The sequence below is a fragment of the Lynx rufus genome, unplaced genomic scaffold (assembly GCF_022079265.1).
Source record: "Lynx rufus isolate CCGP_SWC_20201006 ecotype Redwood Valley unplaced genomic scaffold, mLynRuf1.p SCAF_16, whole genome shotgun sequence".
Lineage (NCBI taxonomy): Eukaryota > Metazoa > Chordata > Mammalia > Carnivora > Felidae > Lynx > Lynx rufus.
The window spans coordinates 54,400,925-54,539,570 of record NW_025814830.1 but is presented as its reverse complement, the minus strand read 5'-3'; the positions used below and the strand labels follow the sequence as shown (position 1 = coordinate 54,539,570).

The 138,646-nt window shown below is 61.0% G+C and overlaps 2 protein-coding genes across 6 annotated transcripts; one reads left to right on the top strand and one right to left on the bottom strand.

Annotated features, from left to right (window-relative positions):
* Window positions 1-18,242: 18,242 nt before the first annotated feature.
* On the top strand, window positions 18,243-28,219 carry GINS2 (GINS complex subunit 2). Its single transcript, XM_047079273.1, has 5 exons — window positions 18,243-18,355; window positions 19,187-19,301; window positions 23,819-23,918; window positions 27,132-27,258; window positions 27,365-28,219. The coding sequence occupies exons 1-5, from the start codon at window positions 18,266-18,268 to the stop codon at window positions 27,488-27,490; spliced, it is 558 nt and encodes a 185-aa protein (XP_046935229.1). The 5' UTR covers window positions 18,243-18,265; the 3' UTR covers window positions 27,491-28,219.
* A 3,987-nt stretch (window positions 28,220-32,206) lies between these two features.
* Window positions 32,207-132,826, bottom strand: GSE1 (Gse1 coiled-coil protein). Of its 5 annotated transcripts, none has more exons than XM_047078873.1 (16): window positions 131,811-132,826; window positions 63,338-63,556; window positions 51,943-52,142; window positions 47,562-47,737; window positions 47,127-47,327; window positions 46,412-46,603; window positions 45,745-46,043; window positions 44,952-45,276; window positions 42,294-42,907; window positions 41,104-41,216; window positions 40,562-40,790; window positions 38,986-39,099; window positions 37,790-38,143; window positions 36,002-36,277; window positions 33,958-34,061; window positions 32,207-33,204 (listed from the first exon to the last, which is right to left on the bottom strand). In XM_047078873.1, exons 1-16 carry the CDS (start codon window positions 131,845-131,847, stop codon window positions 33,070-33,072), a joined length of 3,588 nt encoding a protein of 1,195 aa, XP_046934829.1. In that variant the 5' UTR covers window positions 131,848-132,826; the 3' UTR covers window positions 32,207-33,069. The 5 variants fall into 5 exon arrangements, with proteins under 5 accessions (XP_046934829.1, XP_046934826.1, XP_046934827.1 ...); XM_047078870.1 differs by having other exon boundaries at window positions 40,562-40,832; window positions 131,811-132,825; XM_047078871.1 differs by having other exon boundaries at window positions 40,562-40,832; window positions 47,562-47,734; window positions 131,811-132,825.
* Window positions 132,827-138,646: the final 5,820 nt, after the last annotated feature.

The following is a 138,646-nucleotide window of genomic DNA, read 5'->3' as shown; positions in this document are numbered from 1 at the left end:
CAGAGCCTTTGATTCTCTGACATGCATGAGAATCCCCAAGAGAAAGATAGATTAGGTGGGGTCCAGTCAACATTCAAATATGTGCTATTCTCAAACCCATTTGGTCGTGGAACCCCGGGAGGCCAGTGTTCCAGGGAACACGCTTTGAGAACTGCTTATAGCTAGTTGTCAAGAGGCCGCGAGGGTTTCGCAGGTATGCGGTATGATCAGGTTCGCGGTTTCTGGCAGAGAGGCTAGTTAGGGGCTTGAGGAGGGAGAGAGAAGGACGGCAAAGCCACCGAGGGATGATGGCATCTGCAGGCTTGTGACGGGTTAGGTTGGCTGGGACGTTGAGGGAGAGGAGAGAGTCAGGGTCCCCTGACTCGGACGGGAAGGACGGAGCAAGGGTGTGGCGTGGGTGACGTGGGTACTTAGTAGCAGCCACGGAGCAAGGAATCCACCAACAGTAGCAGAAATGGACAGATTCCTCCCGGGAAAGCCCAGCTCACCTGAACTGACACAGGAAGAAACAGAAAACCTGACTAGCCCCGTGTCTATTGAAGACCCCAAATTCCTAATCATAAAATCTTTGCACAGAGAAGATTCCAGACCCAGACGGTTCCCCTGGGGAATCCAGTCAGATGCGTGAGGGAGAACTTGGGCATCTCCCAGACGCCCTTCCAGAAGGGGATGTGGGGGAGGAGTGGCCGCGTGAGGGGTTCCTTCCGCGTGGCAGACGGGCCGGTCCTGGTTCATGCTGCGCTCCGTGTCCCACTTTAGAGCTGTGTTCCTGGGGCCTCTGGGTATCAGACGTTGCTCTGGGCACCCGAGCCACGTTAGTGAACGAAGCAGGCGAAACTCAGTGCCCTCCCTGGACGACGCAAGCTGGGACGGGCCGTTGACTGCCCTGCGCCTCAGCGTCCCCCTGCGCGGAGCGAGGCCAGCACTCCCCTCCTTGCTGAGAGGCGGCGGTGAGGGAGGGAGGCAGGCAGCCCGCAGCCGGGGGCCCCCGGCGGCCACTGATGCTTGTCTCCCTGTCGTGTGTGTACGTGTGCGTCCCACGGCCTGCCCTCTCAGGCTTTAAAATGTGTGGCAGCAGCAGCAGCAGCAGCCATGACGAGGCCCCCGTCCTGAGCGACAAGCACCTGGACGTGCCCAACATCATCATCACCCCCCCCGACCCCCACGGGCATGATGCTGCCGCGGGACTCCGGGCAGACAGGTGAGGCCGCCCTACCACCACTGCCGAGCGTGTCTGGGGGGCCTGGCTGGGGACCGCTCCCGGGCCCCCCCCCACCCCCCGCCCCTCGTGTGCCGTGGGTCTGAGCTCACGTCCCCACCTGCCCGGGGTTTGTTAAAAATTTATGCTTGAATCTGCGTCCGTTCCACCGTGGGCCCCTCGCGTGTACCAGCCTCAGCAAGATGTGGCATATTAAGTAATTAGCTAGACAGCCCCTGCCGGCAGCCGGGGCGAGTGATGGATGGGGCTGGGGGAGCCCAGCAAGGTAATGGATGGCTGTGCCTTCCCCCGCCAGCTGGGGACGGGTGCTCCGTCTTGCTGGCCACAGCCGATCAGTGGACAGGACAGACCGTGTCTGGGCCGAGCCCGTCTCCAGGCCTTCTAGATGCAGCTCGCTGCGGGGGGGGGGGGGGGGGGGGGGTCAAGGAGAGAGACTTGTTCCCAGAGAGAGACGCGGACCGGTGTCCCCGCCTGCACCTCTGTGGACACTGTTGGAGCCGGTGGGACAACTTGTTCATTTGTTCATCGAAGAGATTTACCGAGCCACGCCCGCCCTAAGTGCTGAGGCTGCTGTCATGAATGATAGTAATAAAAAATAATGATGACGTTAGCAGTAAGCACACTTTCTTGTGGAGTCCTCAGGGTAACTCTGGGTTAGGTCCCGGTCTCGTCCCCGTTTAGCAGATGGGGAAACTGAGGTCCAGAGAGGGTGAGACGTTGGCCATACAGCTGGTAAGTGGCAGGGTTGGGATTCAGACCCAGCAGTGTGGTCCGGAGCTCGCTCTGTGGGCCCCAGGCCAGGCGCCCTCCCAGTCAGCGGCTAGCATCATTCAGCCAGCCAGCCATCACGACATCAGTCCCGCCTGATGGCTCCTGCGGGGGACACAGACACAAGGCTGACGTGGGGCTGGCGAAGTCTGGCATGGGGGCTTGGATAGACTTTTCCAGAAGGGCTAAGCTTGGATCTCAGCTTGCCCACCAGGGTTAGAGGATCCGGAGGAAGCCACTGGACCCCCTCTGGGTCGAGCCCTGTGCAGGGACTGCGGCTGGGCTATTCTCAGTAATGACTCACACTGGGTCACATTCCTGTGTCCCCTTCCCAAGTGCCAGGCACCGGGCTGAATGCTTCTCATAATGTCTCCTTCTCCTTCCAACCCTGAGGCTCATGAGTAACACCCTTATCTCTAGTTTACAGATGGGGAAACTGAGGTCCAGAGAGGGGCAGTGACTCACCCGGGGGCACACAGCAAGGTGGGAGAAGACCCAGGCTCCTGCTCCCGTGTCCAGAGAGCTCCGTGCGGGCTGACGTTAGGCATTCTTCCCTGCCAGCCTTGGTGTCCTCATCTGTAAAATGGGTTCGCAACCACCTTCCTGGCCCCCAGAGCCAATGTGGGTGTGGGGAGACTTAGGGTTACTTTATGAGGTCAGAGGCCCTGAGCTCGCAGGAGAGTCCCCTTTAAGCTTAAGCAGCTCCGGGGACAGATCAGTGCAGAGACTGCCAGGGGGGCACCCTCCTGTCCTATCTGCTCAGACCCCGTGCCTCCGCGTTTCCCCTTGCAGAGAACGGAGGCAGGGGATCAAGGGCACACACCTCGGGGTCGGAAAACCCTGAATTCGAACCCCTGCTCTGTGGCCTGTCACCTTGTGACCGTCAGCAAGAGGCTCTACGTCCCCGAGCCTCAGTTTCCCCATCTGTAAAATGGTGCCTCAGAGGTTGGGGGGGGGGATTCGTGACAGGGTCGGGGTCTGATTTCACGCCCTGCACAGTGGCCGTGTTGTTGATATTCCCTCCCCAGTGACACTTAGGGCTGGAGGAGACCACCAGACCTGGGTAACACTTCCTCCGGGGCTGCTGGCTGAGTGATGATCGGATCCCGGGGCTTCCGCAGGTGGTGAGGAGTGGGGCTCCCCTGGCTGACCCGAAGCAGCTCTCCCCCTCTCTGGGCCTCAACTTCCCTCTCTAGGACAGGGGCGTGGAGGTGTGGACCTCCCCGCCCAGCCCTGGGCTTGAAGGCCCCTCCGGAAAGATGCTAAGTCGGGGGTGGGGCCCAGGGTAGAATGCCAGGGACCTCAGCCGGGGCCCCGGGCGAGCTCTGCGTTGGGTGTGGGTGGAGGGTACGTGGGGAAGGCCCGCGAGACCCAGTGTCACCGGGGCCCCCCGTCGGCATCCTGACCGCCACTGCCACTGTGCGGGGGGAGCCCAGAGATACTGGACCTGGAGCTCTGCGTGCGGCGGGTGGCTGTCCAGACGCTGATTCCTTCTCTTTCTCCTAGTCTGGCTGGACGAGGCAGGGCCGTGCCCAGAGGACGGAGACACAGACCCCGAAGCCTGAGGAAGGGGCACGGGTCGGAGAGCGTCCTCGCCCCGGCTCCACAAGTCCCTGGGGGCGAGGCTGCCTGGGACAGATGCGCTGCGTCCCCTGGACGGGAAAACAAAGGCTCCTGGTGCCCGGCAGGTCGCAAGACGAGCAAGGACGGAGCCCTGCTTGCGTCCGGAACCGTGTTTCCCAGGCCCCGCTGAGCGGACCGGACCTCCACTGCCCATGCATTCGTGCTGCCCCCGGAGCCGTGGCGACGGCCGTCGGGACGCGCTCACCCTCCCCGCGCCCCGGGCCACGCAGACGGGCGCGCGGGAGGTCCACACACACTCAAGAACTCCTTGCAGAGGAGTGACTGTTTTGTACATGTGGTTTTACAGCTACCGAAACAGCCCAAAAAGCGGCTTATGATTTCTTTTCTGCATTATAAATAAAGGCCATCTGTAACGATCGGCGAGCCCGGCTGCTTGGGCTGGAGAGGAGACCAAGCACACGCGGGTGCAGAGGTTCCGAGGATCCCTCCACGCGGAGGGGGGGGCGGGGCGGGCCGCAGGGGCCTCAGGATGGTCTCGGGCCCTCCACCTGCTCGCTGCCCCGAAGTCACGTGCCCAGCTCCGTCCTTGCCGGCTGTGGGATCCTGGTAATAATGCACGTCTAGGATGGGAGGCAGTGGTTTCGGGTTTCGTTTTCCTCAAGGACGTTAAGTTGTCAGTGTCCCCGTCCTGCCCCGTTCTGGTGGTGACACCTGTGTTTGGCTTCTGCCCGACACCGCGTGGCTTCTGTTGGTTCGGGTTTGCCTGCTGTGCTCGCCGGGCTCCTGAAGGCGCCGCGTCTGAGCCGAGGCTTTGTGAGAAAAGAGTGTATTTGCAAGGTGATCCGGGAGCACACAGGGAGGGAGGGGGGTGGGAGGTACCGTGCGGGGGACTCCGAGACCACTCGGGGGTTCGGTGATTCACCAGAGGGACTCGCGGAACTCAGAAACGCCACCACGGGCGTGTTTATGGTTTCTTACAGTGAAAGAATGCAGATTACCATCCGCAAAGGGCAGAGCCGACGAGGGTGGGGCCCAGAAGAGAGCTCGCAGGAAGGTCTCGTGGACAGCTTTTGATTCTCCCAGCAACCACGATGACGCACGCTCGGGTCCCGCCAGCCCCCGGAGCACCCTGAGCCTCGGTGTCTGTGGTTTTCACGGGGGGAGGGGGTGGCCACGTAGACTTGGCTGGCCGCCCACGTGGTGACCTCAGTCTCCAGCCCCTCTGGAGGTCAGGCCGGTAGGGAGTGACTCAGGCTTACCGTAAATCATACTGTTAGACTGCTCCTCGCGGCCCAAGGCTCCAGGTAAACAAAGACACTCTTATCAGGCAGGACATTCCAAGAGCCTAGAGGTCACCTCCCAGGAGCCCAGGGCAAAGGCCAGACCTCTCCGGGAGGTTCCTTCTGTACTGCACGAGGAGGGAGGCAGGGAAGGGAAGGAGCCGGCAAGGGGGTCCTGGAGCCGGTCACCCCTGGGGTCTCTGGGGAGGCGGTGTTGGGCCCCGTTCAGCGCCGTCCCCGCCCGAGGGGTGAGGAAGGGGGTCTGTGTCCTCCTTCCATTTGGCCCTGGCCGGGCCCTCCGGAACCACCCGGCACTTCTGGCCCGGCCCCTGGCAGAGGCAAGGCTTGCAGAGGACCCCGGGTGCGCTGGAAGGCTGAGCGCCCCCGGTGGGTAGGGTGGGCCCACAGTCGAGGCCTGCTCGGCGGCTGTGCAGCCCGCACAGTCCAACGGTGCCGCGCTCAGGAGGGCCCGCGCTCGCTTTGAGGCCCTGCGGCCTTGCGATTTTTTTTTTGGTTTCTTTAGTGTTTGTTTATTGCTGAGAGAGAGGGTGGGGGGAACAGAGGATCCCAAGCAGGCTCAGTGCTGTCAGAGCAGAGCCCGACGTGGGGCTCCGACTCACGAACGTTGAGATCATGACCCGAGCCGGCGTCGGACGGACGGTCAACCGACTGAGCCACCCAGGCGTTGACCTGGATGCTGAACGAGGGCCCGCACGTCCGCTTTGCCTTGGGTCCTAGGGATGGCCTTCCCTGGCCCTGCTTCCCGCCCACGTGGCCCTCTGTGCACTGAGATGCAGCTCGGGCCATCGGAGCCTCTTCCGTGGAGCCCACCCGGCCCCCCACTCCGATGGAAGGAACAAGGTCAAAGGCGCATTGCAGGAAGAGCGTAGGGATGGGAGATGGGGGCCATTTTGGGAAAGCATAATCTGTCACCGCGTTCGTGCACTGCCTGTCCCTGGGTCCCAGCCCCGTGCGGTCTGGTGCTCCTCTACGACGGGCCTTGCCGGCTGGGAGTCTTTTCTGGCCCCAGCGCCACAGCACCCTGTCTGTCCCACCCGTCTCCTATGAGAGAGACGCCCTTTCCCTGTGTCATAATCACTGACGTGCAAGTTCTCAGGTGATCGGGCACCCCCGTCCACCACCTGGGGCTGATCGTACCCACAGCCAACCCTCCAGCGCCCTGACACATGACCCTTAGAAAATAAAATTCCACGGGGCGCCTGGGTGGCTCAGTGGGTGAAGCATCCAACTCTTGATTTTGGTTCAGGTCATGATCTCACGGTTCATGAGATGGAGCCTTGCATCAGGTTCTGCACAGACAGTGCAGAGTCTGCTTGGGATTCTCGCTCTCTGCCTCTCTGTGCCCCTCTCCTGCTTGTGCTCGAGCTCCCCCCCCCTCTCTCTCTCTCAAAAATAAATAAATAAACATTTTTTAAAAATAAAGAAAATTCCAGAAGGTAGTGACACAGTCTCATACACCAGCCTGTTCCCAGAGCTCACAACAGGCGCTCAAGGTTTTTTATTTTTTATTTTTTAATGTTTTTTATTTATTTCTTTTGAGAGAGAGAGAGAGAGAGTGGGGGAGGGCCAGAGAGAGGGAGACAGAGAATCCCGAGCAGGCTCTGCGACACCGCAGAGCCTGACGTGGGGCTCAATCCCGTCAAATACGAGTCCATGACTTGAGCCAAAATCAAGAGTTGGCTGTTTAACCGACTGAGCCACCCAGGCGCCCCAAGGTGCTTACTATTTAGCACTCATACAGCTAGCTGTGTGCCAGGCACACCTCGGAGCACTTTGAACTTCTAAGATACTCTTGGAGGGAACGCTTAGAGATAGCATATGAGTCAGCATTCTTTTTGCTGTGATACTGCTGTGTAACAAACGACCCCTGCTATAGGACGAATGTGTACCCACCCCCCAAATTCATAGGTTGAGACCTAATATCCACTGTGATGGTATAAGTGGGGGGGGGCCCTCTGGGAGGTGACGAGGTCATGAGAGTGGAGCCCCCAGGAATGGACTGACACTCTTACGAGAGAGACCCTCAGAGAGATCCCACCGTGGGAGGACACGGCCAGCTCTGAACCAGGAAGCAGGCCCTCACCAGACACCGAATGTGCTGGTGCCTTGATCTTGGACTTCCCGACCTCCAGAGCCACGAGAGATCCGTTTCTGTTGTCGGTAAGTCATCAATCTATGGTCTTCTGTTCCAGCAACACAAACAGATGGGCACACACATGCTGCCCAAACTCAGCGGCTTGGAACAGCAAGCCTCCGTGTCTCACTCCCTGGTCCCTGGGTGGCCGTGAGGAGCTGAGCTTTGTCAGGCTGCAGCTGGGTTCAAATCAGCTTTGCGTGTCTCCTGCTGTGGCCAGCCACCGCTCCAGTATGTTCTCGTGGAGGGCGTCCGGAGCACGCAGCACAAGCCAGGCCATGCAAGGGTATTCTCAGCTCCTGCTCCTGACTCGGGGGCCCCCCCAGTCCATGACTCTGGGCACCAGGGGGATGCTGGGCCTCAGGGCTGGGGCTGGGCACGAGCCCTGAAGACCGGCTCAGTCTACAGGCCGGCAGGGAGCCCCCACGTCTCCCTGGGCACAGCTTAGAGGCCTCCAGCCCACTCAGCAACCTGCTGCGGCTAATCATGGCTTCATCCCAGGCTTTTAGTGCCCATGGCAACAGGAAGCGGGCTGTGAGCTGGAGCCCCGGCAGGAGGGGCTGGTCAGAGGCTGTGCGGTCCCAGGATGCTGGATGTGGCTTGCTCGCAGGGGCAGGGTGAGTTCCCTTGCTCTCACGGGGCCCAACGTGTCCACACCAGTCCTGGGCTTTTGGCCTCTTGTAGTTGGAGGCTTGATCGGTGCTAAAGCCAGCATCCTCGGGTGGCTGCCCACTGAGTAAGGGGACGGGGACCTTTCCTGGTGACATCTGCACCCAAAGCTGCAGTCAACCCCATGACACTACTCACTGCCCAGCACCTGCCTCTGTCTTCAAGGAGGCTTTCTCTTCCCACAAGGGAGGGGCGAGGTGGAGGGGGCCTGTTCAGGGCAAGCTCTCGCCCAGGGAGGGCATGAAAATGGGGGGCCGGGCACCCCACTGCAGCCCTCATAGGAGCCATGAGAAAGAATGGGGGGAGTGGGTACCAGCAAGGACGCTTTTGCTGTGTGATCTTAGAAAGTCACTTGACCTCTCTGAACCTTTTTTTTTAACCCAGAAAGAGAGGATAATATGGGGAGTATCTTGAGGATTAGGTAAAATAATCTGTGTAAAACCCCTGTACGGTGCCTGGCACGGAATGAACAATGTTAGTAGTATGATCAAGCAGGTCACCAACAGCTCTGGGCCTCAGTTTCCTCATCCGGGGAATGGAGACAGTGCCACGGGCACCTGAGGATTGTGGGACATTGAAGGTACGAATATGGGGTGCACGGCAAGCATCTGACCCATTCTTTTTGTTTTTTAATATTTATTTTAAGAGAGTGCAAGCAGGGGAGAGGCAGAGAGAGGGCGACAGGATCCGAAGCAGGCTCTGCACTGAGGGCACAGAGCCCGACCCCGGGGCTCGATCTCACAAACCGCGAGATCATGGGCTGAGCCAAAGTTGGATGCTCAACCGACTGAGCCACCCAGACGCCCCTTCTTTTTTTTTTTTTTAAGTTTATTTATTTTGAGAGCGAGAGAGCGCACGTGCACACACACACACACACACACACACACACACACGCACACGAGCGGGGGAGGGGCAGAGAAAGAGGCAGAGAGAATCCCAAGCAGGCCCTGTGCTGTTAGGGTGGAGCCCAATGTGGGGCTCCAACTCAGCCACCCCCGTGTCCCCACCTGCCCGATTCTTTCCAAGGCTTTCTCTGGAGCAGAGGCAGGTGAGCTGGGGGCTCTCAAGGTCAGCTGCCAGGGCCGGGGAGTTCACACATCTGGGAGCACCCCTCTTTCCCTACGGATGGGAGTTAGCACACTATCACCCCCCGCCTTCCGTGCCCTTGTGCCCTTGGTGGTGTCGGTGAGGCATCCCCGAGGAACGTTCTGGTCTACCCTAGCGTTTCTCGAACTTGAGTGTGCTGTCTTGAGTGGGGATCTCCTTCCAATGCGGATTATGTTTTGGGAAGTCCGGGATGGATTCTGCGGCTGTGATTGTGTATTCCTGCTTCCCAGCCTGAGTCCCCGTCTGTCCCTGGGCGACCTTCAGCAAGTGACTTCACCTCTTGGAGCCTCAGTGTCCTTAACCTTCAAGCAGGGATAGTAGCTAGGTTTGGGGGGTGGGGGGGACTTTAAACGTACGAACACACAGAACCTAGAACAATAACGTGTGGCCCAGGATCCAAAAAGCCCTCCAGGAGGTGCCCAATAATGCTGATGTTTGCAAAGCTGTGTTTGAGAAGAGCCACCAGGCCCACCTGTGTGGTCACAACCTTGTGCGGTTGTTCAGTTCTGTGTGGACCTGACCCTTCATTGTGTAGCCGGGGCCTAGGGGTGCCCGAGCACTGGACTCCAGCGGTCCCCAACAGACCAAGTCTGGTCGCCGGTCGCTGACAAAATCCAGAGGCAGAGACAGAAAGGGATTTATTCCTCTGAGGCCGACACTGGGAAGACAGCGGACCAGCGGCTCAAAGACTCTCCCAAGTGCCGAAAATACTTCCAGAAAATACTTCCAGTTTATCTCAGGAAAGTGTGGGGCAAAGGTGGGTGGGTGCGTGCAGGTAGGAAGTGAAGCCAAACGCACCACTGTCTGGGGTCAGTCCCGAGAGGTCTTGCGGGCTGTCAGGGCTGATGGGCTTATCACTTGAGGGGACAGCTTCTGTTCCCATCACAGGAGGCTCTGCCCTCAGGGTCTCCTGCCTGAGCGGAGAGAGTTGCCGGAAAGAACCCAAAGCAGCGAGCTTGAGGTCAGGGGCGCCTGGCTGGCTCAGCTGGTGGGGCGTGCGGCTCTCGATCTCAGGGTTGTGAGTTCGAGCCCCACGTTCAGCGTAGAGATAACTTAAGAAATAAAATCGTTTTGGGGCACCTGGGTGGCTCAGTCGGTTGAGTGTCCGACTTGGGCTCAGGTCGTGATCTCACAGTTGGTGGATCTCACAGTTCGTGAGTTCGAGCCCTGCATTGGGCTCTGTGCTGACGGCTCAGAGCCTGGAGCCTGCTTCGGATTCTGTGTCTCCCCCTCTCTCTGCCCCTCCCCTGCTCATGCTCTGTCTCTATCTCTCAATAATAAATAAAAGTTAAAAAAAAAAAAAAAAGAGTCAGACACTCAGGGGCACCTGGGTGGCTCAGTCAGTTAAGTGACCAACTCCTGATTTTGACTCAGGTCATGATCTCATGGTTCTTGGGATTGAGCCCCGTGTCGGGCTCTGTAATGACTGAGAGAAGCCTGCTTGGGATTCTCTCTCCCTCTCTTTCTGCCCCTCCCCTGCTTATGCGCGCTCTCTCTCTCTCAAAATAAATAAGTAATCATTAAAAAAAACAGTCAGGGGGTGCCTGAGTGGCTCAGTCGGTTAAGCACCCGACTCTCAATTTTGGCTCAGGTCGTGATCTCACAGTTTGTGAGTTCAAGCCCTGCATCGGGCTGTGTGCTGACAGCATGGAACCTGCTTGCGATTCTCTGTCCCTCCCTCGCTCTCTCCCCCTCTCTCAAAAATTAAAAAAAAAAAAAAAAAAAGCCAGAGGCTCAGCCTACTGAGCCACACAGGTGCCCCCAGAATAAAATCTTCAGAAAACAAAACAAAAAACAGTTTGAGGTCAGAACGGAGGCAGCCAAAGTCCTCTTTCAATTAAAGGCGGGGGATGGGGGGGTGGTGCTTATATTTAGGTGGGGAGTGGGTGTCTCTCTGGAGCTGGTCTAGAATGATGACTCAGTTGAGCCCAAAGCATGGCTCCCCGATTCTCACTTCCTGATTCTCTTCTTCCTTGAATACATCCTGGGGGAAATGGGTACTAATGTCTGTAGTTTATTTTTCATTTATTTGTGATGCCAGAGTGGTGCATACCGATTAAAACCAACAATAAAAACGCTTTGTAAATGGCTCCCCCCCAAGTGTGTGTCGCTGGGGTGTGGAGCAGGGTGGCGGTTAAGTGGCGAATGGAGAGGAAACAGAGGGGCATGAAGGGCTCTGGCCGCCGAGAGAGAGCCTGTCACCCCTAACCCGGGCGTGTCCCGGAGAAGTTCCCAGCTTCCAGGAGGGGAGGGAACGTCCCGGCCCCTGACTAGGGACTCACGCTGCATGCCTCCGGGAGGGGAGGCTGGGAGGGGAGAAAAGCGTGAAAACAGATGGAAATGTAATTTTTTAATGACAGCAGCAGATGGCAGAAAGACAAGAGTGTATTCGCACCATGTCGGAGCCATTTGAGAGCGCCCGGCTCAGCCGTGATGTGCTTCAGCGGCTGGCGGGAAGGCTCCCCCCGCCAAACCCTGGAGGCCTGCCTGGAGGGGGAAGGTCGCGGGCCCTCCGGGGAAGGGCGGCTGCCTGGAGCCACAGGTGGATGGAACCGCCTTGGCCACCTGTGCTGCAGGGCTTTTCTGGATCGGCAGGTACTCTCTGAGCTCTGTTTTCAGACGGTCCTTACTCTTGGCACCCCTCACCCCCACCCCACCCCCCGGCTGCCCTAGGCCAGGCCATTGCCACGGCTCACCTGGACTTCTGCTCCAGCCTCCCACGCCCGCTGCGTCCACAGCAGCTCGGTCCTAAGACGTGAGTCTGTTCTTGTCACGCCCCAACCTACATCCCTCCGAAGGCCCTTCGTTGAGCTCAGGATCCCGTCCTCAGCTCACCCAGCAGGCCCTGGAGAGCCGGCCTTTGCTGCACACTCAGCAGGGAGACTGGTGCCTCGAGGGCCGTCCTGAGGAAGGCCACTCCCGCCTAGAGTAGGAGCCGTCACCTCTGAGCATCACTTGTGTCATCCTCCCCCAAGCCCCGCGGTGGCTCCGGGAGGTGGCGACGTTCAGAGTGGGCCACAGCTGGGGCCGGTCAGCTGAACCTGTCGGTCAGAGTCACTGCTGGCCACAAGGTCATGTTATCACCCTCACCCTGGAGCCCCTGGAGGGGAGACAGCCCCCCACGTGGGAGCCATGGCTCTCAGGCTCCTGGGGCTCAGCTGGGTGGCCCGTCCCCATTAGGGAAGCCATCCTGCCCTGTCATCAGGCCCCTGCTCTGAGCTATCTAATGACTTGTTTCAGCCGAGACCAGGGAATGAAGGTGTTTTCCAGTCTGCATTTCCCTTTTGCAGCCGTGACTATAATTCCAGCCCCCTCCTGGTGACACCAGCTGTGAGTCACAGCTTCCCCCGGGCTCCTCCCAGAGGCCACAGGAACGAGCCTGGAGTCCGTTTATCAGCTCAGGGGCCTTTAGCCTTGGCCGGGCCATGCCCCAGAGGTGGTGACTCCTTCAGTCCAGGTGCGGCCTGGGCATAGGGCAGGTGATTCCCCTGTACAAGCAGGTGGTGCCTCCCCGTCCTCCTCCACTCTGCAGGGCAATTCGTCACCGTGCTGGGCCGCTCCCCTCCCTAGAAGAAAATCGCCCTCACGTGGCCGGGATTCAGACTTTAAGGTAAATTAATCAAGGATTGAATGAACACGCTTTGCACAGATGGGCCACAGGTGCTTCCCAAACACGCTCAGCCCAAGAATCACCTGCGGGGATGCGTCGGCGGGTCACGGGCCCAACGTCAGACGCAAGCCTGCCTGACCCTTCAGAGGACCCCGGGCCCAAGTCTGTGGCTCATACTGCAAATGTTCAGTTTCCACATGGGGCTAAGTGGCTGCCTTACTGGAGGGGGCAGCTCCAGGACACTTGTGTCATTGTAGGAAAGGTCCGCTGCCTTAAGGTCCCAAGTCCAAGATGCTGGCTCATTTTCCGAGTGCCATTCTGCTGGGCTGAATTCTAATGTAACCGAAGGTATTGTAGCCCTGACTATCCTGAAGGAGGCAACAGGTTCAATTCCAGGGGTGTTTAGATGCCTGGGGGAGCCCCTAAAGGAGAGATTTCTCTTTTTTAAGTAGTCCCTCTACCCAGCCTGGGGCTTGAATTCATGACCCCCCCCCCCCCCCGAAACCCAGAGTCACATGCTCCACCAACTGAGCCAGCCAGGTGCCCCAAGATGTTTTTAAATAAGCTTTTCTTTCTTTTCTTTTTTCTTTTTTTTTCTAGAATAGTTTTAGATTTACAGAAAGGTTGCAAAAATACTATGGAGGATTCCCATAGAGTGCCCACCTAGTTCCCCCTGCCCTACTCTGATCCATTTCTCAAAATTAATGAACCAATTTTGATACACTTATTATTTTTTTTTTAATTTTTTTTTTCAACGTTTATTTATTTTTGGGACAGAGAGAGACAGAGCATGAACGGGGGAGGAGCAGAGAGAGAGGGAGACACAGAATCGGAAACAGGCTCCAGGCTCTGAGCCATCAGCCCAGAGCCTGACGCGGGGCTGGAACTCCCAGACCACGAGATCGTGACCTGGCTGAAGTCGGACGCTTAACCGACTGCGCCACCCAGGCGCCCCTACTATTATTTTTTTTTTTAAGGTGCAAGGTTTATTTCCAGTTAGTTAATGTGCAGTGTTTATGAGTTTCAGGTGTCCGGTCCAGTGATTCAACACTTTCACACAACCCGGTGCTGATCAGGACAGGTGCCCTCCTGAATCCCCATCGCCTGTTTCCCCCATCTCCCACCCACCTCCCCTCTGGTCACCATCAGTGTGTCCTCTGTCCTTAAGAGCCTGTTTCTCGGGGAGACTGGGTGGCTCAGTCGGTTAAGCGGCCGACTTCAGCTCAGGTCACCATCTCATGGTTTGTGAGTTCGAGCCCTGCATTGGGCTCTGTGCTGATGGCTCTGTGCTGATGGCTCGGAGCCTGAGCCTGCTTCAGATTCTGCGTCTCCCTCTCTCTGCCCCTCCCCTGTTCACACTCTGTCTCTCTAGCTCTCTCAAAAATAAATAAACATAAAAAAAAAAGAGCCTGTTTCTTGGTTTGCCTCTCTTTTTCTCCTTTCTTCATTTGTTTTATTTCTTAAATTCTACGTATGAGTGAAATCATATGCTATTTGTCTTTCTCTGACCTATTTCACTTATTATACTCTCTAGCTCCATCCATGTCGTTGTAAATGGCAAGATTGCATCCTTTTTATGGCTGAGTAATATTCCATTGTATATATACACACATCTTCTTTATCCATTTATCGGCTTCCATAGTTTGGCTATTATAGATAATGCTATAATAAACATAGGGATGCATGTATCTTTTTGATTAGTGTTTTTGCGTTCTTTAGATATATACCCAGTAGTAGAATTTACTGGATCGTAGGGTAGTTCTATTTTTCACTTTTGAGGACCTTCCACACTGTTTTCCAGAGCGGCTGCACCAGTTTGCATTCCCACCAGCAGTGGAAGACGTTCCCCTCTCTCCACATCCTCACCAGCACTTGTTTCCTGATATACTGTTATTAACTAAAGTCCACTCCTACTCACATTTGCTCAGGCTTTCCCTAATGTCCTTTTTCTGTTCCAGGACCTCAAGTGACATTGAGTGATGTCTCCTTAGGCTTCTCCACTCTGTGACAGTTTTTTAGACTCGGTTTTTGATGAATTTGATAGTTTTTTTTTTTTTTACTGTTTATTTATTTTTGAGAGAGAGAGACCGAGGGTGAGCGGGGAAGAGGCAGAGAGAGGGAGACACAGAATCCGAAGCAGGCTCCAGGCGCCGAGCTGTCAGCACAGAGCCCGACGTGGGGCTCGAACCCACGAACCGCGAGATCATGACCTGAGCCGGGTCAGACATTTAGCCGACTGAGCCACCCAGGTGCCCCTCCTGTATCCACCTTCTTGAGGGCAGAGTCTCTATAGACATTGTTTGGAATTCTTCTGCACAGTAAGGTTGTCACTTTGTCCCCATTTATTTCATCTCCAGCTCTTAATTCATTACCACACAGGTCACCCCCACCTTCTAGGGGAGGCATTGTTTTACAAGAGCCAGTAGTGGTGTGAGAGTTCCGACCACCCAGTCTAAAGCAACAGGCTACCTGTGCCACATCCGTCCGGTCTGTCCCTACACCTTTCCTTCCCCCTCATCTGTATCCTCTCTCCCCCCACTGTCAAAGACCAGCCGTGAGGACAGGCATTTGGAAGTCCTCTCTGGACCTCAAGAGTGGCTCAGAGCTGAACCATATTGGAGCACATCCCTTCAATTTCCAATTTTCCCAGTTATAAAAACCTCCAGGGAGACAGTAAGGTGTATGGTCACTGAATCAGAAAGTCTACTTCTGGAGCTTAGGGAAGGCATTTTATTTTTAATTATTATTATTATTTATTATTATTTTTTTTTTAAATTTTTTTTTCAACGTTTTTTATTTATTTTTGGGACAGAGAGAGACAGAGCATGAACGGGGGAGGGGCAGAGAGAGGGAGACACAGAATCTGAAACAGGCTCCAGGCTCCGAGCCATCAGCCCAGAGCCTGACGCGGGGCTCGAACTCACGGACCGCGAGATCGTGACCTGGCTGAAGTCGGACGCTTTACCGACTGCGCCACCCAGGCGCCCCTATTTATTATTATTTTGAGAGAGCATGAAAGGGCGAGCAGGTGAGAGGCAGAGGAAGAGGGAGAGAGAGAATCTTTTTTTTTTTTTTTCAACGTTTATTTATTTTTGGGACAGAGAGAGACAGAGCATGAACGGGGGAGGGGCAGAGAGAGAGGGAGACACAGAATCAGAAACAGGCTCCAGGCTCTGAGCCATCAGCCCAGAGCCTGACGCGGGGCTCGAACTCACGGACCGCGAGATCACGACCTGGCTGAAGTCGGACGCTCAACCAACTGCGCCACCCAGGCGCCCCAAGAGAGAATCTTAATTAAGCAGGACGATCATGAGATCCTGACCTGAGCCAAAACTCAAGAGTCCAACGCTCAACCGACTCAGCCACCCAGGCGTCCCTGTAACTGGCTCTTTTCACGTGGCATAATGAATTCAAGGTTCATCCCCATTGTAGACAAATCAGTTCCTCATTCCTGTCTGTGGCTCAATAATATTCCACAGTATGTACAGACTATGTTTCGTTCCTCTGTCCCTCGGTTGAAGGACATTTGAGTGGTTTCCACCTCTCAACTGTTGCGAGTCATGCTTCTGGGTATGGAAACACATTTAACCGCCCCCCCCCCCCGGCCAGGTGACCCCGACGTATGCTCCTGTTTGAGACTCGAAGATGTCATCATTTTTGCAGTGTGTAATGCTCGCCGTCTCATCTTGTTCTCTCAACAGCCCAGTGAGGTAAGGGCAGCCCTGCCCCTGTTCTACAGACGAGGACAAGGAGACTCAGGTGATGTGGCCCCCGGGCTCTGCTAGCTTTTCCACTCGTCCCGTCGTGCGTGGTCTCTCTGAACCTCAGCTTTCCCACCAGCTCTTTTCCTTTGCTCTTTTCCAGGCTGTGAAAATCAGGGAGGGAAGCCTCGCCAACTGCGGAGCACAAATATTTGCCAGTCAAGAAAACATTCCCCTATCAGTCAAAACCCAGACAAGCTGGCATACACCCTCTGCAGATGCCTGAGGGAGCTTCTATTTCAGGAGGGACCAGGTGGCTTGCAGCTCCTCCCCCCGCTCCCCAAACATCCCAGGGTTCTTCTCATTCACTGAGGTTCAAAGCAGTCACTTGCCTTCCGTCGCACAGCATCCAGAGGGACCTTTTACTTATTCCCCCCCTTTTATTTCCTTCAAAAAATCTCCACGCTCAATGAGGGGCTCTAACTCAGGACCCCACGATCAAGAATAGCTCCCTCTGAGGTGCCTGGCTGGCTCAGTTGGTAGAACATCTGACTCTTGATCTCAAGGTCATGAGTTCAAGACTCACGCTGGGTGTAGAGATTAGTTAAAAAAAAAAAAAAAAGAGGCAGGGGCCTGAGCCCCCCGCCCCCCCAAAAAGAAAAAAAAAAACAGTCACCTGCTCCACAGACTGAGACAGCCAGGCTTTGAAAGTGTTTGTCTTAATAAATGGCATACAATGAACGAGATTTTCCAAAGCAGATAAACAGCAGACATAGCTTTCTAGGCCATGTGGGTGGGCAGAACTTAATTATGGCCTTACTTCATCTCTCTGGCAACCCTACAGGAGGCAGGTGCATGGCGCAAGTTTCAGGGGGGCTAGGGAGGAAAACATGGGGCTACCTGGGGTGGGGCAGCTTTCCTGTCGCATTCACAGCACTGGAATCCGCCTGTCTCCAGGGCCTAGTGATCAAGGGTTCAGATTCAGCCCACTGCCTGTCCCTTCTAGCCTGCAGCCAGCAGCTTCACCTCCCAGCAAGCTTTCCTGGCCCTGGTTAACATTCAGTTTCTACAAGCGTCCACGCTGACACCTTCTAGGGGATTCTGACACAGAAGAGTGTGAGAAGCACTATCGGGTGTTACAAAAGCTCGCCGCGTGGAGGGACTGTGCAGCAGCCTTCAGGAAACTCGCCTGGGGTCCTTGCCCACGTACGAACTCTGAGCCTCCTCCCGAACTTTCTGAGCTGGAACATGCGGGAGGGGTGGAGGAATGCGCATTTTTATAGGTTCTGACCAGTATGTAAAGACAGGACAGAAGGCTGTGAAGTTAAGAGAACTAGGCTTTCCTTCACTCCGCTGGGGCCCCGGCGCCGTCTGTCCAGCCAGGTCACGCCGTGGCCTAATAATAAATGCATTTACTCCCGGCCCTGTGCGGGACCCAATGTAGACGTCCCCCGAACTCCACCCACAGTTTGAATCAGAGTGTTGGCGATTAGGCGTCCGGGACAGGTGAATGGACACGGAAGCATGGTGACAGCTGAGCAGCAGGACAGGCAGAACCAGCGGCACAGCCCGAGAGAAGAGTGAGAAGGGGGAGGGGTCTGGACGCTTCGGGTCGCGGGAGGGGGTGTGGCCGCGGCGCGGGCGGGGCGGGGAGGAGCCGGGAGAGGGGCGGGGCCGGGACGCGGAAGGGGTAGGACGTCGACGCGGGACGTGAGGGGGCGGGGCCTGGCCTCGAAAGGTACGGGGCCGCCCCGCGGGAGGGGGTGGGCCGGGCCGTCAGAGGGGCGGGGCCGGGGTCGATCGGGGGGGCGGGGTCGGGCCGTGAGAGGAGCATGGTCACGCCATCAGAGGGGCGGGGCCGGGCCGCGGGAGGGGCGGGGTTGGGGCGTGAGAGGGGCGGGACGGCGACGCTTGAGGGGCGGGGCTGGGGCCCGCGGCTTGGGGACGCGACCCGCAGCCGGGGGGCGTGGCCTGCTCTCAGCCTCGTTGACCCTCGCCAATCCGTAGGCTCGAAGCGGCCGCGGTCCCCGCCTCCCGCCGCTCAGGGGAGAGCGCCGCTTTGCTATTGGTTGCCGATGCTCGTTCCGGCCGGGGGCCGGGCCCCGCGCGGTGGCGGGAAAGCTGAGGCTTCCGCGCTTCCCTGGACCTTGAAGGGCTGCGGGAGGCGCCAGCATGGACGCGGCTGAAGTGGAGTTTTTGGCTGAGAAGGAGCTGGTTACCATTATCCCAAACTTCAGCCTGGACAAGATCTACCTCATCGGGGTAAGGGCTGGGCCGGGCATTTGTCTCAGACCCCAGCTCCTGAGAAAGGCCCTAGTGTCGGAGCTTCTGCGGACGCCTGGCCTTCAGTTCGCCGAGTGGTGGGGAGGAGTGCGGGGGGGGGGGGGAGTACGGATGCGGACCCCGAGTGGCCGGGGGAGTACGGGATAGGGGACGCCGAGTGGGGGGGGCGGGGGGAGTACGGGGTGGGGGGACGCCGAGTGGCGGGGGCGGGGGGAGTACGGGATAGGGGACGCCGAGTGGCGGGGGCGGGGGGAGTACGGAGTGGGGGGACGCCGAGTGGTCGCTGGGAGGGGGGAGTACAGGGTGGGGGGGACGCCGAGTGGCGGGGGGGAGTACGGAGTGGGGGGACGCCGAGTGGTCGCTGGGAGGGGGGAGTGCAGGGTGGGGGGACGCCGAGTGGTCGTGGGGGAACCCTGAGTGGCCGGGGGGAGTAAGGCGGGGAGGGGGGTCGGAATACGAGAGGGGGGAACGGAGGGCGAGGGAGGCCGAGGAGACGAGGGGACGAACAGATGGGGCGACGTTGTGAGTCTGGGCCCGGAGAGACCAAGTCCGCGGGCTGGGCCCGGCCCCTCAGCTGTTCCCAGTCCTCCCCGAAACCGGCCCCGGTGGGCTGGCCAGGTGTGCGCAGGTGAGCACAGTTCTGCTCCCTCGCTTGGAGCGGCGTCCCTGGGTCTGTGTTCGCAGCTGGGCTTTTAGATTTCTTTGGGTTTCGGCTTGTGCGGCGCCCTTTCTCTTGTTGGACAGCAGTGGGGTCCGGTGATGCTCGTTGCCCTGTTTTGTCTTACTGGGGGCATGATTTTCTTTTGGTAGGGGGACCTGGGGCCTTTCAACCCCGGCCTACCGGTGGAGGTGCCTCTGTGGTTGGCGATTAACCTGAAACAAAGACAGAAGTGTCGGCTGATTCCTCCTGAGTGGATGGATGTGGGTAAGCATGTGGGTGGAGCAGAGCTGGGGTGACCCGCGCCCTTCGGGTGGAAGCAGGGGGCCCCTTCCACGCAGGCCACCAGCCGCTGATCAGCTGAAGTTAATGAGTGGTTGGAGACTCACCTGGCAGAGTTCGTGCATGGCTATTACCAATGTCACGCTGGTTTGAGGCATGTATACCAATTTTCGCTTAGGTTTTGACTGTAAGATATTTCAACTTTTTTTTTTTAATTTTTTTTTTTAACGTTTATTTATTTTTGAGACAGAGAGAGACAGAGCATGAACGGGGGAGGGGCAGAGAGAGAGGGAGACACAGAATCGGAAGCAGGCTCCAGGCTCTGAGCCATCAGCCCAGAGCCGACGTGGGGCTCGAACTCACGGACCGCGAGATCGTAACCCCGGGTGAAGTTGGACGCTTAACGGACTGAGCCACCCAGGCGCCCCAGATATTTCAACTTTAATTTATTTTTTTTTAATTTATTTTTGAGAGAGAGTGAGAGACAGGGCATGAGCAGGGGAGGGGCAGAGAGAGGGAAGCACAAAATCTGAAGCAGGCTCCGCACTCTGAGCTGTCAGCACAGACCCGACGCGGGGCTTGAACTCACGAACCGTGTGAACGTGACCCGAGCCGAGGTCGGCCGCTTAACCGACTGAGCCACCCAGGTGCCCCTCAACTTGCTTTACATTTAAAACTATCGTACGGGAAAAAAAAAAAAAAAATGGGGCGCCTGGGTGGCGCAGTCGGTTAAGCGTCGGACTTCAGCCAGGTCACGATCTCGCGGTCTGTGAGTTCGAGCCCCGCGTCGGGCTCTGGGCTGATGGCTCAGAGCCTGGAGCCTGCTTCCGATTCTGTGTCTCCCTCTCTCTCTGCCCCTCCCCCATTCATGCTCTGTCTCTCTCTGTCCCAAAAATAAATAAATGTTGAAAAAAAAAATAAAAAAAAATAAAAAAAATAAAACTATCGTACGACGTTGAAGGGGCATTTCTTGGGACTTTTAAAAAATAACTCTGTTGGGGCCCCTGGCTGGTTCCGTATGCAATGCTTGATCTTGGGGTCGTGAGTTTCAGCCCCACGTCAGGGATACGGTTTACTTAGAAAATACTTCTATAGGCTAGCATGTGGCTCAGAGTCATCTTACATGGTAGGGCATGCATGCAAATGATGCATCATCTCAAACAAGGGAATATTATTTGGCCATATAAAGGAAGGAAGTACCTGTTATGCTACAGCTGAATGAACCTTGAACACGTGATGCTAGCGAAAAAAAGACCCAAAGATCACACCCAACTCTGAATATACTAAAAACTGTCGAATTGTACATTTTAAAATTTTTTTTTTTTTTTCAACGTTTATTTATTTTTGGGACAGAGAGAGACAGAGCATGAACGGGGGAGGGGCAGAGAGAGAGGGAGACACAGAATCGGAAACAGGCTCCAGGCTCCGAGCCATCAGCCCGGAGCCTGACGCGGGGCTCGAACTCACGGACCGCGAGATCGTGACCTGGCTGAAGTCGGACGCTTAACCGACTGCGCCACCCAGGCGCCCCATCGAATTGTACATTTTAAATGGGTGAGTTGTATGGTGCGTTAATTATGCCTCAGTAAAAAAGAAAATGAGGCACAACAATGCAGACAGGCTTCATCCTGAGCCTTTGCGGTCTTTTTTCCTACCTGAGAAAAAAGCGGCTCATTCTAGCAAAGAACATTCATTTTATTTGGAATGGGGGGTCCATACGGAATGTGAACGGCCTCTGAGTGACTTTGATCATCCCCTGCCAATTGGGAATCACTCGGGGGCACCTCCCTCCTAGAAGCAAGGACCCTCCGAGCCAGCCACTGTCAAGTACACTTCCGGAAAGACTGTGGGCATCTTCTCCTTCCGGTCCTAAAGGTGGGGGCTGGCGGCCCTGGTGGGTCTGCCACAAAGGGTAACCCCCAGCTCCTTCTGCTGAGGGGCTCTTGCCAAAGCAGGGAACGCTGCCAGGTCTGGCTCTGTTAGTGCTACCTCCTGTTCCGGCAGTTTGGGTCCATCCAGACCCAAGGTGACGGGGGCAGAGGCTGTCTTGTCTCAGGCTCGTCAGGGCCAGAGAAGGTGTGGAGGGCGTTAACCCGAGCTTTTTCACTGGCCGAGGCCACACTGGGGTGAGTACTGGTGAAACAGCAGTAGTCAGTAGGCTCGGCCCGGGAGCGGGCCGCCTTCTCATTCCGCGGCCATAGCGGAGTCCTACCTGCTCTTGGGTGTCCTTTAAACGGAATCACCTGGTAGGTGTTGACTTCTCTTATTTAAGGCTGTTGCACATGCCATTACGTCATTCTTCTGTTGCCGAGCAGTGTTTCATTCACGGTAGAGTACTCCAGTTCGGTCACCCATTGTTCTGTTGGCGGATGTTTGGAGCCTCTCCCATTTTGGGCCATTGCTAATGAGGCTCTTATGAACATTCCTGTCCAAGTCTTTTTGTGGATCTATGTTTCTAATTCTCTTGGGTAAATACCGAGAGTGGCAGATTGCCAGGTCACAGGGCAGACTGTGCTTAACTTTGTAAAAAAACTGTCAGCCAGCCCTCCAGAGTGGTTGGGCTGTCACTTATCCCGCCAGAAGTGTAGGAGAGCTCCCACTGTTCCGCATCCCGGCCAACGTTGGGTGATGTCAGTCTTTTCGATTCGTTGCAGAGTTTGAACAGAGGTGTTTCATACTGACTTAGATACTGGAGGAGAACCAGTCAGCTGTACGGAGAAGATGTGCGTGGGGCGAGGGCAGTGAGGCGTAACCCAGGCTGAGAGTAGTTTGCCCAGTTGCTGGAGGTGGGCAGACGTGGTTGGAGTCTAGGCGTATTTGAGTTTGTTTATTTTGAGAGAGAGCGTGTGAGCAGGGGAGGGGCAGAGAGGGAGGGGGCGAGAGAATCCCAAACAGGCTCCACGCTCTCAGCGCAGAGCCCTATTCAGGGCTCAAAGCCACAAGCTGTGACATGATCTGAGCCGAAATCAAATCAAGAGCTGGACGCTCAACTGACTGAGCCATCCAGGTGCCCCTAGGTGTATTTTGAAGGAAGAACCCACAGGATTTGCTGAAGGACGGGCTGTGGGATCTGAGAGGAGGGTTAAGAATGGATGCCAGGGAGGGGGTGCCTGGGTGACTCCGTTGGTTAAGTAAGCGTCAGATTCTTGATTTCGGCTCAGGTCTTGATCTCACGGTTCGTGAGTTCAAGCCCTGCCTCGGTCTCTGTGCTGCCAGTATGGAGCCTCTTGGATTCCCTCTCTCTCTCAAAATAAATAAGTAAACTTAAAAACAACAACAACCAAAAAAAAACGGTTGCCAGGGTTGCTGGCCTGAACTACAGAAGGATACGGAGGTGCTGTTCCCTGAGCTGGGGGACACTGCAGGAGCGTGAGGGCTGGGGTGGGGACCAGGAGTCGGGGTTTGACCATGTTACACTGGAGGTGCCTATCGGATATCCAGGTAGAAATCATGTGAGCAGGAGTCTTGGGTCAGGGAGCTTGGGAAGGGGAGATGTGGGGATATGAATGAGGAGGTCATCAGGAGTGTTTAGATGGTATTTAAATGAGGCAGGATGAAGCCACATGGGATGTGGTTTGGGTGGCGAAGGGGTCAGGGGACTGAGCTCTATATCCCAGTGTTGAGAGAGAGGTCAGGAAGGCCTGGAAGAATCCGCGAGACAAGAGTACTCAGAGCATGGTGTTCCAGAAATCAAATAATAAATCTGCCCTGAGGAGGTTTGATCTTTGTCAGATGTGAGGACAGATGGAACCATTGGGTTTGGCTGAGCAGAGGCCATGGGGGTCTTGGTGAGCTGTGTTGGTGGAAGGGTAGAATACACACCCCCCTGAGTGGTCGAAGAAAGGAAGTTTAACTCTTGGAAAAATGGTTTGCTGTCGGGAGAATGTTTACACCCAGTGTGAGGCTCGAACTTTGGGCTGCAGTATGGCACCAGGGGAGAATGGGGGCCACCACTGAGAGCGAGACCCCCCAGCATAGTTGTGTGTGTGTGTGTGTCCTTTAGCAACAGTGGCCGGTCCAGGTTCAGGACTTTCTCAGACCAGTGAGACAGGGAGATGGGACTGGGCTCCACTGAGTGGCTCCAGCTGCGAGCGTTCAGCCCTCCAGTGTCCTCACCCCGCCCCCCGCCCCGGCCGCAGTGGCCGTCTTGCTCCTCTGGAAGACGCCTAAGTAAGTTTCTCCAGCAGCCGGTCCCTTTGTGCATCAAAGGCAGGACGCTGTGCTCTTTCCCTGAGAACTCTGACGTCCTTTCTTCAGTAATAGACCCTGCGGGCCAAAGCAGCAACGGTGAAGGAAATTTACCACCTTCCATAAGAGAAATATTGGGGGAAATAGACCCTGAACCATCTGGTGACTGGTGTGTTATTCCAAAAAGTGTTTTCTTCTTCTTCATGTTTTTGTTAGTTAATCGAATAGGTAATAGAGACATTTGGTTCATTTGGAAGGCTTAAAAAATACACTGGGTGTGGTGATGGTAAAACGTATACTCTTCTAAATTTCAGAAAAGTTGGAGAAGATTAGGGATCACGAGCGAAAGGAAGAAACTTTTACCCCTATGCCTAGCCCTTACTACATGGAACTTACCAAACTCCTGTTAAATCAGTAAGTACATTTCCCTTCTTAGAGCCCACCTGTGGGATACAACTCGTGATTCTCCTCCCCTGGCCTGTCCCTCCTATCCTGTCGCACGTTCACCTCTGGGGTCAGCGGCGTCCCTGGCCACCCGGTTCCTCAGATCAGTAATCCGGGAGGCGTGTGTGTGCACGCACCCTTGCCTGGGCTCCCTCCTTTTCCCTTTCCTCTTCCCACCCCTCCCTCTCCTAGGCAATCCCTCGGCTCTCTGTCACTTGGCATTGGACCCAGGTGTGAGCCTCCATTGTCCTCTCCAGCCTTTATTCTTAACCGTAGCTGGGCTCTATGAGTGAAGCCTTACCCCTCGGTCTTTGTGCGCGGGAGTTCTCGCACGGCCTCCGCAGGAAAGGCCAGAGGGCTCGCGCTCGCTCGGAACCCTAGCTGTAACGAAAGCCCGCTAGTGCAGTCACTTCTTGTTTCCCTGTGTCCGGTTCTGGCTCCCCGTTGGCTGCTGCTTTTTTGTTGTTCAAGAGGAAAACTTTTTTTTTTCCCCCCGAGTGAGCGAGCGAGTGAGTGAGCTGGGAAGAGGGGCAGAGGCAGGGACGGAATCTTAAGGAGGCTCCACGCCGGGCAAGGAACCTGACATGGGGCTTGATCTCACAGCTAGGAGATCGTGACCTGAGCCGACATCAAGAGTCGGACGCTTCGCCGAATGAGCCCCCCAGGTGCCCCAGAGTGGTCTTTTAAAGACGAGTGGCTTGTGACTCCCCTGTTCCTTGGAGCCTGTCTGGGGTTTGGGCTGATGTCCTGATTACGGCTTGCAAAGCGCCGCCTAGCCTGGGCTCCTCCTGCCTTCTCTCACGGCTCTTACACCTTCTTCCCTCTGACTCCCACGTCGGCCTCTCACTTCTGTACACGTACCAGGGTCCTCGGGGCTTCCGTACTGTGTTCCCTGTGTCCAGTAGGTCCCTCTATTCTCTGCTCCCTCCTTTGGTTTAGCCCGACGGGGGCTCTCTCACAGGTTCTGTGTGCCTGTCCTCTCGGCAGCTCTGTAGCCCCGTGGCATTTGTCAGCTGTGGTCTCGTAGTCACTCGTGTGGCTGTGCCCTGCCACCCCCACCCCAGTGCTAGTGGGAATGGGTAGGGACTAATTTGCACTAGTACGGTGCCTGGTGCACACGTTTGTTGAATGAACGAATGACGTCAGTAGAGGGGGGCAGGCAAGTGTGGATGAGTTTTACTTGGGAGATACTAGAATGTGATCTGCAAAATGGGGGGAACCTGGGTGGCTCAGTTGGGCCCTGTTGGGCCCTGTGCTGAGCATGGGGCCTAAGTTTCTCTCTCTCTCTCTCTCCCCCTCCTCCACCGTCCCTTCCCCCCCCCCTCTTGCGTGCTTGCTCTCTGAAAACAAAAAATTAAATAAATAACAAAAGCGTGGGGCGCCTGGGTGGCTCAGTCAGTTAAGCGTCCACGTCTTGATTTTGGCTCAGGTCATAATCTCACAGTTGGTGAGTTCGAGCCCCACGTTGGGGTGTGGCATTCTTTGTCTCGCTCTCCTCTCTGCCTGTCCCCTGCTCACACGCCCAGTCAGTGGGCGAGCCGTGTGAGCCTGTTGACCGGCAGCCTGAGGAGTGCTGTTCCCCTTATGTCGGGATGCAGCCGCCTGCTGGTGCCAGAGAAGGGATCCTTGGCTTGAAAAACGAGGGACAGTTGATGAGAGGAGAGGACGCTGTAGGTAGGAGGCAGGGACCTGTTCTGTTTGGGGAAGCAGAGCTGTTGGGGCAGGTGTGAAGGGTAGGGGAGCCCGGGCTGTTATTCTGGGGCTGCAGAGGCCCCGGGAGGGTGTGCGACGGATCTGAGAGCCTCGTGGGGCAGCAGAGAAGGTGACTTGGAAGGGAAAATACGGACGCCGAGGTGAGGGGCCTGCTCATCTTTAGTTTTTGTTTTGTTTTTTTGTTTATCTTTTATTTTTTGAGCAAGCATGAGCAGGGGAGGGCCAGAGAGAGGGGGAGAGAGGATTCCAAGCAGGCGCCGTGCTCGATCACACGCAGCATGAGATGGTGACCTGAGCCAAAATCAAGAGTCGGATGCTCAACCGACTGAGCCACCCCAGCGCCCCAACATGTTTAGTTTCTGAAGTTCAGTGTCTTATGTATGCGGTTCCTATCGAAACTCTTGTTTGAGAATTCTTTGTAACTCATTCGGCCAGGGGCCCTAATTTTACCTTTGTTCTGCAGTTCAGTTAACAAAGTAGCTGGGGTCCTTTGTTCCTTAACCTGCTATTCAGAGCGTCAGATCCAAATGTTTGGGTCTTCAATCCAATCCACCGTGTAGATTCTATACCACTGATTCTCCACTGCTAATCACAAGCTACTTTCAGCTTTCCCAGCATGCCTGGTGGCGGATGGTGTTGGCCTCTGCTTTCGTCTTCTCTTTTGTCTTCTCCTTCAAAGGTTAGTTGAAAATCTAGCTCCCAACGGGACGGCTGTCACGCTGACCCTTGCTGGCTCCAAACTTTTACCCAGAATTCACTGGATATAGGTTTGCCGGGTTTATGCTAATGCGCAGTTTCTTCTTCAGTTTCTGTAAGCGTACTTGTTTTCTCTGTGGACTGGGACCGTCCCTAGCCTTCAGAGCTTTGGGGAGGCCAGAACTGCTTTGTGGTGCGAGCCCAGTGCCCGGCACAGAGCTGTTGTCTTCCCCTGGTGGGTTGTAAGCCCTTGGATAAACGAGGAGGCGTGAGCATAGAAGTCATGACCTTTGAGCCAACCCGTGAAGCAACTTCATTCAAGGCGGAAATTCTACGGCACAGAACACTCCGTTACCCTGAGACAGAGGATGTCCGACTTCCAGCTTATTCTCCGAAGGTCTCGCGCTGCGGCCTGCCGCAAGGCAGCTGACGTGAGCACAAGTAACTTTGTGCGGATGGATCGTGGCTGAATTTTCTTGGCACCCAGCTTACCTGCCAGAAACGTTTACCTCTTCAAACTGAAAACAAAGGGAAACGCATTTTGTGTTTATAACGGCTCGTGTTTCCCTGAGCCCAAGCAGCAGTTTTTAAACAGCCGCTTCTACCTGGAAGGGCACCTGGCTGGTTCAGTGGGTGGTGCGGGTGGTGAGTTTGAGCTCCCCATTTGGGTGTGGAGCCGGCTTAAAAAGCAGAGGCCGCTTCTCCCCAGATGTTGCCGTCTGTAGTCTACCAAGTGCTTCCTTACGTGATTTTTTTCACATTTGCTTCCCTCAGTGCTTCAGACAACATCCCGAAAGCGGATGAGATCCGGACCCTGATCAAGGATGTGTGGGATACTCGCATCGCCAAACTAAGGGTGTCTGCGGACAGCTTCGTGCGGCAGCAGGAGGCCCATGCCAAGGTGGGCGCGGTGGGGGCGGGGTGGAGGGACGCCCCCTCTCGGTAGATTTTACATTTTCTCAAATCAAACACTCCTCAACCAGCCCAGTCGGTTTTCCCTTGTTTAGCTGGATAACCTGACCTTGATGGAAATCAACACCAGCGGGGCTTTCCTCACACAAGCGCTCAATCACATGTACAAACTCCGTACAAACCTGCAACCTTCGGAGAGCGTCCAGTCGCAAGACTTCTAGAGAAAGACCCGAATTTGTAAAGAAAGGCCGGCCGGAGGCGTGCCAGGTGGTATGTGTGCGTGCCCAAGACGTGGTAGGGGCACTCTGATTTCTGGAGTGTTCCAGAACCGTTTTTAAACGCCTGAGAAACTGTGTACCCAAACAAGGAATGGGTTCGTGACATTGGTGGAAAGCAACAGGTTCGTGCTCAGTCATCGAGACACTTGAATTCCACATCTGTCTCTGGGAGCCAGCTGTTCTTTTATGGGGGGAAGAAAGCAGCTTTGGCGAAACATGCGATCTTTCCTAGCAGAGCCTCCGGCCTCCCGGGTGGTTGTCGTGTGGGTGAGCATTCGGTGATGTTCTGTGTTTTAAAGAGTGATACAGTAGGAGTGGCGATGTGGCCTGGGACTTTCCTTCCTTGACCAACGCTGATCTCTTGGGCTAAACTTAGCCTCTCCTTGAGTTTGCTCACAGAGAAGGACACAGTTCACCATCTGAGCCCAATAAAGACGGAATCCGCCCAATTCTTGAACTGGGGTTTTCTTCTGCATTACTACCAAGGAAGCAAGTCCCATGGCTGAAATGGCCTGACTGATCAAACGGAGATCAGGGGTAATCTTCAGGCTGTTCTCTTGGGTACTTCCGGTTAAGGTGCAGGGCTGCTTATCAGGAAAGCCAGCGGGGCGCCTGGGTGGTTCAGTACCTTAAGCATCGGACTCAGGACATGATCTCCTGGTTTGTGGGTCTGAGCCCCGCGTGGCACTCCACGCTAACAGCATGGGGCCTGCTCGGGATTCTCTCTGCCGCTTGCCATGTGTGTGTGCGTGCATGCACGTAAGCTCTCAAAGTTAAAAAAAACGTACAAGACCACACCAGAGGTCATCTTTGGACTCAGAAGCCATTCTGGAGGTGGCAGGACATGTGGCCTTGGCATGATTTAGGATTCCTTGGATTGATTATACAAAAGAAAAGATGAACCCAAACGTAGATTTGCAAGACATGGCCTGTATGAGAAGGCCTCAGGAGAACAGAATGAAGAAAGTCCGGGGCCTGGGAAAGGCGGCCATAAGTAAGCTGGAGATGGGACAAAGGAAGGAGTAAAGGTTCTGCAGGGACTTGACTTGTGGTGACCCAGTAGACTTTTCACAAGGAGATTCATGAACTAAGAACTTAAAGAAAGGAAAGGGTGGGAAAAATGGATTGTGTGCTCTGGGGCACGTGACGAGGCTCAAGGCATTGTTCTGGGAGGGCCTGTGCTGCTGCCCTTGATGGAGAGGAGAGACTTTGCTGGAGGCAGTGTCTCAAGGAAGGATCATTTCTTTTCCGAGGAGAAATACCTTTCAATTGCGGTTTAGAATCGCTCTAGAAATTACCTTACCTTGAGGGGAGAAATGATGCTTTGGAGGCATACAAGGGATAGAAGGTTCTGTACCCAGCTGGCTTTGGATAGTAGCACGGTCAGGAGCCTGCTCTCCCTCGGGCTTTTCGGAGTGATCGCTTTTACACGCGTGATCAGCTGAGCAGAAAGAACAGCTTCTGGTGTTTGCCCTTTAGCGTTCAAAGCCCAAACTCACCTGACGTGACTCAAGCACTGTTTCTCCGTTCCAGATCGCTCCCCAGCTGTCCTCCAACAAACAGCCAATGGTTGTTACCTGAGCACTGAAGGGCCAGACACGGAGAAGACTGCTCTCTGTCATTTAAGGGGACAGTTCAGAGGGTTGCTTTCGGATGACAGGACTTGCCTTTTCATCTGGGGACTCTTCTGGGATGAAACCGCACGGTACTGGGGAGAGCCAGGAGTCCTGTAGAGCTCAGACCTCACCCCTTAATACTTTTCTCTAAAGCTAGATGGCTGGGCTGCTGGGTTTGTTTTTTTTTTTTTTTTTTTGGCCCTATTAGGACATACAAAAGATTTGCCTCTTGACATGATTTAGGAAGATTTTATTTTTTTGGATGTTGTCAGAAATTACAGCAATATATTCATAAATACCTAATTACTACATTCAACAAATAATATTACAATACAATTAATTCAAACAAGTACACTTAGAACAGGTTTAATTTCACAGCATCTAAACTGCCCCCAGAGTGACCGAGGCATCCCTCCTCCCTCCCATGTACTGGTTTTACTGTTCTAGCAAGTGAGCACAGGGCGCATACAAAGTAACACAGCCAATCAGCGTGGCTTTCCTCAGGTCAAGGCAGAATGAAGGAGTCTAAGTTAAGTGCTGGATCAAAAAGCTGGGACTGGCTACTGTAAGACGGGAGAAGTCAGGTACTGGTTTCCGTGGGGTGCGGGATATTTCCGCTGCTAAGTGGCTAATACACAGCTAAGAGTTACAGAATTGGCTTGTGCCGACCATCTCCATCTTGTGGTGGATCCCTGGAATTTTCTACTTTGAAGACCGCTCAGAGGGGAAAGGGGGCGCCTGATTTTTGAGATTTGGCAGCCTTATCGAGCTACTGGAGGAAAACCCATTCCACGTACAGACCTTCTTGTACTAGGATCCTCCGTTGCCGAGAGTGCCGGCTCCTCTAAGTATTCTTGGAATTTCCTTAAGGATGTAATCTATTAGAATGTGAATGCCAATGAAGTGTTTAGCCTATACTCTGTAGAAAAAAAAAATCTTGTTAAGTCCTATCTTGGTCACTTATCTGAGATCATGGACGGAGGTCATGATTTTATTATGTCCCTTTGGCTCTAATTAGAGGAAACAACATTTTCAAAGGATCAGGTCGTAAGCGCCGAGTTCAGGGGGAAAGCTCCCGGTTCGTTTCTAACGATGGGATTAAATGCAGAACCCCAGGACCCCACTTTGGAAGAGGACCGTCACAAGCGGAGTGCAGTCCCCTTGAGGACGGACGGCAGCCAAGTCTCGCAGGGGCGGCAGGAAGACACAAGGTCGTGAAAGACAGGGGTCTCCACGAAAATACTGACCCGAGTTACGTAATGAGTTCTAGAGCAGATCTGGCGTACTTCTCAACTCGGTCTTTTAAACTCAACGTGAAATAGCGGACAAGGATCACGCATTTGTCCATTTTTAAGCCCAAACTGAAGAGAGGTGGTGCTGTTGTTTCCAAACCCTCTGAAAACGAAAACTAGCCACCGGACGGGAAAGCCAGGTCCTCGTGGTGCCCCTCTGCTTTCTTCCCTTCCTTAGTTTCTTCGTGCTGCCTTACTGGTCTGTATTCTGATTGTCTTTCTACTGAGAGGTGGGAGTGCGGGGAGGAGGAGGGACCGAGGCTGGAAGGCAGGGGAGGCGGTTAGTCTCCAGCGGCAGGGAGCGGAGCCCTTCTAGCTGCACCCTCGGCTTCCACCCCTGGGTGGTGACCGCCCCCCTATGGGCGTGGCCCTCGACCTGTAACAGCACCCCAACAGGGGGCTCCCCTCGGATGGTGAGGGGCGGGGCGGGGCTGTTTCCTCAAGCCCTCCCCAAGCTGCTTAGCAGGGGCGTCCAGCCCTTTTTCGGGGCTGGGGGAGGGGGGGGGAGCGGGGTGCTGAGGTGGAGCCCTTGAGCTTGTCTTTCAGACCTGAACGAGCCAGCCGACTCGGGAGAAATGCGGTCACCTCGTCCCCTGACTGCTCGCAGCAGAGCCCCCTCTCAACACCTGTCCCCACCTGTGGAACGAGTTGGTCTCCCAGTGTCTTTGCAGGGGAGGGGAGGCCCGCAGCACAGGCCTGCGTTCTCGAGTCGTTTTTGTGGAGAGGAAGGCGCTTGTTGACTGCTGATAATACTGGCGGCACTTTTTGTCTGAGTTTGCTAATAACTGGAAGATTCTTGGCAGACATACAAAGCAAACTGTGTGGGAACAGATAAAGCAACACAATGCCATCTGCCAGCAAGCTGTTCTGCACAGCTAAGGTCTGGTGCCGAGGGCGCGGCCACCGAGCGCAGTGAGTAGCCTTCCTGAAGGTCGGCCAGCCTGTCCCTGACCCAGGGTGAAAGGGACGGCGGCCATCGAGGTTCTCGCCTCCACCCCCACCCCCGACTGCTTGGGCCTCGGGTCTGGGCCGTTCGTTCGGGCAAGAGGAGACCCCGCCTGGATAAGCTGGAACGGGGCCGAGAAGGAAACACTGCTTTGCGCGGAGAGAGATGGCTTCCCCGGTTTCTAGCCGCTCCTGTGCTCGGGACAGTAAGTTCGAAAGGAGGGGAAGTTCAGCTCAGACATGGTTCACCTACTTTTCGGCTTTTACAAAGCTTTGCATCTAAATAAAGCTTCTAAAGTTTCTACTCTGCACCTGTTCTCAGACTGCTGTAAGACACCTTAGAACCCTATCACAGAACTCGCTCCCTTCCTGACAGGTTCTTTCGGCAGAGCTGCGGGCGCACCGGGCGGCCTCTGCCCGCCGGGGGCCGAGCCCCTCCGCAGTAGCAACTGGTTCTGTCTGCGCCCCAGAGCCAGGGGGAGGGGACAGGAGGAGGTAAGAAGGAACAACACATGGCTTTTTACGTCACTTTCTGGTGCAACTCAAAAACGAAGTGATCGCATAGGCGCCAGTGGTAAGCTGTTTGACTTTTCTTCTTCTTTAATTGTCAAAAACACTTCAATAATGTCCTGACCAGCAGCAGTACAAACACTAAAAGCAAGTTTTTTTGCCCAGGAAAACAAAAGCAAAAAAACAAACAGAACCCCCAAACAGGAAAACAAACAAACAAAAATCCCCCCAAACCACATATTTAAAAATGGCAGGCTTTTTATAACAATAATTAAAGTAATAAAAACATACAAAACTTTGTTTTTTTTTTTTAATATATATACACAGTACAAGGCTGAAGCACCTTTGACTTTTCTCTCAAAATTTACGTTTGTATGAAAACACAACCCACCGCAGTAACAATTTCGTGGGTGTGACCGTATGTATACATAGAGCTCTGTACATTTTCCCCCACGGAGTAGTAAAAAGGTACCTTCAGTTGGGTGATACACTTTAGATAAGAGCTTTTCCGGGGAAAAGCCTGTGGGTGAGGCTTCGGTATTGGTGCTTTGTGGGCTCCTAGGACCTGTTGCTTCGGAGAAAATTTTGCAGAAAAGTAACAAACAAATAAGCCCTTTGCCAGGAAAATGCACCCTGCCTTCCTTCTGCCGAAGCCGGTGTCCGTCCTGGGGAGGAGCGAGGCCGACCCCGCGCCGGGGCGGAAGGGGGGGCTCGAGGAGGCGGGGAGCCGCGTGGCCACACCAGAAACCCAACACAGTCGGCCTGATCCATTATTCCGCACCTAGGGGCCCTCAATGATACAGTTTTAGTGTTGGTAAGGGAGCCTTCACTTTCAGACTAGAAAATAATGGCGTGGGGGAAGAAGAAAACCACCTTTATAAAGAAAAGAAAAGACCAAACAAAAAGAACGATGGGCGTCCTAGTCGGTTGCTCGCTGAATGACAAAGGTGATTCCGTTGCATTGAAGTCAAGGCGGGTTCGTTCTTCTGGGGCCTGGAGTCCTTTGCTTCATGCATGGCACATTCTCTTTTTTTTTCTTTTTTTTTCTTTTTTTTAAATTTTAAGCTTCAAACCTCCCAGTGAAAAATATTAAATATTCAAGGTAATAAAATAGATAATATTTCTATACTATAGGTTCGGCCTAGCACAAGGGAAACCGTCACCTAGGATATCCCTTAAAGTAACCTCTAGGCCAGTGCATTGCAGGCAACACAAGGCACTTCCTTAAGTGATCCAGTTCTGCCTGGAGTCGCTCCCTCTCGGAAACAATCTTCTGTTTCTGGCTCCTCAACTCCTGGAGAGAGAGATTGATTCAGGTAAAACACTCATCTCCCGGTAAGGAAGTGTGTGTGATGCATGAAATGCACCGGGGCGGGGGGGGGGGGGGGGAAAGGCCAACCTCTAGTCTGGAAACTTCCCCTTCCCAGCTCAGGATTCGGGCGGTGGTCTCTGGAAGAACCCGTTCAAACCGTGACCGAAGCCTTGGGTTCTCCCAGTATCTGGTCCGTCTCATAAAACCAGGGTCTGTTGCTGGCTCAACACCAACCCTGAGATTTTAAAAATTAGCTCATACTACACAACTGTGGCTGCTCAGGACCGGCCAAGAGCTGCACCCCAGGTCCCCACGAGCCGGGAGGATGCCAGGGAGTTGCTCCCGTCATCGGCTGCAGGAGGAAGGGGGCTGGGGTGCGAGAGCTTTGCTCCCCCTATAATATCGTCTTCCATCCCCCTCAGCCAATCATCGTAGGGGGAGACATACGGGTAACACCTCCCCCAAAGGGATATGCAAATAGCCTCTTCTCCCTTCCAGAACCAATACCCTGGTAAGTGAACAGGGTATTCTCCTTAGCTCAATCTTGGGGAACCCTCGGGCTCCTGAACTCCCCGCCCAAGACTACACCTGTTAGCCTCCTAGGAGCAGTATTCCCACCCCTCAGAACTTGTCTGTATGGGGGACAGACGCAAGCTTAGGTTCAACAAAGCTGGCTGTGTCTTAGGTACCTGCCCGCCCCCCCCACCCCGGCCCCTCTTCCCCGGTGGCACTCACCGCCATGCTGTGAGAGAGCTGCTCGGCTGTGAGGCTGAGGCTATAATGCTGTGCCTCCAGCCGCCTGCACTGCGTCTGCAACACCTGCCGCTCCAGATTTTGCTCTGAAAAGACAAGCCGCGTCGAGCTGCTGTGTGTGTGTGTGTGTGTGTGTGTAGGGGCCACGGGCCTGGCCGGGGTCGCCCTTCTTGCGGTGCTCTCCTCGGGGCCGCACTGCTCCCCGCCCTCTGATGGGCACAGGGAAACCCAGCCCGGTGGCCAAAAGGCGACTAGGAACTCCTTAAGGGGAAAGTGGTGGATGCAAAACACGTTTTTCAAAAGGAAGGGTACAGTGAGAGGTCTGAGAGCTTGTAATAAGCTGCTACAAGGCAAGAGTAAACTTAGAAACCGAAAATAGAATTCTAATTAGTAAAATCTCTGCCTTGTCACAAGATACTGGGCCTGCTTTTCACAGGAGTGGCTTCAAACTTGCAAGGGTCAAGGACAAGTCCCTGCTTTTCTATGAAGCGCTTTGAGAATGGAGACCCGGGAGACCCAGGAGACCCAGCGGACAGCCTACAGAAGGGACAGCGCAAGGAGGGGCACTAAAAGCAGCCTCCTGCCCCCTCAGCACACAGACTGAAGTTGTTAAAAGCGCTAACGAATGCGGCCCGGAACAAGCAACATCAGAAAACACGAAAGCTGAACTCTCCACCGGAAACACGAACTCTGACAAGTCCTCTGCGGCCAACTTGGCAGGAATGAGGACCTCTATTTTGTCCCCAAGGTTCATAAACCAGAGAAGCGGCTCTCTGTCACTGCCACTCTCTGTTCAAGAGCCCAGAGCTCAAGGAGAGAACTAAACTATCACAGAAGGTCTGACCAGCTAGGACTACCTGAGGAATAAGGGACAACAAAAACTGAAAAACGCACCTGGTACCTAAGTAAGTCTAATAAAAAAGGCCCCGCTCACGGCAAAAAACCAGCAAAAGTTACTTAATGCAATTTAATGCCAGATTCCCGGAATAACATCATCATCAAAAAGATCCATTCTCCCCAAATCTGTAAATTCAACACAACTGAAAATTTGCATAGGGATTCTCTGGGTGGCGCAAACGAGGCGGCGATCTTGAAATCTCTGGGAGAAACCCAAGGGCCAAGAACAGGGGGGCTGTCCGAGAGGTGAGTGCCTGCGGACAGCCGAGAGCAGGGGGCCCACGGGGAGCGGCCAGGAGGATGCCGAAACCCGCCAGGATCAGGGGTTGCCCAGGTGGGAACGGTGAAGTTAAATGAATTCTAGGCGTAAGAAATGCGAAACCTGAATTTAAGGAAATGGACAGAATCATCACGTCCTTGGGGCAGAGAGGGATTCCCAAACAAGGCACCAAAAAACAAACCCAGAGAAGCTGGACACGCTTTGCTCCGCCACAATAAAAAACGCTCTACGCTGGCTCTGGATACCGAACTCTGCCGGCCGTGACTGGTGCTCCCCAACTCCGATCCAGCCAGGAGGGGGAGCACGGGGAGCCGCAGCACTGCAGCCTTGGAGGTCAGGGGAGTCCTCTTGAGGAAACCGAGGGGCAGGGAAAGGAGGCAGCGTACCAGAAGCACAAGGATAGCGCCCAAGCCTCGTGACCCCACCCGTGCCCCACGAGGGCGACGAGCCTGTGGGGGAACCGCCAGCAGCCTTGAGGCACTCGGCTGAGTTAACACACCTTCTGTTTTCAGGCCCCGTGTGTGCGGCCACAGTCAGGGCCGATGGGACATTTCTAAGTATGGCGGCAGACGGCACAGAAAGCACGGCCCAGGTGTGGGCCGTCACGCTGGGTGGGGACGAGCGGTACTTAAACTTCTCCAGTGACAGGGGCCTCATGTCTGGAAGCTGGGGCGCCTGCAGAAGCCTGACAACAGTTCTTGAAACAGGCAGAGTGGCTGAGGACGGTCCCCGAGCGCCAGGGTCACCACGCACAAACTGTCCCCCGGGCTAGCAGTGAGGTCCCACAGGGACGGGGCCGTCCAGTAAGCATGCTGTCACCTCCCCGCGGCCCTGTGCCCACTCCCATACCTTCTAGGTGTTCCTGATAAGCTTCAAAAATGGCCTCAATCCCTTGCCACTTGCGCCTGGGGGGCTCGTCATCGTCCTCCTCCCCGTCTTCGTCGTCGTCCTCCGAGGCCTGGTCCGTTTCCTGCGTGAGGGGGCCCTTCCTCCCGGTGGGGGCCTCCTGCTGCCCGTTGTGCGGGGGCCCAGGGAGCCGGCTGGACGACTGCAGCTCGGGAATGTTGTAGTGGATGGACGTGTCCAGTTTGTGGTTCTGCTCCGCAGACAGCACGGCCACGTTCCCTGCGGGGGGGAACGGGCAGGTCACAGGCCCCCGTCCTTCAGAGATCAAAGACGGCGCTCCACGGCAAGGTCGCAGAGCCACAGAGACCGCGACAGCCCTGCACTGAGTCCCAACGAGGGTGTGAGCTCTGCCACGCCAAGCCCCGAGTGTCAGTGTCCTGTGCCAGGAAATGGGGCCTGACGTAGGTGTGCAGCCCGCCCCGGGGTCCCGCAGTCCCCCCCACTCACATCCAGCGTCAGCTGCCATTGGGACCCGTTTACAGGAGGCGTGCGCTGCCTCGAACCACGGCCCGGTGGGGCGTGTTCTAACGCGGGCACACCGCCTCCAGTGTAGACAGCAGCCTCTGCGGGCCTCTGGGATGCGCTCGGTGGACTTGTCCGAGGAAATGGGGCACCTGGGTGGCTCGGTCGGGTAAGTGACTTGACTTTGGCTCGCCGTCTGTGAGACCGGGCCTCACACTGGGCTCTGCGCTGCTCAGGACTCTCTCTCTGCCCCTCACCCACTCAAAGCACGTGCCCTGCTCTGCTCTCAAAATAAACAAACTTAAAAAAAACAAACTCCTGAGGAAACGGCTGCACGCTACACGTCAAGAAAAGGGCCGGTGTAAGACAAGGCAGGAAACGTGGGTCCCAGGGCCCCAGGAAAGCCTCTGTGAGGTGTGTCTGGGAAGGGCACGGGGCCTTTCCCCGAGCCAGCTCGTCCAAACACGCTCTCCTTGCAAAGGGGAATTCTTTGCAGCAAATTCATGACACGCATCCAGTGAAGCACTCCCGATTCTCACTGCGAAAACGGCCATCCTTTGCCTTTGGGTATCCTGGCATCGCCGATGCCAGCGGTAACTCGGCTGGCGCCGACCCGGCACCCGACCTGAGTCCACAGACACGTCCTCTATCCAGCTCCCAGGGCTGGCAGGGACAGACATGCTTGGGCCTAATAACCCAGTTATTTTTTCTGGCTGTTGGGGCACACGCAAGTTTCTCTTAAAATCCGTAGTCCTTTAATCCCCGGGGATTCTTTCCTAATCAGTTTCAACCTCTGACTCCGTGAGAACCAGCTGTCAGGACCCCTGTTCTCCCACCAAATCGTCTGAGGGCAGTGAACGGGGGGGGGGGGGGGGGGGGGCTCAGGTGTTACAAAACGCTCTCTGGGGTCGCTGGAGCAAACACCTGCTGGGTCTAGTCATCAAAGGGCGGGGAGATTCCCAGGCGAGTCTGTGTGGCAATGGCGCAAAGTCACCGAGCTACAGAAGGACCGGGTCCTATCTGTGCGGGGGAGGCCCCTCACCAGGCCTAATTGAAAGAAGGGCCTCTAACTCAACCCAGACGGCGTCACTTGCTAACTTTTCCTGGAGGGCGGTCGGTAGACCGGGGGCACCAGCATCACCCGGGCTCCCGCCGGCACCTGAGGGTTCTCGGCCCCGCCGCAGGGGCCCCGTGCGCGCCGAGCTTAAGGGGCGAGCCCCAGCTGCCGCAGTGACGCGGGAGCAGGGCCGGGCCGGGCCACCTCGTTACCTTTGTGCTTCTGCAGGGCCTTCTGGGTGGACTGCAGCACAGACTCGTGGAACTGATGCGCAAACTCCTCCGCCATGAAGGGCTCCCACGGCTTGCTCTTCCCGTTGATGCTGTGGGACAGCGGCACGGGAATGTCCTTGGGCGCGGGGCCCCGGATGTAGTGGAGCATGCTCACGCCCTTCTTGCCCCCGGGGGCCTCGCTCAGCCTGGCCTTCTCGCCGCCGGCAGGAGCGGGCTCCTGGGGCCGCGGCTGCTCCGGTCTCCCAGGCTCCGTGGCCTTTGGGACGTCAGCCAGGGAAGCAGCGACACCCACAGGCTTCTCTGCATCCAGAGAGGTCGGCTGCGCGGCCGGTTCTTTTAGAGACAGAAAGCGAGGGAGATGTTAAGAGCGCCGAGCCAACAGGCCGACCCTGACCTCCAGAGCTTACGTTTAAGAAAGACCTAGCACAAAGGACAGAGACCCGGGGGACCGTGTAATGAAACGTCCTCGTGAGCGCGCGCGGTTGGAAGGTGGGGCTGCGTTCAGCGGCAAGTCCGTCCTTGAGAGGCGCCCCAGGAAGGCATCTGGGAAGAGAGAGAATCTGAAGGAAGAAGCAAGTGGCTACCAAGAGGTCGAAGTCACGAGGCCCAACCCGACAAGAAAGACCACGTTAGGATTTGAGAGCAGGGCCGGACCAAAAAGATTTCCTGCTCCACTCGGCAGCGTGGCAGCGTAGCATGAGAGAGCGAGCGAGAGAGCGAGAGGAGGAGGTGTGACAGCAGGTGTCGGAGAGGCCTGAGGGCAGAACAAGCAAGACAAAGAGCAGCGCGAACGCAGGGCCGAAGCAGCAGGTGCTAAAACACGGGGCCTGGGGCTCCCGAGGCCCTGGCGGTGACGGCCGTGGCCTGCCCGAACCGCCGCACACAGCCCTGCCACACGGCCCTGCGGAAGCCGGGACCCGCCCCCTGGGCTCCCAGCTCTGACTTCACGCTCTCCTGCTCCGTCCAGAGAACAGCCTTCCCAATGGTGCAGGAAGCTTGTGTGAGAGAGAGCGAGCGAGAGGGAGGGAGCGAGAGAGACCGAGAGACACCCTTTCCAGGAGGAAGAGATTCGTGATGAAGAAGAGACCCTGAGCGGCCGCCTCTGACCTCGGGCAGCCCGTGGGACAGTCCCAGGCGGGGGCGGAAGGGGCTGTCCTTCCCGCCCTGGGCCTTACCGCTCAGGGAGATAGCAGGACTGTCCCTCGGAGAGTTCCTGAGCGGGTCCGCCACCACCACGGACAGTGCCTTCTGCTTCATGGCATGGAGCATTTCAACAAGTTTCTCTTTGTCTATGAGAAAAGCAGCCCGAGATTAACACCACGGTCGTAGCACCTCCGAGAGGAGAGGGGAGCAGGCGTCCAGCCCAGGCCGTGCCCGGCAGCTGCAGGTTCTCTAAACCAGGAGCAAAGCAAGCACCAAGGGACAGGCTGTGTTTAAGGAAAGAAACCTTCGGTTTAGGGTGAGCCCAGATTCCGCTCAGCTTCTGCAGAGCATTAGAGATGCGTTCCAAAGATCGCTGTGTGTGTAACAGCAAAATAACGGGTTCCTATGACCTTCTGAGAGGACTTCCGAGGATGTGTTCTTACTTCGAAGACAAAAAAAAAAAAAAAAAAAATCCCAACACAGAAGAACCACCCCAAATATCCAGATCCACCCAGCACCCCGGAAGTACAGGCTGCTTCGGGGCGCGTTGCCATCTACTGAGACGGAACCAGAGCCTGTGGTGTCTGCCACTGCGAGCTCTTGACGAAGTGGCTGCATCACCGGTGGCTCCCTCTAGGACTCAGGTCAGGCAGAAAGATGCTCTTTTACAAACAGAACTGTGGCTGTTCCCAGGGACCGGTCCCGGTGCCCACCATGTCACCGTCTCTTGAAGAGAAAGCAAGACCCCCAGTTTACTGGTTGAGAACGAAAAGGAAATCGCCGCACGCCAACTACATGCACCGGGAAGCAGGTCCGCTTTCCTTCCGACTTCTTTCCAGAGAGAAGTGACCACCTGGGGTCAGCGAGGAGGGCTTGGAAGCGTGCACACGAGCTCCCCAGACAGGCCGGGTTCTCAGCTGAACCCACATCCTGGAGCTAAGTAAGCAAGCGTGTGGGGCAGACCGAGGAAAGGGATACCAGAAGGTGTTCAGACCCCACCCCTCCTCTGCACTACGTTCTGGCCCAAAGAGTCGGCCCCCACACGGATGGGTGGCCGGAAGGATCTGGAAGCATCTTCCAGGGCAGACTGTCCGAAGGCAGCGTGTGCTGGTCCCGAGCCCACTGTGGCCGGAACAAGAAGCCTCCCGTGGGCACCCGCCAAGCAGAAACGCCCCCTGCGCAGGCAGGCGCACCTCCCCCTGCACCCGGGGCTGGGAGGTTGCCCCGCCTGCCGTCCAGGTGCCAGGAGGTCTGACAAGTGACAAGAGTGGCTTGACTGCAAGTCCAGCTCGCAGCGACTTTTACATACAGAACCCCACCCCCACCCCCAAGCCTTCTGTTCCACCCGGGACGCGACAAGAGCAAACGCGCTTTGACCAGGGCAATCTGCGTCTGGGATGGAGAGAAGTTAGATGCGGGACAGACCCCGGGGCAGGCGCGTGAGAGCCGAGCGGCTGCCTCCCTGGCGCCGGAGGGAACCGAGAGAGCCCCGGGCCCCCGTGTTCTCAGATTCCACCAAGAGCGAGGTGCGGGACATCCCCCGGGGGCCCACGGCCCCTGCCTCTCCGCAGTCTCGTGGCCGCCCGCGAGCCCCACGCCCGGTCCTACCTTTCCTCTTCTCGGCACTGACGTGAGTCAGGTTGAAGATCGTCAGGAACTTCTTCTTCTCCTCGAAGTTGGGGCTGTTGTTCATGTCGTCGGGGCTGTAGCGCGTGGACAGTGCGAGTCTCGGCGAAGGCGTCTGCCGCTTGTTCTGAACCGTCGGGGGCGACGGGCTTCTCTCTCTCAGCATCCGCCGCCGCTTCCTCCGCTTCTGGGTCAACAATTCCTCCTTCTGCTGTTGGGTGGTCAAGCCAAAAAGTTGCAAAAACTCTAGCTTCTAGATCGGGAAAGAAAACAAAGGAGTCTGAAAGCCCCGGCCGTGGCCTGCTTCCACCGTCCCAGGGGCCCTCCTGGAGTCCTTGAAGCCCACGCGCGGGCGAACTCGGGGCCGACGGCTCGCCGGGGTGCGGGGTGGGGGGGCGGTCAGAGCGCAGGGGTCCCGCAGGTGTGGGGCTGACCGGGACGGTGGGAGCAAGGCCAAGGAGCAGGCACTGACGGGGGCGCCCGCAGCCCAGCCCCTGGCCCGGCAGGGAGGGGATCCCAGATACCTCGGAGGACGTGTCCAGCTTGAGCGGCGGCTGCTCGGCCACGCAGCGGAGGTGGGCCCTGACCTCGTCCTCATCGCTCTCGTCGTACGAGTCGTCCAGGTCGTAGTAGTACCCTGGCAGCGAGAACGGCCCCGTTCAGCCGGGCCGGGAGCCTCAGGGCTCGGGCGGACGCACACGCGGGACGTCTCTGGGACGTGTGTGCAGACGCACCCCCTCAGCCCAAGCCCTGCCGGCCCCTCTGCGCGCCCCACGACCCAGACTCCTTTTACCCCATCTGGAAACGTGCATTAACCCATAGTCCTAGGACTTCGAGGCGGGGGGGAGGGAGGGGGGCAGTGGGAAATGCAGGAGACACGCGTCAGGCTTCCCTCGGATCCCAGGTGACCAGGCTGAGGCGGCCTGAGCGGATCCCTCTGCGGGGACATTCGTCACACAGGCCTGGGGCTGTGTCCTCGGCAACCCAAGGCCACTCGTGCACATCGAGTCCCTCCTGCCATCTGGGTCCACTACTCAGGAGGGGACAGGCACACTCGAGTCCCCACCAAAGGCTCAGGGCACGCACATGCGGAGAGCAGCACCCCTGCACCCCGGGGCACCCCCTCGTCCTCCCTCACAAGGCAAGTGGCGGAGGGAAATACTTCTTGGGCCCCGAGCCTAGCCTAGCCCAACAAGCCGGGAAAACTTGGCCTTGGCCCCAGCTTCTGGCTAAGAGGCTGACTTCAACAGGACTGGTGGTTTCCAGCAGGAGAAAAGACATTGTTCTGGAGCAGCCCCCGACGCCTCCTGGGCAGACAGGGTGTGCAGGTGGGGAGGGGTGGGGACAGCCGCTCTCACCCCGGGCCCGCTGGCTGAACCCCGACCCCTGCGGGAGGAGGAGGGGGCCAGACCTCCTGCCCCACCCCCACCCCCGTGAGGAGCCCCCGCCGGGCCCGGTCCTGCTCTGACGACAGCCTCCTCCCCTGTTATGCCGGACGATTAATATTTAAAACCGTCTCGTCAGCCTCGGTTCCTCACTTATGAGACGCGGGTCTGTGGAACCGTCTCCCCCTTGGCTTTTTCGGGACAGTCTGCGCCATAACAGCGCCGGCGGGCCCCCGGTCTGTCTCGCGAGCAGCGGGAAGCGGGAACGGGGGTGCGGGGTGGCGGGCGCCCCCGGTCCCGGGAGGTCAGGGCCCCCAGGGACACCCCACCTTTCTCCTGGGCTTCTCGCCGCCTGCGCTCCTCCAGGTCCAGCTTGCTGACCAGCTTCCGGCGCTGCTGCAGGAACTCGTCGTAGATGTAGGCGGGGTCGGGGCCCCGGGGGGCCGCGGGCCGGTAGGGCGAGCCCGGCTTCAGGGGCCCGGGGAGCTCCCCGAAGGGCGCCGGCTGGGAGAGGGGGGCCCGCTGCTGGCCCAGGAGGGTCTGCGTGGACTTCTCGAGCTCAGCCAGGAAGGGCGCGGGCCCGTGGGCGAAGGCCTGGTGCTCCAGGCTTCCCGCCTCCCGTGGGGGCGGCTGGTACTTGTCCAGGGGGGCGGCCTCTCGCTTCCGGGGCCCCTCCTCGGCCTTCTCCGCGCAGTAGACCCGCTCCACCTTCACCAGGGGGACGGCCGCCTGGCGGCCGGGCTCGAACGGGGCGGGGTGGCTGTGCAGGGGGTGGCTCTCGGGGGCCCGCCGCGTCTCCAGGGTGCTGTCCATCAGGGACACGGGGTTCCAGAGGCCCGTGGGCACGGAGTGGTGCTGGGGCTTGGGCGAGATGAGGGGCGGGGGCCCGCCAAAGTGCTGCGGGGGGTCTCGGCTGCCCGGCTCCTGACGGTTCGGTCCCGGCCTGGGGAGCGAGCGGAGCAGGCCGTGAGTCGTGGCAGCGGTCACCTCCAGGCTGCCCACCCGGGGGCGAGAGGCGGCTCGGGGTGGCCCGGACGGGAACTCCCCCGAGAGCCCCTTCCAAGCCACCGGGCAGGCTACCGCCTGTGGGTTCCACTTGCCCTCCACACAGCTAAGGCAGGTTCGGGCGGGCCTGCTTCTGAGAGGACGCAGAGGCTCCAAGTTAGACGCTGCCTGCTGACCGCAGACAGACGCTCTCAGGCCAGACCTGCTTCCTCTCCCGTGTCCCACCCGTGACCTAGCTTATTCTGTTCCGCCGCTTCCCGAAACTCTGTGAGGAGAGGCCCCCGTCTTTGTTTTCCACGGGCAGACCCGTCACGGAAAGGACAAGGTTCCCACGCCACGGGCATGGTCTTGTTAGCGGCACCCACCCCCAGACGTGCCACTCTCCTCCCGCAGGTGCCTGCCCGGCCCAGTGGGGTGGGGGAGGCCGGCTTTGGGGGAGACCCTCACAGCTAGTACGGGTCTGTGCTGTCGCTCAACCCCGGGGTTCCCCAGCAGCAAGGGCGGCAACCCCACGGGGCCCCAGAGGAGAAGCCACACCCACCGGGGCTTCAGGGAGCCCAGACACCGGCCGGGGCATCGCGCCCCTGACGCTCAGGCGGGGTGGGACCTGGAAGCGACCTTCCACCCGCTAGACGCTCTGCCACTGTCCTAGCAGGGCCCTGGGGCTCTGGCCAAGGAGGGGGGACATTTCAGCACAGCCACCACGTGACTCCCAAACACAGGCTGGGAGAAAACCCCAAGGCCACGGCACCTGGGATCAGCAGAGGACAAGAGGGAACCGTATCGAGAAGCCGTGTGTCCTTAAGTAAACAAGCCAAGGAAAACCCGTCGGTGGGATAACATTTCATGCCCCAGAGCCAAACACTGCATGGTTTTCTAACTCAGAACACAAGGGCCCGTCAGATGTCAAGTTCACGCCTCTGTAAGGCCGAGCAAGCTGGGACCACGGAGGCCAGGAGGCCTGCTAGATCCCGAGGCGGAGGGAGGCTCACGGCGGCGGCGGCGGGGCTGGGATCCTGGGCCCTCGGGCAGAGGAAGACCCCCGTGGGAGCCAGAACACCCAGGTTTTATCAGGAGGTGTCGAGGGGCGCTGGCTGCTCTCCAGGCCCCGGGGTGTGAGAGGGCTCAGAGACCCGGCCTCTGTGGGGCCTCAGAGAAGCAGAGGGGACCCTCGCTGCAGGCTGTCGGCTGCGGGGACACTCAGCCGGGGCGGAGGGCCCAGCTACCACGTACCCCCAGTCACACCAGCCCAGCCGAGCGAAAGAGGGAAGGAGCACGTGGACGTTCCAAGAGCCTCCGACCCAGACAGCATCCCAGACGCCGAGAGCCGGAAAACATTCCACAGACCTCCCCACCCGTCCTCCTTTGTGCGCAACTGAGAAAACGGGCGTCCCTGAGACGTGACCCGGGCCTCTCCCCCAACTGTGGCCGATGAGGGAGACGGAGGATGGGACAAGAGACACTAGGTGACAGCCAGACCGACAGGTGGGGGGGCTCAGGGTGCAGCTGTGAGGGTAAGAAGGGGCCCAGCTCACAAGGCAAGACTTGTCCCCAGCTGGGGGACCCAGGGACGGCCTCCTGGGGAATCCGGGGCTGGCAAGTGGCTATTATTACAACAGCAACAAACTTGATTTCTTATTGAAATAAAAATTAAACGCAGTCCCCGTTCTCATTAAAAAACGTTTGGGCTTGAAAGCAGAGAAAGATGGCAAGAACGGGTATAATCGTCAATTAAAGCTTCTCATGCACCACCACTCCCCCCCCAGGTGCCACGACCATCCCTGCAGGGACACAGCCGGGCTCTGCGGGAAGGCCCTGGCTCCGGCCGGCGCCGTTTCTCGGGGACAGGCCCCTCCGAGCGCCTCCTTTCGCCGCTCGGAGGCTCAACCTCCTCACGGGGTCAGAGCAGGGACGAGCGGAAGCACTCGGGAGGCCGGGCGAACGCCAGCGTGCGGACCCCCCTTCCCTCCTGGGGGCCCCACCTGGCGCTGTCGGGCCTGTGCTCCGCCTCCGCGGGCGCCGGGGGCCGGCCCATGTCCAAGTGCTGCTCCAGCACCTGCTGCCGGAACTCGGACACCTGGGACTGCCGGTCCTCCTTCTCCTGCCGCAGCCTCCGCTGCCGCGCCAGCCACTTCTCCTCCTCGTTGGTGCGCTGGATCAGGAGGGCCGTGGCCGCGCTGCTGCCCGGCAGCGAGAAGATGCTGTGGTTGGAGAGGAGGCTGGGCACGCTGTGGTGGGGGGCGGGCGTCGGGTGCAAGGGGTGCTGCACGGGCTTCGGGGCTTGCAGACCTGCCTCCTTCAGCTTCTCTGTGGGGGGGGGGGGGGGAAGGCCGTCAGGGCAGGACCGCGGCGCCCCGGGCCCAGCCCGAGCCTCCCCTGCTCTCCTGCCGCCCTTCCAGGAAGACACCCTCCCCGCCCCCCCCACCCCACCCCTGGACACGGGGTGGCGGGCGCTGCTCTCGGGCAGCCCCGCCAGGTGCCGGACTGAGCAGGCAGGCGCCGGCTCACGAGAGCAGACCGAATTCTCCAGAGTCACGCGAGCCCGCCCGTCGTGCACAAGCCCTTGCAAAAGTCTGATCGCGTGTGCTCGCAGCGAAACAAAGCAGGTTAAAAAAAGAAAAGCCTCAAAACTCATCCGCCACCTCCTAACGCTTTCGCCGCGCTTTACTACCAGGCGCGCGTCCCTTCCCCGCTCGCGCCCTGCTCAGCAGCCACCTCGAGGCTGTGGCCTGGGGAGGGCCACGCGGTGAGGCCGGCAGCTGCCCGCCGCGGTACCTGGGCGCGTGGGGGTCAGCTGCTCCGAGGGCTTGGCCCGCTCCTCCGCGGCGTGGCTCCGCAGCCCGTGCAGCTCGGCCACGGGCAGGAAGGCCGGCTCCAGCGCCTTGGCCGCCAGCAGCTCCTTCTCGCGGGCCCGCTGCTCCCGCTGGCGCTCCAGCTCCCGCTCGCGCTCCTTCTCCCGCTCCCGTTCCAGCTCCTTCTCGCGCTCGCGCTCCTTCTCCCGCTCGCGCTCCTTCTCGCGCTCGCGGTCGGCTTCCCGCTCCCGCTCGCGCCTCAGCTCCTCGTCCAGCTGTAGCCTGCGGGCAAACGGGAACAGCCGGTGACGGCCCGTGCGGACCCAGAGGGGACCAGACACGGGCCCCCAGCGACAACTCCCAGGAGCGGGACCCCGGCGGCCCGACCTGCACAGCGGGAGCAGGTGCGCGGGGCCCCGCTCTCGTTAACCCCCGAGGGACCCAGAGGGCTCCGGGCCGTGTGCCGCGCGCCAGGCCCCCAAGCCTCACTGGGCGCTCGCGCCAGGAGGCGGGCCGTGGACCACAGAGCCGCCGGGCACCCGCCACCGCCCCCACCTTGCAGGCGAGGAGACCGCGGACACGGGCGCTGGCCCAGCCGCTCCGTCAGGGCGGCAAGCGCGGGGGCCGCCCCAGCCCGGCACGCGGCTTACCTCTCGGCACTGAGGCTGGACATCCGCTCCGAGTGCAGCGCCGCCAGGGACGAGTGGGAGAGCTCGGGGGGGTAGCGGACCCCGGACAGGTGGAGATGCATAGCCGATGGGTGCAGCGGGGGCAGGGAGCCGGGCGTGGGGATGGGGTAGAAGGGGGACCGTAGGGCTGACAAGCAGTAGGAGTCGTCCATCCTGTGCAGGGAAGACGGGGTCGAGTGAGAAGCAAAGGCAAAGCAAATAAACCCCGGCCCCGTCGGCAGGCGTGCGGTGCCGTGAGCACGGGGGACAGGGCAGGAGGGCCGCGAGCCTACAAAGGCCCCGCAGACAGAGGCCACGGCTACGGCCAGCCGCAAAGCCCCGCCCGAAGGGCCGCTGGGCAACAGCAGCTCGAGGCCCGAGGCCCCGCGCGAGCAGCAGCCCGCTCCCCGTAACTCGCCGGGTCGGGATTCGGGAAGCCCCTACACAGAGCAGAGACGCGGGGCACACTCCCCCTGGGGCTTCTCCGTCACGCGGCAAAGGGCCCCTCGTCCGAGCGAGGCCAGTGAAACAGCCAGCAAGAGGGGAACTGGAGGCCCAGGGGGCAGGGGGGAGGGTTCTCGCCACGGGCCAGCGTTCAACTTGGAAGGTTCGGGGGCTGCTCGAGACGCAGAGCCCGGCCCCAGGACGTGAGGCCACGTGGGGGGACGGTCCCGGAGGACTCACTGGGGCGTCTCACCTGAAGGCTGGGTGGGGGAAGGGGTGCGGGGCCAGGTAGCTGGGGTGATAGTAGGCGGCGGCCGCGGCGGCCGGGTCCAGGCCCAGGGGAGGCAGGGAGGTCATGCGGAGGTCCTCGGTGGTGTGGTAGGGCCGGAAGCTCCTCAGGTAGTCCTCGGTCACGGTGCTCGGGGGCACCACGTGGTGCACAGGCCGCTGCAGGCTGCGGGGGCGGGGACGGGTGGATGAGGGAAGGACGGCGGAGGGCGGGGGAACCCGCTGACGAGAGGCAGGCAGCTAGTGCTGGCTCCTGGGGCCTGCGTGGCCCTCGCCGTTCGGCAGCGGGCACGGGCTTGCCACCCACGGCCGGGAGGCGCCCCGGGGCCCCCGGGATCCAGACCCCAGGCGCACGTGCCCGCTGCACCCCCTGCACCCCCAGCCCCCGATCCGCACTTACTTGAGCGGTGGGAAGCGCGAGTCTTGCACCACGGAGCTGGGGGAGATGCCGAAAGGGTAGGGGGTGCTGAGCAGGTGGGAGGGGATGGCGGGGCCCCCCGCCTTCTCCTGGGGCAGCGGGGGCTCCACGATGAGGCGCTCCCGACCGCCGCCGCCGCCCCGAGAGCCGGCGTCCTGCTGGAGGACAGAGAGCAGGAGTCAGGCAGGGGCGCGGGGCCAGGTTTCGGCGCCCGCTCTGAGGTGCGCCTTCCTGGAGGGTCTCTACCCAAACGCGCTGCACGGAGGAGGCGGCACGGTGAGAAGAGAGGACACGGGCCGTGATGCCGGGCTCTCCCCTGGGCATCAGGTCTGGCCGCGCCCATCAGCAGACCGAAAACCAGGGCCGGGAGAAAGCAGGCGGGGCTCAGGGGGTCGAGCCCAGGCCAGTCAACCCGCAAACCATGGTGTTCCCGCCGTGCCACAAGACACCAGGCACCCCTAAAACGACAGGGAGCCACGGCCTTTTGACGGTCTCCAGGAGCTGGCAGGCTGAGGGACGCGTCCAGGAGAGGACCGCCGGGCATCTGGAGGCCGAGCCCCGTGCCGAGAAGATGCTCCCGCTCCCCAGACCCTCCCCCACGCCCGAGGCCCTCCGGCTCGGTTGGGGGGTGTGAGCAGCGGAGCCCCAAGTTCATCTCTGCGGCCGTGCCCTCTGACCCCAGCAGCCGCCTCAGGCCCGCACGCGAGGTGGGGCAGGAGCGGACGGTGGGGGCCAGGCAAGGAGGCCCCGGCCGTCAGGCACATCTACCCGGCAGGCCGGTGCCAGGCCGCCGCGCCCTCCCCGGTCCTCCAGAAGACACATCAGTGATAATTAATTGAAGGAGACAGGCCGCTGATTGGAATTTTTAATGAGCGGCAACATCTGTTCCTTCCCACACGCTGGCACGGCCCCTCCGCTCACGGCGGGGTCCTTGCAGGTTCGCGAATTCCGACTCGCCCTTCCCCGAAGGGGGGGGGGGCGGTTCACATGGCAGGTGTCGAGGCGGGGGGGGACACACGCACCCACACCCGAGGTCCGAGCGAGCAGCCCAGAACTCCCAGCCCCACGATTTTCCAGAGACTTCTATACAAGGGCCCACACCTATGTGGACAGCAGGGTGGGCTTCCCCCCACAGCCTTATTGAAGACGGCTCCTGTCCGGTTCTGGAGACCCCGGGTGAGACCCATAACGGCCCCGTGCCTCGGTTTCCCCATCTGTCAAGCGTCCCAATCGCAGCGCCGGCTCCTAGCGTGACAGGGACGGACGGGCGGAAACGGAGGCGAGGAGGGTGAAGCGGCAGCCGGTCGCCCGCCCACACCAGCGTCTCAGGGGCCTTTGTCAGGTCAGGGCTTGCCGGGTCCGCCCACCCGCCCACCACCTGGTGCGGGGCAGGCTTGCACGAGCCCCTACACCCACCTGCTGCCACGCTCTGGCCTCACGGGGGCCACTGTGAGCCGGAGGAGGCCCTGTGCCCGTGGTCTGGGACGGACTGGACAGGGGGTGCCCGGCATTGAAGGGGACTCCAGGCACCCTGGACGCTGCCCTCAGGCTGGCCAGGACAACCCCCGCCCCCCTGGGCCAGAGCAGGACAGAGGTGGCAGCCTGGGGGGGGGGGGGGGCGGGCCATCCACCCAGGACCACAGAATCCTCGGAGGGGGTCCTGGACCCTAGAACAACATCTGGGGAGAAGCTCCGGGCGTCTCTCCCCAAACCAGGCCGTCACCCACCTCCACGTGCGTCAGCCACCGCTCGCGGAATCAACGGCAGAGGGAAGTGCCCCCGGGGGCGGCCCCTGCCAAGTGGGAGGGGCCCCGAGCGCACCGCCCCGGCCGCCCCTTCTCCCCCTCAGCGGGACAAAGCCCTGCTTGCAGGCGGCCGGGCCAGATGGCACCTTCCCGGCGGCAGAGGACAAACAAGGCGCTGGAGAGCCTGGGGGAGGGGCTGGTGGGCGAGCAGGGGGTGCGACGGGCCGGACCCACACGCCTTCCGTCTGGCTGGAGCCCAGCCACGCTTGCGACAGGCACCTGGGAACGGGGGCGGCCCTCTGGGGGCGCGCAGGGGCTGCCCCGGGGTCCAGGGCGCAGCCCCCAACCGGGGCCAGGCCACCGCGGGGCACCCCAGGAGCGCGCCGGGCTCCCACCGCCGCCCTGGCAGACAGACGAGCGGCAGGGAGCATCTGGGGGCGGCTTTTGTTTCAGGGCTGCGGCCGCAGGCACAGCCGCGGAGGTGAAAGGGCCGCAAGGGGGTGGGCGGGAGGGAGGAAAATCCTTCTCTGGTGATTAGAGAGAGGGCTCCAGGCAGACAGGCCCGACATGCTCTGTTAGCCCGAAAATAGACCATTTTTCATTTCAGCTGTCCTCTGCAGCTCCCACTACCTGGGAAACAGGGCCCTGGCGACCCCGGTGACAGGCCCAGGGCCCCGCCCCCACGCCTCCCCACCTTGCGGGATCCCCCCCCCCACTCCTGTGCCACCACTTGGGGAAGCGGCTCTCCTCCCCGCCTCCCCTCCCCAGAAGGATTACATTCTCCACTGAGCCTTTGTGAGAAGCTGATGAGCCATACATCATCTGCTAATGCAGTTCCCTTCCCGCCGCCCTCCCTGGTGGCATTAGTGTTTCATTAAGCGCCGTGGTGGTAAATGGCCGGAGCAGATCCATCACGGCCCTTTCTCTGGGGCTACTAAACGTTTCTGAGGCAGTCAGGACCCTCCGCGGGGTGCCAGGGCACAGGTGCTGGAGGAGGGGAAGACAGCAGGCGTCCCATGGCGGCTGTCACCAGCCAGTGCTGAGCCAGGGACAGGGCAGGATCCGGAAACGACCCGGGGCCGAGTGAGTCCGGGAGAGGCAAGGAGTGGTGAGGAGTCAGGGTCCGAGTCGGGTGGCTGGGGCCCTGAGGTCAAGGGATCGCCAGGCGGCTGACAGCGAGAGGCAAAGAGTCCCTCCGGAGGCAGAAGGTCCCGGGGAAGACCCGACCCTCCCTCGAACCAGGCCCAGGGGCAGCTCAGGGGTCTCCAAAGCCCTCTGGCTGGAATCTGCCCGCCAGGCCCCACCTGGTCTCTCCTGCTCTCAAACTGCACAGAGGGCTAAGCAATGGCCACCTCGGACATGGGGCCAAGCCAGGGCCACACCCAGGAGGGTCCTCACCCTGCCCAAGGGTCACCCCCACCCCCTCTGTGGACAGAGGCTGGCTACCTCCCACCCCCAGGGCAGAAGAAAGGCAGATGTACTATCTACTGGATGACCAGGGGGTAGGGGTGGGGGGGAGGCTGGTGCCCAACTGACTCCCCTCTTCCACTTGTCTTGTGGTTTAGCTGGTATTTTTTTTTATGTTTATTTTTGAGAGAGAGAGAGAGGGAGAGAGAGACAGACAGAGTACGAGCAGGGGAGGGGCAGAGGGAGAGGGAGACACAGAATCTGAAACAGGCTCCAGGCTCTGAGCTGTCAGCACAGAGCCCGATGCGGGGCTCGAACCCACGAACCGTGAGTTCATGACCAGAGCCCAAGTCGGTCGCTTAACTAATTAGTATTTCTAAGTACTACCACCGCTCTGGGGACTCAGCAGAAAAGCCCAGAAGTATCCCCTCACCCCTGCTCCACGCCCCCCCCCCTCGGTTAGGGGTACCCAGGCGCGGGTGGGGGGTCAGCCGAGGCAGGAACAAAGGAACCCTCCCGCACTGGCAGGACACAGTGGCAACAGCCACACCCAGGGGAACCCCAAGTGCGGGGCCTTCAGACGCCAGGACAGAAACAGGAAAGAGGGACACACGAGAACACCCAGCGGCCTTTTCCCCACTTCCGTCCCGTGTTCGAGAGGCAGGTAATCAGAACAGCCACCCTGTGTCACCTTTGCCACCTTTGAAGCACCTCACGCGGGGCTCACACGGGGCTCCGGACTGAGCCGTGTCCCCCTCAACTTCTCACGGTGGAGTGCCGACCCTGGGAGCGTGTTGGAGACGGGGCCTTGGAGGAGGTAACTAAAGGTGAGGTCATTCGGGCGGGCCCCGATCCCACAGGACCGGTGTCGTCAGAGAAAGCAGACCAGGCCCCGGATGCGAAGACGGCGTCTACAGGCCAGAGAGAGAGGCCTCGGGAGGAAGCCGGTGCCGGGGTCTTAGACCCCCAGCCTCGGGGGACACAAAGAACAAACCTGTCGTGGGAGCCCCTGGAGGGGTGCTCGGTGCTGGCAGCCTGACTGAAGCCCGGGGATTCTCTTCCAACACCCGGCCCTCCGGGCGGGTGTCCCGTCGCCCTGCCCCGCACGGGGGTCGGGCTCACGAGAGCGAGTCAGGGCGAGCGGCCGCAATCCCGAGACGGGCCCCCCCTTCCCGGCAGCTGTGCCCCCCTCCGGCCGCCCCCCGGCTCACCTGTCGGTTCTCACTCCTCCAGACGCCATTGACGGTCTTGGTCGGGGCGATGGTCACCACGGGGGGCGTGCTGGGCACACTGTGGCCCCCAGGGGGGACGATGACGGGGCCCATGGGCACGCGCTTGGGCGTGCTGGCGGGAGAGCTGTGGTTGGTGGCCGGTGAGGACACGGGGGACGACTCGCTGCTCAGCGAAGACCCTGCGGGAGAAGGACGCGGGAGGCTGAGCGGGGGCCACGCCCACGGAGGGCTCCGGCCGTCCCCAGCCCCACGCAGCCTGCGGACAGGCAGGGAACCTGCTTCCCCGGCCACCTCGGGCTGCGCCGCACTCCCTCTCTGGCTTCAAGGCCCAGCGCCCCTCACCCAAGCCCCAGCCCGAGGCGAGGGCAGGCAGGAAGGGCCGCCCCCTCGGACGCTGACGGAGACACGGGCCCCAACACGAGACACGTGTCCCATCGCAGCTCGGGGCCACGAGCCCACGTCCCACATCACACAGGCAGGATGTGCGCCGTCGGGGGCTGCCCCTGGCTGGGTGGGACCCGGTCAACACAGCAGCCGGACCGGACCTCCCCCTCCACGAGGCCACAGCCAGAACCCCCCTCTCCCCCCCCCAGCTCCTAACAGGCCCCGAGCCCTCCGCTTGCAGGTAGAGGGGCTGCAGGAAAAGGCAGGGCACGCAGGATGCCCGAGCGGCCAGCAAAGCAAGGGTCACAGGGCTGGATGGGCCGGGCACGAGGCAGGGACACAGAGAAGCGGCCGAGGGACGCTTGCTTTTTCGTTTCTCAAGTATCAACTGCAGCCTGTTCTCACATTTTAAAAACTGAGACCTAATTCGCCATTGAAAGCGTAGAGGCTGGTGGCTTCTAGCACATTCACTGGGTTGTGCAATCATCGCTGCTACCTGACTCCAGATCGCTTCTGTCCCCCAAAAGGAATCCTGTACCCCAACGTCACACCCAGCGGAGGTCCCCCCGGAGGTGGGATGGGGTGGGCAGAGTCAGGAAGCGGGGGACCCGGCGTTTCTAGAGGGCATGGAGGGTGGGGTGGGCAGGGCCCGGGGGGAAAGCATTCTGGGGTCCCAAGGGAGAAAGCTCGGGTGCACGGCCAAGCCGGCCGGCTGCTCCCCCGGGAGGGGCGGCCAGGACGGGGAACGTATGAGCTGGGCAGTAACTGTGTTCAAGTGCGTCCTGCTCCCGGGTCCCCACCTCCAGCAGGCACCAGCCTTGACCTCCCTGTGACTCAGGCACGCCCCGGCCCTGGGGCCTCCAGCAGTGTCGGGGGGGAGGGGTCCCCGAGATCCCCACCCAGGCTCAACAAAGTCTGTCGCACAAACACACACACCCTGCACCCTGAGGAGGAGGGAGACCCCCGTCACGTGCCCACACGACGCCGGTGGTCCCCACCCCCATCACAGACGGCGACACGGACCCCGGGCAGACGCCACAGCATCCGAAAGCACAAACCGCAGCTGGGGCTGCCTGGGACGCCCTCGCGCCGGGCGGGCAAGGGGCACACGCTCGCCTGTGGCCACGGGGGGTGGGATGCGGGGGCCCAGGCGGCCACGTGCTCCACCAGCCGGGACGCGGACAATCACACGCGGCCCGGGGACGCCCCGTCTTGCTCGCGGACTCAAAGGGCAAACGCTGACCCTTCTGAAGGGCTCAGATGGCCCATTCTGTCCGCAAGCGCCCCACGCGGGTCGGGGGAGGGAGGGAGCAGCGTCGGCAGAGACAACCCCTCGCGGAAGGAGAACCCCGTCTGTTCGCAGGCGTCCTCCTGGATTTCGCTCCAAACGTGCCTCGTTCCCGGGCCCGAGGGACCCTCGTCTCCACACCATCTCAAGCGGCCACGCTCACGTTACCAAATGGAACCTCTGTGTTGAGGGGGAGGCAGGGCAGCCTCCGGCTCGCGGGCGCAGACAGCCGCGCGGCTGCCGGGGCGGCACCGTGGGGCCATCTCTCCTCTCTGCCCCAGAGGCCCTGGGAACGTGGCCCCGAGTGGCCTCAGCAGCATAACCAGGAGGCAGAGCGGCCGGACATCAAGACCCCAGCGACATCAAGACAGAGCCTTGTCCTAAGCAAGGTGCTTCCATCCAGGACTCCTCAACGTGACTCCCTAGGCTTGTGCACAGCATGGGCAACTGTACAAAGCAGCCCCACGGGGAGACACCCAGCCCCAACCCCACAGGCCAAGCCCCAGAGCGGCCCAGCAGCTCGTTCTGCTAGCAATATTGGTAACAACACCGAGGCCGGGAGCCCCACGCTCCCAGATCCCACCTGTCAGTGCCTGGCCACGTGGGCAGGAAGGAGCTGCCCGAGGGCTGCTGACCCTGAACTGCGACCCCGAGTCCCCGCCAGATGAAGCAGCAACCACGGCCCACACCCCAAGAATGCTGCAACCCCCAGTCGGCCAGGCCAGCCCCAGCTAGCTGGGTCAGATGTCATGACCACCGGGGGAGAGCCGATATCACACGCTGGCCACCCTCCCTTCCCAGTGGGGACAGCTTCTGGGGTTTTAGGACAAGCTACTGTCTGGTCAAGTTGGTGACCCCCCACCCCCCGCTAGGAAGCCAGTTTCAGGACCGCTGAGGGGGCAGGTGGGGTGTCACAGGCTAATCCGGCCAGCCCTGTGAGCGGAGCTCCCGGCTGGAAAGTGACCCCCCTGAGGTTCTGGAATAGCTCTCGTGGACCCTCACCCAGGTTCGTGCAACTGGGGAAAAATGGGTACATCTCTCTCAGGCCGCCAGCTCTCTCCCTGGCCTGGCACTGCCCCCCCTTCAGGGGTACGCACCCAGCAGAGCACCCGCCCCCCAGCCCTCCACGGGGAGCTCCTCCGACGCCCACCTGCACGTGGCCACAAGGACACAGAGTCGCTATCAGGTCGAGCGCCCGGGGGGGGGGGGGGGGGACGACGACAGGAAGCAGCCACAACCCTCACGGCCACGCGGGTGGGTCCCACCAACACCACCAAGAATCCAGACGGTCCCGCCCGCTGGGGAGGGGGGTGCTGCGCGACAGCAGGGGCTTCTTCCTGACCTGTGGGGTCACTCCCGATACCTCTCCTACTGGATGCTCAGTCCATGCACGTTCCTGTAGGCTATTTAGATTTTTAACTTTCGTTTATTTTTTAAAGTGCATTTATTTATTTAGAGACAGAAGAGTATGCAAGAGCAGGGGGCAGGCAGAGAGGGAGGGAGGGGGGGCGGGGAGAGAGAGAGAGAGAGAGAGAGAGAGAGAGAGAGAAAGGGAGGGAGGGAGGGAGGGAGGGAAAGAAAGAGAGAGACGGAATCCCAAGCAGGCTCTGCACCCAACGCAGGACTCGATCTCACAGACTGGGAGATCAGGACCCGAGCGGAAATCACGAGTCAGATGCTCCGACCGACTGAGGCCCCCAGGCGCCCCTGGCGTTGCAATGGTTTTACTGACCTAATGCCCGCAGCACAGAAACCGGCCCCCATCCCCGTCTCAAGTGCACAATTCCTCAGTCCTCGGCGTATTCACAGCTGTGCAGCCATCACCCCAAACAGGAACCCTGTACCCTTTAGACCCCGGCCCCCAATCCGTCTGGTCTCCAAGGACGTCCCTACTCCGGGCGGTTCCCACAAACGGAATCACATGGTGTGGAACCTCCCGCGTTGGCCTTTCACTCAGCCGGCGGTGTTTTAGTTTGTCCACACTGCAGCCGTGAGTCAGGGCTCCGTTCCTTCCTCTGGCTGACTCCTGCTTTACCCTATGCGGAAACCCCTTTCATCTGTGTGTGCCCACCTCTGGGCTCTGTGAGGCTGCTGCGTCTCCTGCTCTCGCAGCTCATCTCCCGCTCAGCTCGTGGGGGCAGAGAGGGTGGACGTTTGTGCTCTGGACCGAAAACAGGAAGGAAAACACACACACAGCAGGAGGACCTGCGGTCACGGCAGAGGCCGCCAAGAGCCCGCAGGAAAAGCTGGGGTCAAAGGCAGATGGGGCTCTGGTGGGGGGGCCTCGCACCCCGCCCTGCAAGCGCCAGGCTCTGGGCCGCAGGTCGCAGGGGCCCTCCTCCCTCAGACCACCCTCCTGGCCTCCGAGCCCCCCCTCTGAAGGGGCCCCGCCATTAGCTCGCCTCCCTGGATTAACCTCATTCCTAATCACCAAGGGGGGAGGGGCGGGGGAGCTCGGGGGCGCAGGTGCACTTGGACCGGGAGGCCACCGACAATTAGCAGCCTAATCCCCTGGGGGGAGGGGGGAGGGCGGCGGGCGTCCCTCGCCAGCCAGAACAGGCGATCGATCCCTGACCACGCACCCACAATTAGCGAGCGGCCACCCCGACCCCGCTTCGCGCTGCGGCAGGAGGCCGTGACCGCCCTAATTAACTGGAGGCGCGCGGCGGGAGCCGGTCCACGGGCGCGTGCGGCTGGGGGATGACAGGAGGCGGCGCTCGCCGTCACCTCGGCCGCCCGACTTGGAGGATGAGCGCCGAGGCCGCCGGGCACGTGTAATTAACAGCTGAGACCCCAGACTCAGGAGGGAAGGGTGGGGGGGAGGCCTGGCAACGAAACCACGGCGTCACGACGGCCGCTGGCTCTCCTAGACGCGCGCTGAGCCCGCCACGAACGTGCCCACCACCCGCTGGACGTCCAGGACCACCGCCCGCCCCGACCGCAGGGCACGGAGGGCAAGGCGGGCTCCCGGCGACAGGGGCGAGACGAGAGGCTGGTCTCCTGAAAAACAGGGCCGCTGGGACGTCCTCCGTCCCGGTAGTCGGGCCACCCGAGCTCGGCGGGGTTGTGCCCAGGTTCAACCAGCACAGGCGCTGACCCGGGACCCACGGCCACGACAACCGGGGGGTGGGGCGGGGGTGGGGGGCAGAGGCATTGAGGACCCTGTGTGTCCCTGGCTCGCCAGGGCCCTCCTCTCCCTCCTGGAGTCTGTTCTGTCCCAGGTCAACCCCGGGTGGTCCCCAGGCAGACCGCAGGGCATGTGACCGCAGCTCTGGGGCTGCCCTCTGCCCTCCCCGGACTCAGCCACCACTGTTCCCAACCAGGACTCGGGGACCCAGGCCCATTTGGATCCAGAAAGGAGACTGGCCATCAGTACGCCCCCCTTGCTTGCAAGGCCGAGGGGCCGTGGGAAGCCTCCCAGCCGGCGGGGTGTCAGGTGGACGGAACCTGGACGGTCCCAGAGTCCGTCTCCCCAGAACGTGCCCGACAGAACAGAACGGTGGCCCCGTGCCCTTTGCAACCGAAGCGTGTAGGTTCCAGGGGCCAAACACCACGGGGAGCACATGGAGGCAGGGTCGGCCCGCAGGGCTGCCCCTGCCCAGCCGGGGTCAACGGCTCCCACGACCGGTGGGTTTGGGGAGAGGTCCTCCGAGAGAGTCACGGGGCAGCTGTATCCCTGCTTCCGGGCCCGGGGCTCTCCCCACCCGCACCTCCACAGTGCAGGACACTGTCCCGCCACACGGCCACCGGCACGTTCCTGGGCCCTATCTACCATCACGGGATGGTCAGGGAAACCCAGAGCAGCAAAGGCCGGGTGTGGGTCTTTGTCGTGAAACGCCGTTTCCAGGGGCTCATTATTTGCCAGTGGGCAGGCGAGGGCAGCGGGCTCCTACGTCTGCCGACCACGCTGTCGGGGTAGGGCACACGGAGGGCGGGGGGCTCCGGAGAGGTGGCCGGTGACCAGGGAGGTCAGTGTTGTAGCACCACAGCCGGGGGAGGCCCGCTGCACCACTGGCCACCCCCCTCCTCCAGCCCCGACCTCCCTTGCCCACCTGCCTCCAGAATCCCCAGGGCCCTGCAGACAGAAGTCTCCCTGCACGGCGAGCTCACACCTGTGCCCGGAGACAGATGGGGCGGCGGATCCCGCGGGGAAACGCCACCCCGGGGAGCCTTGCCAACGCACGGCCGACACACACGTGGCCAGCGTGTTAGGCGGGATCTTCTCTTTGCCGTTCTGTTCTGCTGTTTTCTTTGAAACAGGATTTCAGGTGTCAGAGGAAGCCCTGCCCTCACTCTAGGGGGCCACTGGCGGGCGGGGCAGAGTCCCGCCTCCGGCCTCAACGAGGGCCCTGGGGCTCGGGGACAGGACCTCGGTGGGTTCCGGCAGCCCGAGGCCTGCCGGTAACCAGACCCGCCTGCAGAGCCAGAGACGAGATGCGGCAGGCAGCCAAGGAATGGGGTGGAAGGAAGCTTCTGGACAGGGGCACCCGCGTTTGGGGCCCTGGACCTGAAGAGTTAGAAACTCAAGTCCGCCAGCTTGGCCACCCAGCTTGGCGGAGGCTGCTCGGTCACCCGACGGAGCCCAGGGTGGCCACCGAGCCCATCCCGCTCCCTCTGCCTCACCGGGGCCCCCGAAGCCGCCCGAGGAGACCCCGCCCGGCACAGCCGGGTCCTGGGCCACAGCACGGGCTGCCCACAGAAGCCTGGCCTCGACAGGAGCGTGGGTGTGGGGCAGCCGGAAGGTGGGAAGGGTGGGCCGGGCACGCAGGGACAAGCAGCGAGTCCGAGTGAGGACTGGCCCGATGTGTTCCCGGGGGGGGGGGGGGGGGGAGGCGCACAGCCCCAGGCGACTTGCGCTTCACCAAGCGGCGGAGGATGCGTCGTGGAGCCCGCCTGCTGCAGCGTGGACGCGAGCAGATTGCCACTCAGCTTGTCAGAGCCGCGGCCCCTGCTTCCTCGTGCTCAGGGACAGCAGGGACTCGGGCTCCGGGGCTCGCCCTCTGCAGGGGGCAGAGGGGAAGGGTCAGGGCCTCTGGGAGCACCCCCACCCCCACCCGGAAGCAAGGCGGCTCCTAGGGCAGGCGAGCAGGTGTCATAGACTCCAGGGGGAGTTTCCTGACTGACGGGCACGGACTCACGCCCTCACACAGTCACTCAACAAGCATCTCTGGGCGCACAGGGCCACTGGGGAGCCTGAGAAGCCCTGTGAGGCAGGCCCGAGAGGAGGTTGGGACACTCTGGGGGTTAGAGGTCCTGACCTGCCCCAGGTTGGTGGGGTCTTGGGATTCCTAGGTTGGGGCTCATTCAAGGCTCAAACTTGGGCTTCAGATGCCCGTGGAGGAGAGGGGACCGTCTCTGTCCAGAAGAGGCCCTGGTGGGGGGACAGGCAGGGAGGAGGCGGCCAGGCCAAGGCAGGCCTAGTAGCTTCCAGACGACACAGTGGGTCGAGTGACCCGGGAAGACATCCTTTTTGCCACCAGAGGATCAGTGGAAGGACCCACGTGACGCCTCAGCTCAGTGGGGCCGCGCTCTGGCCGGTCTCGGAGAGAGGGTCCCACGGGCACAGCTGCGACCAACTGGGGTCAGACCCAAAGAGTAGCCGGTGTGGGCTTGGTCACTCCCTGTGCTGGGCGCCCCTTTGTCCCCAAGAGTAAAGACGAGGCACCGGGAGACAGCAGCCACCCTGGGCGCCCCGACAAAGCATGTGACGCGGGGGCAGATGGGCAGGTGCCGTGGCAACTGACCCTCAGAGGGGAGGGGCGGGGTCACTCCCAGAGTCCGGTCCAATTCAGCGACCGACCGCGAATTCCGTGGAGTGGGGGCGGGGCCAGAGGAGGCGATGGCAGGGGAGGCGTGGTGGGGGTGGGGGTGGTCAGGGGTAGGGGATGACGGCCATGGTGGTCCCCACTTGGCACACAGTTGCTATGCCGGCCGCTGGTATGTTCTCCCTGAATCAAAACCTAGGAGGATGACACCTGAGAAAACACAGGCTCAGAGAGGTAAAGTGAGGTGCCCAGGTCACCCAGCAAGGACATGAGCCAGAGGGTCAGGCGGGTCCAGGCCCTGGGCCGCGCCCACAGCCCCTTCAGGAGCAGCGGGCATCTCTGTCCTACGCACCCCCCCCCCCCTGGGCGGCCTGGCTGCAGGAAAGGCGGCATCGTGAGCCCCGCGACAGATCAAACGCCCCTCCGAGGGGCTGATTTCTCTCTTCTGTCCCCTCTCAGGGTACAGCCAGCCGCACAGCACTCAGAATACTTCCTCTGAAGTGAACGTTTGAACTGCACCCTTGGGACACGACGTGAGAAAAGACATTAGCCCAAGAAACGAAGGGGCGAGCTTGGGCCAAGGCTCGAAATAAGGGGACGCTTCACGGCGAGGGAGGGGGGGCGGGACAGAGGGCCAAAGGGGAGCGGGAGACGCGCCAGGCTGCGTGTGGCTGGCACCGTGGGCCTGGCGGCTGGGGTGGGGGCGCTGGAACCACACGTTCCTGGGCACGGGGGGGGGGGGGGAGGACCTGCAGAGACAGGAGCCCCGGGGAGAGGGGCTGGAGGCCGTGATGTCCACGGACCCCAGTCCGCGGCTTCCAAGTCCCCCTCTGCTGCCCTGGACGAGGGACCAGCCCGGCCCAGCCCACAGCCACACGGACGGAGAACAGAGGCCAGAGCAGGCCGAGAACACAGCGGGCGACCGGCCAGTACACGGCCCACACTAACACACGCCACCGCCTCGATGAAGCGGGGACGGCCTCGCACGCCCGGTGACAGGTGGATGGTGCCAGCCAGCCGCAAGGCCGTTCAGCCGTGAAAAGGAACGAGGTCCTGGCACGCCGCACGGGGACGGCCCTGGCACATCAGGCGGGGCGCGGGAGGCCGGTCGCTGGCGCTGTGCGCCCCCCACCCCGGCCAGGGGAGGGGGCAGGGCCCGCTGCCGGGTTAAGTGCTGCTTTAGGGGCAGTGGTGTGGCCTGGGATTAGCACCCAAGGCTGCACGACTCCGAATGCACTAAAAACCAGGGGAGAGGACTCTTACGACACCGAACGAGTTACAACTTGGAAATCCAAGAAGCGTCCTGACCCTTCCCCGACCACCAAGCCCCCAGCGGCTCTCTGGTTCCAGAGGGAAAGGTAGGGCCAGCTGGCTCTCCCCTTGCGCCCCCACTGCACCCAGGCTTCTGGAAGCCGACAGTCTACACGACCCGCAGCCCCCGCCTCAGCCACAGACCGCCGAGTGCCCCCTGCACCTATGAGGTGGGTCTAGGAGCGAGGGCGCTTCCCCCCAGGCTTGCAGCCCCCACTCCGGCTCTCCAAGCCCACCTAGACGGGCCTACGCAGCAGCCGCAGCAGCGTGGGGCACAGGGCGCGTCCTCGCCAGCCGTGTGCCCGGGGCTCCTGACTTGACCTCCCTGAGCCTCAGCTTTGCCATCTGCACGATGGGCAACTCTGGGCTGTGAGCCGCTTCTGCCGATGGAGAGGTCGCGGCTGGGGTGACTCAGCGAGACCCGGGGTGCGGCCCAGGGATGCCCACGAGTGACAGCACCTCCTCGTTTGTCAAACCGTGGCCTGACTGGGGGGATCAGGTAAAGAACCGAAAACCGAGCTCCCTGCCAGGGCTTTGCTCACGGCCGCCAGGAAGCCTGCCGTGCTCAGGATACAGAGTGATGAGGGCCCGGCGCCCACGCGGTGGGACCCGAGCGCGGGGCATCCCGGGGTTCAAACACCACTCCACGGTCCACGGATGCTGAGCCTCCCAAACCCGAGCCCTCACATCTGAGCGACGTGGGTGGCTCCGGTCAGCCGGCGGCAGAGGCCAAGCTCCCACGACAGCGTGCACCGTGGCCAGCGTGGCCGCTCCCCGTCGTCCCTCACCCGGCCCTTCGCCGCAGTCACTCTTCCCAGGGCGGCGAATGGGCGGTGGGGAGCGGCGCCCTGTCACCGGGCCCGGCCTCTCCAGCAGCACACTTTGTTCCCGGCCAGCGGGCCCCGGGAGGCTCTTACGGGTTGACTGCCTGCTGGCCCGTGCTCCAGCCAGACGCTGGGGCCGGTCTGGGGCAGTGGAAAGGGGACAAGGGCCATCGAGGCAGGCTCCTGCCTTGTGCCCATGGCCCTCCCGTGAGCCCCCGCCTGCAGACCTCTCCCCTGCAGCCTCCACGAGGAGGAAATGTGCCGCTCCGTGGCCACGACCTCTGCAGACGGGAGGTGTCACCCCGGGACGAGCCGGCCCCAGCGGAACCAGCGTGCATGCTCCTGTGACCCTTGTGAACGCCGAGGACGGAGACGGCCAGGCCAGGGGGGTGGCGGGCGAATTCTGCCACGAGGGCTTCACCGTTGAGGGGACCAGCAAGCCTCAACCCGCCCGGTCCCCGCTGTGCGCGCGCCTCCCAGGCCACCGTGCAGGGAGCCAGCCGGCTGCCGTTGGCACACATCTGTTCTCCAGCTGCGTGGCAGGAACAGCAGGGACGTGCCGACACCAGCGGCCACGCTGGGCCCAGGTGGACGGAGCGGCCCGCAGCGGGCGGACGCGAAACCAGGCCCCAGCGGCTGCTCTTCCCGGGCCAGCGCCCACCCTGTCAACCCTAAGCTCGTCCCCTCACGCTTCCTCCTCCGCCCAATGACCGGAAGGAGGCGAGATCCCGAACCCAGGAGACCCCCAGCCCGTCCCGGTCGGGGCAGACGTCCCGTCCGCCGAGCCGCAGGCCCGGGAGCCTGTGAAAACAGACACGCTTCCTTCCCATACCCGCGTTGCCCCGCCGAGGGCCCTGGACACCAAGCCCTCGATCTTTCGGGCAAGGTACCCAGCAGGCAGAGACACTCGGGTCCCTGCTTTTGTCTGCCCAGAGGTCAGCCCCACCTCCGAGCAGCAAGTCCACAGGCCGTGGGAGAGGCCTGCTCAGGAGTCCCCGCGGCCCCTGCTACAGACCGCCTCCGACCCGACTCGTCCAGCCAGCAGCCCCTGACCAGGACTAACACGGACAACTGGATGACCATCCCCAGAAGCGCCCGAAGCCAGCGGCACAGAGAGCCCCACGGTATGAAGATCAAAGCTCAGAGAGGGTCAGCATTTCCTCAAAGCCACACAGCCTGTCACCACCCAAGCGACACCAGGAGCCGGGGCTCCAAACCTCCGGGGAGCACCCACCCATCCACAATCCTTGCCTCAGCGCGTTAAGCGGTAATGGTCCGGGTCGAGGGAGCCGTCCCAGAGACCCCCCTCCCACCCCGACCCCGAGACCCAGCGGGTTTCCAGAGATGCGCTCCCTGCCGGGCCTGGAGTGGGCAGCAGAGCCCGAAGCCGCCGCGTCGCCTGGGAACCGCGGGCTCCCAGGGAGGGGGCCCGGCACACCCACCCTCCCCACCGCCGGCCACCCCCGCGGCGCCTCCTGGAGCCCAGGCCGGACCGAGGCGGCGGCGGGGGGGGGGGGGGGAACGGAAAGCGGAAGCACAGCCCAGGCGGCCGTTGGGGGGGGGGGTGGGGTCTGGGACGGTGCTGCCCCCCGCCCCCACCCCCACCGCCGGAACGAAGCAGCAGGAGAGACACCTGAGCAGGAGGAACGAAGCAGCAGGAGAGACACCTGAGCAGGAGAGACACGCGAGCGCCCTGCCTCCAGACCCCCAAGGACGCGGCTCTCCCGCCCCGGCCGCCGCGCCCGCTCCCCCGAGGCCTGGCTCCCCCGAGGCCTGGCGGGAGAAGGGGCTGCGCCTCTTACCTCTGGGCTCCTCCGCCTGTTTGGCGAGCTTGCGCAGCGCGGCGGCAAAGCTGGAGGACGGCGCGACCTGGGCCGACAGCGCACTGCCGGTGGTGGGACTGCTGCTGGGCACCAGGGCGCCATTGAGCGGCGAGGGGGTGAGGGGGTTGACGGTGGCGGTGGTCCTGGTCGCGGTGGAAAGCATCCCTAGTGAAGGGGACTTGGGCTCATGGCTCATGCCTGAAACAGGAAAAGAAGAACCAGGTCACCCAGAGAGTAGGAGGGCCCAGCACCAGAGCGGGGGGGGGGGGGGGGGGTGGGGGGTGGTCCGCGGGGTCCAGGGGGTCCGGGGCCAGCAAGCAACATGCAGGGGGGGGGGGGGGGCAGGAGCAGACCCGGGCGGCCGCGGCGGGACAGGCAAAAAGCGGGCCAGAGCCGGCGCGGCAGAGAGAGCAGGGCTCACGGCACCCCCGAACCCCAGATCCGTCATCAGAGCCTCAAGCGTCCCCGGGACCCCAGTGACAGCAAGATCCCACAGCCCGGAACATCCACCGGCGTCACCCAAGATGGGCGTGAGGGACAGTAAGACACGGCCGCATCCTCGCGACGGAAAGGACCCGGCGGGAAGGGAGAGGGCCGCGCTGACGGTAACGAAGCCAGCCCCACGGCTACTCCTAAGGTTTCTGCCAGCCCCACGCGCACCCTGCCCCCCACCCCAACGACGCTGGTGAGCCTGGCTCTGCTCCTGCCCGCGTGTTGGAGAACACGCGGGGCAGACAGCGCAGACCCGGGATCTGACCCCAGGCGGGATCCCGGTGGGTGTCCACCCGCACAGGTGCCTCACGGAACAGCCCCATCGGAAGTCGCGGGAGACGTGGGGGAGGGGACCCGGCCGCCCAGCGGACCGGACCCTGCCTGGAGGCTGAAAACTGTGGCTCTAAACCACCACGGCTGGGAAACCCCGCTTCCCGCTGGGGACCGGGCTCAGGCCTCACTGTCCAAGGAGCTGAGGAGCCAGTGCCCGCCAGGGTGATACCCGACGCCACAGGGGAGGACACGGCCACCTTCCCACGGGCCCCCAGCCCTTTCAAGTCCCATCTACGTGTCAACGAGGAGGCTGAAATGCCTCCCGAGTGGCCGATCAATAAAGGCCCCGCTCCGTATCAGGCGGCGAGCAAGCAGCACCATAAATAAGTTTTCCATTAACGTTCCCTGCCCTCTCGGGGCACCTGCCCAGCCGGGCCCCGCTCCCGCCCCCCCCTCGCCGTAGGTGCACTCCAGGGGTGTAAATCAAGGCCAATGGCCTCCCAGCTGGCAGGGGCCACAGGTCGTGGGCAGAAAGAAGCAAATTGACTTCCAACCCCCCAGACGGACACCTGGGAGGGGCAGGCTCCAGGAACGCCCAGAGTCATCTGGGGAGGGTCCTCGGGAGCCACGGCTCTCCTGCGAGCGGGCCGGCGCGGAAAAGACAATACTGAGGCAGGTGTGAGCTTGGGGGAACACCATGCTCTCGGGTGAAGGCTTGCGCATGGGAACCAAGGACCCCCATGGCCAGGCTGGGGGCAGGTCACGTGGGTGGCTGGTCAGCGGTGCCCTGAGGCAACAGTTCCACTGAGCGGCCGAGGCAGCGCGGACCCCAGGCTGACCCACGCGCCCTCCTCTTTCTGGAACGGCGGCGGGCGGGCGGACCCCAGCAGAGAAACCCGACCGTCCAGCAGGGGTGTGCCGTCCCCCCCCCCCCCCCCCCCCCCCCGCCGTAGCCTGATCGCCAGAAACATGCGGGCGTCAGACACGGGTCATTCTCAGTGAACCCAGCAGCCGGCCAGCCCCTCCTCCAGTAGGCAGCGTGGCGGGGGAGGCGTGGCCATGGTCCCGGAGTAAGGAAGTGGGGGCCCGAAGGTCAAGTCTCGCATTCCCTCGGCTGCCAGATACCAAGTCACTGCCTCTCTGGGCCTGTCTCCTTGTCTACAAAACGGAGAAAAGACAGAGTCTACCTCGTGGGGTTCATCTTGAGAGGCCTCAAGGAATTAATTTACATGAAGGGGTTTCAGAGCGTGCCTGGCACGCCAGGGGCCATTTAACATACAGTCCATCAGCCTGCAGAGAGGGCAGAAGCACGGGTCCAGATGAGCCAGGGGGCCGGCCAAGGCCACACAAGTCGGTCTCCGCAAGGCAGGACACAAGCTTCTGGCTCTGTGGACCAGAAGCCCATGTCACTGTCCCCTCCCCGGGCTGGGGACTGCACACCCTAGTATGCATGCCTTGGGCAGGGAGCCACTTCCGCGTTCCTGAGTGGGGGGACGCTGATGCGGGCGGTACCTAAGTCCTCCCCCCGGCCCCGTGCAGCACCCACACCCGGCGGGCTGATGGCTATAGCTCTGGGGAGCGTATCCACCAGTCGGAGGTGCCACGCGGTAAAACGGAGCCTGTGTGGGGGATGAGGCCCGGGATAAAGCGCACCGGGCCCCACGGTCCTGGCGAAGCACGCACGGAAAGCTGGCCCTACAAAGGGCTGCCGGGGAGACGATGTGTGCGAGGAGGGACTGCAGGGGACATCACTTATACCTGGCTGAGTCCCCTCCTGGGACGCCTCCCAACGGGCCTGAGAGGGGCCAGCAGAACCACCACCTACCGCCCACACCGCACCCGCCCCACAGACCTCAGAGCATCCTGGGAGCTGTTCACAGCCTGGTCCCGGTCATACAGATGGTTCGAGGCCACACAGTCAAGCAGCACGCCCAGGATTCGAACCGTGTCTCCTGGGCCCACACAGCAGCTGCCCAGTCCAAGGCCTGACCGTGACACCCGTTCGGGAGGGATAAACAGGCAGGCACATGCACGCACATACACACGGCTAAAATACTTTTCACCAAAGTAGCTTAAAAATACGTCCACCTAATCCCTTCAAGAGGCGGAGACTAATTCCCTTCTCCCAAATGCGGGCCAGACTTACAGACTTAATTCTAATGAACGGAGTTTGGTGGAAGACACAGTCTGTCCCTTTCAAGAACATGCCACCAGAGGCGCCGTGGCCTTGTGCCACCCACCCGCCCTCTTGAATCACTTGAGGGCACTCAAGCAGGCTGCAGAGACTCCCGCGTTTCGGGGAAAAGGATGCTTCCGGACAAAAGCCGCGGCTCCTCCCCCAACCTGGCGGAGCCTTCGGATGAGACCGCAGCCCCAGCCGCCAGCTGGATCCCAGCCTCCTCTGAGACTCTGAGCTCCACCCACCCAGCTGAGTCACCCGCGGACCTCCCCCCCCCCCCCCCCCCCGCCAATGTTTGTTAAGTCTGGGAAGAGTTTGTCACGCAGCTTTGGAAAACCAACACAGTGGCACCACACGCTCCACTGACCAAGACTGCCCTCTCCAGTTCTCTCCCCATCCCCTTTCCTTCTTGGAGCCCAGTTCGGGCAGAACTTGCAGACGTTCAACCACCTGCAAATACCCTGTGACTTTACCCACAGTCTCCAAAGCGGCCCCCTCCCCCCCATGCCATCAGAGACCATCAACTGCGGCCTCCCTGCTCCCTTACTCCTTAGAGAGCCAGCCTCTTTAGTCCCCAATCCTATCAGAAAGGCGTCACTGTGCCCATTCTACAGATGGGGCAAGACACGCTTGGATCCACAGGCCGACAGATGGTTAACGGCGGGACTGAGATCCCAGGAACACGGCACCTGTGTCCTGTTTATGCTAAAGTGGTCAGGGCCCAGATCCAAACCCATTCTGCCCTGCAGCCCACACCGCACACTGTTGTCAAGATAGGGACGAGGGGTGGGGAAGTGAGGGTAGGCAACGTGGTTATTCCACATCCCAGTGACCGGTCCCCAAGGCCCAGGAGCAGATGTGAGGTCACTGCTCGGTGGCCATGTGACAGGCTGGCCAGCTGGTGACCCGAGTGGACCTGCTGTGACCGCCAGCTGAAGCCCCGGGCACGGTGGCACACAGGTGCTGGGACAGGCAGTCAGCGGCCACCGGACAAATCCCAGGCCAGACCCCAAGACATCATACGCCCCCTAAGGTGTTGGGGGGGGTGTCTTCAGTCGCAGCGAGGGGAGCGAAGGTCTCACTTCTGTCCTTGTGCCTACGTCGTAATTTCTCTGCAAGGAACCAGGCTTTTGAAAACGCGGGGGTGGTGGGTGTCGCCAAAGACATAGAGAGTCACCGACGTGAAATTGGCACACCCTCAGAAGCCCAGGGTGTCCCCCCGACCGGGGCCTCCCCTGGCGAGGTGCAGGGGCTGAGGGAGCTAGGAGGCCCCTGCCTGTTGGCCCCTCCCCCCTCCCTGGGGCAGCTGCCCCCTGAACGGCAAGGTCACATTCCTGCTGGCGACAAGTGACCTGCCCTCCCAGCTGAGCCTGCCCTCCCCTCCTCAAAGCCTGGCACCTGCTCCCTGGGCTCAGGCAGGAGCCCCCCTGGGTTCCTGGGGGGAGGGGGTCCCCCCAAGCCAGCATCTCTGCTCTGCTGTCGGCCGTGGGCTCCAGGGGCGCTGTGAGCCAAGAAAGCTCCTGCTGATGTCAGGTCACTTAAAATAGAATCCCAACCCAGACACTTCATTAAGGAGCTAAACTTAGCCCTGCTCCCCAGCGTGTGCGGGCGCACCCGCAGGCTGCCGGGAGGGCAGGGACCGGGGACCACCAGCGGCTGGGGTGGCAGCACCCTTGCACCCAGCACAGGCCAACCTCAAGGGCCCCTGACACCTGGCAAAGGGTCGTCCGGGATCTACAGCGGCTCGACGCAGCCTCGGGGGAGCCCCCGCCCACCCTGCCCCTCTGTCAGGGGCTGGGGTCACTTCAGGGCCCACACCCCCTGCTCTGCCCCCCAGGCCCTGCCCAGGGAGGCCGAGCCCGGCCTCCCACACAGGTGTTCTCTGGCTGAGGCCGGGGCGTCCCCAGGGGTGGGCCGAGGGGACAGCGGGCTTTGGGGTGGCCCCTGCACCTCAGGAGGCCCTGGAGGAACGTGGGGCACCTGCTCCCCGTGCCCTCATTAGAGGGGTACTTATTAGCTTCTGTGCTCCTGGCCGCTGCCTGAATTCTTGTCTACATTATCAGCTCATGTAAATTCATTATCCTAACAGCTGGGAGTAAGCTCCACTGTAGGGAGGCCGATGATGGATGAGGGCCGGGGGGCCGGCCAAGGCGGGGGGCGGCTCACGAGCGACTGGGTCATGCGGCCCCCCTGCTGCCCTCCTCTGGACAGGGCTCCAGCCCCCAGGAGGAGAGATCCCACCAGAGGTGAGATGTGACCGCTCCCGGGCCCCTTCGCACCGAGGGGCCAGGACGCCCCCCCCCCCCCCCCGAGCCTCAGCTTTCTGCCCCCCGGGTCCCAGCACAGCCGAGAGCCCACCGCGATGAGAGCCCACGGCGATGACGGAGGTCGAGGGCAGGAAGGGAGCAAACCCCACCGGGCTGTCTGCACCCACAAAGTGCCCCGGCCCCCACTCCACGGACAGGGCCGGTCTGTGGAGGCAAAGGGCGCCCCGTCTCAGAGCTGCCACCGGGCAGGCGAGGCCCTCTCGGTTCCCGCTCCTCCTCCTCCCCAACGTGGTGTCTTTGATCAATACTTTTCCTCTTCTGCCTACGTTTCTAATATGGCCAGAAGCAGCACAAAGCTTAAAAAAAAAAAAAAAAAAAAAGGCAAGGAAGGAAAATCCAAATGCAGTGCGGCTGACGGTCTCTGTTCTCCAGAAACCCACCTTGTTCCTGTCCTACGGAATGGACCCGAAGCTCCCAGAGGGGACTTCAATGGGGGGAGGCCCCCCGACACTCCATTAAATACGGCCCCCGCCCAGCCCCCTCCTCTGCGCGAGGGTGGAGGGCGTATTAATCAGCACAACGGCCTCCCGCAGACCCCGTAATTACTGCTTCCTTTCATTGGCTCATCCGCGGCACCAGACCTCGGCCCGCTCCCTCCCTGCTCTGTAATTACAAGCTAATAGCTGAGATGAATTTTCTGCTGGCTCCGGGTTCAAGCACCAGTCCGCCCCTTCCCCCTGACGGCCCCCCCTGGGGTAATTACACCCCGCGGGGCCGGCCCCAGCGGGGCCCTGGCTCTCCTGCCCCTCGCGCCCAATCTGGACTTGGATGCTCTAATCGCCCCTCCTGGTAATTTTTCGTTACCACCGGAAGAAATGTTTGTGAACAAATACAGAGCGTCCCGGGCTGGGGGGGGGGGGGGGGCGAGCCACGTGCTTGGTGATCCCCACACCCCCAAAGGGGTGAGGCTCCCGCAGCCCTAACGAGGCCAGGGTCACCCTGCCCTGGAGACGGAGACCGGGACCGGTGGGCGGCTGCGGTGTGGGGTGCCACGTGATCCTGGGAGCCTGTGCGGCTTCATAATAAATTCATTATTTTATTTGCCTTCGGCGTGTTCTGAGCTCACTCGCACGAAGCAATTTTTCTTGGGGGTGGGGGTGGGGGAGTCCGGAAGGTTTTCCTGTCCGGATGCACAGGACGGCCTGCTTAGGCCCGACGTCCTTTTCCAGCTCAGGACAGCCCCCCTCCGGCTGCAGGTTCCTAAGGGGACTGGGGCCTCCTTCTGGTGCCAAGTCCCAGAACCGGACTAACTCCCCAAGGCTAAGGCCCCAGCAGATGGCAGGGATCCCGACCCGGAACCAGAGAGGACCGCAGACAGAGCAAGGAGCAGGGAGGGGGAGGCCAGCCTGTGCACCCACGGGAGACCCTGGTCCGGAATGGAACAAGTAACAAGGCGGCTGGCTTTCCCACACGGCCGCCACCCCCCCCCCCCCCGCCTCCCCGCAGACCTGTCACTCAGCAGTGTGAGGTCACTACAGAATGCCAAAGGCAGGAGCTTATGAGCTCCTCCAGAACCCCAATCAATGAGAACGGGAGCTCACCCCCCCAGAGCCGGCACCACAGGGGGAGTTGTTTCCACAGCAAATTTCCGGGGTCACCCGACAGCCACCGTAAACCCTGAGTGGGGTTCAGCCCAGGGCACAGAATGCCCATGCAGCAGCCGTGAATGGTGCACAACGGGGTGGGGTGGGGGACGTTTAGGGTTCTCCCCAGCCTCAACCCTCCCCCTACTGCCATGTTAGTAATGTGGGGGGGGGGGGGAAGGGGGGCAGAAGGGAAGCGGAATCCAGATTCTAGGGAAAACAGGAGACAGGAGCATTCAGGACAGCCCCCCCCCCGACACACACATACTTGTCACTTGGTGCCTGTGTACCAGGTAACAGCTGAGCGGGTTGGGCCAAGGGGCAAACCCAGCAGGGTGAGGCGGAGATTCCTGGGAGGGGTGCCCCCTCCCAGTGGGAGGCACAAACCAGGTGGCCACAGAGATGGCCAGGACAGTCTAGGGGTGGAGGTTCAAGGCTGCAAAAGACCAGGAGAGCCAGAGGCCCGGGGGGGGGGGGGGCGAGGGGGGGAAGCGACGGACAGAAGTCAGGCAACAGATGGCAGCGACATTTGACAGCGATTACTCTAAGCGGCTGCGGCGTCTGGAGGAGCCTGGACAGATGATCGGCTTGGAGCGGCAGGGGGCGGCCAGCCATCCCGAGGGGGCGGCAGAGGCAGGAACCACAGCCGCGGGGAGGCATACGATTAATAAAGCAAGAGAAGGCCAAGAGACAGGGTCAAGGCTGCAGCCCAGCATCCGGGACCCCAGGAGTCGTTCCCGAACACCAGACAGGAACAGCAGCCGTAATCGCAGGGACTGCTGTGCCCCGAGCTTCACATCACGCAGTAACTCCTGAACAGACCCAGCAGGCAGCAGCGAGGTCAGAGAGGCCACCCGGAGTCCCACGGCAGGAGAGGGAGATCCCTCCCACCCCATGCCTGTGCTTTCCCCACACCTCCTGGAGGCGGGCGGCCACCGGGGGTCCCAGGGCCAAGGAGCCCCCCACCACAAATTATCCCGAGGGGCCTGCCTCTTACTCCCACTCTACAGGTGGGTAAGCAGAGGCGGGGACAGTTGCGCCCTCGTCTAGGCTTGCAGGTCAAGAGGCCGGGACCTGAACCCGGTTTTTCCTTGCTGCTGTACGGGCAGCCTCTCTTTAAATATGAGAAGACATGGGGGAGGGTCAGTCACCGGGGTCACCTCCCATTTTGCAGACCCCAGTCCTGTGACGGCCAGTTCCTTGGAGGGCACCCGCCTCTGTGCCATACCATTTTACAGTCGGCATACGGCCCGGGAGCGAGGACGAGGATCTGATTTGGGGACCCCCCCCTGCAGGTCCCCACAGCTCCTGGCTGGAGGGTACCCACCCTGCAGCCACCTGAGGCCCAGGTGACAACCCCGGACTGGGACCCTTTTACGTGCCCGTTGGCATCTGAGCTAACCAGGCCACCTCCGAGCTGAGTCTTGCCCACAAAGGAGCCCTTTCAGTGCACTCCAGAGGCACGGGGTGCAGGAAGCCGGTGGGGGTCAAAGGTGTCCGAAGCAGAGGAGAGGTCCCGAAGGAGAGAAACCCAACCCAGCCAGGAGGCGGCCACTGAAAGCCTCCAACTTTCCACGGGGCGGCAGGTGGGGAAGAGGCCAGGAGGGCAGGGGTCAAGGCCAGGTCTTTCTTCTAAATGGACAAAACCTGATGGGGGGGGGGGTGAGGGAGTCCAGACTTTGAGAAGCAGAGCCTGGGCCCTGCCTCCTGCCCCCTCACTGCAGTGGGTGTGGGCGCCAGGGGTCCCTGCTGGAACAGCTCCTGCCTGACGCCTGCTTCCGGTGAGGGAGGCGCAGAGAGCACGGTTGCTTCAGCACAGAGCAGGTGTTGACAAAAGCTGTCTGCACCTGCAGCCCCAGCCCCCAGGGGCAAGAGAACAGAGATACAGGTACGGCGGGCCATGGGCACATCTTGGCAGGTCCTCAGACAGCGGGGGCGGGGGGGGGGGGGAAAGGGTCGGCTCTGGGGGCTCACATTGCAGGACCACCCGGGGGCTGAGGCAGGGGACTGAACTGTGGGTTGAAAAACCACCCAGAAGACCAGTTCCCAGTCTGGCTCCCAACACCACTTCTCAGCAGGGCGCTGCGAGGTGGTCCGAACCTCAGTTTCCCTATCGGTAATGGGACTGGGTGGGGGGAGAGTGGGGGACTAGAGGCAGTGGGGCAGAGGCTAAGCAGGCCTCCTTTTACCCGTCAACCTGTTTTTATTCGGCCTGACGTCATGTTGCTTAAAGGGGAATCAATGGACATTTCGAAATGGAAGGTTTCAAGTTAAAAAACGAAGATGCCGGTTTCTCTTACAAAATCGGAAGCCACCAGCCCATCATCCTGAGAGGGGCACCTGTCCCCGGTCCCCACTGCTCCCTATGGTCTCAGGCCGGTCTGCGTGCTCAGTACGGAGCGTGGGTCTCCCCAGCTCTGGAAAGACGTGTGCTCAGGCAACGAACAGTATCCACAGGGGCTTACTGACAAACGTGTGCGGCCGGGACCCTCCGCCCAGATGTCACCGACACCCTGACTCCGTCCGGACTCAGCAGGAAGAGGTCACGAAGCCCTCCATGCTCAGACTTGGGGGCGAGGGCCCGCCAGGAAGGAGGCCGTGATCCTGACGTGTGTCAGCTACTCAAAGCCAGCGCGCTCAGGCCAACAGAGTTTTGCTTTTGTAAAAAAGGTCCGTTATCGTGATGGTCAAAGGGGCAGACTATATAGCCTCTCCCGCTGAAAATGTACCTACTGGATTCTGCATACAGATTTACCAAATCCACACAAGCCAGGCCCACCCGTATGAGTGGCGTCCGTGAACACAGGTTATAGGCTCCGACAGCATAGATCCCCTTATGTATCAGACCGTGAGTATTAACACCCTTTCCCCAATGTTACACACCCAGGCAAAAAGAAACCAAAAAAAAAACCCCAGAATATCAAGAAAAAGATCCAGAAACCTCCAAGTTCTGATGGTACTTCCTCCTGGGCTCATCTACCAACCTCAAAGCCCTGTGTACTATGCCCAGAGGGGACTAAATGCCCCCCCACCCCCGAGAAAACCACCTTGCGGCCAAAATGGACCCGGTAACAGGGCCGTCACTTACCAACAGTTACCACGAGCTCCCAGTCCTAACCCTGCCACAGGCCAGGCCAGGCCAGGCACGTCCTTCTGTCCCCAAATGTCCTCCGTCAACTGCCCAGGAGCTGACTGCCCGGGCCTAAACAGTCCTTTACTTCTGAAAACAAACACAAATCCCTCTACGGCTCCAACCGGGAACCTGTAAGGTTCCTGGAACCCCAGCAGGATGCTGGGGCCCAGAACTGGACCTTATGGGCGCCAATCTTCACCCTCTGGAACCTCGAACCCCGCTCCCCGGGGTCACACAGCAAGCAGCAGCCCGGTCTACCCCGAGGACCCACCGTGGGTGCCACAGAAGCCTGAGGAACAGGTACTTGCCAAACGAAGGGTTTTCTTCTGCTCATGGGGTCAGCAAACGCCCTTGGGGGCCAAGGCCCCTTGGGGAGGTGTGCAGAGAGAAGCCAGAACCGGGCCGAGAACGGTCTGGGCTGCTGCGGGTGGGCAGCAACACCATCCCCACAACCGCTCCTGGAGCAATCTGGCAACATCGTCGAGGATGTCAAACCTTCACACCTCGGCCTTTTCCCTTCTTCGCAGCTATTCCGCAGGCGGGTCCCATGGTGTGAACGCACCTTTTGGGGGGGGGGGGCGGAGGCTCCCGGCGTGCGGCGCGGGGGCAGCTGTTGGTGGCAGCAGGAAACCCCGACATGCGCAGCGGACCCCAGCTGCAGACGCGCTGGCGTGGGCCCCCCGCCAGGCACAGCACAGCAGGAGGAGGAACTCGACGCTGGCCTATCGGTTTCAACTCGGAAACCAGCTATCGGGGTAAAACGCACGGCCTGTGCCCGAGTGACAGGCTGCAGGGTCTGGCGATCCCATCAAAGAGACCCTCCGGTCTTATAAAATGTTATAAGACATATTTAGGCAGAAAGTGCAAGATGCTAAGAGTCTACACGTGCTCAGAAAGGCAAGGCCTGGACAGAGAATCCCAGGCCGCTCCTCCTACCCCCTTTGGGAGCTTAAGCAGAGCTCACTGGAAACCCTTCGTGAAAGGCTGCAGGCATCCCACGGGGGGTGCGGGGGGCAGATGCTATCTATGCTTTAGTTTTCTGAGCTGTGAATCCCCCACTCCAGACGGCAGGGGGCAAGCAGACAGCCCTGCAGCTTCAGGGACACAGAAGTCCCTCCCATGGGGTGGCCTGGGTGGCTCAGTCGATTAAGTGATTAAGTGTCCGACTTCAGCTCAGGTCGTGATCTCCCGGTTCGGGAGTTCGAGCCCCACGTAGGGCTCTGCACTGACAGTGCGGAACCTGCTTGGGATTCTCCCTCTCTGCCCCTCCCCTACTTGCGCACCCTCTCGCTCTGTCGCAGAATATATAAACTTTAAAAAAAAAAAAAAAAGAGGAGGGGCGCCTGGGTGGCGCAGTCGGTTAGGCGTCCGACTTCAGCCAGGTCACGATCTCACGGTCCGTGAGTTCGAGCCCCGCGTCAGGCTCTGGGCTGATGGCTCAGAGCCTGGAGCCTGTTTCCGATTCTGTGTCTCCCTCTCTCTCTGCCCCTCCCCCGTTCATGCTCTGTCTCTCTCTGTCCCAAAAATAAATAAACGTTGAAAAAAAAATTTTTTTAAATAAAAAAAAAAAAAAAAAAAAAAAAAGAGGGGACACCCGGGTGGCTCAGTCAGTTTAGCATCCAAGTTCAGCTCAGGTCATGATCTCACCGTTCACGGGTTCGAGCCCCGCATCCGGGTCGGTGCTGACAGCTCAGAGCCTGGAGCCTGCTTGGGATTCTGTGTCTCCCTCTCCCTCTCTGCCCCTCCGCTGCTCACACTAGGTCTCGCTCTCAAAACTAAATAAACGTTAAAAAAAAAAAAAAAAAGAAAAGAAAAAAAAATAGAAAAAAAAAAGGTCCCTCCGATGTTCCCAGGCAGGCGGCTAAGAACTTTGGCTTTGTATCCAACTTTGCATCTTCCCTGAGGGCCGCCTGGTCTAGTCAATGAACAGAGAAAGCCCCCAGGTCACCTGTACCGCGTGTACCCCACGTAACACCTGCGTCACACACACAACAGTAACCAAAACGCAAAGATAAACGCACCGGAGGAACTCAGCGGGATGAAGCCGCTCCCAGCTCCCATCGCTTACCAGCGACAGGTCGGTGGGCCTGAGCCCCCCCTGGGGCCCCCATTTCTCCAGGCTAATGGCCAGATGGGGTTGACCCCCGACCTCACAGGCCCTCAAGGGAACACACAGCGCCAACACCAGTCCGCGCCCCGCGTCACACGAAGGCATCTGTCCGACCCCCCGCAGGCTGGGTGGGTGGGTGGCGCACTAGACGGGGCCCTGGATCACCTCGGGGGTCAGCACAAAGGAGGCCCCTGCCCACCCCGCGCGGAGGCCTGGTCCTCCTCAGTTTGACACAGAGATTTTCCTTCGGGACGGCTTAACCTGCCCGGCGTCGATACCGCCCTGACCAAAAGCTCACCGATCGATTCCTTTTATTGCTGCCTGAGGCCACACACCCGCCATCTGAGCACAAGAAGGGCAGCGCCGGGGGGGAGGGACAAGTCGGCTGGAAAAGGGAGGTGCGCACGTGCAGGGTGGCTGGAGTCCGTGGGGGCAGGTGCGGCCCGGGCACCACAGGGTCAGCAGGGGCTGATCTGACATCTCGAGCCTTTGTGTTGGTCGGAAAAGTGGCTGCAGCCCGTCCCTACGCCAAGCGACTGCAAGATGCAGGGCGGGGAGAACGGGGCCTTCCAGCTTTTATAATTTAAGGCATGGGGTCACCGAAAAGGAGAGGACGTGGGGTGCTTTCTCCGGCAAACCCTCATACAGGAGCCTCTGTGCCAGGCGCTGCCCTGAGCTTTTCTAGGAGAGCACCTGACCTCCAAGAGCCTGAGGACACAGGTGTCCTCGGTTGCCACCCGATTTTACAGATGAGAAACCCGAGGCCCAGAGAAGCGCCGTGCACGAGATCACACACAGAGGGGGACGCTGCCACCCAGGCGCCCCCTCCAGGCTCGCTGGGGGCTTACCCCACGCCTACGAGGTTTACAGCTTCTCCCTGCGGTGCCCTTTCACAGGTGCGTGGCACACCTGTCACCTGAATCCTCAAGCCGGGGAAGATGTCCGCACCCCCAAGGTACAGACGGGAGACAGCTGGAGGGATGCCCCGTGCCCAGGTCTGGCAGCCCCAGAGACGCTGCAACGTGCAATTCCACACATATGTCAAGTTCTCAAGCCGGAGGAACCAGTTCCAGAAACGGCAGGCTTGGCCAGAGCTCCAGACAGGCACGGAAGCCATCCATCCAAATACAACTCCGCAGGCCCCCTTAGGGGAACCGCGTGCGGCGCACCCAGGCCGGGGGAGAACCGCCTTCGGGATCCCACCCCAGGCACGCACGAGAGCCCTCCAGCGACCTGGGGATGGGGTCTCAGGGGTGGCCAGAGACCTCCGCGCCCACGGTCATTCCCCACCACCTGCCCCGGTCAGGCGAGGTGGTACCAGTCCCCAGGGGATGTTTGTTGGGGTTCACAGGGTTGCCCCATCCGATTCGGGGGCAAAAAGGCTTCCGGGGGAGGACCCCAGATCACCTTCCCCAAGGGGGGGAATTCCTTACCCCCACTTCCTGCCCCCCCCATCCCATGCTCCCCAGAGGCTGCTTTCACTTCCCCTGGCCCCACAGTCGCTTCCCCTCTGAACTTGGGAACATGCTATGCTCAAGGCCTCCAGAAGGGCAGGCAGGGGGGCTGGTGTCGGGGCCCCCCGGAGATTTGGAGCCGCCTGGAGAATGCCAGGGACAGGGCCAGCCTGTACAAACTCAGTGGGGGGAGGGGGAGGGCTGCGTGGTTCCGTCCTGAAGGGGGCGGGGACGAGTGCCTGGTGGTGGGGAGAAGCTGCAAAGGGGAGATTAAAAGGCCCCTGGCTTGAGTTTTGGCAGGTGTGCAAAGGGCCGCTCCTGTGTTATCTGTCCCCACACCTCCCAGCGGCGAGCGCCGGCTGGGTTCATAGGAGGCGCTCAATAAATTCTCATTGACAGGGACACTCTGAAACGTCACCTCCCGCCGCCTGTGGCCTCGGCCGGGAGAAGAGCCAGTGTGGGGAAGTGAAGCTGGCAGCTGGGGGGAGGGGGGGCCACGCTGCGCTCCGAGAGAGGCGGGGAATGAACGCACAGCGGCCAAGCTGAAATGTCACCTGAAACACAGATCCCTGCAGGTTAAAAAACAGCTCTCCCGGGGCACACCGGAGGGGGGGGGGACAGGCAGCGAGCTTGTGTTGCCATAACAAAGATAATTAACGTGCTCCCAGCCCAGTGTGGACGTCGAGTAACCCAAGCTGGGAATTCCAAGCCTTCAGACGGGGCCAGGAAAAACCGGCCTTGCTGGCTGACTCCGCAAGCCCCTGCGAGTCCCTGGGGCAAGAAGAGAGGTAGCAGGCAGGTCTTGCCTGCATTCTTCTGGAAAAGTAGGAGCCACCAGCACCCACCCCTCAGGTAGGGACGCAGAGCCCAGAGGCCCCTCCTTCTCCAGAGCAGGAAAGGAGAACAGCACCTGCCCAAGGGTCAAGGGCACTTAGGAACTCAGGGGAGCTGGGGAGGGCTCAAGTTTGGAGGTGCAGGACTCAGGTCTGCCACCGAGTGGCGCTGCGTAGACTTTGCTCTGGTGCCTCCGGTGGGAGATGCGGACAGAGCCCAGGGGCAGGCGCCTTCTGCTTTGAAACCACAAGGCTCTATCGGACCTGAAGCCCCTGAACTTCCCCAAAGACGGGGAAGTCATTGGCGGCCAGAGGGCTGCCCGAGGCGACACTTTTGTGCAGGCCGCCGGAGGGTCCAGAGGGGTCCTCTTCTAGCTGTGAGCTCTGGTGCTGGCCTCCAAGCCCCTCTGCTTGCTCACCCCTCAGGGGACCGGTTCTGCGCCCCAGTCTGCACAGCAGAATCACCTGGGGAACTCCGAGCGTTCTCTAGCCTAGGGCAGGAACCCAGAGGCTGTGGCCTAGCTGGGTTCGGGGACACCGGGCCACTCGGCAAGCTTAGGGATCTATATAAACCCTTCGCAACTCTGACAAGCCAGGATCCTGAAAGCCGTTCCCAACAGGTCAGGGCCTGCACCAGAGGGCAGCCCTTGCTGCCTTGTTTGGAGTCTGGCCCCGCACAGGGGACGGGGCCTGGAACCAGGACAGGCCCCACAACCCCTCTCCCCGGCCCTCCTCCGCAGGCGGGGCTGCTCTCTCACCAGCTCCGGACTCAGGCTCCCAAGGGTTCACAGAAAGCCAACTCCCAGGTGTCAAAACCCCGCCTGCTCCAGCTGCCCCCACCTTGCCTTTCTCGCAGTGTTCCTACTCTTGCCTCGACACGGAGTGACAAAGCCGACCCAGCGCGGGCCATCAGCACCCCCTCCCCCCAACACTTCACCCAGGGGTCAGGACCATGCGGACACAGGCTACTGAGATCGGCGTTGGCTTCTGCAGAGCCAGCCCTGCTCGCTTCCGCGTCCACCTGGGCGGGGTGGAGACTCCCGGCACAGCAGGCAGCAGGGATGACACACGGCCGGCCGGGTCGGAGCCTGCGCCCTGGGCCCCCTCACCTGTGGCGTGGCCCGGCTGAGTCAGGCGGCAGCCTGTGCCTCAGGTTCCACCGTCCCCGCCGGTGGAGACGGCCTGTAAACACAGGGTGAGCAACTTTTACGTGCCCCAAGCTTAAGTAACACTGACGGAGACCCATAAACAGGCTGCTGACCCAGGGTTCCCCACCCCCGCTCCGCTTTCCAGTCTGCGGCGGCCGGGGGGGGGGGGGGGCCGCACAGAGTCCCCCGGGGAGAGGGGCCAGCCGGCCAACCAGGCCAAGCACCCCACCAGGACCTTCTGGCCCACCATCTCCGCCTCCTGGAAATCGGCTTAGGCCGGGAGGTTCCCACCCAGAGTAGCTGAGCCTTTGTTCCGGGGCCTTCACAAAAGGAGTCCTTTTTTTCATCTGGTGGTCTCGCTTTTTGTTTCCAAACCCCGACCTGTGTGGGCCCCAGATAAGGCACCGCAGGGGTTAACAAGGGTTTAATGTATTTTAGATGCACTCCACTGACAAAGGCTAGTTTACAAAACAACGGCCAAATCGACTCAACTCCCGGCTGGTAGTCACCACCCAGCTGGGGGCCAGCTTGGGGTGGGGTGGGGGGGGGCGCGGCTTCCCCACCCGGCACTCAGCCCTCAAAACTTATAGCCGGCGCTCTCCCGGACCCAGCGAGCTGGTTGGGGGAGGTGCCCGAGGCATCTCTCCCCCCAGTCCCGAGAACCCCCCTTCTCCCCACGACCTGCGCTGGGAGCCTCCACTGCACACTTCTCAAGTGGTCCACTGGTTCCCCACCCGGAGCCGCCGCGGAGGGCGAGCCCAACTCCCGCTCCGCCTCCACGAAGGGAATTTAATTAGCCTGCTGGAGAGGCGGGCGGGCGGCCGAGGAGGTGTCTCTGGTGCTGCAATATAATTGAATCGGCTCCACTCGGTCGGGCCACTCGCCGCCCATCAGCGCGGCCGCGGGCCCGGGAGGGCTGGGGGCGGGGAGGCGCATCCAGGCGGAGCAGGAAGGGCTGGGGAGGGAAAAAGGGCAGCTCGAGAGTGGGGGGCGGCGGATGCAACCACCCTCCCACCTCCGAGGCTGGGGCAGCCATCTTCGGCAGGAGGAGGGGCAGGGGCACCGCTCCAACGCGGGGGGGGGGGGGGGGGGGGGAGCAGCGGAGCCCGGGGCGGGCCCTTGGGAAGCAGAGTATGGGGGTCGGAGACCCGGGAGCCTGCAGCTCCGCCCTCCCGGCGGTCTCCCCCGCACCAAGGGGAGGGGGAGGGGAGCAAGACAAAAACCCTAACCGCGAGTCCCCAGTCCGCGAGCTCCGCCCCCCCCTTCCAGCCGCCGCCGGCACCTGCCGTGGGGGTGCACGGCCGCCCCCCTCGCTCCCGCCACCGCCGCAAAGTTTTTGCCCCGGCTCCGGAGCGTCGACAGCTCGCCCAGAGCCCCCTAGCTTCCCGTCCTCCTCCCCCGCTGCGTGCACCCTTACACGCCCCTCCCCGGGAGCGGCCACCGAGCCCGAGCCCGAGCCCCGCGGCGGCCTGTGTCCCCGCCCCGGGCCAGGCCGCCCTGGTTCCGACCCGTGCGGGCGGGGGGCCTTTGGTCGCCTGCCCGCCCGCTCGGCTCTTATCGCCGCTCGCACTCCGGGGGAAGTTGACCAGGAGCCGTTGGCGGCCAACCCCGCGGAACCCGCGAACTTGGAGGAGCAGACGCGGTGGACTGGGGAGGGGGGTTGCGGAGACCACCCCCCCCCCGCCCGCCCCCGCCTAGCGCGGCGCGCTCACCTTTCATGCCAGGGCCCCGCAGCTCCGCCTCGGCTGACACATGCTGGAGCCACCGTCGCCCAGTGTTTGTCTAAACTGCTTATCTCACCCCGGGCTGCGCGGCGGCGGTGGCGGCGGCTCGGGCCGCTGGGGAGGTGGAGCTTCCGGGGCCCCGGCCAAGAAACACCTGCTGCTGTCGCCGCCGCCGAGGACACACCCAAGCGCAACGCCGCCCACTCCCGGGCCACTGGCTCGCTCCAGGCTCCCTGACCTCAGCCAGCGGGAGGTGTCGGGTTTCAGCCGCAAACACACACACGCGCGCGCGCACGGACGGGCGCCCGGGTACACTCGCGCGGGCACACGCCCCTCCCCGGCCTCACCGGCCAGGTGAGTCGAGGACACTAGCAGGTAGGGGAAGTGCCACCCTCAGGCTCCCGGGGGGCCCCTGGCTCGACCGCTCAGGGGTCCCAGATACACTAGTGTCCGAGGCCCGCCACTTAATTGCACAAGTAGGGGGCGGTCAGTTCCAACATGACCGCCACGCCAGCAGAGCCCTAGCAGGTCTCGTGACCACCGCGTCCCCAGTGCCTACAACAGTGTCTGGCACACAGCAGGCCCAATAAAGAGCGGATACACTCATGGTCTGGAGGCCTCTGGGAGGAGAACGTTCTTGGAGCCGGTGAGCCTGTTGGCGGCGGCGCAGGGTGGGGTGAGGGCAACACAAGATAGGCCGTGCGCTTTATCCTCCCGACCGCCCCTCCAGATTCGTGACCTTACAGCCACAACTTGAAAGGGTTGAATGTGAACACTTGGGGCCTCGGCGCCTTCCCGTGCCCAAATTCTAGGAACTGCCCCCTCCCGTTGTTAGAAGTAACTTTTGGGAAGGCCACACGCCGGGCCAAGGGGCAGTTCTTTCAAGAACCCACGTCTCAGAGGCTGGGGAGTCCACGGAGGCGCCGCTCCACCAGCGGGATCATTAAGTAGCTGGGGTTGCGGTCAGAGGCGAGGCCGCCCGCCTCCAGAAACTGGCAAGACCCACTGGGCCTCGGGCCCCAGCGCAGCGCCTCCCCATTCCTGGCACCCCCCCCCCCCACCCTACCTCACCCAGGCACTTGACAGACTGGAATGACTCAGGGAGCGTCCTGAAATTCCTGGGCACCCACAGGCGGCTAGGCGAAGGACTGCGGGCCCCAGCCTTCCTGCCCCCAAGCCCACCCCCGCTCCGCCCCGCCCCCACCGGCGTTGGGCGCAGACCGGGAGCCTGTAGCCCACCCCCGCGCCGCCTGCGTCTCCAGGAAGCGCCGGGTTAATGGGGCACGCCGCGCCCAACGCCCCTGGCCCCGGCGCTTTCCGGCGCCCCGGGGTCTGACCCCGCGCGCGTCCCAAGCTCCCGGCAGTGTTGCGATGCCCCAGGGTCTCTCCCTGTACGTTCCCTTTTGAAAAGTCTCTAATCTACAGCTTTCATACTTCTGAGCCCGGAGGCAAAGCGGGACCCCCACCCCAGCGCCGCGCGGCGGGTTTCAACTTTCGGACCCAGGTGCCAGCCCGCGCTTCAGCCAGCCCCAAACCTGCCCCGGGACATGCCCGCGCCGCGCTTGGCAGGCGCGCACGCTGCCGCCCCGCGGGCCCAGCCTCCCCCGCCTTCCTCCCTCCCTCCCTCCCTCCCTCTCTCTCCCTCCCCGCGCCAGCCCGGATTGCGATGGGAGGGAGCGCTGGGCGCCTGCCACCCCCCATCCATCTGTTCCAGATGACGCTGGCGGGCCTGGAGCATTCGGGGCCCGCGCCAGCGGGGAGCCGAACCCGCCTATGTGCCCGCTGCGGGCCGAGGGGCAGGGCCCCGACGGGCGCCCCCAAGCCACCCGCTCCCCTGCTCCACCTTCGACTTCGCGCCAGCAGGGGCACACGGAGTGGGGGCGCACACGGGTCGCGCCCCCGCCCCCCGCCCCCCGCCTTGCACAAGGCTCCGAGCCGACCACAAACGAAAAGGGAAACGGACCCGCGAGGCCGGGCCGGGGGGCCGTTACTGGCTCCTACCTGCGGGCGCCGGCCGGCCCTCACACCGCGCGGGAGGGGCGCTTCCCCTGCACCACCGGCCTCCTGCGGGCCTCGGCCTCCGCCCGACGCCTTACGCACCGCACCGCACGGTATCTCCGCAGCGCGGCCTCCGGTCATGTACGCCCAGCAGTGGCCGGCAGATTCACCGCGGCCCCGGCGGCCAGAGCGCGGGGGGAGGGGAAGCGTCCGTCCCCGCCGGGACACACCGGCGGGGGCAGGGGAGGGAGGAGTCAGGAGAGAGCTCGGCGACAAGCCTAGGGCCTCAAAAACAAAATTAAAAACCTCTGGGGCTGCTCCAACGCTTTCCCACCTGAATTTCAGGCTGCGGGGGAGGTGGGGAGGGGAGGGGAATCACATGCAAATGAGCATCTCGCACCTGGCCGGGGAGGCTCCTCCCAGCTGGCCCTTCCAGGCCCTCCAGGCCGGCCTCCAAATACCTCCTGCCGGGACGGACACCCAGCACCCGCTTTTTCCCTTCAACCCTGGGAGGCCCTGTGAGGAAGGCGGCCCAGGTTCTTCCACCTGTTTGAAGAGCCCCACGACAGCTAGGCAAAAAGTGGTGGGGTCGCCACTCAGGTTATCATTTGGCTCATGTTTCGAGTTGGAGGATCCATCCCGTGTAGACATCTGGTTCCACTGGATTGCGAGACGGGTGGTCCGGTCCCGTTTCACAGATGAGGAAGTTGAGGCCGAGAGTTGCTCAAGGTCACGCGGGCCCTGGTGCAAGGGGAGCCGCTCACACCTGGAGTCTCCTCCCCAGCCCGGCACCGCCGCGGAGGCAGGGGGGTGGGGGTGGGGGTGGGGGTGGGGGGGCGCTGCAGGGAACCCCAGCGACCACCGGGGGGCAGCAACGAGCCGGCGGAGTGCGCGTCGGTTTAGTTGTGCTGGCGGCCGCCAGGCGGGCTGGCAGGGGGGTGGGGGTAGACGGATGACACTCACTGTCAGCGCGCCCAGCTCGAGGAAATTAGTAATCCGGGAGCACGGCCTCCGAGTTTAAGGGTGGGAATTGCTCTCCTGCAGCCCGCGTTCCTCGCTAACGAGGTTTGTAGCTTGACTCCTAATTTCCCGCCACTCGGGGCTCAGGCTGGCGGCCCTCCATTTCCCTCCAAGGCGCGTTCTTTCTCTTTCCTCCTCAGCAGCTCCCACCGCTCTGCCTCCCAGGACCTCCCCTCCCTCCTTCCCATTTGCTGGGAAACAGAAGGCAGAGACAAAAGGTTCGGGGTAAAAGGGCAAGGTGCCAGGGCCAGTCCTACGGGGGGCCAACGTGGGGACAGCTCCCTGAGCTGGGACACCTGCCCCTACCCTGCACCAGGGTTCTGCTTCCTACGTGCCAGGGGTGACAGGATGCGGGTGCATGCTTCCCTGCACCGTCAGCCCCCTGCCAATCTCAACTGTGCCTCCTGGTGCAGAAAGCAGGGTTCCTACCGCCCTCCCCGGGCTCGGAGCCCCTACAAGATAGATCCCTGCAGATCCAGCCCGGCCTCCTGGAGCCTGTGAAGTCTGCATGGCCAAAAAGATGAAAAACCCTCCGTCGAGGACAAGCCCCGGGCACCTCTTAACCTGCCTACCACCTGAGGCTAGGAACTGAGGAGGAGGTCCGTGATGGAGAGGCACAGAGGGATGGGCTGGAAAGAAAGGGGTGCCTCTAACCACCATGGTGGGCATTCAGTCAGTCAACAAACGCACCAAGTGCCAGCGCCCTCCAGGAAACAAAACTGAAAGTGCCAGGCCAGCCCTCAGCTGCCCTCAGAGACCAGGCGACAAACATCGGTGCCAAAGTGCTGTCGGGGGGGGGGGGGGGTCGCTTCAGGACAGCGCAGAATGGAGAAGGCAGGAGGTGGTCGGCTACTCAACCCACCACCACCGCAAGGGCACCTACCTGGGCCAGGTGAAGTTCCCAGGAGTGTGGGCACTAGCAGGGACTGCTTCCCACCGGGTCCCAGCACAGGTGCCAGCCCCTGGTCTGTGACGGGCCCTTGGCACCACGGAGGGAATCCCACAGTCCTGGTCCTTGTCATCCTGTGTCCTTGTGGGGCCAGCGGGACGCTCAAGCACTTTAACAGTGCCCTCTGCCCCGATCAGGTGCTCCCAGCACACAAGGACACCATCACTGTCACATGGCCGCAGCCACCTCATTCGGCACCTTTATCGGCAAATAAGCATCAGGGACCCGGACGTCGTCGTCGTGGGTGGGAAGGGGATATGGCTTCTGCCATTTGCCAAACACCCAACACGTGCCAAGACAGCTCAGCCTGGGCCTTGTGAGGTGGACCGGGTGACCTCCATTACAAAGCCTGGCTAGGAGACCAGAGGTGAATTAACTTGCCTAGGGTACACAAATTCGATCCAGGCCTGATCCACACCCGGGCTGTCTGCCTGTACCTGGCAGCCGTTTGTAATAATTACCTGCTGCAGCCACCCCTGGGGGGTGGGGGACCCATCACGCACAGCCTGACACCTGGGGACCTGTGCAGCAGCTCAGCTGGAGTGGCCCACCCTCCCCAAGGCGACGAGCCCAAGGGTGTCACCTGCGTGGGTGGGGCCCCACCGGGAGCAGCAAAGGTCTGCCCAGGCACCACTTCCAGCCCAGCGACCAGACCCCCACCGCTGATCTACAGAAGTTCTCTTTCTCCTTCCAGCCAGCACGGCCCAGAGCACCTCTCCCTCTTCAAAGCTGGACTCAAATCTTATCTCTTTCCAGAAGGCTTTTCCCTTCCCTGCCTCTGGAATTCATCCCTCCGGGCGCTGAGTCCCACAGTGCAGTGGGTCTCAGACAATGTGAAGGGGTGGTGGTGGGGGCGGGGGGGTCCGTGAGAAACACAGATCCCCAGGCCACTCACTCCACGGAGCAACCCCGTGGGCCAGGAGGGAGCATCCCTTGGCAGGCCGGGAGAGGGGGAGTCTGGGCCTCGCGGTGATTCCTGGAGCCCCCGGGCTCCTTCCCCTCCCCCGCACGGCGGCCTGGAGGGCAGAAGGACAGCAGCGACGACACAGCCCCAGCCCCCTGGCACGCCCTGCGCGTTCCGACATCGCGCAGATCTGTTGAACAGGTAAACGGAGGGAGAGGGCGGCGACGGGGGGGGGGGCGGGGGGGGGGTGGTGGAATGGGCGAGAGCGCCCCGCCCTCCCTCTCCAGCCGTGGGTCCTGCGGAAGGCGGGGCCGACTGGGGGGGCGGGGCCGGGGGCCGACCCCGCCCCCACGCCCCCGCGGCCGGCGCCGCGGTAGCCAAGGTCACCTGCAGGGGAACAGCAAGGGTTAAGGCCTAGACGGCTCCCTCGGACGAGGTGACGGGAGTTTGCCTCTTAACCCCGGGCTGCCCCAGCACTTCCTGCCCTTCCGCCAGCCTCCAAGCTGCACTCGGCACACAGCTGCACTCCCTCACAATCAGTTAACAGCTGTTTTGCATAGATTTTCAATTCTAATTGCCTCGCTTTGTGAGCGCCGCCGAGCCCCGGTGAATGGGGAAGCCGCCGGGCGGCGGGGAAGCGGGCGGGGAGGGGACACTCGAGAGGGACTAAAAGGAAGCCAGTGGGCGCGGGGCGGGCTGCCTTTATTCCTTCTAAATAAGAAAAGCACACCCCTGCCACGAACGGCCCCCGCCCCTGCTCCCGCCTCGCCCGGCCCGGCCTCTGAAAGGCGCCCCCCCACCCCCGCCCCAGCCCGTCCACCCCGCTCCCCCCCCCCGCACATACACACACGCATAGGGTCCCCTGGGGGCGGCCTCCAGCTCCGGCCCCGCCGCGGGAGCCGTGCCCCCCTCCCCCGGCCCCCGGGCTCTCCGGGACCCAGATATGGGAAGCTAATTGGACAATAAAGTTGAGCTGCGAGCAAACGCGCTCTCTGGAGACAGCTGGCATCTATAAAAGAGAAATATTTGCATTTAAAACCTTTAAACTTTATACGGCGGGGCCAGGCCAACGCGGGCGGAGAGGGGGTGGGAGACGGAAGGGGGCAGCGACTCCCGGGGGCCCGCAGAGGCTTTTCTGCCACTGGTGACCCCCGCCCCCCACCCCCACCCCCACCCCCACCCCGCACCCAGTACCTGCAAGATGCCATTCGGGACAAGGATCGCCCGGGTGGCCCTCCCACGGGGTCACGCACAAACCTCCTTGGCTCCACCCCCATCTGGGGGCTCTGCAATTCCTTTCCCAGCTCAGCCTGCCGGGCCGGGGTCCCCCACCCTCAGGGTGGGCCCGCCTGAACCGCTGCCCATCCCCCCCGGCCACCTGGGCAGAGCCTGGGCTCCCCTCCACAACCAGTCTCTCCCCCCTGCCCCCTGGAGGAGGGAGGCAAACGGCCCCCAGGCTGCAGCTTCCGGAAAAAGACAGTTTGCAAGGAGTCCCCCCCTCCCCGCCCCACGGTGGCCCAGCGCCTCCCGACTCCCAACACCTTTAGGGCACGGCTGGGTGAGGGCACTCGACCCCTTCAGCATTCGGAGCCCTGTGGGGGTGGCGCCGCCTTATCGTCTGGGTGAGGAAGTGGACGCACAGAGACATCACCCCGCTTTCCAGGGCGCCCCCTCCTCCACGCTGCTGTCTGGGGTAGGGGGGCTGGGTTTCATTTCCTGGCTCGCCTACTTCCCATTTTTCATATCTGAGAGAAACCTGGCCACATTTTCCTACTGTCAACATTTGTGATGTAAAGCAGGAGAGAATATGTTCCTGAGTGGTCTTATTTTAGCAGGCTTTTATGAAATCGCAGAGCACTCAGAATCCCCGAATCCCATCTACCTGGCGGGCCTGCGCTGTGGGACACGCGCGAGCTCCCAGGCTCTGCCTCCCAGGGCAGGCGCGGAAACTTCCGGGCAGGGGGTGGGGGGCACGGCCCACAGTGGTGGCCAGCAAGGCCCATTAAGCAAAATCCTCACCGGCCACTCGCCCCCATCAGGAGAACACAGTCCCAGCGGCACCGTCTGGACTCCTGGGCCAGCAGCGTCCTGGCTCGGCATTCAAGGCCCCAGACCAGCTGTCTTTCGGCTTCACCCATCTCCCTCTTCTCCCCAGGGCACCACCCTCTGGAGCCACTTACCTGCTTCCACACCCTCCGCAGATTTTCCCGCCGCCTCGTCCTAAGCATAAAATCACTGGGCATCTTTGCACCGACCTCATTCGATGGTCGTCCAAAGAGCAAGCTGCCGCCAAGCACATGCTGGCATTCGGAGGGACGTGCGCGTGGGGACAGAGGGTCTGAGGCCACAGACACTGGCCTAAATAAGCCTGGGCGACCCCCGCCTGGCTGGGCACATCGCCACCTCACCCTAATTTTGCCTGCTGTTGTCGGGCGAGCAACACAACCCTTCCCGCGGCTCTCGTGAGGCCTCCCACGAGAACATAAACCAGAAAGAGCCTCGCACGGTGCCTGGGACACAGTTGCAGCTCAACAGACGCGCTCCCGTTCGGTTTCACGAGGAAGCGCTTCTCAGATGGGCAGGGAGGCCAGGCAGGCGACTGCACCAGTACGGGGGTGGGGGTGGGGGGGTCGCTGTTGCACATCCTGGCAGGAACATCCCTGCCTTTGCCCATACGCAGGAAGAGACCTTCAGGAGTCAAATACTCGGGCACTGTCCTCCTGCAGGGTCTGCAGAAGAGTCAGAAGGGGGGAGACTGGCCCTTGGTTTCGTCGTTTTTTAAATGTTGGTGGCGCCTAGTCGGAACCTCCTTCTCAGAGATGCGTCTTTAAAAGTCACCCGACCCACCGACCCACCGGAACGTCTCCCCCCACCCCTCCCCACAGATGAGGGGATAAACAAACATGGCTTAGCCATACAGAGACGTGGCGTCCTGACACAGGTTCCAAGGCGCGGTGCGTGGGAACGCACGTCCGCACAACCCTGTCCACGAACGGTATTCATTCGTGGCCGGAACCTGGAAACAACCTGAGTGCCCATCAAATGATACGTGGATTTAAAAAACCCCAGGTCCTGGCCACGCGGCAGAATATTACTCGGTCATAAAAAGGGTGAAATACTGACACGAGGCACAACGCGGGGGAGACTTGGGGGCTAGGGGAGGGGTAGGAGCGCGTGCTAAGGAGGACAAGGTTTCCTTCCGGGGAAGCGAAAAAAACGTTTTGCACCAAGATAGAGGTGGTGGTTGTACAATTTCGTGAATGTACTGAATGCCTGAGTGGTTCAGTTTAAAATGGTTCATCTGGGGACGGCTGGGTGGCTCAGTTGGTGGAGCATCTGACTTTTGACTGCGGCTCAGGTCGTGATCTCACGGTTCGTGGGATGGAACCCCGCATCGGGCTCCGAGCTGACAGGGCGGAACCTGCTTGGGATTCTCTCTGCCCCTCCCCAGCTCGCTTTCTCGAAAAAGGAAGGAAGGAAGGAAGGAAGGAAGGAAGGGAGGGAGGGAGGGAGGGAGGGAGGAAGGAAGGAAGGGGAAAATCATTAATTTTATGTTACGTGAATTCTACCTCAATTTTATTTATTTTTCATTTTTTATTTTTTTACCGTTTTATTTATTTTTGAGACAGAGAGAGACAGAACATGAACAGGGGAGGGTGAGAGAGAGAGAGGGAGACACAGAATCTGAAACAGGCTCCAGGCTCTGACCTGTCAGCACAGAGCCCGACGCGGGGCTAGAACTCACGGACCACGAGATCATGACCTGAGCCCAAAGTCGGACGCTTAACCGACTGAGCCACCCAGGCGCCCCTCTACCTCCATTTTAAAATAAGATCTGGGCTGAAGCCCCCTTGCTCGTCCCCCGGGGCAGGGCCAGCAGGGCCGGTTTCCGGAGAGGCCTGAACTCGAGCATCCCCTGGAAACTCCCGGTCACACTGCGATTCAAGAGAAGCCAGTGCTGTTCGAGCTTATTTTAAAACCAAGTTTTTTCAAATGTTGGTATCTTGAGAGAAAGAGAGACACAGCACGAATGGGGGAGGGGCAGAGACAGAGGGAGACACAGAATCGGAAGCAGGCTCCGGGCTCCGAGCTGTCAGCACGGAGCCCGACGCGGGGCTCGAACCCATGACCCGTGACATCATGACCCGAGCCGGAGTCGGACACTTAACCGACAGAGCCCCCCAGGCGCCCGTCTCCTGGGCATTTTGCCCCCGCAGGCTCCCACCCCTCACACAGACACATTCAGTGCTGTCTCTGCAGCCCTGACCTCTGAGCCCTCCAGGTGGGGGGGCTCACAGTGCCCTGTCCTGCCCCACAACAGTCCTTCGGCTCCAGGGGGAGGTCCTGATGGGGAAAGGCAGACGCCTGTCGCAGAGCCGGGCTCCTGCCACCTGGCCACACCTGGCCGGAAAGCGGCCGGCCGTGAGGTGGGCAGGGCCGGGGGTCACTGGTGGCGGGGGAGCCCTCCAAGCCCGGCCCCCTGACCCGAGGCCAGTGTGGCCCCTTAAGGCAGGGCAGCGAGACGGCCCCCATAACCCCCGCACCTTCCGCTGCGGAGGCCCGGTTCCTCCTGCTCCGCCCCCGACACCCAGCGGACACAGAAATCTGGGTGGTTCCCTCAACAGCTTCTTGGGAAGAAGCCTTCTTTGTAAACATTAATCAGCCGTCTTCTCGTTGGGAAAACCCCTACCTTCCTGGTCAGTAGGCCCACTGGCTGGCGTGGTGCTCCTGCCCCTCCTCCCGGTGCCTTCAAGCCTCCTCCTCCGCGCCGCCTGCCGAATCCCTCCTGGCAGCAGCTAAGGTGTGGGGAGTGCTTACCGTGTGACAGGCACGCTGCTCCTGGCACAGGAAGCTGAGCAGGGGTGAACCGGGGGCCCTGAGCCTAGACCTTCACCCTCCCCTCCCACCGCCCTGCACCCCCCCCCCGCCCCCTCGGCCCCCTCTCCCCACCTCTCAGGATGTCAGCGCCTGACAAACTCCTGGATTAATTCATCTACTGCCTGTTATTAAAATCCCAAGCTGTCTCCCGGACAATCAAACCCCAGGTGCCCCCTTCCTGCCCGCCAACTGGACGAGCGAGGCCGGAAGAGAGAGAGCACAGGCCCGGCCTCGGCCCCCCGCTGCCCACCAGCGGCCTGGGACAATAGGTCAATGCCAGGGCTTGGCCACCCACCCCAGCTCTTGTCGTATTTATGTCCTTATAATTTGGTCTCCCCACTGGAAATCATCAAAGAGAGAGGATTACGTTGAAAGCGTCATTTCCTCTGTTGGAAGCTGCTGGTGCTTTTCGCCCGGTGTCTGAGGTGCCCAGGCGTCCGCAGGGCCCCCGGCGGAAGGTCGGAGGCACTGGTGCACTGTCACCTCTCTCCATTTCCACCTGTGTGCCCCAAGACGGGACTTGGCTCTCCCTCCTGCGTGGCCCTTCTGGCCTCCGTCCGCCATGCTCCCATCCCAGAACCCCTGCCTCCCACCAGAGGCCGTGCAGCCTCCCCTGCCTCACCCCACTCTCAACCTGGGCGTCCCGCTGTGACCCAGCACCCTCCCTGCACCTGTGTCTCTTCCTCCCCACATTTCCCACCCCCACCCCCTGCACAGGCCATTCTGGAAGTGTCTCACATGGTCTCTTTACACACCCAAGGCCCCCACCACGCCTGCCTGTCCTGGCCGTGTTCCCTGATCCTCTCCACACAGGTTAATGCGGACTTAAGAGCATCTCGTACCTTTGCTCAGGCAGCACCCACTGCGGGGTGCACCCTTCCCAGCCCTCCCCAAATCTCCCTAGTTTACAGCTTACCTCTTCCCTCAGGCCCTGGCTTAAATTCCGCCTCCTCCAAGGAGCCTTCCTGGACGTGGCTCTAACCCCCTCTAGTGGAAGTCCACCTTCCCCTACCCGGGGTGCAGCTCTTAAATAAACGTTTGCCGAATTGATTTAAAGGAAATTAGAAAGCCCCTAGGAGGACTCAAACCTTTATCAGCAACGAAGGCTGCGCGCATCCTTCCTGCCCCGAGAGAAACCCAGCCAAAAACAGAACGTGGGAACCTCCCGGAAGGTACACTCGGAACCCTCTCCTGCTAGAACGCCGGGGCCTTTCTGGAGTTGTTAGGATGCAGTTTTTTCCATCAGCCGTTGCAGAGGCCACATCTCCGATGCCACACCGATCCCTCCCCGCCGGGAAGACGACCCGGAGCGTTCTGCAAAGCGCCGCCAGGAAAACAAACGCTGGATTGTCGGTTGCTTTTTCCAACACTCCCGATGCTCTTACAAGAAATACACAGACAGGCGCGCCCCGAGAGCCTTCCCAGCCACGAGCTGCCATGCCCGCTCCACACCAACCTCCGCAGGCCGGAGCTCAAACCGGCCTCCTCTTGCAGGATGGACGCCAACAGCCGAGTGGGCCTTCCGCGTCCACCAGGGATGAGAGCTCCCGGCCCCTCCCCTTGGCCCACATACAGGGCTCGTGGCGGCTCCCTCCTGACCCCGAGGCCTGCTCCCCGCTGCTCCCCGAACAGACCTGCCTGGCTAGCAATTTGAGCCCGGGGTTAGCGCAGCCCAGCTCAGGAGTTCTATTCCTGGCTCGGCCTGCAAATTGCTTCCTGACCTTGGGAAAGTCCCCACGCCGCCTGACCCCATCTGCGAGCGCGGCCACTGCTGTTCGCTAATAACCCGGGGTGGCGCCTTACAAGCAGGTCCCGCTGGAAGCCGCGCTGTTCGAGGTGACCCCGGTGTCCCCGGCAGGCTGCACGCGGCTGGGCGAGGAACAGTTGGCACAACACCTGGAGGCCGTCCCCAAGTGCAGGGTGCACGAGCAGGGCCCCGGTCTCCGCCTCAGATGCTCCCGGGGGGACCCTGCCTGGCCCTCTGTCCCCGGGGGAGGAGTAAGGGGGTAACTGCCACCCTTCTGCTGCACAGAGCGGCGTCTCAGGGCCCTGGCCACGCCAGGCAAGCTCACCTCTCTCGCAGGTGACATCTGGCCGGGGTCTAAGAGGAGGGGGGGCAGGGAGGGAGGGGCCATGCAAAGCGTTTCTCCCAGCCCCTCCACTGCCTGTGTGGTTTCTCTCGGCGACGCAGAACAGCCAGACAGGTGAAATTCAAGCACCTGTTGTCACAGCTGGCCAGGGCAGCGCCTGCACAGGAAGTGGCCCTCAAGGCCCAGCCCACTGCTCCATTAACCTGTGACCTCCAAGCTCCACCCCCCACCCAGGAAGCAGGCTGCCGGGGGCACCGCCCCCCCTTGCACCTCCCCCACTTTCTGATTTGGGGGGTGGGTCCCGGGTGGAGCCCAGGGACCTACATTTTCAGCAGGTGGCGGGGGCGGGGAGCCCTGGGGCTCACCCTTCCAGAACGTCGGCGTCCCAGCTTGCTCTGACATCTGACTTGGGGCGTGATCCTCTTTTAAAAATTAATTTTAACTTATTTTTCCCGCCTCTCTCCCCCAAAAGAATTCAAAGCAGCATTACCAACCTCTGATTCGGAGACGTGTTTATTATTTTTACGTTTTCTCCACGAAGCTCCCTGGAAACTTGAAGGGGAATTGTATTCAGAGAGAATTGGGTCCCCAGCGTAAGTCAACATTATTCATTTAACAACTTCTATCGGCGCATGGAGATGTGAGCCGGGCCTTACCCGGAGCCGTCTCCTGTGGTTACTGTTAGATTTAATTCACAACATCCGAGGAAAATAATTAGGGGGAGTGGGAGGGAGGAGGGTGTGGGGGGCACCCACGGCGCTGTGGCTGCTGGAGCCACCCCCCACCCTGTCACCCCAATTCGCCCACGGCCTCTCTCTCCGGCACAGTGCACACACCTCTCGCTCCATTCCGGGACTGCACACGCACACCAGGGGGGGCTGGTGCCCCCGAACCCATCTGCACAGAACTTTTGGGAGAATGGAAGCTCCTGCCAACCAGGCCACCCCTCCCTGGCGCTCAGCTGTTGGGGGAGCAGCCCCAGCCCAGAGCATCTGCTTGGAGCCCCTTCCCTGCCTGGCGACCCCCGGGAGGGACAGTCCCCTGGCCTCGGTCTGGCTCCTCTGAGGTGGCCAGGGAGCTGGGGTCCAGGGGGATTAGGTGTCCCCACTCAGCTCTTTGGAATGCCGGTGCTTTCGTTAGCACGAGTGAATTATCCTGGTAATTCCCGAAAGATCCAAGTTGCTTTCTCTGTGCGTATGTGGAGGTGGGACACAGAACTAGAGAGTCAGGCTCTCTGGGGGTGTGTGGGCACCCCAGTGAAAGCCAGGCCTGCTATCTGGGAGGGGAGGAGGGGGATCCAAGGCAGGGGGCACTCTCACCGCTCCCCCGGGCGACCAGGCCACGGCTCCTTTACTGCGGAGAGCGGGGAGAGGCAGACAAGTCCCAGGGTGGCCCATGGGACACAGAAGGCAGGAATCTGCAGCAAAGAGCCTCGGGGCCACCTTGTCCGGCCTGCTCTCTGAGAGGTGACACAGTGAAGGAACAGGAGACAGAACACAGGCCCGGGAGGGGAAAGAAAAACATCTTTCCTTGCAGACCGTCTCTGCAGAAGGGGTGAACGCTCTCCCTGACACTGTCCAGAGTTCAGGACGAGGGACCACAGCCCTCCGGGCGTCACACACTTTTACATTACGTTCTTAACCAACACGTCGTCCCCAAGCCTGGGGAGCATTCCAGATCTGTGCCCCGCCAGGTCTCCCTTTCCTCTGTTCCAAAGACCGCAAGAACACCCCCTCCTCCAAACGCCCCCCAGATCTGACCCCTATCCGCCAGAGAGGTTCAGTGATCTGATTCAAGTGACACAGCACCAAGGACAGGATGAAAATTCAAATCTGATTCCGGGCTCGGACTTCCCCCTCTTTCTGGGAGAATCCAGAAAGTTCTGAGGCCAGTACCAACTGAGGACAGCCTCTCTTTCAGGTAAGACTCTGCATTTGTGACTATGCTTAGGATGGTGCTGTCCAACAGAACTTTCTGGATGGCTGCAATGTTCTCTGAGCTGTCCTAGCCGGTTGTCACCAGCCACGTGTGGCCACTGACCCCTTGAAATGTGGCCAGTGAGACCAAGGAGCTGAAATTTTAATGTTGTTTGACTTCACCTAACTTAAAAAAAAATTTTTTTTAACATTTATTTATTTTTGAAAGAGAGAGAGAGACAGAGGGCGAGCGGGGAAGGGGCAGAGAGAGAGGGAGACACAGATTCCGAAGCAGGCTGCAGGCCCTGAGCTGTCAGCACCAGAGCCCGACGCGGGGCTTGAACCCACGAACCCTAAGATCACGACCCGAGCAGAAGTCAGACGCTTACCCGACTGGGCCACCCAGGCACTCCTGAGTTTATCTAATTTAAAATGCAAAAATTAAATTGAAAACAGCCAGATGGAGCACTGGCTACCGTACCGGACGGCACGGAATATAAAAATGACCCACTTTCCTAGCCACAGGTTGATATTCAGTCTGAGAGGTTACGTGGCAGGCTCATGGAGAAAACCATCTGCATAGCGGAACGGAGGGCTTCCCAAAGAACAGAGCTGCAGTGAGTGCAGAGTCCTGCCCTCAAGGGCGTCTCCAGGAAAACCGTGGTCTGGAAACATCACAGGAGTCTGAGAACACTCCTAACTGGGAAACCGTTTTGACACCTCATTTCCCGAGTGAGCAAGGGGTCTGCCCCACTCCCTTTAGGGGACACCACGATGAGGTCAGGAGAGCAGGTGCAACCCTCCCAGAGGTGTGACAGAGCAGCAGGTGAGGCAGCCCGGGATCTGCCAGAGAGAAGATCCCGCTTTTAGAACAAGTGTAGGGGCTATGGATGGATGGGTGGATAGATGGATGGATAGAAGGAGGGAGGGAGGGATGAGGAAGGGAAGAAGGAAGGGAGGAAAGATGGAAGGGAGGGAGGAAGGGAGGGAGGCAGGAAGAGAGGGAAGGAGGGAGGAAGCAAGGGAGGGAGGGAGGGAGGGAGGGAGGGAGGAGGAAGGAAGGAAGGAAGGAAGGAAGGAAGGAAGGAAGGAAGGAAGGGAGGAAACAAGGGAGGGAGGGAGGGAGGAAGGAAGGGAGGGAGGGAGGAAGCAAGGGAGGGAGGGAGAGAGGAAGGAAGGGAGGGAGGAAGAAAGGAAGGAAGGAAGGAAGGAAGGAAGGAAGGAAGGAAGGAAGGAAACAAGGGAGGGAGGGAGGGAGGGAGGAAGGAAGCAAGGGAGGGAGGAAGCAAGGGAGGGAGGGAGAGAGGAAGGAAGGGAGGGAGGAAGAAAGGAAGGAAGGAAGGAAGGAAGGAAGGAAGGAAGGAAGGGAGGAAGCAAGGGAGGGAGGGAGAGAGGAAGGAAGGGAGGGAGGAAGAAAGGAAGGAAGGAAGGAAGGAAGGAAGGAAGGAAGGAAGGGAGGGAGGGAGGAAGTTGCTTAATGGATGGGCGGATGGATGGATGGATAGAAGGAGGGAGGGAGGAAAGATGGAAGGGAGGGAGGAAGGGAGGGAGGCAGGAAGAGAGGGAAGGAGGGAGGAAGCAAGGGAGGGAGGGAGGGAGGGAGGGAGGGAGGGAGGGAGGAGGAAGGAAGGAAGGAAGGAAGGAAGGAAGGAAGGGAGGAAACAAGGGAGGGAGGGAGGGAGGAAGGAAGGGAGGGAGGGAGGAAGCAAGGGAGGGAGGGAGAGAGGAAGGAAGGGAGGGAGGAAGAAAGGAAGGAAGGAAGGAAGGAAGGAAGGAAGGAAGGAAGGGAGGGAGGGAGGAAGTTGCTTAATGGATGGGCGGATGGATGGAAAAAACAGAAAATATCTGCCATTCCAGAATGCGTCCAGAGCTTTGCCAACAGTCATCTGTGAGTTTGCAGGAAGGAAGACGCCAATGTTTTCTGGTCAGTAAGATCATGACACCAGGCCCAGCCATCTGCCCCAGGGGTTCTGAGCCGGGAGGCAGGCCTATCACTCTCTCCGGGGCTAGGTCTCCGCCTGGGGAAAGGGGCCTTGAGCTCTCAGGCTGCCTTTTGTCAGGCGGACAATTGTAAGCTGAGCCCCCGCAGAGAAAGGACGCTTCCTGGGTCTCTCCTGATGCAAACCTCAGAAGACAGGATGCCAGAGCCCGGCAGGGCCGGCGAGGCTTGGGGAAGTCCTTTCAGGGAGAGCGCTGTCGCTGTCGCGGAGGGGGCCCCCCGGGGGGCCTGTGGGCAGGGGAGGGGGCGCCTGTGTTTGTCTGTCTGGAGCAGACTCAGACTCAGGGAGGCACAGGTCTGGGCAAGCCCCCTGCCCTCCCTCCCCGCGGCCCCTTCCCACCACACTGGGTGCCTCTTCCATTAGCACACTCTGCTCGGCGGTGTCGCTAGCGGAGGGCAGCGCCAGGGCCGTCCCCTTAATTAGCCTTTGTAATTAGCAGTCACACACCTCAGCAGCCACAGGTACCGAGGACCTGCTTAGTGCAGCGGTCGCTTGGCAGACTTTATCCATATCACGTCCTTTGATGCTCCCAACAAGCCCACCAGCAGGGACAATTATGGTCCCCGTTCGACAGATGAAGCAACAGCCATGAAATGTGCTCGAGTCACACAGCGAGGGTGACCCGTGGAGTGAATCGGGAACCCAAACTCATAATGGAGGAAAACGCCCATCCCACGCTTGCTGCATGAATGAACGCGTGCAGGCGTGAATGAGTGCACGCAGGACCGTCCGAAGCAGCTCCCCGTGGTCTGGGGACTGAGGCTCGGCGGCGTCCCCGCAGAAGGCCCCGGCCAGGCGACCCGGCCAGCCCAGGATCCCCAATTCCCCCGGAGGCTCCGGCGCTCACAGATGGGGCTTCCAGCAAAGAGCGGATGGATGGGCAGAGACGTGAGCTTCTAACCTCTGCCCACCTGCCCCTGCCAGCCTCCCAGGCTCTCCGCAGCAGGGGTGGGGGGAGGGGGGACGCTGCCCTGTCAGAGCCACGGCGCCAAACCACAGGCGGGCCAGGCCTTGGGCAGCCCCCACCGGATCCCTCCCTCCCTCCCTCCCTCCCCCCGGGCCTCTCTCCTCCCTCCCTTTTCTGCAAAGAAGTCAAATTTGCCACTCTGATGCATTAACCAAGCCGGGTAATGAATGGCGAATGAGAGACGCAGGCCAGGCGCGGACCCCAGCAACCGGGCAATTTTCCAGGCTCTGCTTCCGAGCCCCTCCACTCAAGCCCCCGCCCGCCCGCCCTCCCCAGCCCCCCGCCCCCGTAAGAGAGAAGCAGCATGCTTCTGTCATCAGAACCGCATTGTTCTGGCCAGAAGAAAAAACGGGTCCAGCAGATGGCAGGTGTAACAAAAGCAGCTTGCTGTGGCCAAACCAATTATTTATCTAATTATGATTTACCACTTAACCACATGATCTTTCTGCAGAGTTGTGGGCAATTAAAACCAGGGTGACTATGTAGATTATGCAAATGGCTGGAGCCCAGCGAATAAAATTGGAGATTAGACATTCACACAGGCAGGAGCTGGCACAGGGCAGCCCCCGGGGGGAGCAGAGGGGCCTGGGGGGGGAGGGGAGGCTAAGGGGCCGGGCAGTGGGGGGAGCAGGAGGGAGAGAGAGAGAATGGAGGAGAAGGGGCTGAGGGAGTAGGGGAGGGAAGGAGGGGCGGCGGGAGGGGATCTGACTGTGGGAACCGCACCTCCCGGCTTAGGCCCCCAGGCTGCCCCCAGAGATGACATCAGGCCTGGGACAGGGGACTCAGGGCAGCTGTCCCCACAGGAGCTGCAGACGGCCAGGGGTGGCCGAGCCTGAGCCCTGTGGGGAGGCACCCCAGGGCGACCGGCAGGCCAAGCTGGACGGCCCAGGCTGACTCCAAGTGCCGAGGCCGTGGGCAGCCACACTCCAGGCGCTGTGAAGGTGGCTGGGCAATCCAGAGGGGTGCAGGGACGGGGGGGACCTCAGTGCCTCCATCCAAGGCCCTATGATACCGGTGACTTCCCAGCCCCAGCCCAGCAGGTTGCAGCGAACTCTCTCTTTCGTTCTTCACCACCAGCTCTGAGGCAAGGCACCAGTGGCCCCATTTCACAGATTAGAAAACTGAGGCTTAGGGAGGTTAAGTTACTTGCCTAAGTGGCCTTGCTGGGAGGCTGCAGGGCCAGATGTGCGTAGGCCAGGTCAGCCTCCAAGCCCCCAGCCTGCCAGGACAGCGTCCTTGCTGGAGGGGGAGGGTGTTTCCCTCCGATCCAGAGCCTGTCCCTCCAGCGGACCGCCCCCACCCCCGCCACCGCCCCATGGCGAGCAACTGCGTGGCAGGCCGTGGGCAGAGCTGCCCTGGGAGGACAGGTCTGTTCAGGTAGACGACCAACAAGGACAATGCTAGTCCAGAACCTGGGACACCCAGGATGGGTCCCAGTTCCCCGACTGACCAAGCGAGCTGTGTGATCCCAGCCAGGTCACTAGGGTCTCTGGGCTGAGTTTCCAAACAAAGGAACTAGAGATGACTTCTCCAATCCTCACAGGTCTAAAAGCAGGGGTGACGCTAATATTCAAATGTGGTCCAGGTCTCCCCAAGACGGCCCTGCGGAGGGAGGAGGGACAAAGAGAGAGACCAGCAGCCAGTGGAAATGCCCCAGGAACCACCACCCGGGGCTGGTTTCCTCTATTACTAATAAAAGCAGTGGACAAAAGCACTTACTGAGTGCCCAAGCCACACCCTGCTCCCAACGCTTTGGGTGTTTCCCCCGCCGAAAGCCGCCTAACCACCCTGTGGAGTAGCACTATTATTCTCGTTGACTGAAGCACAGAGAGGTTAACCAAGTTGCCCACGGTCACACAGCTGGCAAACGGCAGAGCTGGGACTGCCATGCATTCATTCTTCCCACAACTGTTAGCAGCCCCTGAAATGTCAAGCTCTGGGCCGGAAGTTCAACATAAAAACGGACAGAAGAGAAGGTCCCCGTGCTGAAGAAGCTGCGTTCCGGTGGAGTGACATTTTTGCACCCGCTGTGTTTAAGGCAAACCCTCCCCCCAATACTCCGGAAGGTCCCGCGCACCGTCCAGGGGCGGGGGGCCACTGGCCACCGGCGCTAAACTGAAAATAAATTAAAATTAAATTAAAAAGAAAAAAAAAGCTTCGTTCCTCATCAAGTCCTCCACAGCCACACGTCAGTGGTGGCCACCCACTTGGGCATCACCTATCTAGAACATTCCACCGGCGTAAGACATTACACGGGACGGCGCTGCCCTGGAAGGTAAGCTGTGGGAGGGCAGGATTTCTGTCTGTTTTGTTCACAGATGAATCCCCAGCACCTAGAGAGAGCAGCCTGGCTGTTCACTTATGCAGGAGAACGAATGAAGGACGCGCCGCTCCTAAGAACAGTGTGAATGTGCAAAAGCAGCAGGCGGGGTCCTGGTGAGGCCTGAGTGCTGACGGCTCAGCCTGCCGACCGCCGGGAGGCCACGGGCACCACTGGCTCAGCCCTGTGGAAGCCAGCCCGGGGCCCAGGGCATGAAGCTCCCACCAGGCCCCTGGGGAGGTCCCCCACTGCTGCCCACGCCTGTGACTCTCTCCGGGACCCTCCCAGCACCCCGACCGAGTGAGGCCGCAGGAGAGGGATGGCTCTCTCCAGGAAAAGGCCAATTCCCCACCAAGACGGAGAGCCCTCAGGGAAAGGGGGGAGCAGAAGGAGGGTATCCTGGGCTCCCAAACGTCTTGTCTCCTTGTCTAAACTGGCTGTCTTCACCCCCTCCCTTCCTGGGTCAGGGGTCTCAGGCTCAATGTTGGTGGGGGGGGGGCGAGGGGAGCAAGTTCAGAGAACCCCTGCCTAAACATTCACACGCCTGGGGTACCTTCAGGAGCCCTGGAATAAAGCGGGTGCAGCCTGGAGGGAACCGTGCACTTTGGGGTCAGGTGCACTCCTGAAGGTGTGAGGACAGCAACGGACCCTCTACCCAAAGACCATCAGGATGTCAGGGGGTCTGTGGCCCTCATGTCTCTTCACACACTGGGGAGAACAAGGCAGAAGGTGAGACCCACACCTGGGGCCCCTGGAGATGGGTGGAAAGGACAGGCGACCTGGGCGTCTCCAACTGGGTCTCCGGTGGCCTCGACCGCCAGGGCGAGGGCGAGGGGTCTGTCCCACCGGCCTTCCTGAAGCCCCCGCCTTGTCCCCCAAGGGACACTCAGCTGCCACTTCACCCTCGGTCCGGTTCTAGAGTCTGTCCTGTCCCGCGAGAACACCGTCGCGAGGGCCCTTGCTGCCGGGCCGCTCAGTGCACACACCATCTATCCCCACTGCACCTTGGGGACGTCCTGCGGCGGAAAAAGAGGCTCCAAGAGGCAAAGCGGGCCGCTGAGGGTCAGAGTGGGTACGGGAGGGCCAAAGCGGGAACGGGGGCCTGACCCTAAGGGCGGGCTTCCCTCCGCGGAGGAGCTGCCTGACTCCCGCGCACTCGCTCTGTGCGCCCCAGGCCCCCGGACGCTTATCCTACACGCACTCACACCCCTGTTCACGGCCTCACACACACACGCAGGCTCTCTCACACTGTTGCTCACGCACTCACCTGTAATGCTTCACAAATGTTACTCCTCGCGGCAATTAATTGGCCAAAAAAAGAAAACACCAGCAGGGAGCCACCCCTTCCCAGAGATGCCAGGGAAACGCCAACCAGGCTCTGGCCCGGGGCCCGTCCGCCCACGGCCAATTCTGCCCGTGAGACTGGAGGGTCTGCGGCTCAGTGGGCGCGCGTGTGTGCCCGCAGGCGCAGGATGGCATCCCGGGGTCTCAAGCCGCAGGGCAAGGTGCTGGGAGCCCCCTCCAAGGCAAATCCCCACCCCAGAGACGACGCTGGGGCACAGCACACTTCCAGCTCTGGCTAGGAGGGTGGGGGCCTGAAGTCGGGGCGGCCATGCGCAGGGCAGGGGGCGGAGGGGCGGCCTCACCCCGCCCGCCGAGGCCGGCCTTCCCCCTTCCCCCGAGAGCACTCTGCCGCCTGCCTCAGTTGATAGGAGATTTACGCCGCCCGCGAAGTCGGGAAATACGGAGGTATTCCTGATAATCCTTGTCCTAGCAAAGGGCGCGGGCAGGGCCCATCAATCCCGAGAAATAAAGAAGGTCCCGGTTTTGCTTGTTCTTCAGCGAAGGAGGGGAAGAGCCTTTTAATCGCCTCATTTGGAGAGCCGGCTAGGGTTGTATGTCATCCGAATTACAGATTCAGCATTAATTGACCAGATGTGGGGGGCTCTCTCAGGGCCCCAGAGGACCATAAAGCCGTTCCCACACTGGTAATTAGCAGACAGAGCGGCCCAGGCTGGGCCCCCCGGTCCCCCAGGGCACGCTGCGGGAAGGAGGGGGAGCACCAGGACCCTGGGGGAGGGGAGCACCGGTCATCCCTGGGCACGTGCTGTGTCTGCTCCAGGCTGGGGGCCCCAGGGGCTCAAAGGCCCACCCTCAACACAGCTGGACTGAGGCCACATGGGGGACATCACGTTCTGAAAAGCAGGTAGACAGGGCTTGCCCGGCAGCTGCGATGGGCACATTCCCCGGGCTGGCCCGGCTGTGCTCTCCTGGGGGGGCGGTGGGCACTGAGTGGGACGCAAGAAACCAGTGGGGACACTGTTCCCACCCCCAAAAGGGTGGGTTCACTGGTTAGGCTCCTGGCCTATGGAGGGAAGGGGCTCTCTCTGGAGACAGCAGGGAGGATCACAGGGGGAGGCTCTACCAGCCCAGCCACAGCAGAGGTCGAAGCAGCGTCCAGGGGCTGCCTGTCCTGCAAAGCCTGCACTCCGCTTGCCCAGACACGGGAGGCTCTGAGGCCAGGGGCGCAAGGGAGAGCCCAGGAAACCAGGGGGGCGGGACCCCGGGCTAAGTATCGCCAGCCTGGCTAACACCGACTCCCTGGGAACAAGCGGGTCAGGAGTGGGTTCTCAGGTGGGAGAGCTTCCGGGGGTCCGGCGGCCTTCCCCACACCCCACACCCCGGGTCTCCGCTCCATGACGGGGCCAAGCCAACGAAGGTCATGACCTGAGATGCATACCTCAACGTACCTGGGCTGAAGGCGGGAAGCCCAGGGGCTGGTCCCCAGGACCCCAGCAGGTGCGTCCGTGTCCCCCGCCCTCCCCCCTTGGAGCCCGACCACCCGGAGCCCCACATGCACACTGCCGCTCGATCGATTCTGCCGTAATGTATTTTACGAACGTGCAGATGGCAGGACTAGGGCCAGGGGGAAGGTTTTACCTTGGGATAAGAAATTAACACTGGCAAATAGCAAATTTACTGCATGTATTTTCATTTTCCTAATACCAGCACCATCTGCTAGCAATTGGGGCTCCACATCGCTGTTTTCCCCCTTTATTTCTCCCGCCCGCTCGTATTTATTTTTTTCATTTTACGCAGCCGGGCCCTCCAGACGCCCGCCCGCGGGAGTGGGGGTTTCGTCGCCCCGCCGGAGTGCCCAGGCTGGGATCGGCACCCCACAAGCCCCGCCCGGGCCAAGGGCCATCCCTGTTCTTGCTTCTCTAGCCTATTGAGTGATGGAGGCACCCCCCCATCCCCACCCCACCAATTCCCTGCCTTGGAGGGGCGACATCTTTCCCAATGAGAAAGACAGACGTCGAGCAACCCACGCTCTGAACTGAGGTTGCTCAATAAAAACCAGCTACATCAGGACCCCTGGCAACTGCGGGCACTTATGTCTCCCTTGTTACTTGCTGGAATTACTTAAGACTAAAAGGTTCGCCACCATGTGTTCTGTAGGGTGCCTCCCTCAACCCCCTGGGGCAGGAGGAGTGACCTTCAAGGAGCAGTCCTGACTCCTGGCCATGTCACACAGCCAGTGGGGATCTGGTGCCCAGAGCAAAGGCTCCATTGTTGGGGGGGGGGTCTGGAAGAGCACGCACCCTGGGCTGGCTGGTGGAGACCCCGGGTGGAGGAGGGATCCGAAAAAGGAGAGGGCAGGAGGGGGCCGGGGAAGCAAGGTCTCCCCTCCCCTGGCATCCAGGGAACTGCCCTTGGCTGGGACCAGGGCACATTCACGCTTTAGAGCTGGAAGGACCCCTTGGTCCGAGGCCATGCTGAGGTCTGGGCTGAACTGTGCCTCCCCCCCCCCAAATTCATAGGCTGAAACCCTAATCCCAGGACCTCCGAATATGACCTCATTTGGAAATAAGGTCATTGTAGATGTAATTTAATTAGTTAAGATGAGGTCATTCTGGGGGGAAAAAAAAAAAAAGATGAGGTCATTCCAGAGCAGGCTGGCCCCCTAATCCAGTGTGACTGGTGTCGTTTTAAAATTTGGACACAGACAGACACACGGGGAGGACGACGCGAGGAGACGGGGAAAAGGGCGGCCGTCCACAGGCTGAGGGGCGCCTGGAACAGAGATCCTCACGGCCTCAGAGGGACCAGCGCTGCTGACGCCACGGTGATTCTGGACCCCAGGCCTCCAGAGCGGAGAGAGAGGACGCTTGTGCCGTTTCAGCCAGGGCTTGGGGTCCCGAGCCACAGCGGCCCCGGGACTCTCCTGGAGCTGATCAGCCTTATTGGACACCGGATGTGAAACAAGTCACTTTCTTGGTAAGCCTCGGACGAGGATCGCATCTTCCCTCGAAGGGAGCGGACAGAGGGCAGGTTTAAGGTTACGAAATAATGGCTACCTGCTGTTCCGGGCACTTCCCACTTACTCCCTGCAAAGCCCCACCTCTCACCACGAGGGAGACTCTTCTATCACCCCCATTTTACAAGCGAGGGAACTGAGGCACAGAGAGAGGTAGCACGATTTGCTCGAGGCCACGCAGCTGGGTAAGTGGCAGAGCCCGGAAGTGAACACAGGCAGGCCGGCTCGGAGTCCCTGCTCCTCACGGAGGCACCGCGTGGCATCCTCGAGCCAGAAGAGGTATAGACCGGGGACCCGGCTCGGTGCCCGGCAAGGAATCACTTAGGAAGGACGGCTGCCGCTGTCCTCACCACCAGTCATACAAAGGAGCGCCTTTGGCCCAGAGAAGGGGGTGGCCTGCCCAAGACTATTCGGGAAGCAAGGATCAGAACCAGGATGGGGTCCCAACCTGCTGATGCCAGGCTGCAGTTACAGCGGAAGGCTCCAGACTTGGGCTGTATCCCACTCCACACGGAGGTAACAGCTGGGCAGAAAGACACCTCCAGACAACGACATCCCAAAACAAGGCATTAGAGAAAGCGCTGGCAACACGGGGGAACCCCGCTGCCCTTGGCGTCGTCCCCGGTGGGGTCTCCTGGCACAGGCCCCCAGCACCGGGCTGCGTCCCTGGGTACCCTGAAGACATCACCTCGTCTGCCATGCGGGGGGGGGGGGGCCGCCAAAAACAGCAAGAGGAGAAAGACAGCCCAGGCAGAGCGCGTCCTTTTGGGAGCCAGAGAAGCAGGGCAGAGCGGGGAGCATCCCAGACAGGCCTTTGGTCCCTGCAAGCCTTGGGGACCGATAGGTAGCGACCTCTGGGCTCCAGGCTGCCAGCACCACACAGGCTTGGCGGGCAGAGCCGGGGAGGCTGGTGCCTGGAGGCCAAGCTCATTTTACGGTCCCGTCCTCCCGGCCAGCTCCTGAGACTACAGCAGGTGGAGGTCTATGGCTGTCCCCTCTCTCCCCTCTCCCTGCAAACTGCACGCAGGTCATCGCGCCTTTTGGTTTTGTTTTTCCATCTTTTCAAAGATGCCCTGGCAATCAGCAAAAGGGAGGAGGGGGGATCCAGCCCCACACGACAGGATCTGGCCCTGCAATACGTCCTCAGGTCCGTCGACCTTCCCCTGGTCCGTCCTGGGTGGGCCTGTCACTGGTCACAGTCCAGATCACGCAGACCCCACCACTTACCCCACAGGGGCCTGGGCTGGACGCTGGATGGGCAGCGGGGGTGGGGGCGGCCCCGGCAGCCTCCACGTTGGCACCTGCTCCCCTCCGACAGAACCGCCCCCCCCCCCCCGCACCCCAGCTCAGCCAGCACTGCCCCCACCAACTTTTCCGGCCAGAGGGGGAAGCAGAGCACAAGATTGGAGGATAAAATTTGATTTGAGAGAATTTTATCGCTCAGCCCAACGATGGCTTTAAATATTAAAAAGGCATAAAGCGGAGGGGGAACGGCAAAGCTGCACCAAGTACCAGGCTCAGATGCCTTTTGCCAAATATGCTGGAGAGAGGAAGGCTGCGGGCGGGGGTGGGGGGGGGGTGGGGGGCCTCTCTGCCTCCCCGACCCTTCTCCTTCGCAGACGCTTTCAAAGCAGCATCCTGGATCTCCCCAACCTTACCCGGAGACAGGTAATACATTCATTATTGATGGATCAGTACCCGGAGAGCGTGAATTACTGAAACAAACACGGCATAATTAGGGCATTAGAGGGAGCGTGGAGGGAAGGCAGGGTAGAGCCACGCTTGGCTGTGGCTTTCGTCTTTGCAGGTGTTCAAGTCGGTGGCAGCCAGCATCCCAGCCTGCTTACCATATGCACATCCCAGCTAGCCAGTTCTCAGCTGGGAGGTCCGCTGGGAACTCACTCCTGCCCAAAAAAGAGGGGCACCGAACCAGCCAGGCCTCTCGGGGAGCAAGCGGAGGGGGAGAGAGCAGGTCTCTAAGCACATGCACGCGCACACGCCCCCCCCCCCCCCCGCACGCGCTCACACACACACACATACACACAGGCACACACGCACGCACGCACGCACGCACGCACACAAAGACCCAAGGCCAGTCTCCGGGCTGTGCAGCTGGCGAGCCTGTGTCCCCGTCCCCGTGCGTGCCCTCAGGATTTCATGACAAGAATGAAACTGATCGGGCAGCCTCTAGTTCCATAATTAGGGCCAATTGAAGGAGACAAAGAAATCTATGGAGATCACAGTGGGAAATGGTAGTGATGAACGCTGGCTTTGAAATAGCATTTTGTACTCACTGGACCATCACTGTCTTGACATAAAAGCTGCCTGCCTCCTTTCTCTCGCCGCCTCCCCTGGGGCAGGGGCGGCCGGAGAGGCAGGCTCCAGACAGCCCCCTCTACCAATCGCCTTTTCTGGGTCAGGCCTCGTTTTGGGTAGCACGAGGAGGAGGAGGAGGAGGACGGGGAGGGGGTCAGGCCTCCTGTTTTGTTTTTCTGGGTTTGGGCAGTGGGAGAAGACAAAAGGCACGGACAGCAGGCATCCGAATCCGAGGCAAGTCAGGAAGGCGACCAACTTACTGGCCTTCTGGGACAGGACCGTGTGCACCCGCACGACGGCAGGTGGGTGTGCGTGCGACCGGGCGCACACGGGAGTGAAGGCGCGTGAGCGTGTGGGTCCTGTGTGCGTCGGGGGGACCGAGGGGTCCACGGGAGTTTTCTCCCTCTCACTTTACGCCCTCCAAACTTAGGACGACCGACGACACGAGCTCCGGGCCCCGGACTGGAAGCCGTCAACTCTGGGGGACCCCACAGGCAGGCAAGGAAAAAAAAAAAGAGAGAGAGAGAGAGAGAGATTCGGGGGCAAAGGGGCCGCCCCGCTGGGCACGCGCTGTCACTCAGGAAGGACTCGGCCGCCTGTGCCCTCAGCTGCCGGCTCCCCCGCGTGGGGTGCACGGGGTGGGGGGCAGTCGGGAGGCTGGGTCAGCCCCACCGGTCCTGTACGTTCTGCCCGGAGACCCCACGACAGCACCCTCTGGCGGGCGGCCTCTGGGCGGTGGGGGAGCGCCCCGCCGGGAGGGCGAGGGGCTCCACCCGCACCCCCGCGGCCGCGGCAACCTGATCGCGCACGCATGTGTGGTTTCCCTCCCCGTGCCCCCAGTAATCCTCCGACTTTACAGCAAATTATTAAAACTCACTTATATTTAATCTGCCTTCTGGAATTAATTGAATTTTTACGCTCAGCAAATGCCACAGTTTGTGCTGCCTCCCGATCGCTGGCTCGGAACAGCTAAATGACAGGCTGCCGACCAACCACAAGCTCCACAGACGGGCGCTGGGGGTAGGAAGGCATTAAGAGGCGAGGGGGGGTGTGCAGGACGGCCGTGCCCACCCCCAGCGCCCTGAACCGTGGAGAGAAGAAGCTCAGTTTGACGACACAGGGGGGCCGGGGCTCGGGGCGCCCCTGGGCGGGGTGCACGGCGGGGACTGTGTTCCGGAGGGCCCCCTCCCCTTGCCAAAGGGGTCCTCTTACCGATCTGGGGCCAAGGAAGCTTCGTCCTCTCCCAAGTGACCGGCCTCCGGCCAGCTCCCAGAGAGAACACCACCTCCTTTCCCGCGCTTGGCGTCGCGAGCGGCCCAGCGCGCGGGGGGCTTCCCGAGCCCCCTGAACCCCGGCCAACTCCTGCGGCAGACGGCTACCCCGAAGGCGCAGAGGAGCCGAGGTCACGCGGAATCTTGGCACGCTCCCTTTGTGCCGGGACACATTAACCGGGGGGTGCCGACACCTCCGGGGAGGAGGCAATGTTTGCAGAGCCCTGTTTGGGGTGCTAAGTGCATCCTTTGACATCTGCCAGGTTCAGAGTCCTATGTGAGATGACACCAGGCCTCCCGCAGAAGCGGCTGCACGTGCGTGCGCCCCCGGCCCCCTCCCCCCCGATTCCGCACCAGCAGCCCGCTCGCAGGGGGCCAGGAGTCTCCACGAGGCCCACGCCCCACAACCCACACCGGCGGTACCTGCTTCCCACATCTGAGTGACCGTCCAGTCGGGGCGGGGGGCTTGGAGCGGTGCAGACCCCCAGGCTCCAGCCCGAGTCTCCCGAATCCGATTTGCTGGGTGGCAGGAGACCCGGGACTCTGTGTCTGTTCAACTCCGTGGACTTCAGATGCAGCCGGCTGGGGCTGGGAACCCGCAACCACGAAGACCCAAGTGGCCTCAACGACAGGAGAGGGGACCCCAGGCCTCCAGCTCATAGGAAGGGTACGCTGACTGAAGGGCGGAGGTCAGCCTGATGCACAGAGTGCGGAAAGTTCCAGGCAGCTGCAGTGGTGCACTGAGACTCACATTTAGTCCCTGGGATCAGGGATCAGGGATGGGGTTCGTGAAGCAAGGCTCAGTCCCCATGGGTCGGCCAAGTTACTGACCAGCCTGTCCCTGTCCCTCTACACACACACACACACACACACACACACACACACACACACAGCCCTCTATGGAGTCAGGGAGCAAAGACCCCATAGGAACAGGTTCCCCAGGGGCCTGCCTTAGGGTCCCACCCCTCAACAGTGGCACAGAAACAGGACAGGGCCCATCACCCCCCCTTCCCAGGAGCACGCCCCCAGGTTTACTCTGGCTTCTGCCCCGCCCATCCCAACCAGACTCAGCGGAGAGCCAGGGTCTCCCCAGCGCCCCAGGACCTTCTGGGCCCAACCGCCAGGCTCCACAGGCTCTCGGGACATGGCCCCACATGGCACCGGCCTGGCCCCGGGACACTGAGCATCCTGGACCCCAGCAACCCGCTGTCAAGGGCCTGATCCCAAAGTCTGTGTTCCCTGCCTCCCCTCCCTCTCCAAAGCTGCCCCGTGCCTAGTTCCCAGCATGGAGGGAGGCGGCTTCTTCCCTGCCAAAGGTCCCCCGTCAGGAAGCACCCCCCCCCACTGCAGCTCCTCATGGAGGGGGACAGACGGGACCCCCACACCAGGCCAGTAGGGGCTTCCCCAAACCCTTATTAAAACCGTTCATGAAGGCAAGTCGGCGAACCTGCCGGGCTCATACACAGCCCTCCCGGGGGACTCACACTCGGTCCCCGGGGCTCACACACAGGAGATCAAGCCCAGGGGTTGTATCGGGGGCCTCGTGACCGTCACGGGCTGCTTGGGCCACAAAGCAAAACACCACACAGCCCAAGTGGCTTCGACAACGGGTAAGGTCCGGAAGCTGGGGTCCAAGATCAAGGCCCCGGCAGGACGGCACAGGGTCCCCTTCTCGCTATGTCCTCCCATGAAGGAGAAAGGGGGCTCTCTCTCTGCGGTCTGTTCTCACAAGGACACTGATCCTACCAGAAGAGGGCCCCACCCCGTGGCCTCATTTAACCTGAATTACTTCCTTAGAGGTCCCATCTCAGAATACATCCATACTGGGGGTTAGGGCTTAAATTGAGGGATTTGGGGGAGACGACGCAAACATTCCATCCGTAACAAGAGACATCCCCCACCCCCTCGCTGTGTGTCAGCCACCATTGCCGGGCTGTGTGGCCCGGCAAGAGACCTGACCCTCCGGGCATCGACTGCGACACGTGCCAAACTGAGCTCAACGTGTCCCCTTGGCTGACGTCTGGCAGGCTCCGCTGTGTCTCCACAGAGGCAGAGGATACCCGAGCCCTACAGGTTTGCAGAGACACCAGCCCTGCCCCCCAGCTCTGCCCCCCTGTCCCGGGCTCAGCCTCGGCTTTCGAGACTTACCACCTGCTACCCAAGGCCCGTGGCATCTCTAGGAAAGGCCCTTCCAGAACTCCTGCACGTACTCCCCCACCACTCACCCTCTCTCTCTGAGCCCGTCTCTTTCTCCTCATCGCCACAGATTTTCCCACAGCAGGGCCAGAATACCCGTCCGACCCCAAGGCCCCCTTGTTCTGGTTTCCTTTCCCCGCAGCTTGCGGAAGCTCTGTGAACAGCTCCGGAACAGATACTCAGAGCTGGCAACTTAGTGAAGTTCCAGCCACGGGGCCTTTGCACATGCCAGCCAGCTCATTGGGCTGCTCTTCCCCTAGAAATCTACCAAGGCGGCTCCCTCACTCCCTTCGGGGCTATTACTCCCTACAAGGTGCACCCTGGCCCATCCAATTGAAACCTGCACCCATCCCCTCGCCCTTTCCCCCCTCCCCCTACACACACTGTTATCTTTCCTTCGTAACTGCGTGACACATACCTTATTTATCTTGTCCGTTATCTACCTCCCCAACTTCCACGCCTGGTCCAGGAGTTCAGGAATCTCCGTCTGCTTAGTTCAGTCCTGGAACCCCAGGGCCCAACATAGAGTGAACGTTCAAAAATGTCAGCTCCCCATCCATGACTCCAAGCAGGGCCTGGACCATCTTTCAGGGCTGGTTCTGACCTAAGACGCCACAGGAACCGCGGGAGAGGTGCTGGGCCGGGGCTCCTTGGGGACTGTCGTGCCTGGATGAGGGACAGGTAAGGGACCACGCCAGGAACAAACCCTTAGCGGCCCCCCACCCCCACCCCTACACTCAAGGTCCGGGCAAATCCCCGGAGCCCCAGCCCAGGTCCCGCAGGAGCAACGCAGCGGGACCCAGGCAAACCCCGCTGTCCCCAGATCTCCAGGACATGTCACTTTGACCCCGGCCACCCTGCCCACAGCAGGCCCGGGCTCCCAGCTGATACAGGCTGCCCAGCAACCCGGCCAGCTGGATTATCATACATTAAGACATAATTACTCGGTGGAAATTTACAATACAAAGCGCCCTCCCCAACAAGTTGGCCACAGAAGGATTCCAAGGACACAAAGCGCTGCTGTGTCTGTGACTGACCCCCGCCCCCAGCTGGCCCCAGCCAGAATTTCAAAAGAAGTGGGTGGGTTCGATCGGGCAGAAACCCCATCCCACCCCAAGGCGGAAGCCCTGCCCGGGCGGGGGGGGGCAGGGCCCTGTGGTTCTCTAAGCCCCACCCCCGAGGGGAGGGGCCTCTCTGTCCCACCCCCATCTCGGAGCCCGCTCTGGCTCGCCCACGCTCGGCGCCGGCACCGCCGGGGTCCCCGCTGCTGAAGCTGCCCGCGGAGGGGGTACGGCAGATCCCGAGCCACAGACTGGTTGTGACCCGCAGTGAGGCACGGCTTCCAAGTCACAGGCGTGAGTGAGTGCCGACTGCCTGCCAGGTACTTTGTTAGCACCGGGATACAACTGTGAACAAGACAAACCACATCTCTCCTTGTTCTGGCAGAGCTTACAGTCCAGCTGGGGAGATAAACAGCAAAACACACAGAAAACGCATGTCAGGTGTGTGACGAGTGTACGCAGGGAGGCGAGTCGCGGCATGTGCAAAGGCCCTGAGGTGGGACCACCTGTGGTCAGGGGACACGGGGCATGGCACACGATGCCGCTAAGACCGCTGGCCTTTATCCTAAGGAGGGTTTGGCGCAGGGGGAGCCACCTGATGTGACGTGACCCGAAGGGACCGCTCGGCCAGCAGGGCTGGGTTCGGATCCTACTTTTACCGCTCCCCGTCCACGGGGCTTTCAGAGGCGGTTTAGCCAGCTAGGCTTCTGTTCCCGGCGCCAGAAAACTAGTAACAGCTACCACATTCTCGCTGTGAAAACCGGAAAGAATATCAGCAAAGGGCCAGGCACGCAAGCCGGGCAGCGGGAGAAAGTTCCCCAGGCCTCAGCGTCCCCATCTGCAAAATGGGTACCAGCCCCGGCCAACGGCCACCTGGCAGAGAGGGACTAAGGGCCAAGCGACCTGTGCTTTTGTCCACTGCGAGCCGAGGTGCTTCAGGCTGTGGCCCCGAGTCGTCCTCCCCCGACTCCCACTGCCCCAGCCCTGAGTGAGGCTCCTACCCCGGTCTACACCAGGGCCCAGCAGCTATGCTTCCAATGTTATTAGGGGCCTTAAGGTGGAAACACTGATAAGGGGTCATTTATCTTCTGGCCATAGAAGCCAGGGGTGGCTGTCCAGCGTCCCCCTCCCAGGCGCCGACACGACACACGACACAGCAGGCTGCTCCGACAGTCCCTCCTGAGGCCCTGGGTGCTGGCAGGAGCAGGGAGGAGGAGCAGACAAGCCTCCAGCAGATCAAAGGCTAACAGCCTCCCAACACCAGGTGGCTGGCAGCTAAGAAACAGAGGCTCAGAGAGGGAAGGGACTTGCCTAAAGCCACACAGCACCCCCTGCTGATCTGCCCCCCACCGTCCATGTGGCTGCCAACCCCAGTCTCTCCTGGGTCCGGGTACCTGCTCTGCAGAAGGGAGCCAAGCAGAGGAAGGCAAGCTGGCCTTCCTGCCCTCAGGAGCCAGACACCGGGCTTCTGACCGTCTCAGAAGGCCCAGCTGAGCCTTACAAAGTTCTGGAGACCCGGGGGCCGGTGGGATGGTCCAGGGACAACCTTGAATCTGGGCCTCTATCTGTTCTGCTGTGGGGGGGGGGGGGGGAGGCACCTTGATTTCCCCCAGAAAGTCTCGGAAAGGTGGGAAAAAACCATCAGTGCCAACGGAAAGGCAGTCTGACACCGGAGCTCTTTGGAGCTGGTGGTGCGGAACTGCCCAGACACCCTAGACCTCCGGCCGCTGTCACACCCTGGATGGGTGGCTTTGCCTCTCCAGGCTCAGCTTCCGCCTCTGAGATACGGGAAGGTGAGAGCACTCAGCAGACGGACGGACGGACGGACGCAGGCACAGCTAGGCCAGGTGCCCGGCAGGGGCTCACAGGGGCCCGCTGCAGGAGGGCGGGGTCCCGGCCAGGCCCAAAGGGTCTCTTGCCGGCTCCGGCTGGCTCCAGATCACTCCCTCGGCAGCCTCAGAGGGGCGGCAGGCCCAGGGACAGCAGAGGAAAACAAAAGTGCCCTGAAGGCATAGCCCACTTCTCAGTAAGGCGCTTCCTGGCGGGGTCCCAGGCACTTACATTGGGCGGGCCCGTGACCCGCCTTCCACGACGTCACCCATCACGTGCCTGCATCTCCCCCTAGCTGGGCCCCACGATGGTGCCAGGAGCAGCTCAGCCCACCTCCAGGACCTTGGTTTCCTGCCTGGGACACGGGGAAGGGGGTATAAAGCCCCACGCAAAGCCCGCAGTCAGGGAGGGCCTGCCTGTTCTTAGGAACTAGGCCATCAGCCGGAGCGTGTGGGGGCCTCAGGGGCCTGCTGAACCTCCCTGGGGGGTTGCAGGGGCCAGGCAAGGCAGAAGCATGAGGTTCCCAGGGTCACGCCGGGCTCGGCCAAGGCGAGCCAGGAACCCACACTACAGTCTCAGGGAACAGGTGCAAGTGAGTCTCTCCCTGACCTCGTAGGAAGGAAAGAGGCTTAACAACCTACGTCGGGCATCAACACTGTCACCTGTAACACAGCCCCGCCCTTGGGAGGGCTGAGCTTCTAGGAAGAAAGGGAACTCCGCTCTGGGAGTCGGGGTGGAGCAGAGGCTGCGCTCCGGGGTCCGCTCTGGGACTCCACACAGCCCGCGTCCCCGCCGCTGGGCGAGCCCGAGAATATGGGTGTCTCACGCAGAGCAGGTCGGCACCTGGCTCCTGCCTGCTTTTAAAGGGCAACCTTGGGGGCGCCTGGGTGGCTCAGTCGGTTCAGCGCCCGACTCCTGATTTCCGCTCAGGTCGTGATCTCGCGGTTTCCAAGTTCGAGCCCCGCTCTGGGCTCTGCGCTCACAGTGCGGAAGGATGCATGGGATTTTCTCTCTCTCTCTCTCTCTCCCTGCTCCTCCCCCACTCACACTCTTTCAACATACATAAACTTAAAAAAAATTTTTAAAGGACAATCTCACCTCCGCATTCAGTTTCACTCAAAGTGCTGTTTAGAAAGATAAAACTCTCTCCTCCTGGATTCTGTCGAACCCATCTATGCCCGACATCCAGATGCATCCCAGACCACGTCCCTTTCTTCACTTGCGCCTTTCTCACCGGAATCCACGCAACTCAGAAGCATTTGGTAACATTGTGTATTAAGGACGCGCCATAAAAATAAATTGCATTGTAAAAGGGGCCTCTTAACAGACAACCTTGGCTCTCGGGTTAAATGCCTAATTTCACACTATTATCCGCAGCGGGATCAGATAAATCAGAGGGCGCCTGGGATTCCAGGGGGCCTGCTCCTGGAGGATGCCAGCCTGGCACAGAGCGGGTTAAACGGGGCCCCAGGGTAAGAAACCTCCTCCAGGTAATGCTCCCCAGTGCTGCTTTAACACCAGAAGATTCCTCGGGACCAAATGCTCCCGAAGACAGCTGTCAGACACGTTAAAAAACAGGAAGAAGAAACACGCACACACAAAAATGAGGCAACGTACCAAATGCCAAAATATCATGAAAATTCAAACAGCTAAAACAAATATAACCATAAAAAGACTGGAATCCTAGAAAAACGATCTCTGCAATTAAGCAGTTTTCTGCTATATAGTGATAATCACCTAATTATACTATTAATGACAGTTCAACCTGCTTTGAAATAAAAGGACATTCTTCCATAACAGGATGCCAGCTGTTAGTTACAGATGTCAGACATCTTTAAAGCATTATTATTAACGGGGGGGGGGGACTATAAAATGAACGCATCCATATTTCCCCTCCCCACATGGAAAAAAAAAAAATCACGATTAGCCATGTCGCTTTTGCAGGGCGCAAGTGAAAACGGAATGCCAAGAGCCAAGCAGGAGATGGGAAGGTGGGAGGCTGATGGGGGGGGGGGGGGTCCCAGCTCCCTGGCCTGGGCCGGTGCTGGGGGGCCGGGGGGGGGGGGCTGCAGACACTCCCTCGGGCCGGCCCACCGAGCCCCCCAGAAGAAACTGCAAGGAGGGTCTGTGTACGTTTCAGCAGCGTCTTTAATTCCTTCCAGTGAAATAATCTGCGGGACCAGGATGTTTATGCCAGATAACCGATCTCCTGGCGATCCCGCCAGAGCCACCCGGGGAAACACACAATGTCAGGCCCGTGGTGGGGGAAGCTGGTTAGCTGCAGCCAAATCTGGAAGGACTGCGGGTCACACGGGGTGGCGGCAGCCGGCCTGCCCGCCCTGGACCCTGCGGACATAGGCTTGGACTTCTTCCCTGCCCGTGTGTCTTCGAACTGTGTGCGCCTTTGACATTCGGGAGCGCCAAGGTGTAATAAATATCCAACTTTGTCTTCTGACAATAGGCAGCCACATTTAATTAACTGGAGCGTAAAGAACCGGGGAGGAGGGGGAGGGGGGCGCGGGGAGCAGCCACAGAGGGAGGGGATTAACCTTTTAAGCAAGCCGCTGGCGGGGCGGGGGGGGGGGGGGGGGGGGCTCTGGCCTTGTCAGGAGGGTGCACGGGCGAGCCTGATAAATCTGACGCGGGGCGCCGGGGACCGCAGACCCCGTAACCCTGCAGGGCTTCCTCGGGGGGGTCCCCCGGGGTCTCCAGGGTGGCGGGGACAAACGCCCGGCTGCCTCCGCCCCGGCCCCCTGCTGCAGATCGGTGAGGGGGCCTGGCATCTAGAAAGCACCAGAGAACCGCCCCCCTCCCCGCGCCCCCCCCCCCCCCCCCCCGCACCAAAATCTCAGCAGGGCTGGAAGCAGGGCAGGCCGGCTCTGTGCCTTCTGGAAAGGACATCTGCCACATTCCCCAAACTGCACCCCCCCCCTTCCACCGCAGGCTCTTGGCCTGGTGGCTGGGGAGCCCTTTAGCAGCAGAGTAGAGGGGGGCCTGGAAGGCACACTTCTGTAAGGTCACTCCAGTGGCCTCCTGACCCCGGGGCCTTGTCACGCAGAGGAAGGGGCTATGTCAAAGGGCGAGAGAGGATTTCGGAGCTGCTGAAAGGCACGGACTGGGGTCAGGAAGAGCCTTCCCGGCTCAGCTTGACCTTGCTGTGTGACCCCAGGCAAGCCACTCTCCCTCTCTGGGCTGCAGCCGCATCACGGACACTGGGATTTTCCCAGGCTGGATTCTCACTGCAGAGCTGCGGAAAAGCATCCTGGAGGGCCATTTATCCAGTTTACAACTCCCACGGCCGGCCCTCAATAGCTTCCTTTCTGTCCCACGAGAGCTCAGGGCCAAGCCAGCGCTGTACCAGTTGGAGGCTGGCCAAGAAAAACTCAGGCTCCGGGGGCTGCCTGTCAGAACCAGACAGGAGGCCCAGGTGCCCCTCCCCCGGCACAGGGGGACCGGGCTTCTCCCAAATCCATCCTCCAGAAACCCAGCATGGGCTGGCTGTCTCACTTCTGCCTCCAGCGAGGAAGTAATGCCTGCCGGAGTTCTCCAGAAAACCCCCAGACGAGGGCGGCAGAGGTCGCTCACGTGTCCCAGCATTTTACCCCTTCTTCTATGGAACTGGGCTGTGCAGAAATTTCTCTCAAATAAATTCCCAGAAGGTTCCCCAGAAACACACGACAGACACTCACTCACAGCGGGTCCATTCTGAGCACGGACGGCCACCTGTTCTGGACTCCCCGGCCAGGGCGGCCCTGCAGCTGCCACGAAGGGCGGCGACAGAAGCCATCCCGGAGCGCCTTAGAGTTTCCAAGTCGCATACGTCACGGGTCCCAGGACGCTGCTCCATTTCACAGCTGGGAAAACAGAGGCTCGGGGAAAACACACCGGTTTGCACAAAAGCTCGTGTGTGCGTGTTCACAGCCGCGTGGTTCCAACAGCCGACAGGGGGAAAGGGCACGGACATCTGCGAACAGGTGAAGGAACGAGCCAGATGTGGTCCGTCCCCACGGGGGGGGGGGGGGAGGGGGTTGACTCGGCCGTGAAGGGGAAGGCGGCGTTGCCCTCGCTACGCCGCAAATGACGTCACGAACACGAGGCTCAGCGGACGAAGCCAGTGTCCTATGTGACTCTACTGACGGGACGTGTCGGGACAGGCAGCCCCGGGGAGCCAGGCGCGAGAGGAGCAGCGGCCTAGGGCCTAGATGACGGGGTCAAACGGGAAATGACCGCTTCCCGGCTTGGGGACAGGGATTTGGTTTTTTTTTTGGGGGGGGGGTGACAAATGTTCGGGAACCAAGTAGTGGTGACGGCTGCCCAAGTCTGTGAGTGTATTTACAACCCCCTGAACGGCACCCTCTAAACTCACCGTGTGTGGGTTTTATCTGAACAAGTAAACCAGCTGAGGGGCGCCTGGGTGGTTCAGTCGGTTAAGCGCCTGACTTCAGCTCGGGTCAGGAGCTCATGGTTCACGGGTTTGAGCCCGGCGTCGGGCTCCGTGCGACCGCACAGAGCCTACTTGGGAGTCTCTTTCTCTGCCCCTTCCCCACTTGTGTGCTCGCTCGCTCTCTTAACAAATAAACAAAAACGAACAAAAAACCTGAAACCCAGACAGCTGGAAGGGCCCGTGCAAGGTCACATGGCTGGGGGGGGGGGCAGACAATCCACGCATGGGGCAGGACTTGGCTGGGGGTGGCCACGGGAGGCCCCTTAACCCCCTTGGCCATGATTCCAGGTACCCCCGTACCAGACCCCGCTGTGCCCCCGAACCCCAACACTCTCTATCACGGTCCAAACCCCCTCCTCACGGTCCAAGTTAGCCCGACACCCAGGCCTCTGCTTGTGATCCCGCTCACCTGCGATGCCCTGACTCAACAGAGGGAAGCCCACGCCTCTTCCAGGAAGCCCTCTGGGTGACTCAAGGCCTCCCTTCCCCCGATCGATCGTCTGTAGCACTCGGGAGGATGTCACTGAGATGCTAAGCTGCCGGGGCCCCGAGGGGTGGGAGAGCCCCCCCCCCCCCCACACCGAGCAGGGAGAGGTGGGAACTCGAAGAGGCTCGTTCCAGAGGCGTGCTCACACAAAGGCAAGGCACACGCCAGGGGCGTCGAGACAGCGAACTGGAGTGCGTGTGCGCATGCACGGGACAGAACCAGCCTGGAGACCTCCCAAGGAGACACCCCGAGCCTGTGCACGCACACCCCCCGAATGACGGGGACGGCTCCAGGCTCCAACTGGCCCACAGGTCCAGGGCCACGTGACAATGGAAACGATTCCTTTCATCATCAAACTGTCACTTGGTGGTTTCTGTCCCCACCCCCATCCCAACTCACTTCCCCATTTCATGTCCCTCACTCCTACCTCCTCCATGGCCCTTGTCACCCACACGTGCCACCGCCGGCCTGACCCCTGTCAGGGCTCCCTCACCTGGGCTCTCGTTACCTCTGGACTGTCCCCCTCTGCTCCCGTCCTTCCCGTGTCCAGTGTTGCAGGCAGGTCAACCTCCCTGCTCCGGGAGGTCCCTATGGCTCCAAACACAGCCAAGACCCCTCCTCGGGCTCCCAGGGGCCTCCCGGCCCCTACAGGCGTCCCCCCCAGGTCGTGAGCCCAGTGCCTTCCAAGGGGACTTTCTGTGATGACGGACAGCTCTCTTGCCCTACAGGGCGTCCCACAAGGTGGCCACTGGCCCCACGCAGCTACAGGGCTGGTGTGACTGAGAAACTTAAGTTTTGATTCTGTTTCATTTTAATTGTGTTTCAATAGGGGGCGCCTGGCGGGCTCAGTCCGTTAAGCGTCCGACTCTCGGTTTCAGCTCAGATCAGGATCTTGTGGTTTGTGAGTTCGAGCCCCACATCGGGCTCTGCACTGACAGTGCGGAGCCGGCTTGGGATTCTCTCTCTCTCTCCCTCTCTCTCTCTGCCCCTCCCGCACTCGCTCTGTCTGTCTCCCTCTCAAAAACAAATAAATAAACTTAAAAAAAAATTATGTGTCAATGGTCACGTGTGGCTAGGCCAACGTGTGGCCCACGGACCAGCCACATCCGTGCCACTAAGCCTAGGGAGGGTGCCGATGACCTTGGGGGCTGCTCCCCCTTCCAAACCCACTGATTCTTCAATGTCTGCTTCCAACACCACCTCCCGCAGGAAGTCCTCCCAGATCTCTCCAGCCGCACGGGAACTTTCTGTCCTCTTGAGCCCCCGGAGGCTGCATCTTTCCAAGCCCAGGACCTTGCAGCCCACTCCCGGCCAAGTCCCTCCCCTCCTCAGGTGGCCAGGAGGGCCCTGAAGGCATGACCTGTGACTCACTTTCGATCCCGCCCTCCGCCCCTCTCGGGCCTGGCACCCAGCAGGTGCTCGGGAGCTGCCCCAGCAGCGGCAGCAGCTGCAACCAGCCAGCAGCTCCTTCCAAACCGGGGCAAGGAGAACAAAGTTGGTTGCGGGCTATTTGCTTTATTATTCCTTCCACTCGGCTCGCCCCACCGGTCTGACCCGTTGACTGCCTCTCTCCGGGCAGAGCACCTGGGAGGTGACAGAGCCCTGAGTCAAAGGCATCAAAACCAGGATGAAAAGCAGGCGGGTGGAGTTATTGGTTTCAATAAGCCACATAAAACCTCACAGGCTTTTCATGAACCTCTCTGCAGGCCGCGCTGGGGCGCATCGGCTTTGTCACACAGCAGGTGTCAGATCTCCAAGAGCCTGCCAGCAGCCCACCTGCGGACCCTCGAGGCCCCTGAGAAGCCCTGGCAGAGGCAGGTCAAGGGCGAGGTCCTTCCTCCCCCAGCACGCTCCCTCCCACACCTGGCAGCCTCCCACGCGCTCTGGGCTCTGACCGTCTCCCCCGATGCCAAGGCCCCGAAGGCTCACAGGGGCCAAGGGCCAAGGCCGCCCAGAACTCCCCCGTCCTGGCGGAGGCCCCCAAAGCGGCCTGTGGGCCTGGGGCTCAGACAGGTGACGCTGAATCCCATCTGGCCGGTCAGCCGCGCCCCCCCCCCCCCCCAGAGCCGTCGCCCTGAAAGGGGTGGCTGGTTCGGCCTGGGAACCCGCGGCCGCACTTCCTATCTCGGCTCTAACCCCGGAAGCTGCCAGAAACCTCACTTTTCCGTGTCCTCTTCTGCCAAGCAGAGGATCGAAACCCCCACCTCCACCCCAGGACCTCAGGCAGGAAGTGGCTTCAGCTCCACGCAGAGGCAGTCCCCGGGGGGTTGCAACACAAAGGCGCCTGTCCAGGCAGAGGGCAGGTGCAAGGACCCCAGAGGGACCCACCGAAAGCCGCACGAGCCTGATGTGGTTCCAAGGCCCTCCCCGCGGGCACACTGCGTCGGTTCCCAAGAAGCAGGGAAAACACACATTAACCCAACACTGCGGTCCCCAGGAAATGCCCCCTGTGCCGGGGCACCGAGCCGCGGAGGCCTGGGCGCGCCTAGCCCCCGAGCTCCAATCCCTGCAGGAAATGAGATGACGAGAGCCACACTAACGACAATGCCAACAGCAGGTCAACGCCACAGAGAGCCTACCACACGCCGCACGCCGCGAGGGGCACGTGAAACGTTCGATCCCTCTCAGTGCTCCCAGCCAGCTCAGGAAGTGCCACGCTCCGCACCTGCACAGGCAAACCGCGGCCGTCTAAGCAGCCCGCCCACGACCTAACAAGGAGTCCATGGCGGGGTCCGGGTTCGAGCCCTGGCCGCCCTGCTTTGGAGTCCCTGAGCTCTCCTGTCGCGCCAGGCTCCCTTAGGAGTAAGGAACCACCCTAGGAACAGAACCAGCTGGGGATACTAACATACCACGAGGTTCACACACGGACGGGGGAGGGCCCTCAGCGGCACTAACCCCAGTCAGGCTCCAGAACCAAAGGGTGCCCATCGATGGGACGCTCATCTTTAGGGGCTCCCCAGCGCTGAGCCCCAGGAGACCCTAAGACAGGAGCAGAGGAGTGGGGGGGCGGGGGCTTCTGTCCCTTGTCATAGAGACATCAACATCACTGGCAACCGCACAGTGCCAACCGGCCGGGTCCGGAACCCTCTGACTTTAGGGCCTCTCCTCTCAGGCCGGTCTAGCCGCGACTGTGCCGATGGGCTGTGGGTTATCAGCCCCATCGACGGACGGAGAAACTGAGGGAGGGGAGCACGGCTCTCCCGAGGGCCTCCTCCCCACGGAACTAGCCCCGAATCTGGGTCAGGAGTGGGGCTGGCTGCTCCAGCCGCTGATCAACCCTGGCATGCTAGAGTCAAGGATGAATATTCATGAGCCCATCCGGTTCTACACTTTCATTTCTGGCCCAAATTAATAATTTACCACGGCGTTTCATAAAAACCAGGCATAGCTCATTAGCAGCTCCCCAGAAGGCACTGGCGTCGCCCCACGGATGCCGCTGAGGGGGCTGGTCTTCCTGCCGGGACGGGTGAAAGTGCCCCCGCCTCGAGGGACAGCCCTCATCCACGCAGGGCTGGTGAACCTGAAGCGGGGGGGGGGGGGGGGGGGCCTCTGCCCAGGAAGGAGCCCGAACCCGAACCTGAACCCGAACCCGCCCCGGAAGGTGCCGTCAGAGCAGAAGCATCACTTTCGAAGCTGACTCTGGAAGAGCACGAAATCTTCTCCCCTCCCTGCGAAAGGCCAGGCCACCGCCGCCGGCCTGGAAACGGGGACCGCAGGTGGGTGGACCGCGATCCCACACGTGCCCAATGCGGCGTCCTAAGTGACGCGGCGTGACCCGCCCGGACACCCGCCTCCAGAGCCCCAAGCTGCCTCCTAAGAAGTACCAGCTCTCCCGAGGCCACCAGGTCGTGAGCAAGCCCAAGCCACACGCAGGGGTCACGGGGAGGCAGCCGCGGGCCACCAGCCGGCACGAACCGCCGGGCACGAGCGTGACAGGCCCTCAGAGGGGTCCAGGGGCTGGCCGCCGAAACCCCTCTGCGTCCAGCGGTCCTTGTCCCGGGGCAGAGACCAGCTCTGCCCGCCGCGCCCTCTGTGAGCTCCTGAGCTCAGCCGCGACATCCACGATTATCGCTCCATGTGGTCACACGCGTGCTCACGGACACTCCCTCCGTCCCAGCCCAGGCGGCCTGGTGCCCCGCACACCCACGCACCCGTCCCCCGGCTGCCCGTCTGGTCTGGCCTGCCCACCCCTGCCCGGGCATCCTGTGGTTGGTGCTGCAGTGGAGACGGGTTGAAACCCATCTGCCAGTGGAAACTTCCCAAAAGGGAAGGGGGGGGCGGGTGACACCTTTGTCCCTGGGCCCTGAAGATCCAGCAGGCTCCCTGATACTGTTCACACTCATTCCCAGAGGGGTGGGGGGCAGCCTGTGTGAACCGCCCCCCTACCCCACCCCACCCCTCCCGCACGCAGCTGCCGCCCGGCCTCACCTACCCAACTGCTCCCCCAGCAAGCAGCCCGCCCGCTGGGCCCCTCCAGTGAGCTCGATTAAGACCCAGGCACTGTCTCCTCCCCCTTTCTTTATGTTCCCCGCCCGCCCCCCCCTTCCTCTTGTCAGATAATCACGGGAAACCAGCAAACGGTTGACAGTTACCAAGGCAACAGAAGTTAGGACTGGCGAGGAGGTCTAAAAGCTAATCCTAAATGAATTATAGGGCAAGAGTGACAAGGGGGTGGGGACGAGTGGCGGGCAGCTTCAAAGGGGCCCCAGTGCAGGAGACAAGGTGCTGTGGGCCCTGGGGCTCGGCCACTCGCTGGAGGGTGACACTGGAGTCCTTCGGGGTGGGGAGGTCGGAGAAGGAATTCATTAAAAGGAAACCCTCCACGGAGGATGGTCCGGCAATGACACCCTTCATCCAATAAGACGTAGGGCGCTGGGGTGCACCCGATTGGGCGTTTCTGACGGTGGGGGGCCGGGGGGGGGGACAGTGGGAGAAGAGCTGGGACCATCTGATCAAAGTGATTCTGTTTCTTCTTTACTTATTCAGAACTTGCCATCTTGTGACCAGGCCGCTGTGTGAGCCCCGGCTGGCCGACAGCCATTTCGGGAGTCTGAGCAAAGTGGCCCTGAACTCCTCGCTGGAGTTCACGGGGGCCAAGGGGCAGTGCCTTCCCTGCCCCGGCCACTGCCCCTGTCAAGAATGACTCAGCCAGGTCTCTCGGGAAGGGCCCCCTTCTCGGACCCCAGTCCAGAGTCTGAGACACAGGCCCGTAGCCGGAACAGCCCCCGAAGCTAAGGGTCCTAGAGCGCTCGGTCCACAGACTGACCCATCGAGTGCTCACGCCGACCCCACTGGCGGCATTTGATAAACACACACGCCGAGGCCCAGAGAACGGAAGGAATCTGCCCAGAGCCACATGGCCAGTGGGAAGCAAAGGCAGAATTGAACCCAAGGCTCTCCGCCCAGCTTCCCTGCTGGTTAAGACCAGAGCTGCAGGGCCTGAGCTGGCCCCGCCCGCCAGGCAGAGCCCACGGCCGACCTCAGCCCTCAGCCCTCAGCCCTCGGTCATTACCACCTCCTCCGGGAGGCCACCTGGAAGACGGGATACCCTTCCTTCCCGATTCCTCTACACCCGGCTGCAGGGGCGACGGGCTGAAGCTGGGGGTGGGGGGCGGCTTTCACTCACCGAGGACCCCCTTCCAAGGAAATGTCAACCCCATTCCCGATCTTCCTCGGGAACTCAGCCACCCGGCTCAGTTTCCATAGTCGGGACAAGGGGTCAGACCAGTTGTCGCCCTTGAACGAGCATGGGAATCCCCTGGAGGGCTCGTCGGCACACAGACTCCCAGACCCGCCTCGGGACGGTCGGGGGGGGGTCCCCCGAGAATCTGTACCTCTTGACAGCTCCCAAGCGGTGCCAATGCTGCTGGCTGGGGAACCCCGCTTTGAGAACCGCTGAGACGTTAGCCCACACTCAGCCTCGACCGTCTGTACTTTGACCTCTCCTTGCAGACGCCGGGGCCGCGGGCCGGACAGGCACTCCTGCTCTTCCTCACAGACCCCGGGGCTCAGAGGCGCCCCCCAGCCCGCCCTCCTCCCGCAGGACCCCCTCACTCTAAGGAAAGCCTCTGCTGACTGTCCACCTCCACAAGGAGGCTGCTGGAGCCATCTTCCCCAAACAGATGGGCCCAAGGCGGTCTGCCATCCAATCCGTCTCTACCTCCAGACTCTCCCCACCTCTCAGCGCCTCCACACTGCCAACCCAGTCTAGCCTGCCACCTGTCTCTCGCCTGGGGCCATGGCAGTCCCTGCACCCTGGTGTCCCTGCTGCCCCGACCGCCTGGAATCTACCTGAGCCCCGCAGCCGGAGGGGTGCTCAAGGGCAAGGCCTACTGCCCCACCTCTCATCTCTACCCTGCTCCCCACGGCATGTGCCCGGTGGCCACACATCCGTACGTACGTCCTTGGCGCCCCAGGACCTTTGCACACGCAGGACCCCTAGCCTGGCTCCCTGCCCCTCACATTTCACCAGGCTAACACCGACCTTTCTGGCCACCGGGATAAAGTAGCCTCCACCCACACTCCAGCAACCCCCACCCCCTCCCCTGCTCTCCTTTTCTCCAGAGTCTGCATCACACGGGGGACACAGTGCGACGAGCTGGCGCCCAAACTAGGCGCTCCGGGAGGGGACGGCCCTCGGGGGCTTCTCGGCTGTATTTCCACGCGTCTGGTCCGGTGCCTGGCGCGTTGTAAACCCGCGCTGAAAGAACAGAAAGAACCTCGCTGCTTGAAAGCCCTGGGTTCCCCCCACCCCTTGCAACACAATCCAACTCACGTGTCACTGGCCTTATGACACCAAGACCCTCCAAAATGTGGCTCCCACCCACCCTAGGGGGTCATTTCCTCCCCCACCGCTTTATTCCGCCTCACCAAGCTCTCCCCTCCCTCTGCAAGCATCCTTCCTGGGAGGCCACCGGCCCCTGCGGGGGTCAGCTCTGCTTCCCAGCTGGGCCCTGTCTGCCCTGCCCCCTGGTCCTGACGCATCTGTCTGGCCTCTGGGGTCTGGAGCCCACAGCTCTCTGAAGGGCGCACAGGCTTCAGAACCCCGCCACTAGATGGCACTGCCGAGCCCCAGGGTAGGAGTGGCCGCCTTCCGTCTCCAGTGCCCGACAGGTGAGGGTGGGGGGGCCGCCCGCCAGTAGGAAGGCCAGCCCCAATGTCCCCTCCTCCCCACCGCCTCTCAGACACTGCCTCCACCCCCAGCTTAATCCCAACAGTTGCCTCCCCTGTGCTTCCAGAAGATTCTGCACACACCAGCATTTGTGCCCCTGGACTTCTCAATCCGCACGTCTGCGACCACCAGGGTGGGAATGGCCGGCGCTCAGTCCCCAGCACTCCGGAGGCACCCTGAACACGCAGCTTTTCTGTTCTTGTTGGTTCAGCCCCCTTCACTGTACCAGCCTCCTTCCACTCAGCCTCACCCCCTCGGTGGTCCTCCCTTCCAAGGCCTGCCTTCAATGCCGCCTTCTCCGAGGAGCCTTCCTGGATTTCCTCCGCCAGGGTGATCGCAGGAGACTCCAGGGCACTCCGTCCTCGTTCGCCTCCCTCCCTGTTTGTTCCCGGGGCAGGCAGGGGACAAGACACAGACCTCCTTTGCCGCTCTCGCCAACGTAGGTTAACAGAGTGCAGGGCCTGGCAGCCCGCAGGGGGAGCCTTGCCCGGCTGGGGGAGGGGGCACAGACCTGTTCTGTGCCCCAGGAGGGGAGAACGGGGTCACACGCACACATGTGTGTCTATGTGAAAAGCAACATTCTAAGAACCCAGGCCCCGTAGGAGACCACCAAACGGAGAGAAGGGAGGGGCCGGGCCATCTGACCTCTGAGGTCCCTTCCAAGTCCAATGTTCCGTGACTTCCCAACCCTGCAGGCCATTAAGCAAGTGGCCAAATGCCCACTGGGCGGCGGTCCAGGCCTGGTCAGAGGGCGCTTCCTGTCTCTCGGCAGGAGGAAGACAGGGCAGCCGCTGCTCCTTCCAGGCCGGGGGCTTCTGGGACGGGGTGGACTCGGGCTCTGGGGGCGAGATCTGGACCTGGCTTAACTCAAACCCGGCCAGCCCACACCAGCACCCCCTCCAGCTTCCAGCTTGGCTGCGATCTGGGCTGAGGGTAACCACCAATCCCAGCCAGAGCTGTGGAGGGCCTGGCATCGGTGGGAAAAAGCCAGAAAAACGCATTTTCCCCCGAAAGACTTGTAAAAAAAAAAAAAAGTCTCACTGATTTTTTTTTCCCTTTTACCCCAAGCTCTCACAGCTCTAAATATGCCACACTTAGTAATTTTACGAGCAAAGCAAGCTATACATCACACAGTTTTATGTTCCTAAATTAACAAAAGGACTTTAAATCTATATGGAGCTCTTAAAAACACACAAAAAAGCACGGCATCCATTTTTATTCCCTCACCCCCAAATTCCCTCTTCCCTTCTAATGTACTTCCCCCCCCCCGGCCCCCACCCCGTGGCTGCAAAATTTCAGCTGATTGTGTAGCTAGACCACCAAGGAGAGACAATCCCAAATATGGATGAGCGACAGCTTTGCTGACATCCTCAAACATGGGGCTCCGTCACCCTTTGGGAAAGGCTACTTTAGGGGTGATAAAAGCCTGATTTTTTCTTTTTTTTTTTCCTGCAAAGTAGATGATGAGAGGACGTCCCCTTGTAAACAAAGAGGCCCCGTCCACCGACCCGATGTCACCAAAAGTCTAAGGAGAATTACAAGCCTTGTTTTCTTAGCTGCAAATACCAGGGTAGACCAGATGACTGGAGGGGCCCGTCCACACTTGCCCCCGGGGGGGGGGGGGTGGTGGGCACGTCATGTCCACATCCAGGGGGAAGTGGGACGAGGGCTATGGAGCACCAGACTCGGAAACGCAGGCTTCATCCTACAGGCTCGGCCTCTGGGAGCTGGGTGGCCCTGGCCAGCTGCCCCTCGAGCCTCCCACTGCCCCCCGCACCCCTGCACCGGAGGAAGAGAATCACCCTGCCCCAGTCGAGGGCAGGAATCCAGGTATCATAATGACTCTTCGCTCCAGGAGCATAAAAGAAACTTTTCCTGACTCCAAGAGTCAAGGAGATAAGAAGCAGGAGAGTTTCCAACGGGGCTGTATCAGATTCCCACCCATGGAGTAACAACAACACATTTAAGCAAGAAAAAAATCTTAATGAGAACCAAATTGAGCAGGGGGGTGGGAACCAGAGCGGGCCCCTCGGAGAAGGGCTGGGCCACAGCTGGGACAAAAGGCCCCTGGCTTTCCCAGCCGACAGATGGAAATGTGGCAGCCCCTCCCCAGGTCTCAGGGGTATCAGAAGATTAATTAGTGACTGCCTGGAAAGTGCTAGATGGGAGCCGAAATGCTTGTCCCCGCTGAGTTTCTGAGCTGTAAATAAGCAGCTTTCTCAATCACAACCGAAATAGCAATGTTGTCCTTTTATCTGACTCAGATCCCTGTAGGCCCAGCCTGCCCCCAGAGCAGGCCTTGGGTGGTTCCAGAGCCCGCCCCAAAGCCACAGCTCTGCTAACCGCCCAGCAGCTTCCCAGGTCGGGCCAGAAGCCGGGCCTGAGCTCCATCACCCCCCCTCCCAGCTCCGGCCCCCCCCCCCCCGCCCCCAGCACACACCTGAGGACGGGGCGGGGGCGGAGGCTGGCGGCCTGCCCTCGCCTCCAGGCCCCTCCAGCCCCCTCCATCGGCCCAGGTGGGCCTGCGCAGAGACCCACACCCAGACTCAGGCTGGGGCTTTCTGGCAGCGGTCTGGGCGCCCAAATCAAATCCAGGCAGCTCCCCACAGGGGAAGCCCAAGTCCCTTGCAAGCCTGTCAGAGGCTCGGGAGGCTGCTGGGGGCAAGGGAAGTATTCTGAGGGGGACCCAGAGTCTCTGAGAGCGGCCACCAGCAGGCTGTGTGGCTTTGGGCCAAGCCCCAGCCCTCTCTGGGCCTCAGTTTCTTCCCTGGAGTTGGAGTGTCCTTCCCAGCAGTGGACAGTCAATCCCGAGGGGCAGCCTGGGTCACCCAGAGTTCAGCATGAGGCCGGGGTGGGGTTAGCTGACAGCTGGGGAGTCCCCCCACCCCCCGCCCCGCCGTGAACTCCAGGAACAAGATAAGGGGGCCGGCAGGGCGCCATCACCACCACCACCAACGGCCAATTCCCTCCCTCGCTCTCCTTCAACAAATATTTATTAAGCAGGGACTCTGGAGCCAAACTGCTGCCGACTGTCTGCTTGACCGCAACCTCCCCGTGCCTCAGTGTCCTCAGCCGGCAAGGGGGGGGGGGGGTCACACGAATACCACGTCTGCGACGGAGCGGGCACCGTGCAAGAAGCGCCTCCACCACCCGTCCCTCCTTGTGTTTGTTGTTGTCGTTACTGGCCTGGCGCCGAGCTGGGCCTCAAGGAAGCACCCGGTCGCCTCCCGCACGGAGTTCGCAACCTGGTGGAGTTCAGGAAAGGGGGTAGCTGGGCACACGAGCACACAGAACCGGAAGTGTTCCAAGAAGCATTGGAGACCCCACCCATCCGCCAGTCCCCAGCTCCCTTCCCACGGCTACCAGCCCTGACCTCTGCCAGGGAAGGATGCAGAGGTCAGACACTGTGTCCTGGGGGCCAGGGGTCGGGCCCAACGACGTGAGTTCAAGTCCCAGTCCAACCACTAAGGAGCCCTGTGAGTTTCTGCAAATAATTCCACCTTACTAATGATAATTCGGAGGGCACCTGGCTGGCTCAGTTGGTGGAGCATGTGACTCTGGATCTCAGAGTCGTGGGTTCCAGCCCTATGTTGGGCCTAGAGCTTACTTAAATAGTAATAATGCGGGGGGGGGGGGGAGCACCTGGGTGGCTCAGTCCATTAAGCGTGTGACCCTCGAATTCGCTCCTCCGCTCACCTGTGTGCGCGCCCTCTCTCTCTAAAAAATAAATAAGCGTAAAAAAATATGGTAACGATTTCTATTATAGCTATCACTTGCTAAGTGTTAACTTCATCGCAGGCACTGTCCTCAGTGCCCTGTAAAAATTCGCACATTTAATCCCTTATACCAGATGTCAGCAAACTTTCTCTGAAAAGGGCCAGATGATAAATATTTCAGGCCTGACCAGCCCTGTTGCAACTACTCGACATTGCTGTCGTAGCACAAAAGCTGCCTCGGACACTCCACTGCAAGAGGAGGCGTGGACAATAAAACTTTATTTACAAACACAAGCGGTGGGCCACAGATCGCCAGCCCCTGCCTCGCACGGATACGGACTTGGATACACGTCTGCAGCCCATCGCACAAATGGGAAAATCGAGTCCCCGAGAGCTTAAGTCCACCTGCCCGAGGTGGCAGCTCAGAAGGGGCGGAGGCTTGGAACGTGCCGCCACCAGCCTCAATCCTGTTGCGCGTCCAACAGGAACAGCAGTCTGTGAACTGCCCCCGGGCGGGAGGTGAGGGCCGGAAGGGCAGGTTCTGGGCCCTGAGCTCTGCAGTTGCAGAACAGAACCAGATCCCAGAAGCTCCAGAGCACTGGTACCAGACCTCTGCTGTAAGGGGTGCCACCAGGCCCCTGTGTCCCGGGGCAGTGTGGGGGGCAGTGGCCAGTTGCACACCCCAGCTCCGTCCTGTCTAAGCTGGCCGAATCCCCTAGCTCCTCGGAGCCTCACTTTCCTCACCTGTGAAATGGGCAGGCACCAGCACCCACCTCAGGGGTGGGAGTGAGATTCACAGGGGGGACTGCTGCAAAGCACGCCCGAGGGGGCCTGACAGGCCTCCCTTTGACTATCACCTTGACTACTCTGAACTGACAGAAGCCCAGAGAAGCGAAGGCATCTCCCCACGATCCTTCCCATTGAGCCCCTATGCTCTGACACCACAATCCTAACGTACAAAAACCCTAGTAGGAGAATTTAAAAAGAGAAAACTTGAGAGACAGAGAGAAAGAGGGGAGAACCGGGTGACAGCCCCCCCCCCCCCCCCCCCCGCCCTGCACAGGCCGAGGAGGACTTGAGCCCTGACCTCCCCCGGGGGTCCAGACCTGCCTTCTTCACCCCGCTGCCCCCGAGGGCTTAACACCAGCCAAGACTGATTTTCCTTAATTGCTTCGAATTTCCTAGCCTGACACTTCCTCCTTTTTTTTCAGAGGCTCCAAGAGTAAATAGAAAATCGGTCACCTGATGAAGAAGTATGTTCCAGCAGCCGTCCAATGGCAGGTGAAGTAGGGTGTGGATTACAAACACCTGTGCTTTCAAGACGCCCTGTACTTAAGAAGATTCATTCTTGCCACAAACATGTACTGTGTCTACAAGGCAAGGCGCAGCACTGGGGGGGGGGGGGGGGCTATAGATACAGAGGAAGGAACTGTCCCTGCTTTCCCCCCGCAGCTCCCCGTGCAGGGGGAGGGGGGGAGGCCAGCTAACTGAAAAGCACCCACAGCAGCAATGCTACAGCCACAGCTTGGGTTCCAGGAGCCCCGATGCATCCATCTCCCCAGCTCGAGGCTTTCTGGTATCTTCCTGTGGGGGGGGCGGGGGGGACACGGCTCTGAGCACCGCCCCCGCTCGTCAGCCCCGGGGTTGGAACAGAACCCTTGTGCAAACCGGGGGTTCCCGGTTCTCATGTGCCTCAGATCCGCGAAGGGCCGTGTGGACGGAGGGGAAGAGCTGTACTTGCATTGCAGGAAAAAGACCTCAAGAATAAAGCACAGACCCTGAAAACGATTCTTCCTCACACAAGCGGTGGAGACAGTAAGCATGAAACGCAGACCTTGTCAGTTTCTGGGAAGGGCTGGGGCCCTACAATAGCCACAAAGCAGCTCAGAAAGAGTAACTGTACAGATTTCACCCAGAACCCATCAGGCCTTCCTGCTTCTTTTTTTAAAGTCTGTGGGACACTTGGACGACCTCTTCCCTTGACCTGGTCCAGGGCAGCAAGGGCCAGATCCAGAAGAGCTGGGTCCTGTCCAGGCCATTCCTTCCCCCCCACGCTCCTCCCAGGGACTGCAGGGGTTCTGTGGGAGCCTCGGCCAAAGTGACAGGGGTTCCTGAACGTGCAGTGAAAAAACCCAACACCCAGCCACCTGCACCTTTCCCCAGCAAAACAGTGCAGAAATTACCCTCCGCCGCCAGCCTCTTTCTGCAGAATTTGAGAAGCCCCCACAGGAGCCCAGGAAGTTCCCCTTCTCCCTACAGCACCCCAGTCTCCCCTCCCCCAGATCCACGGTGGCCCCAACTTCCACGGGAACTGTGTGAACTCCCAAAGACGAAACTCTCAAAGCAAAGAAGGGAAAATAAAAACAGCTTGTTCCCAGTACAAGCGGTCACTCGCTGCCATGCCTTCCTGACCTGCACGCCAGGGGCCCAGGGAGGGCAGGCCTAGTCAGTTGCTCCCGACCCCGGGGGCACTGGAAGGGGGTGACAAGGAGGCAGCCCGAGGGCCTAGGCATCACCAAGGCTCCTGCCTCCCTCTCCAGGAACCCCTGGCTTCCCGGCTTCCCCTTAGCCTACATGTAATTATTTTTAAGGTCTCAAAGTCCAAATAAGGTGAACTCAAGAGGGGCTCCCCAAACCTCCTGCTGTCACCCCCTCCCCGCCCCTCCACTCTGGGTTACAAGCACGACTTGCCCCGAAACAGAAAGTTACACGGCAGGCTGCTGTCAGCGCGCAGGAAGGTTAGGGAAACAGGAAGCCACGCCAACCACCCTCCGGAGCTTCCCCGGCCCCCTCCTCCGACCTCGGCAGGAACAAAACCTTCCAGGGAAACCCGGGCAGGAAGGGGGGCGGGGGGCAGGCGCGCCACGCTCGCGCAGAGACGGCGCAAGGGGCCGGCAGGAGGCAGAGGAAAATAAGCCCCAGGCTGGGGGCGGGAGGGGGGCGCTTGCCACCCGATCGGGGCGGCCTGCGGCAAAGTAACTTCACACCCGGTGCCTAATTCACCTTGGAAGGCAGCGCGCCCCGGCCGCTCGCAGCGCCGCCGCGGCGGAGCCGGCTCGGGGCAGACAAAAGGAGCGAGACGCGCAACCCCCGGCGGCGGCGCGGTGGGGGCGGCGGGCCGGGTGGGCGCTCCCCGCCGCACGTAGCGCACACACCGCCGGCTGGACCGCAGCGGGAGCGGCGGGGCCGCGCGCGCCCGCCCGCGGGGGAGGTGGGGGGGGGGCGCTCGGCCGACCCACCGCCCCGACCCAGGCTGTGCGGGTCTGGGGGGGGGGGTCGGGAGTGGGGGGGTCCGGGACGCGCCGGCGCCGCGCGGGACCCGGGGAGGCGCACAGCTCGCTTACCTGGTAAGTAATACAGTGGCGGCTTCAATCCAAACATGATTCAAATTAGAATTCCATAGTGGCCAGAGAGGGATGAAGAAGGTAAAAAAAAAAAAAAAAAAAAATTTTTTTTTTTAACCCAGCAGTGAGACAAAAAGGGCCGTCCAAGCCCAGGCGCTCAAAAATGTCCAAAACAATAAAATAAAGACAGAAGAGAGATCCCGAGAGCGACGGAGAAAAATGTCTTTTTCTTCCCTTTTTTCCCCCTCCCTAAGATGATGAAAAGGCTCTCTCTCGGGCCAGCGCCCGGGCAGTTTCGGCCACCTCGGCCCGGGCAGATCCACAATGGGGTGACTGACGACCGAGGACGGGCCGGAGCCTCCACGGCTGCCCGGTGTCTTCGCCGCGTGTGTATTTTCTGCCTTTTGGACTTGAGATGCAAATAAAAAAAGGAGGGGGGCGCACGGCGGAGGGAAGCAGGCGGGAGAGCGGAGAGGAGCGCGAGAAAAATAAAGGGGGGAGGTGAGGGTGATGAAATTGGGGGGTTAAGATCTTCAGGGATTACTCATTTGAAAGAAAAAAAGGAGAGAGGAGAGGGAGAGAGAGAGAGAGAAGCAGCCCCAAGACGTGCGAGTAGCAATCTCTCCTCCATTCAGCCATTTGAATGTCAAGGGCGAGGGTCAAGGGACCTGTTTCCAACAGGGTTTCACGTTCAGAACCAGAAGGAAAAAGGAAGGGGGGGCGGCGGGAGGGGGTATCTCTTGTTGCCAAGGAGAAATCGGCTTTGTTTTCGTTTCCCCTTAGCTACTGGGTGAGGAGGGGCGGGGTGGGGGAAGAGGAGGAGGGGGCGAGCGAGAGAGGGGAGAGGAGAAAATTAATACCCAAACAGCCAAGAAGTACCGAGGGGGAGATTTCTTCTCGTAAATAAAAGAGGCAGCGATTGCAAACAAGTCTCGGGCAGGAGAAAGCAGGCCGAGGAGCCGGCTCCCCTCCCCCTCTCGCCACCAACACCCCCCCCAAACCTTTTTCTTTCTTTTTTTCTTTTTCTTTTTTTTTTTTTTTTTCTTTTGGTTATCTCCCCGGGCCGGCGTCCCACCACTGACTCAGAGAGCAGGGGTGGGGGAAGGAGGAGAAAGAACTCGCGGGGGCTCGGGCGCCCGGGCAGAAGGAGCAGGAGGAGGAGAGCGGGGAGGCGAGAGCGCACGGCGGTGGAGAGCCCCTCGATCAATTTTCATGCAAGAATCATTATCGGTAAATTGGAAAGCTGGCTGCCTGACAGCAGATTTGTCTCCCCTAATGAAAGCGAAAGGGTAGGGGCGCAGCGGCGGGCGGCTGCAGGCGGCGGCGGCTCCTTCCGTCTCTACGCGGCGTCTTCCAAGAGCTCCATGCTTTGCAGGGCGATAATAATAGTTTCACTTGCGAGCTTCCCCCAGCGCGGCCGCCGAGCCGGGCAGCGGATCCGTGCGGACTAGGATCGGGGCGCCGAGAGCTGGGCTCCCCTCTCCAAACGCGGGGAGGCTGCCGTTGCTGGCAGCGGGGCGCTCCGCTCTGCCCCAAAGCGGGGCCGTTTGCAAACAGTGGGCGGCTGCGGGCGCCGCCGGGCCCCCCTCGGCTGCCCAACTCTGCGCTCTGGCCGCCGGCCCGCCCTCCCCACCCACGGCTGACAGCTGCGGGAGCCGGAGTTCACCCGCCGCCGGGGCCTGGGAGGAGAATCCCCAAACCGTGCCCGGGGAGTGGGGCGGGGTGGGGGGGGGGAGCTCTGGCCCGCCTTTTGTGAACCCACGCGGGACTGCGGAAAGGCACACACCGCCCAGCCCGGGTGAGCTCCTAAGGCGGGCGGCTTCTTTCTCTCCTTTTCTCTTCCTCGCACCCCACCCTTAAAAATCCCTGTTGCAAGTGTAATCAAATGCCTGATACCTTCTTCCACACTCTCCCTGCACTGGTGCATTATCAGATCCGGGAAGGCATGCTTCCAGGCAAATAGACCTAATAAATGCTATTACTGGGATTCTGCAAGCCCCGGCTGCACCATAGTAACGAGAGCCCTGGCTAATTTGGTTTAAGAGAACGATCAACTGCACAGAGTGTGTGTGAGTGACTGTGTGGAGTCTGTATCTCTCCTCCCCACGCCGCCTCTCTTTCACACCAGCTCAAGAAGGCCCCATGTGATAATTCCCCAAATCGAAGGGGAAAAAACCCTGCCGCCAAACCACATCCTGTGCGCTCATTGTCCAGCCCAGCGATTTTAAAGAGACAGGATCCCTTTACCCACGCCCCCACACACTCTTTAACGCACGCTGCAAAGCTGCCTCTGGATGTGACCGTTTATTTTCAAGCCCTTTCACCTTCCGAAGGGCCCCTCCGTGGCACAACCAGCCGGAATCGCGGCTGGGTGACACTGAGGGATCACCTTTTGACCCCAAATACAACCATCCAGGTTTGAGGAACAGACCTGAGCCCGCAGGTACGCAGGGCGGGGCTCCGCGGTCACGCCAGGCTTGGGTTCCTGCCAACGCTCTCCAGCCACTGCGTAAATCAGGGGTCCCCAGCGGCAGCCCGGGGGTCCCTTCTAAACGCGGCGGCTTCAGATGACAATTGAACTCCCGGAATATGATACTCTAGAGGAGAGCTCCGGAGGACAAATTGGAAGAGGTGGGGGCACCAGGCGTTCCTCCTGACCCCTCAATGCCACTCACCTCCCCCCCCACCCCCCTCCCCCCGCCCGGAGGATCTTAAATGGGCTGGGCGGAGCGCACGAAGCCGAGAGAGAGGTGGCGCTCCGCCCCGCCGCCACCAACGGCTGGGTGGGTGCCGCACGCCGGCGGCTGCCTCCTCCGCCCGCTGGGCGGCCGGGGGTGCGAGGAGCATCTTTTAATCCCCTGCTCCCTCCCCCGCCCCCTGCGCCCCGCCCGGCGCCTCTCCCCGCGGGCGGCCGAGCGCGCGCGGTCACCCGGGAGGGCGCCGGGGCTGCTGACCTGGAGGAAACGGGCCGCGCGGGGCCGCCGGCGCCCGCCGCCGACATCTGGCCGCTCCGCCCCGCGCTGACCCCGGAGGTCGCGCCCGGCCCTCGGCGGCGGCGGCCCTTTGTTTCCGGGGCTGCGTGGCGGCGCGCTCGGCGCTCCCCGCACCTCCCCCTGCGCCTGCCGCCGCTGGCGGCCTGGCGAGGGAGACAACGGCCCCGGCGCGGCGGGGTCGGGGTTCAGCACCTGCGCGCCCCCCCCCCGCACCCCGCCCCCGGCTCGGCTCGGCTCGGCTCGGCCTGGGCCGGGATCCCAGCTTTCGCCTCCCCTCCATTTATCACCCACTTATCACCGGCACACTTGATAATCTGCGCCCCTCTGGGAGTGGGGGGCACCGGGGCGCGCACGGGAGGGCCCGGCTGAGCGGCCGCCCCCTCCAAGTGCGTCTTAAGCTTGGAAAATCTCTGGTCCTACTTTGGGGATGAAAAAAAATTTTTAACTATTTTTAAAAGACCCTAAACTATCAGTTTCTGTTGTCATTCTTTTATTGGTTTTTAATTCTCCGGGATTACAGGAACAACCTAGTAATTAATACTAAACCTTCCTCTACTGTATATGCTAATGGCAGGAGCCATAAAAATTAATTTGCAAACATGTCATTACACAATAGCTGTACAGGCAATAAACCTGTAATTATGGGCCAATCACAGGCAGGATACAGAGGGAGGGATGTTCCCCCAATCCGCTGGGTGCCCCCCTTCCCCTGCTAAAATGGGGAAGGTGGTGCCAGAAAGGAGCTTGCCTTCTGAGAGCCACCTGTGGAGAACGCCGCCAGCCCCAGGGGAATGCCAAAGGGGTTTTCGGTCTCCAGCTCCAACTGGCCTGGCTTCTACGCGAGGGCCTCTGGACACAGCCAGTCGGGGGCCCTCCAGGACTGAAACAGGGCGGGGGAATCAAGGCAGAGCCTGGGGGAGGCTCCCCGCCAGCCCGGCTGGTGGGGGGCGAGCCGTTAAGAGGGGGGTACGAGGCCCCACACTGGTGGGCCAGCACCAGCCTCTCCGCTTCCCCGAGGAAGGCACACATCTCTCCCTATAAGCATCTGAATGCCTGCATTGAATTATCTCAAAAGCCCAGGCCAACCCCTAATTGCTTTTGGCCACTCCCCCGGGAAGAAGGTGAGAGCTGCTGGAGTCTAGTGACACTAAGCCTCCTTTGGCCCCGGGTCTAGGCGGCTCCACGTAGGTTGGTGACATTTCCTGGTGACAGGGACATCTGTACGGGAGGAAAAGGTGAGCGCCACTAGGGGAGGGCGGCTGCACCACAGCTCCTGACCCGAAGCCAAAACAGCTGAAAAATAGAAAGCAAAACCCCCGCTGTGCCAAGCAGCCTGCTTAGCGGGCAGACTGTCCGCTGAATGGCTCGCTTGTTTGCCATAATGTGGCTGAACGATGAGCTGGAAGGATTTTCCCTTTCCCACTGGCCCTTGTGGCTTGGCTGTGGTTTTTGGAACTCCTCACTATGGCCACTGAGTCCCAGGGGAGCCGCCCCGCCTCTGAGGGTGGCGATGGCCTGCCGGTGGGGGGGGGGGGGGGGAGAGAGGGGAGGGGCAAGAAGGGCAGCCAGTCTGGGCCACACCTGGACCAGGTGAGAAGGGCAGAACCTCATGGGGATTCCGTGCAAGGACAGGACATCTCTCTCCACCCCTGTCTTCTCCTAGAGGCCGGTCGTGGCAACGACCCTCCCCCTCTGTATCAGCTCACCTCTGGGGAAAAGGAGGGCATTTCTAGAAAACAGGCAGGAAGGGGGGCAGGCTGGGCTTCCAGGGCCCCTTCTTACCGCTGGGACCACCGCCCGGCAAACTCGCTCCCCACTGCCTCCCTGAGAGCCCCCTGCCCACGCTGTCAGCCAACCGAGGGTCAGAGGGCACGCTGGGCCTTGGCCCGGGCAGGGTGCGAGCAAAAGAAAGCTGCTGCACTTCTCAAGGGGAAAGCAAGCCGGGGGCTGCCGGCTGCTTCCCTGGAAGCCGAGTGGAGCCCCCTGGACACCCACTCTGAAGATGCAGGGCCCCCGCCCGCCCCTCCCCTGCGGCTCCTTCAAAATGGAGGGGGCCCAGACTCCCCCTAGCGGGGCTGCTGTCGCCACGGCGCGGGGACGGAGACAGCCTCCCGGCCAAGAGCGTCAGCTGAACGCCATAAAAATAGCCTCCCCACACGTGCTGAGGACACCGAGGCTGCAGCCGGGGTCTGGAGATCACAGCCGGGCGGGGAGGGGGCCGGCTGCCTTTGTGTCCCCACCGGCACGCCGGTGGCCACCTGGGCCAGGCCCAGAGGCCACCAGGCCACCAGCACACCTGGAGGTGCTCCCCGGGGATCCCAGGAAAGGGAGCAGAGGGAAGGCCGGGAGCGTGGCTCACCTGAAATGCCCCTTTGGGTCTGCCCCCTCCACTTCCCTCTTTAGGATAATCGTGCCAGCTGATGCTTCCTGAGCACTCGGTCTTTGCCAGCTGCTGTGCTAAGCGCTTTTCACAGGGAACTCACTGGATCCTCATGACAATGCTGTTCAAGGTCACCATTAGGCGTTTCGTTTTCCAGATGAGGCACAGAGAGGCCAGGGACCCCGCCCAAGGACACACAGCCAGTAAATGGTAGAGCTGGGATTTCAACCTGAGCTGGTTCCAGAGTCCAGGTTCCTAACCACCAGCTTCGAGCTGGGCTTGCCAGAGTTCAAGTTTCAGCTGGGGGGGGGGGGGGCACCCACTGTGTGCCCTCAGGTGGTGACGTCACCATTTTGAACCTCAGTTTCCTCACCTGGAAGATGGGATGAAATCACTCCCGCATTCCAGGTGGATAACCACCCCGGTGCCTGGCAGCCAGTAAGGGCTCCGTAAATACAGCTGTAATTACTCCCGTGTTTTGAAAAATAGCGATAATAACAGCCGTTGATGGGGCCTGAGTACACCCAGGGCTGCGTGCTACGTGCTTGGCTAAGGGTGTTATCTTATCTGGCACCTGCCCCCACCCTGGGAGGCGGACCTACAGTGACCGTCACCCCATTTTGCACATGAGGACACCGAGGCCCCTGGACGTGAAGTCACTCACCCGAAGGGCACACAGGGAGCGGACACACCCACTGGCCCCGTCTGTCCCGCTCTAGTCCTTAGGTGACCGGACGGCGTGCGAACGTTTTAAGTCTCAAGACAGGCAGGTCTGAGAGGTCCGCACAGAAATGGGGGGCGGGGGAGCTCTGTCCAAGCATCCCTCCCGACGACATCGGAAAACCCAGGCCTGGCTTCCATCTTCGTGTGCTGTTCCCGCCTTTCCTCTCCTATTCCCCAGGGGCTACAGTGCACACCCAGGCTGTGCTGTCCCATCTTGGGGGGGGCCAGGCCTCAGGGGGCCTCCTCCAGCTGCCCCCGTGCCGTGGGTTGAACGGCGGTCCCGCCAAAACCCGTGTCTGCCTGGAACCTGTGATTGTGGCCACATTGGGAAAAGGAGTCTGTGTAGATGGAATTAAGTTAAGGACCTTGAGGTGAGGTCATCCTGGATTGTCAGAGTGGGCCCTAAATCTGACAAGTGTCCTTCTAAAAAGACAAGAGAAGATGATGCAGAGAGGCCACGCGAGGACGGAGGCAGAGAAACGAGGGACTCGACCACAGCCAGGGGGACACGTGGTGCCCCGGGAGCTGGAAGAGGCAGGCAGGATCCTCCCCCAGAGCCCTTGGAGGGAGTGTGTTGGGCCTGCTGATACCCTGGTTTCAGATTTCTGGCCTCCGGCACCCGGAGAAAATAAATCTCTGATGTTTTAAGCCACCCGGTCTGTAGTACTTTGTTACAGCAGCCACGGGGAACTAATACATTCTGTCACTTTGTAGAAATGAATGCCCTCCGTGCTGCCAAC

Excerpts from the sequence above, each read along its gene's own strand:
- GINS2 (XM_047079273.1), top strand. The coding sequence starts at position 18,266 with ATGGACGCGGCTGAAGTGGAGTTTTTGGCTGAGAAGGAGCTGGTTACC. Across the intron at positions 18,356-19,186 it reads ACAAGATCTACCTCATCGGG|GGGGACCTGGGGCCTTTCAA; the intron begins GTAAGGGCTGGG and ends TTCTTTTGGTAG. Across the intron at positions 23,919-27,131 it reads ACCAAACTCCTGTTAAATCA|TGCTTCAGACAACATCCCGA; the intron begins GTAAGTACATTT and ends TGCTTCCCTCAG.
- GSE1 (XM_047078870.1), bottom strand. The coding sequence starts at position 131,847 with ATGTTTGGATTGAAGCCGCCACTGTATTACTTACCAG. Across the intron at positions 42,908-44,951 it reads CACAGGCCCGACAGCGCCAG|GCCGGGACCGAACCGTCAGG; the intron begins GTGGGGCCCCCA and ends CTCGCTCCCCAG. Across the intron at positions 36,278-37,789 it reads GGCCCTGCAGAAGCACAAAG|GGAACGTGGCCGTGCTGTCT; the intron begins GTAACGAGGTGG and ends TCCCCCCCGCAG.